General features: G+C 39.3%; 7 protein-coding genes across 16 annotated transcripts; 3 read left to right on the forward strand and 4 right to left on the reverse strand.

The window, feature by feature from the left end:
- Positions 1-7,390: 7,390 nt before the first annotated feature.
- On the reverse strand, positions 7,391-28,111 carry LOC125238276 (probable serine/threonine-protein kinase kinX). 3 transcript variants are annotated; one of them, XM_048145579.1, is made up of 8 exons: positions 27,984-28,111; positions 25,634-25,717; positions 25,278-25,517; positions 25,000-25,101; positions 24,750-24,881; positions 16,103-16,267; positions 12,143-12,280; positions 7,391-7,616 (listed from the first exon to the last, which is right to left on the reverse strand). In XM_048145579.1, exons 1-8 carry the CDS (start codon positions 27,984-27,986, stop codon positions 7,500-7,502), a joined length of 981 nt encoding a protein of 326 aa, XP_048001536.1. In that variant the 5' UTR covers positions 27,987-28,111; the 3' UTR covers positions 7,391-7,499. The 3 variants fall into 3 exon arrangements, with proteins under 3 accessions (XP_048001536.1, XP_048001530.1, XP_048001522.1); XM_048145573.1 differs by lacking the exon at positions 27,984-28,111 and adding an exon at positions 27,649-27,856 and having other exon boundaries at positions 25,374-25,517; XM_048145565.1 differs by lacking the exon at positions 27,984-28,111 and adding an exon at positions 27,649-27,853.
- An 11,735-nt stretch (positions 28,112-39,846) lies between these two features.
- Positions 39,847-42,008, reverse strand: LOC125241644 (mitochondrial import inner membrane translocase subunit Tim17-B). The gene is made up of 4 exons (XM_048150215.1): positions 41,919-42,008; positions 41,672-41,833; positions 41,214-41,391; positions 39,847-40,813 (listed from the first exon to the last, which is right to left on the reverse strand). The coding sequence occupies exons 2-4, from the start codon at positions 41,813-41,815 to the stop codon at positions 40,638-40,640; spliced, it is 498 nt and encodes a 165-aa protein (XP_048006172.1). The 5' UTR covers positions 41,816-41,833; positions 41,919-42,008; the 3' UTR covers positions 39,847-40,637.
- Positions 42,009-42,488: 480 nt separating this feature from the next.
- Positions 42,489-43,553, forward strand: LOC125241455 (trafficking protein particle complex subunit 1). Of its 2 annotated transcripts, XR_007178743.1 has the most exons (3): positions 42,489-42,692; positions 42,874-43,303; positions 43,384-43,553. XR_007178743.1 is itself a non-coding variant. In XM_048149964.1 (2 exons), exons 1-2 carry the CDS (start codon positions 42,594-42,596, stop codon positions 43,210-43,212), a joined length of 438 nt encoding a protein of 145 aa, XP_048005921.1. In that variant the 5' UTR covers positions 42,489-42,593; the 3' UTR covers positions 43,213-43,553. The 2 variants fall into 2 exon arrangements, 1 of the variants encoding a protein (XP_048005921.1); XM_048149964.1 differs by having other exon boundaries at positions 42,874-43,553.
- A 725-nt stretch (positions 43,554-44,278) lies between these two features.
- LOC125241766 (protein Spindly) lies at positions 44,279-58,842 on the forward strand. Its single transcript, XM_048150386.1, has 9 exons — positions 44,279-45,724; positions 46,149-46,382; positions 47,366-47,620; positions 53,926-54,129; positions 54,832-55,058; positions 55,434-55,536; positions 56,100-56,235; positions 57,942-58,066; positions 58,289-58,842. The coding sequence occupies exons 1-9, from the start codon at positions 44,459-44,461 to the stop codon at positions 58,427-58,429; spliced, it is 2,691 nt and encodes an 896-aa protein (XP_048006343.1). The 5' UTR covers positions 44,279-44,458; the 3' UTR covers positions 58,430-58,842.
- A 1,704-nt stretch (positions 58,843-60,546) lies between these two features.
- On the reverse strand, positions 60,547-96,633 carry LOC125235865 (WD repeat-containing protein 44). Of its 6 annotated transcripts, XM_048142493.1 has the most exons (21): positions 96,445-96,633; positions 95,303-95,474; positions 94,504-94,625; positions 93,476-93,564; positions 93,190-93,279; positions 91,895-91,991; positions 91,769-91,788; positions 90,373-90,491; positions 89,540-89,654; positions 88,555-88,671; positions 86,766-86,877; positions 86,102-86,253; positions 83,494-83,617; positions 80,677-80,796; positions 79,118-79,228; positions 76,970-77,050; positions 75,129-75,330; positions 66,035-66,166; positions 65,165-65,548; positions 63,921-64,511; positions 60,547-63,133 (listed from the first exon to the last, which is right to left on the reverse strand). In XM_048142493.1, the coding sequence occupies exons 1-21, from the start codon at positions 96,510-96,512 to the stop codon at positions 62,996-62,998; spliced, it is 3,156 nt and encodes a 1,051-aa protein (XP_047998450.1). In that variant the 5' UTR covers positions 96,513-96,633; the 3' UTR covers positions 60,547-62,995. The 6 variants fall into 6 exon arrangements, with proteins under 6 accessions (XP_047998450.1, XP_047998443.1, XP_047998466.1 ...); XM_048142486.1 differs by lacking the exon at positions 91,769-91,788 and having other exon boundaries at positions 91,875-91,991; XM_048142509.1 differs by lacking the exons at positions 91,769-91,788; positions 91,895-91,991.
- Positions 96,634-97,784: 1,151 nt separating this feature from the next.
- LOC125237673 (glutathione S-transferase 1-like) lies at positions 97,785-101,261 on the forward strand. Of its 2 annotated transcripts, none has more exons than XM_048144815.1 (6): positions 97,785-97,979; positions 99,163-99,299; positions 99,833-99,963; positions 100,160-100,226; positions 100,321-100,526; positions 101,079-101,261. In XM_048144815.1, exons 2-6 carry the CDS (start codon positions 99,165-99,167, stop codon positions 101,191-101,193), a joined length of 654 nt encoding a protein of 217 aa, XP_048000772.1. In that variant the 5' UTR covers positions 97,785-97,979; positions 99,163-99,164; the 3' UTR covers positions 101,194-101,261. The 2 variants fall into 2 exon arrangements, with proteins under 2 accessions (XP_048000772.1, XP_048000778.1); XM_048144821.1 differs by lacking the exon at positions 97,785-97,979 and adding an exon at positions 98,018-98,163.
- A 706-nt stretch (positions 101,262-101,967) lies between these two features.
- Positions 101,968-119,905, reverse strand: LOC125237665 (trypsin beta-like). Its single transcript, XM_048144802.1, has 5 exons — positions 119,703-119,905; positions 119,242-119,377; positions 117,094-117,340; positions 112,109-112,285; positions 101,968-102,137 (listed from the first exon to the last, which is right to left on the reverse strand). Exons 1-5 carry the CDS (start codon positions 119,770-119,772, stop codon positions 101,985-101,987), a joined length of 783 nt encoding a protein of 260 aa, XP_048000759.1. The 5' UTR covers positions 119,773-119,905; the 3' UTR covers positions 101,968-101,984.
- Between the last annotated feature and the right edge of the window lie 10,845 nt (positions 119,906-130,750).

Below are 130,750 nucleotides of genomic sequence, written 5' to 3' on the forward strand. Positions count from 1 at the left end.
TTGTATTCTGTCTATGCTTAGCATAGTCAACTCCGATGTATTTATTAATTAGTTTATATAGGGCTGCAAGTTCATTCTTTTCACTCCGGGATTTGTTTTTTATTTTATGTAGTTCTCTCCTTCTGTTCATTAGTTGTCTGGTGCGTGGGGAGATAATTTCATGCGTTTTTGCTGCGCTATTTGCCGTATTTGTCGTCAGTGCTCCCCGTAAGCTTTCAGTGATTGTATTGATGATTGTGTTGTACTGAGCTTGTACACTTCTCTCTTCTTGTTGGCTTGGTGGGTTTGCCATGTGAATCCTAAGTTGCTCTCTGAATAAGTGTACCTCACTCTCTTTCTTTAATGTAGCTATTTGATTGTTCTTGTAGTTTGATCTACTTTTTTTTATATTTTTAAAGAGTAATGTTGCTCGTACTGGTCTATGGTCTGACGGGTAGTCTACGTTCAAGACTTCCATATTTTGGAATATTTTGGGGCAATTGGATAGGATAAAGTCTATTTCGTTTTTATGTTCCTTGTTGGGTGAACACCAAGTCCATCTTCGGTTCGTTTTTTTCTTGTAGAAGGTGTTTAGTATGGATAGTTTGTTTTCAGTTGCAAAGTCAATGAGTATCTGACCTCGGTCATTACGGTCGCCATATCCATAGCATTTCATTATCAGGTATTCGCTTTGTTTTGGTTGGCCTATCTTCGCATTGAAGTCTCCCATCAAAATATAGTCCTTATGTGCATCTTCTATTGCTTGAATAATTGATTCATAGAAAAGTGTGATGTCTTCTTCTTTTGCAGACTCCGTAGGTGCATAGACTTGTATTAATGAGATCCTTTTTCCCATTACGTTAAGGTTCAGTCTAGCTACCCGTTCTGTGAGTCCAGTGTAGCTTTCTATATAAGGCTTCATAGATTTCCTTAGTACAAACCCCACGCCGTATCTGCCAGGTGTCGAGCCTGTGTAGCATAGTATGTAGTCTTTGTGCTCTTCTATATTTGAACCAAGGCGCCTCATTTCTGATATTCCCATTATATCCCATTTCACTGATTGCATAGCTTCTGTTAACTCTATAAAGCGTTCGTGGGATGAGAGAGTCCTGACATTATAGGTAATTATGTTCAATTGGTTTTCATGGTTGCCATTTTCACATTTAAAATCATTGTTGTAGGATTTTTTAATTTGATTGTTGTTTTTAGTTTCAGTTGTTTCTGGATTAAAACTTACTGGAGGGTGGTGGTCTGTCGTCCCACGGGGACCAGCCGGGTTGGGACCTAATACTTTTGTTATTGGTGTTAGTTGCTATGAATCGTCCGGCCCGTTCGATGATCGCTGCCGCACATAATCGCTGGATTGTGAGCTAGATCTAGCTCTCATCAGGTCAAATGCATTTGTTTTGTTATTAATGGGTGGGTTTGCGGTTTGCTGTTTTTTTGGCTGCGAGTTATTTGATGGGGAAATTGACAGCTCCCTTTTCCTGTTTTCTTTTGTGTTAGTAGCTTCTTTCACTATCAATTTGTCATACTTTATGTACGCGATATTTCCTTTATTTCGCTCTTCCTCTAGTTGTGGCAGCAATGCTCTTCTTCTTTCTAGAACGTCTTTGGAATAGTCCTCTGTTAGCTTTAGTTCATTTGATTTATTCTTATTCCTCAGCACTTCCGTCTTTTTCCATCCGCTCACAAAAGATAAGAGTGTTGGCCTTGGTTTGTTGTCTCTCTTATTTTTACCGATGCGATAGATTTTATTGATGTCATGAGCCTCCAATGATATATTTAATTCCGTTAAGAATTTTTCTTGTACTTGATTTATTAGCTCAGTTGTTGATTTTTCACCTTCGCTTAACCCATGTATTATTACATTGTTACTTTTTTTCTCTTTCTCCATGAATTCCACTTTTTTCTCCAGCAGTTCGACTTTTTTCTTTAATTTATCGTTATCTTCTATTAATGGTTGTAATTTTTGGTCAATATTTTCCGTTATTCTAGTAGTTATAACGTCAGTTTGAGCCTGCATCTCTTTCTGTATTTTTGCAAAATAGAGTTCGAACTGGGCATCCATATTTGTATTTATTATTTTGTTTTGCTTGGAATGGAACGTAATAGTAGTAACGGGGTAACCGATTTTGATTTCTGGCAACACTCGCGATGACACTTGGACTGGAATTTGCCGCTGACTGCGCTGACAGTTCAATCATCCGTTTGTCTATGCTTGCAAGCTTAACCTCCAAATTGCACAGTTTTCTTATCACTTTTATTGTGTAGATTTCAATCTTTGCACGACAACTGTTATTTTCGCCACTTTATTTCACTTAATTTATCAGTTAGAAATAAGTTTTCGTGAGAATTACGGCCAAACACTATTTATTTAATGTAAATGTTTGCGGAGCGACAGTACAACGATGTTTACGATTCAAGAACCGGAACCGCACCCCTGATAGTACATATACTTAAAAGCTGGAACTTGGCCTGCGCGCTACCGTGCGCTTAGATAAAACCCGTAATAACATTAAGGTTTGTCAAGAACTTGAAAACAATATTTCGCTGTCTTTAAACATAATCTAACACATGTTACATTCTTGCGGATATTCGTAATTGCAACAATTCGTAAAATTATAATCGCCATATCCACGTCCCTAGTGTCGCTACAATTTTCATACAGGCCCCGTAGCCGAATGGCATTTCTCCGACGCCAAACGAAAGCGATACGCCGCTGGCTCTGTCGCGCCAATACGCAAGCGCGATAGAGATAGATATCTACTAGCGCTTCGTTTCGTGAGCGTTTCGTGAGCGATTGTGCCATTCGGCTAGCCACCCAGATGTGTCAAAAAGAGGAGCTTACAGCTCAGGGAGAATACTGCTAATATTTGAGTTATTTTACATTATCTTAGGGTCCCCCACATCTAACGTCGACGCGGCGTCAGGCTTTGCCCATACAGTTGGCCCGACGCGACGCTCGCGAGACGCTAGATGTGGGGGGACCCTAAGTGTAGGTACTGTATAATGGAAGATGTAAGATCTTTTTCTCGTTTTCATAGCACTTATAATAGAGGAAAGTGTCCTCATAAATACTTAGGTACTGGTAAGTATATGTAATTTTATACCTACATATACATATTTTAGTAGAAACCTATGAAATTTTGCTGAAAGTAAAACGTTCTAATCTAGAAGCTCCGATACAAAACATACCATTTTCCGGTGGTGTGTTTGTGTTAGTTCTTATTATCATTACTTACCTAAGTTTGGCCGACCTACCTACCTGTATCAATCTTGGTAGTATTTTACCTATAATTAGTATAACTATATATAATTAGTATACCACCGTTACAATATTCAGCAAGTTCACTTCATCTTTACAACAGTGTACAAAAATAGCTATAACACCGTTGAAGACCTAAAAGTAGCCATAGAGTCAACTTTAACGCAGATTCACCACATGAAGATACAAAATGCAATAGTAAGATCGTTACCTAGACGTGTTGAATATTGTATTGAAAAAGACGGTGGTCACTTTTAACACCTACTATGATAAATTAAAGTATGTGAAAAAAATGCATTTTATTCATTTTAGACATTATGTTTCTTAGAGATATTTACTGCTTAAGACCTACACAAACGATATCTGAATAGAAATAGTGTAAGTTTATTTTTTCAAAACAACCGGGTTCGATTCCCCAGCTGGGTACACTTTTTTTTTAATTGTATGAATGCAGTTTTCCTTTTTATCAAAATCGGTGACATGGTTCCTAAGAACAAATCTTCGTATGTCTTATAGTTTCAGACTTTCCCATACTGACCGATTTGAATGGGCCACCCTGTATATTATTACTAGCTTTTGCCCGCGGCGTCGCTCGCGCTAAATTCGAAAATTGCGGAATGCTCCATACAAACTCTCACCCCTTATTTTAGAGAAGTGGGGGGTTAGAAAGACACCAAAAGTAGTCTATATCACTCTCTATTCCTTACAACTGTCTCCACTCAAATAAATCACGTCAAGTCATCGCTCCGTTTAGTCCGTTTTGCCGTGAAAGACGGACAAACAAACACACATTTTTCCATTTATAATATTAGTATGGATACTCTTTAGATTCTTTTTCGTTCATTCTAGGGTTTGAGATCCGGATATCCGGATATCCGAATTATCCGGATATCCGTTGAATTTGAGATCCGGATCCGAGGTCTCATAGTATCCGGATAAAACGGATAATACGGATCCGTTAAATATGGGTATCTATTCACGCCAGAAAGAATTTTTGAATGAAATTTATGAATTATTTCCTGCATTTTGTCGCCTAAAATGTTTATTCACATTTATTTAATTCAAACACTCCAGAATATCAAACTAGGTTAGGTTTGTTACATTACGCCATGCGATGAACTATATGTTAACAAACTAAATAAAATTAACAGTAAACCATTGTTTTTAAAACTGCTTTCGTTTCTAACTGGATGCATCCCGCAGGAATAACGATAAATTATTAATTTTCTATAAAGCAGAAACGATTGCCACGGATGTTTTTAAGCTCAATGATGAACTAGAGATCATGGAAGTAATTGATATAATTATATACGTAATTTTATAAGCTGAGTCCAGATCCTTTTTTTTTTGTATCTCTAAGATGGGAGGCAAACTAGCAGACAGGTCGCCTGATGGTAAGCGATCACTCCCGCCTATGGACACCCAAAACACCAGAAGGATTGGAGGTGCGCTGCCAGCCTTAGAGCTTCACTGAAAAGCGACTGGCAAATATCAAATGACTTTTGCACATAAGTTCAGAAAAACAATTGAAAATGGTACACGATAACTAAATATGTGTAACATATTTTACACGTCTAATACGTTTAACGCAATAAAATTATATTATTTTATTTTTTTCCTACATCTGCAATTTCGCATGGATGTATTTATTGGCTGTGGTTACGGATAGACTCCCCAGTAAAACGGAGGTATTAGTGAACAACACTAAATTACTCTGCAGTAGCTTATGTATGTTAAACAAAAATATTGGCCTACTGTTTAATGTTATATGCTGTACCTGTACAATGGGAGTGACATTAATTGTGTCGCTTAACTTCAAATTAGCCATTCTCCTTTTTTAGAATAGAATAGAATATTTTTAGGGTTCCGTAGCCAAAATGGCAAAAACGGAACCCTTATAGTTTCGTCATGTCCGTCTGTCCGTCTGTCCGTCTGTCCGTCTGTCCGTCTGTCACAGCCGATTTACTCGGAAACTATAAGTACTACAGTGATGAAATTTGATGGGAATATGTGTTGTATGAACCGCTACAAAATTATGACACTAAATAGTAAAAAAAAGAATTGGGGGTGGGGCCCCCATACATGTAACTGAGGGATGAAATTTTTTTTTTCGATGTACATACCCGTGTGGGGTATCAATGGAAAGGTCTTTTAAAATGATATAAAGTTTTCTAAAAACATTTTTCTTAAAGTGAACGGTTTTTGAGATATCAGCTCTCAAAGTCGTAAAAAGTATGTCCCCCCCCCTCTATTTTTATAACTACGGGGTATAAAATTCTAAAAAAAATAGAGGTGATGCATGCTAATTAACTCTTTCAACGATTTTTGGTTTGATCAAAGTATCTCTTATAGTTTTTGAGATAGGTTGATTTAACTGTAATTTTGGTTAAGTTATTGGTTTATTATATTTGCTGCTACGGAACCCTTTGTGCGCGAGCCCGACTCGCACTTGGCCGGTTTTTTTTATTTAACATCAGTTTGGACAAATATAACAAAGACAAATACAACACAATCTAGATGTTAAATTGGGAGCCCACTCAGCATATTACTCCGGCATGCCGAAGCGCTGATTTTAAACTTAAAAATAAACTTTGTTGTATAATCATCCTTAAAACCGAATCGATTTAGGCGAGTTTGAAGTTAAACGACACAATTGTATGTTAAAAGTTCGTCTAAAGAGTTAATGAACCAATAATAGACTATATTTATGTCGTTTTGTGAGTTTAAATTATTTTATTTCGGTAACAGCAGCTTTGATTAGACGAAACCCCTATAAAAAGTGACCTTTTCAACATGGATCCGTTTTATCCGAAATATCCGGATATCCGGATCCGGCAAATCTTAAGATCCGAAATATCCGGATCCGAAAAATCGACGGATCTTGCAAACCCTAGTTCATTCCAATCGTGTCAGCTAGAAAACGCTAGAAACGACATACCTAGTCTGGATAAATCTACTTAGGTAAAGTAAAGATTGCGCAATCTTCAACCTTTGGTATTTCTCAAATCAGAAAGGTTATTTCCAATTCCAACAATGTGCCGTTTCATTTTACGTCATTTATCATGGCCTGCGAAAATTAATAACACGCGGGACAATGTGCTCACTCGCTACGCGTTAAACGAGACGCCTCGTCATGCAATAAATAATGCCGAACGCGCCTCGACAAAATGTTCAATGCTTTGACAAAACGGTGGTTTATCTAATCATGTGTGAATGAAATTTCACAATATCACCTGTGGGTCTGCTGTAGAGCATACCATACCGGAATAACCATTAGATACCCATCTATTGCTATTTGCTACTTATGGTGAAGGCACATACCTTTTTTTTCACGGAGTGGGAATGCAGGTGCGCAGGCTGTGTGGGACTCGACGACTTCTCCTAGCGAGAAGGGGGAAATGGGCCTACCCACTAAGGTTACTCCGGCGTTCACCCTTTTTCCGTTTGTGAGAGCGCACTGGGATCGAAGTGTTTTCACGTCACCACTGAGAAAGCACATATACCTGCATAACATCAATTCCTGAAATAAAACTATGGAAACACTGTTAAGGGTTTGAAACGTCGGGATGTATAGGTATTATTAATTTATTAGACTCTTTATAATACGATTATAATTATTTAATATAAATAAATAAAATAAATAAAAATATTGTTATTCTTTAGCACATAAACTGTTTACAGTAGCAGGGTAGATGTCTCTTTTTAAGTATCTGAAGATACTTGTGATAAGAGACACCGCTCTTTCGTAATAGTACTTATCTTAATTAATAAGGTGATACAGGTAAACTTATAGTACTAGATTAGCTATAACTTAACTCACATGCATACTACGAATACAAGAGTTAGAAAATCCTATTGAATTTACAAAATAAACAAATTACAAACGGAGTTTAGCAGTTCATTTGCGCATTGTGTGCGCGTGTGTGCGAGTGTGTGCGAGTGTGTGTACATTAATTGTATATTGTGCCGACTAAAAAAAAGTCTCACTGTATTTTGAATAGATTAACTAAAGATGCCATGATTGACGTTATCTATCTGTTGCAACTGTTGTAACACCTCCAATCCCCATCCTTGCTCACTGACTTGATTTATTTTAATGGCGCTGCCAGTGTTTTGCCGTGGAAACATTAAAGGAAACAATTGTTTTTTTACAAGTACTTCATTTATTTTATCAAAATTCACATAAATAGGTACAAAAAGTATAATCTCGAACACGTATAAAACTATATTTTCGGAAATCATCCTTGTTTAGTTATTTAGGTGTTTCTGTAGACGTCCCACATCCATTCGATTTGGCTAAATCTAATTTCAATTTGTTGTTCTCTGCGACTAGAGCCTCCACCTTCTGCTCGTACTTTGATCGAAGTTCCTGAATGGGGACATAGAACACAGCACATCAATCGCAACACGAGCGTATGTGATTTTTTTGGTACTTATAACCGTAAAAGAGCAATTCCCGAATAGTTTGTACATTTAAATCACGTCTCCGATTTTGATAAAAATTGGTAGGCTGATAGAGTCCGTGATGCTGAGAAAGATCCACTAGGTTTCCCAAAATGTCCTAGGTTGTTTGTATGAAACCTTCCTTTTTTGTTACCAGATTTCTATACATTTTCGGTAACAAAAAAGGAAAGTTTCATACAAACAACCTAGGACATTTTGGGAAACCTAGTGAATCTTGCTCAGCATCATGGACTCTATCAGCCTACCAATTTTTATCAAAATCGGAGACGTGATCCAAATGTACAAACTATTCGGGAATTGCTGAAAAATCCTACGGCATAATAAATAACGTAAATGTCAACATAGTGACGCCTTTGATCAGGCGCTTAGATTTCATTTTCATTCCACTTTGTTCAGAATGGATCAGACTCATAAAATTGAAATTGTTCAGCGAGCCAGACAAATGTATTCTAAGAAACTTTTATTAATAACTAATATCAGTACCTTAATATTCACTTGTCACTGAAACTGTTTGAACTATAATTTTTAAGAAAAAAAACCGCCGCCTTTGGGGTTCTGGTGAAAGCTACTTGCGAATATTGGATGATGTAGAAATGTGTAGGTATTTTTAAAACTGCTTAATGCTTTAATTATTTGATGGCAACACAAATAAATATACGCATACCGTTAAGGTTTGAGGAGTTTCCTCACTCGCTCATGAATCCGATTATAAGAAATCGAAGCTTGACAAAATTTGACTTGAAAACTCAATATTCTTAACAAACATAACTAAATAAATGTCACTGTTCTGAACTTAAATGCATGCTATTCTTATAAAAATACCAAAGTATATTTAAAATTGCAAACGGGACTTAATCGCGTATTAAAACATAGTAAATACGCGATTAAGTCCCGTTTGCAATTTTAAATATGTGTAAAAATCGTGAAAGTTTAAATCAGTGTTAAATACCAAAGTCACTATAAGTGTGCCGTTCAGATTTAAGGAGTTCCGTTCTGATCTTCATCAGCAGTTCCACTGCACCTAATGTCACTGTTCTGGACGTAAGTGCATGCTGTTCTTATAAAAATACCAAAGTCAGTATAAGCGTGCCGTTCAGATTTGAGGAGTTCGGTTCTGACCATCATCAGCAGTTCCACTGCACCAAATGTCACTGTTCTGGACGTAAGTGCATGGTGTTCTTATAAAAATACCAAAGTCACTATAAGCGTGCCGTTCAGATTTGAGGTAGGAGTTCGGTTCTGACCATCATCAGCAGTTCCACTGCACCAAATGTCACTGTTCTGGACGTAAGTGCATGCTGTTCTTATAAAAATACCAAAGTCACTATAAGCGTGCCGTTCAGATTTGAGGAGTTCCGTTCTGACCATCATCAGCAAACCAAATGTCACTGTTCCGTACGTAAATGCATGTTGTTCCTTTAGTACTAGAGCCCACTACCAAACCATGTCTCATAGCAATACGGCAAAAACCCTAAAAAACCGTTAGATTGTATGATTCTGAACCCGACTAGGTATGTAGTAACGGTCGAAAGTGTAGCAACTGCGTGGGAGGCCATTTCTGCTGTGTCAAAAAAAAAAGGCAGTCGGTATTATAGCAATACGTCTGATAGTGAAAATGTACATAGATTTTATAATTGTATTACGAAAAAGTTTGTTTTCAGACATTTTGCGCGTAGCACATAGCCTGAGCGCATTTTTGAAAATGTCAACAAATTTAGCCGACCTGTATCATAGCAATACGGATAATTTTTTTTTTAACTTTTCGTATTGCTGCCATGATTACCAAAAACCTGTTTTCAGACACTTTAAGTGTAGCATATACTCCCATAATAGAGAAGGTGCTACACTTAATTTGTCTGATATAAATTTTTTGCACATGTGGACAACTTATTTTATCATGTCCAACAATTTTCAGACATATTGCTATGATACCGATCGGTAAAATTTGTTAACATTTTCAAAACGGTCTCAAAATTTAATGCGTTCACATTTCCGTCTGAAAATTGTTTTGTTCGCATCAAATAACCAAAATTTACTAATAAATAAGATTTTCAGACGTATTGCTATGAGACATTTTTTTTGTCTCATTTTTAATTTTTTTAAGTGATTTCACGGGTTTGCGCTACACCACTAACATCTGAAAAATATGTTTCCGGTATCTCGAAACCATCATTCAACTACAGTCTGCAAATCAGACATATTGCTATGATGCAGTTCGGTAAAATTCTTTGACAATTTTGAAAATTCGGTCAGATCAAACGCTACGCGGAAAATGTCTGATATTGGTATTTTCGAGTTCAGGATAATCGTATCTATCGATTTGATGCGGTTTTGGCTGTATTGCTATGAGACAAAAATTTTGGTCGTGAACTCTCGTACTATTAAAAAACATAAAAATCACCATACGTGTGCCTTTCAGATTTGAGGAGTTCCCTCGATTTCTCCAGGATCCCATCATCAGAACTAAGGTCTGAGAAAAATGGGACCAATCTGTATGCATATACATTCAATCAAAAAAAAAATTTTCAAAATCGGTCCAGTAACGACGGAGATATCGTGAAACAAACATAAAAAAAAATAAAAAAAAAACATACAGACGAATTGAGAACCTTCCTTCCTTGAGAGATTTGAGGCGGCGGTTAAAAACACAAACTTTCACAGAAATCACGAATCGTCTGGTGACCGAAGAGCTGGCGAATTCCTCGCACAACGTATCAGCATTGCAATACAGCGAGGAAATGTCGCCAGTATCCTTGGTACAGTGCCTCAAGGGCCTATTTTTGACATTAGCTAGCTTTTAAGTTTAGTCTTAGTTTCTTATATAATTATGTAAATATCTTCATGTAAAATATTTTTTAAGAAAAAAAAACCGCCGCCTTTGGGGTTCTGGTGAAAGCTACTTGCGAATGTTGGATTATGTAGAAATGTGTAGGTATTTTTTTAAACTGCTTTTAATGCTTTAATTATTTGATGGCAACAAAAATCAATATACGTATACCGTTAAGGTTTGAGGAGTTTCCTCAATTCCTCATGAATCCGATTATAAGAAATCAAAGCTTGACAAAATTTGACTTGAAAAGTCAATAATTATGCTTAACAAATATAACTAAATAAATGTTACTGTTCTGAACTTAAATGCATGCTGTTCTTATAAAAATACCAAAGTCATTATAAGCGTGCCGATCAGATTTGAGGAGTTCCGTTCTGACCATCATCAGGAGTTCCACTGCACCAAATGTCACAGTTCTGGAAGTAAGTGCATGCTGTTCTTATAAAAATACCAAAGTCACTGATAAGCGTGCCGTTCAGATTTGAGGAGTTCCGTTCTGACCATCATCAGCAGTTCCACTGCACCAAATGTCACTGTTCCGTACGTAAATGCATGCTGTTCCTTTAAAAACACAAAAATCGCCATATGTATGCCTTTCAGATTTGAGGAGTTCCCTCGATCTCCAGGATCCCATCATTAGAACTGGGTTCTGAGAAAAATGGGACCAATCTGTATGCATATGCATTCAATCAAAAAAAAATTCCAAAATCGGTCCAGTAACGACGTAGATATCGAGGAACAAACATTAAAAAAAAAAAAATACAGACGAATAGAGAACCACCTTCTTTTGAGAGATTTGAGGCGGCGGTTAAAAAACACAAACTAGAGGTAATAACGTTGGTGTACCTATATTAGATATTAACAATAAACAAGAGATAGATGATTATCTGGTGTGTTTGCTACCGATAATATGGGACCATTCTATCCTCTATTTAAAGTTTTATCATTGCTATTCACTCAATCAGAAAGCTCTTTGCGAATATGCAAAGTAATTTCCTGGTGACGTCGGTACGCCGAACGGAAATATTGGGTAGCCGACGCGTGCCGACGCCATCCGAATTGGATCGCTGTGTTTGATCATACACTGGAGTAGGGAAATCCAAACAAACATATATTTGAATATTAAAATTACTTCCATAAACGAATATTCTCATTTATCTAAAGAGTAATTTTAGTAAAGATATTGAGATACTTTGATACTTCATCTTTGTCAAGTTTTTAAATACCTCCTTACCTAACGTCCGGAGTGGAATAGCCTATGCTAAGGGGGTTTCATGGCGTTAAAAAAATAGAATATTAAAAAAAAAAGGTATATGTACATAACAGTAAGCTTGTTAAGCTTATCTACAGAAATAAAAATCTAATTAAGTATAATCTGGTTTAGGTAAATTAGGCTTTGCGGCTCATATTTTACTCACGTAGACGCTTAAGCTTAACTGATAGGGCGGCATGTGCCTACATTAGAACACTGACTCATTTTGCCTCGAGATAGACAAATTTACATCGAGTACCCTCCCCCGTTGGACCAAAGGGATGTGGGATTTAAATTGTGGGAAATAATGATCAGTGATCATCTCACTCTCTAATATGTCGATAATTACCTTGAATATTTTAAGTTGCGTCTCGTACTCCTTCTTGAGATCGTCGTTGATGTTGGAGCTGGTCTGCGCGCGCTGCAGTACCAGCCCATAGCGCTCCTTCTCCGTCTTGAAACGCTCCTCCATCGCCTGGAGCCGGTCCTGCAATAATAACCTTTGCCTTAGCTACATCCAGGGCCGGATGTTGGCTAAGTTAATTGTTGACATGGTCCAACCGTGATGACCAGATTAATTGGACCCTGAAATCCGGACCGGAATCATGACTTGAAAATGGTGCGAGATCGAGAAGGGTCCACAAATTCCGTGGATCCTCTGGAATTCCAAGTGCATACTACCAAGTCCGAATTTAAGAACGCCTGTCTTTATCTTTCGAATCTTCGTATTAATCCTTTAATGCATAATATAGTACAGTAGCCAAATGTCTGCAACTAAAGTGGTAATCAAAGTAATGTCGATTATACTGACATGACAACCCAGTATCAAATCCAATTTTATTGTATGGACAATAGACATTCCAAAAGTAAAATTATTATACCTAGATATTTTTCTGGCACGAACGAAGTGACACTAATAGTGACTTCCTTCCGATATTTAGTTCATCGATAACTTACATTATAACATGTCATTAATTATTATAATTATGTCATTAATTATTGCCGTGGCACTGAATCTTGAGTAGTTTCCTGTGCTCTGCCTACCCCGTTTAGGGAATATAGGCTTGAATTTATGTCTATATAACATTAAAGTTTTATACAAAAGTCACATATTTGAAAATAAATGGACAATAATAATAAATCGATCCATATTTTAATAGTACATAATTTCTTACATGACTATTCAAGATTTTAGAGATTATTATTAGGGGTAAGTAATTAATAGAGATCGTTATCAAGGTGCACTTTTCGTGGCAAACGGTACGGTTGGCAAAAAAAACAAATACTTACATTTAAATATTCACTTTGTTCTTAACTACAAAATAAATACTTACCTTCTGAGGATTACACCTCTACGGTACAAAGCCTTTTCTGATGAACTATATATTTAAAAAAAAATATAGGTACGTAAATGACATTAATTATGTCATAAAAATACATTACGCGAAGTGTAGACATATTATTTTAATCCAAATAATCAAATGCACTCTAGATAAAACTATCTAGAATTGTTATTCAAGTACCCAGTTCAAGTCAAAAGTAGTGCACGAAGCCAAATCTGTTGAACAAATTTTAGTTATTTATTCAATGTAATTTAGATAAATAATTATAAATATGTGTATATTTCATAATTTGTTAAGTATATAATGCTTTAAATACTTGTGTATTTGTTTTTTTGCCAACCATACTCTGCCACCAATACAGCACGCTGATAACGATCTTTAGTAATTAATAACCTCATGTGAGGCTATTTATCGATAAAAGGATTGTCGATGTTTTTATTTTGTCAAGCACGTTAAACTTGACGTTCGTGCCAGAAAAATATCTAGATATAAAAATGATATTTTCTGAATACCTACCTTACATTTAGGCTTAGACTTAGAATATATCATATTGTACAAATTGTATGTATTCAACCGAATTAACAACTATATACTCGTAACTACATTAAGGGTCAGTTGCACCAAACCGACTGTCACCGTTAAAGCGTTCGTTAAATTTTATTGTATGGGAAGTTCCATAGACATCTGCTGCGTGACGATGATGTGTCTGTCAAATGTGGTTGATGCAACTGGCCCTAAGGTGATAATGTCAATTAAATAGTTTATCAACAGCATCAACATGACGTCCCATAACCTTGACGTTTGATCGTTTCTCCTTTGATTTGCAATTATATCGCACGTGATTAATCATACATACAACATACATACATACAATCACGCCTGTATCCCATAAAGAGGTAGGCAGAACACATGAAACTACTAAAGCTTCAGTGCCACTCTTGGCAAATAAGGGATAAGGGGTTGAAAGAAAACGAAACTGTGACATTGCAGTGATAGGTTGCCGGCCTCTCGCCTACGCCACAATTTAACCCATATCCCATAGTCGCCTTCTACGACACCCACGGGAAGAAAGGGGGTGGTGAAATTCTTAACCCGTCACCACACAGGCCATAATCCTACATAAATCAAATTGACTGAGTTTATGATCCAGGAGAAGTAAAAGATACAACTAGGGAACAAATCAAATTATTTTATTAAATATTTTTTGATTTGTTCTTTTTTCAAGTAGTCACACTACTATATATAAATTATAAATTTAAATAGATATCATACACGAAAGAAAAAACGACAAGGCCCACTGGTGGCCGAGCCGGGAATCGAACCCGGGTCTTCAGCTTACGCGGCTAACGTCTTCACCACTAGACCACCCGCCCGCCGTGGTACCCGACGAAATTTCTCTAGTGTATGTTATCTCTGATAAGGCTAGGCGCCTTTTTGACCAACTCTAAGGGCGAGCAATTAGTGCTTGCACCTCCTATACGAATCCTTTGCAGGATTACGATATAGCGAGAGAGATGGTGCTGCCATCTATACAACTAGGGAACAAATCAAATTATTTTATTGAATATTTTTTGATTTGTTCTTTTGTCCACCAGTGGGCCTTGTCGTTTTTTCTTTCGTGTATGATATCTATTTAAATTTAGAAGTAAAAGATATCAAATTTTGCTTTTAATATCAAATCAACATTGTATTTATGAAACTAAATAGGTATGTCTCCATAAGTTTAGTGTTTCTGGGACGCAAGAGATTTAAACGAATTTGCTAATCATAACTTCACAATCTTAATACGCTTCCAGCTTTACTACCCAGCCCAGGCAAATGAAGCTGAAAAAACCGGCCCAGAGCGTGTCGAGCCACGCTCAGTGTAGGGTTCCGTAGTTTTCCGTATTTTGCTCAAAAACTACTGAACCTATCAAGTTCAAAACAATTTTCCTAGAAAGTCTTTATAAAGTTCTACTTTTGTGATTTTTTTCATATTTTTTATTAAACATATGGTTCAAAAGTTAGAGCCCCCGGGGACGCACTTTTTTTTCCTTTAGGAGCGATTATTTCCGAAAATAATATTATCACAAAACGATCTTAGTAAACCCTTATTCATTTTTAAATACCTATCCAACAATATATCACACGTTAGGGTTGGAATGAAAAAAAATATCAGCCCCCACTTTACATGTAGGGGGGGTACCCTAATAAAACATTTTTTTCCGTTTTTTTTTTTTGCACTTTATTGGCGTGATTGATATACATATTGGTACCAAATTTCAGCTTTCTAGTGCTAACGGTTACTGAGATTATCCGCGGACGGACGGACGGACGGACAGACAGATAGACATGGCGAAACTATAAGGGTTCCTAGTTGACTACGGAACCCTAAAAAGGGGCCATCCTTACATTCAAAGTTATAGTATAGTATAGCGTATTGTAATTAAGTACCTATACACCTCATTGAGGTCTCCTAAAGTTGTCAGAAAATCACTTGTGAACCTCGGAAGCTACGGAAAAAGTCGCCTTTTCGTGGAAAACAAACGGCTAACCTATATGCGAACCTTTAAAACTTCATAAATCAGATTAGGATTTATCATTTCGTGCTAAAACCCTTAATTTGCCTAAATTATTTCGCTTTAAACCCTTTGTATTTATGTGACGTATATGGTGACTGTTGACGTCATTACGGACCTCGTAACATGGGCTGAATTATCTAACTGCCTATTAATCAAGCTGTTCAAGTATGTCCCACTTCAACGAAACTAAATCTGCTTGTTTGATATAGACCTATAATAGGTTGATCGTAATCGCGCGACAACAATGTACCATGGCATTTTGCAAATGTATGAACCTGTACAAATAGGTTTGTACACGTACCTGTACAAATAGGTTTTTGGTTCATATTATATTACTATTTTCTGCAAAAATATCTAAATCATAAATAGTTAAATGTATAATAACGAGTTTAAGGTAAATCCTACCTCCATAGCCTTAATTTCCGAATTCCTGATCTCCAGCAAGTCCTTGGTAATCATGTTGATGTCCTTGAGTGACTGCACCTGAGTGGTAAGTGCTTCTATCTGCAGCTCTTGGTTCTTAACCATTTTTGTCTTATCGAAGATCATGCCGCGAGCTTTACTGAGAAGCTGTAATACAAATTTAACACTACATGAGAAGGTGGTCCGAAATGCGCCCCAAAACTGGTATTGTACAGTCAACCAATTGGAACCCTAGGCCACTGTAGAACGATGTCACAGTAACGTTATAAATTCAGATTGTAAGAAATCTCTTAATGCTTGTCATTTTGACATGGTTGTAGAGTGGCCTAGGGTTCCAATTGGTTGACCGTATACATATGAAAGTCGAGTCGTGGCCAGGCGGATAAGTCCACAAAACTCAAGTGGATTTGGGCATGTATTGCATTGAACTAGTCTGTAAGTGTATTATGTCTGCAATTACGGCTAAATTTCATTGGAGCGAAATTTTCAGCGTTCGTGGCAAGCAGAATGGTAATATTCGTAATACATAATACTTAGATAATGTGACTTGTGCCAATAATAGTTATTTGTTTTACAGGGGTCTCTCTTACTCGATCGCTACGCTCGCGGTTCAATATTGGAATCTTTCGCTTGCTCGGGCTTCAATATTGGCACGTGCGGTTAAACAACAACTTTGCCCCCTTGTAAAACAAATAACTATTTCATACTTTTTCTACTCACAAGCTCTAAGGATCCTAATCGAAAAAAGGCCCTTTTTTATCCCACTGAATTACGATTGCTCGTATAACTTGTATAGTCGTCGTAATGTAACTAAACCTCCGCTCACCTTACTTATTTACTTACTTACTTGACTAACCGACAGTATAGCTAACCCCCCTTTAAATATACCCCGTAAATTTGGCCTTGTGATCGTCTAGCGTGAATAAGTAAAACCCTTCGATGTGAACCGCGATAACTCAGATCCTTTAGTGAGTATCGGCTGTATTTTTGACTAACATTTAAATTTTTATTTATTTATATTTTAAAGAAGAATAAAGGTTATTGTAGCATAATAATATAGTGTTATAGAAGAGTATTTTATCAGATTTAGGCCTAGAAAGTTATATGTGAGAAAATTAATGACGTAATGAAGAAATTTTTAGTATAGAAGTTAGTGAGTGAAACTTACATGGAATAAATATTAAAAAATATTTTGGTAATCAACCGCTACGCCCTATTAGTGATCCTGGCTTGGGTACGAACTTGCGTTGCGGAATAGGATCCTTAATCTCAATCAAACTGCTTTATTGAGAGTCCTATGCCAAGCCAGAAGGGCTATCTATCTACAAACTAACCCCTTTTTTATTTTTTGTTTCTTTTTCCCTAGCTAAACCCCCCTTTTCCCCAATACTGCTAATAGACCATAACTTCTCGATCTTTCTAATGTTTTATCGAAACACCGAGCAGTCGCTAACTTTTATAAGAAATAAGTAAGTCAAACTTTTCTAAGCTTTAGACTTTCCATCAGTGGACGGACCTCGCATGCCACTGGGCCCTATAACAAACAAATCCTTTTATTCCAAAGACAGTTTGTTTCCCTAGCCAATTTGATAGAATTTACCTTGAAAAACTAGTTAGCAACACTAAGTGTCCCGCAGCCACACCGAAAGATAAGAAATTGCTGCCACAATTATTAATTTCACTCAAATAAATTAAGTAATAAGAGATTTTATAAATTACCAGTTTTACCACATATTTTAAGATAGTAAACACCACATTTAAAGTCCATTTAAACCATATAAATAGTAGTAGTTAAATTATTTCTCCACAACACACGTTGACCAATTATAATTTAAGACCAATCATAATAGAACTCTACTTTCATAGAAATAGTGTGTGACTCTACCCTAATCCTATCGTTTTCCCTACTCTAGCATATCTGAAACACAGACCGTCACTTACCATAGATCTTGTGTTCAGAATATGTACAAGTGTATCCCTACCATAAGCTGTACAGTTCAGCCAGCGAAGCTGAGATAGGCAACCTATAGGCTTGAGTTGGTTAGACCCCCCCCTCTGCTTTTGCCCGCAGGCTAGGGTAGCAGAGAGTAGATCGCCCTATCCGTGTATATATCCAGTATTCTAGGACACACCAGTACCAGCCACATGGGAGACCCAGCTGCGACCAAATTTTACTTAGATATGGATCGATCACAACCGAAATCCCCAGCGACCAACGCCAGCATGAACCAGAACACCGAGTAAATAAATATAAATATATATAGGACCCCAGCCTCAAATACTGCCGACTTCAGTGAGCAAGGATTACTCCTAATGTCTTTCGTCAATCGTGAAAGTCCTCACTTCCATCTAACAGTTGGACTCTTTGAGACCGGTAAGAAAATACGCTTTTGTAAGTATAAAAAATCGTCCAAGCCCCCACTTGGAACAAAAAGACCCCTAAACGCCTTATGTTTAACAGCCGCAAGGTATAAAGCGCTTAGCCGGACAACAGTCTGTCACAAACAATGATCTGGCTTATAACTTTCACAAAATAACCCCATAGAAAATTACTAAATTCAATTTTACTGACCAACTAAACAAACGAGTGAAGTTTTCTTTACGTGCTATAATCTAAGCTTAGTTTTGCAAGAATTACTCCCTACAAAACCAAACACAGACTTATCTCCAAGCACCAGCCATACATCGACCCAGTCTTTGTATTGCTTGACGGCACTCAAGAAACAAAGCACAGAAAACTTCACTATACACATTAATTTAAATGTAACACTACACTATAAACAGAACACTAAAATAACCCCACAACTGACAGTAAAGCAATTCCACCACAGGTCTAAGTTCAACTGTACGACGATATTGTCCCCGCACAATCAAACAGAGACACAATTTCAAAGTTTACAATCACTTAGAATAATTTCCAAGTAAAAACAAACAGAGAAATAATAGCAGAACAACTTCACTCACCAGTATAACACACGAAAGCCAGAGGCACTGTTAGTCTTGTAGATATTTTAAGAATGACGCGCGTCGGCTCGCTCCGACCCTTTTATAGATTCTATCTCCGACTTAAATCCGACCTATCCCCGACCTATCTCCGACGTATCTCCGACCTATATCCGACGTATCTCCGACCTTTCTCAGACATCCGACCTATCTCCGACCTATCTCCGACGTATCTCCGACATCCGACCTATCTCCGACCTATCTCTGACGTATCTCCGACATCCGACCTATCTCCGACGTATCTCCGACTAGGCGGCTATTAAATTGCGCACATAAGAGAAAGATCATAAATGCTTTGTTTACTAAGTCATACGCCCTACGCAATAAAGTTCAAGACAGCTCAGCACGTACGTTTTTGGTTCTTAATAGTAACACCTGCATGACTGCACGTGTTCCAAAGCGATATAGGAATAACTAGTTTTTTAAAGGTGCGCGGGGCCCGAGGGCCCCGCGGTGTTCTTTTTTTGTTTTTGTGCTTTGCTCTTCGTGTTTTGCTTATGCTTTTGCTTTTTGTTTTTGTGTTTTGCTTTTGCTTTTTGTTTTTGAGCTATGCTTTTTTGATTTATTGCTTTGCTTGTTTGCTTTTTTGCTTTAGCCTTTGCGTGCTTGGGAGCACTCTCTGCCCGCAGCTCGGCCTGCGGCCTCGCGTGCTTGGGAGCCTGTCAGACACGCTCCGGGCCTTCGGCCCTCCGCGTAGTTACTGTGGGGGTTGTAGGGAAGTTGGTGCTTAAACACGACCCAATAGTAAAAGTGTCTTGAGAAGCTCACGACGGGCCTGCGGCCTGCGGCCTCCGGCCCGTCGTTTCGCTTCTCTAAGACACTTTTACTATTGGGTCGTGTTTAAGCTCCAACTTCCCGGTCCGCCGGCGAGCCGATCAGGGACGCTCCGGGCCTTCGGCCCTACGCGGAGCTCGGCCTTCGGCCTTCGCTGGGTTTCGAAGCTCCGCGTCGGGCCTTCGGCCCGCCGCTTCGCTTGTTAAGATACTTTTTGTTATTGTTTCGCTTGGGAGCACAGTCTGTACGCAGCTCGGCCTGCGGCCTTCGCGTGCTTGGGAGCACTCTCTGCCCGCAGCTCGGCCTGCGGCCTTCGCGTGCTTGGGAGTCTCTCAGACACGCTCCGGGCCTTCGGCCCTCCGCGTAGTTACTGTGGGGGTTGTGGGGAAGTTGGAGCTTAAACACGCCCCAATAGTAAAAGTGTCTTGAGAAGCTCACGACGGGCCTGCGGCCTGCGGCCTCCGGCCCGTCGTTTCGCTTCTCTAAGACACTTTTACTATTGGGTCGTGTTTAAGCTCCAACTTCCCGGTCCGCCGGCGAGCCGATCAGGGACGCTCCGGGCCTTCGGCCCTACGCGGAGCTCGGCCTTCGGCCTTCGCTGGGTTTCGAAGCTCCGCGTCGGGCCTTCGGCCCGCCGCTTCGCTTGTTAAGATACTTTTTGTTATTGTTTTCTTGGGAGCACAGTCTGCACGCAGCTCGGCCTGCGGCCTTCGCGTGCTTGGAGCACTCTGCCCGCAGCTCGGCCTGCGGCCTTCGCGTACTTGGGAGCCTGTCAGACACGTTCCGGGCCTTCGGCCCTCCGCGTAGTTACTGTGGGGATTGTAAGATTTGTAGGGAAGTTGGACCTCCGGCCTGCGGCCTCCGGCCCGCCGCGTCGCTTTTTAGACACTTTTACTTATATTTTCTTGCTTGGGAGCACTGTCTGTACGCAGCTCGGAACTTGGACCGGAGCAATGACCGTCGGGCTGTAGAACGCTCCCTCAGGCTGGTAGGGAAATTTGACTTTGTCCCCTCTCGCCGCCCTTTTTACACTTTTCCAAAAAAATTTTTTTCTCATTTTTATTTTTGGCCCCCGCTCTTACCACGTGCCAAATTTGAACCCGCTCGGACCGAAAAAAAAAAAAATTTCAAAGTCGGCCATTTTGAAATTTTGTAAATGCCATTCGATGGACCTCAGATAACTGTACAACATTAGTTTAAGCACTATTAACCTTTTTTCTACCGTTACGGAGCTATGGGGATTTAAAAAAAAACCTCCATACAAACTGGTAGGGAAATTTGACTTTGTCCCCTCTCGCCACCGTTTTTGACTTTTCCAAATTTTTTTTTCTCATTTCTATTTTTGGCCCCCGTTCTTACCCCGTGCCAAATTTGAACGCGCTCGGACCGAAAATAAAAAAAAAAAATTTCAAAGTCGGCCATTTTGAAATTTTGTAAATGCCATTCGATGGACCTCAGCTAACTGTACAACATTAGTTCAAGCATTTTTAACCTTTTCCCTACCGTTACGGAGCTATGGGGATTAAAAAAAAAGACCTCCATACAAATTTCAATTGGCCTTCAAAGGGCGCCATTTTGAATTTTTCAAAATTTTCTTTTTGTATACTAATCTTAGGGTGGCTGTTCACCCGTGTGCAAAATTTCAGCGCGCTCGGACCATTTTGAAATTTTTCAAAAAAAAAAGTCGGCCATTTTGATTTTTTTTTAATGCCATTCGATGGACCTCGGGTGACTGTATAACATTTGTTTGAGCACTTTTCACTTCTTTGTACCGTTACGGAGCTATGGTAATTAAAAGAAAAACCTCCATTCAAATTTCAATTGGCCCTCAAAGGCCGCCATTTTGAATTTTTCAAAATTTTCTTTTTGAATACTAATCTTAGCGCGACCGTCCACCCGTGTGCCAAATCTCAGCGCGCTAGGACCATTTTGAAAATTTTCAAAAAAAAAAGTCGGCCATTTTGATTTTTTTTTAATGCAACTTTTTTCTACTCGGATACCTGTATGACATTTGGTCGAGCACCCCCCGGCTATCTCTTACGGTTTAAAAGTTGCCATACAAAATAAAAGTGGCCAGTTTTCCCACATTTGTGGCACTTTTCAATTTTTTTTTATTTCATTCGAATCGAGGCCACTTGGAGATTCTATGACCAAAATTTGAGCTCTCTACGACAAACTTGAAAAATCGTCAAAAAAAAAAGTCGGCCATTTTGAAAAAAAATGGCGGCGTCAAAAACTGCCCAGGGTCCTCTATGACATTTGGTCGAACACTCCCCGGCTAACTCGAGCCGTTTGGCCAGGCCGTCCAACATTTTTTTACCCGGAACCGGTAGACCGACGGTCTGATCTATCCGGGGTCGCAGGACCAAACTCTATACGACCACACCAAACACTGCCACCTTCAAATCCCCCTTCTGCCTATTTTTTGAAAAATGTCAGTCGGGTTGTAGCTTTATATTATATAGATTTTATTGATACCTATTTAAGTGACGAAGAGTTATGTATTGCGGTTAGTATATGCATGCAGATATTTTTTTGTTAAAGGGTTTTAGTTAGTTTTGTAGATCAAATACGCAATAAAATATCATTTTTGTTTCTAAATGCTACATTAAACACATCCAGAAAGTATACTACTAATCATTATGAACTTTTATGACCTGTGATTGAAATCAAGACATAATATCGGAACGTTATGCAGCTGACAACTGTCAAGCCTCCGCCACACGGGCGCGTTTCGAGAGCGTTGCGTCAGCTTAGCGGCACGCGAGCTGAACGCGCGCTGTTTCTGCGCGTTGGCAGAGCGCTCCGCCGGCGTCGCGCCGGCGCATCGCGAGCGGTCCGCCCTCGGAACGCTTGTGCAGTCACACATAACACAGCGCGCGTTGCGATCGGACGGATTTGCGGCATCATGAATTCGAACGTAGAAAGATAAATGCGAAAGTAACTCTGTCTGTCTGTCTGTCTGTCTGTCTGTCTGTCTGTCTGTCTGTCTGTCTGTCTGTTACACTTTCCCGCTTAAACCACGCAACCGATTTTGATGAAATTTGGAACAGACAATCTTTAGACCCTGAGACAGAACATAGGCTAATTTTTATTTCGAAAAAAAGGGATGAAGGGGTTGAAAAAGAGAGATAGGGATAGCGATAGCGATAGCGATAGCGATAGCGATAGCGATAGCGGCACCTCTGGGTCGTCTTCCATTTGAAACTTATGACAGACTGTCTTAGAATAGTGTCTCTAGCACTTGAACAAGGGCATATCTCTCTACTCACGAGTAACTCCACATAAAATTCGACTCTACATAAAATTCGGCTCTACATAAAATTCGGCTCTACATAAATTCGGCTCTACATAAATTCGGCTCTACATAAATTCGGCTCTACATAAATTCGGCTCTACATATAATTCGGCTCTACATATAATTCGACTCTACATATAATTCGACTCTACATATAATTCGACTCTACATATAATTCGACTCTACATATAATTCGACTCTACATATAATTCGACTCTACATATAATTCGACTCTACATATAATTCGACTCTACATATAATTCGACTCTACATATAATTCGACTCTACATATAATTCGACTCTACATATAATTCGACTCTATATATAATTCGACTGCGATTGCGATAGCGATAGCGATTGTGATAGCGATTGCGAATCGCAATCGCAATCGCTATCGCTATCGCTATCGCTGTCGCTGTCGCTGTCGCTGTCGCTATCGCTATCGCTATCGCTATTGCTATCGCTATCGCTATCCCTATCGCTATCCCTATCGCTCAGATCATGAGCGGATTGCGCGCGCATCGCGCGCTTCCCGCCAGCGTCCGGCGGGCGACACGCCGGCCGCCTGCCGGCGTCACGCCGGCCGCCTGCGGGCGTCACGCCGGCGTGTCGCTCCGCTGACGCGACGCCGACGCTCTCGAAACGCGCCCGTGTGGCGGAGGCTTCAGTGTCAGTATTCCGTCCATGTGAACGTAGTTTGTTGATAAATACGTTTTTTCCAGCCTGTTTTGCATCAAATAATAGTGAATTTTATGAGTGAAGACGTTACTAAACATGTGATAAAGCTTCAAAGATATTATTTGTCAAAATATCCAATGAAATCCCAAAGGAAATATGCACCAAAAAGTTGGTCAAGGAAAAGTTGATTCGCCGTAAGTTTTATATGTAATAACGAGTCAATTTCCTCGTCATAGACACGTTGTTCTGTTACAGTAACTCGTAAGTCAATAGAAAATAAATTATGAAAAACTTTTTTCTAATTACTAGAAAAGTGAAATCGACAAGAAAATTAAAATTTCATACATATTTACACGACCCTATTTTCAGTCTCATGAAGACGTATGAATATACTTTTGTACCGTTGGTTGTATCAAAACAGGCTATGTTCGGACTGTACTATCCTCTGAAACATTGTTAGTCGACAATTCGCAAGTAAACCTTATTTCCAAGGCCCGCGGTGGCCAGTTACAATATTCCTGCTGTACGGTCGGCTTCCGAACTGGAAAATTACAGGGACCTCGCAAAGTTGATGACGACGCCCACATTTTGCCTTGCGGCGTCATTGAAAGTTGTATTTAGATAGTTTAAAACCCAGAACACCTCACTCGTATTTTATGTGTATTTATTCCAGGAATTCGTGAATAAAGTAAATCTGTTTAAAACCTCCCGCCCTCCCACCGTGTAAATATTTAATCAGTTACTTAACTTAAAGTATGCGGATAGACTTGCTCAAAGTAAATTTACCTACCGTGAGATGCGAGTTTTGAACAAGGATTAGGTACTTTTATTTTTCTTAAATTAAGTTTTTTCAATTACTTTGAAAAATATAGGTACCTCTTCGTGCTGTTGCTTAATTTTTTCAATCATTTCATGATTCTTGGGACCGGGCTTGGAAAGTGCTGCTTGTAATTCTGTCTCGAGATTTTTAACCCGGGCTTTTAGCAAATCTATTTCTTCCTCTCGCACCTATAAAATAAAAACAAAATTTATATTAATAAAAACAATTTTATTGTCAAAATCGTTTAAAGCATTTATAAGGAACAAATGAAAGTTTATACACTTAACAAATTTTAACATAACCTACCTTCAACTCCATCCTTAACGTGTCTTGACTCTTTTCATTTTTCACTTTTTCTAATTCTTGAATTTTTATGAGAAGGGCTGCTTCTCTCTGTTGCCAATCATTCTGTAAACGTCGATTAACCAATTACTTTTGCAGTTTAAAGTCAAAACACTTTTATACAATTAGCACGTCTCCAGATTGCGTAAGAAATTGCTGGAATTGCGAGTAAATATCTGCATAAGCTATTACTTATCTTTATACTATTGTAGGTATAACACAATGGGTACAAAAACACTTACCGAATTGTCTCCATTAGCGAGATCATCTTGTTTAACTTCAGGTGCATTTGCTGTCTCAACTACTACTGGTACTGGAGCAACATTTCCATCCGTTACCTCTTTATTTTCCCCTTCAGTCTTGTTCTCATTGTTGGGCTCTTCTGCCTTCGGTGATGGATTTTCGACTGCTTTTGATTCAGGTATTACTTCAGACGGCATGTCTGATGCGCTTGCAGGTTGTTCAGCTTGAATAAGTTCAGCCTTAAAATAAATTACAAAATATCAAATAGATTAATTCAAAGTCTATTTATTTATTTATGTAATTTATGCTTCATAATGTATTAGAAACGGTGCAGGGTTATCTAACAGTTACTTACAGGTTTTGCTTCTTGCGGTACTGGCGGCTGAACCTGTGCCTGACCTTCGCCACCTCCTGACGCCTGGCTGCATTTTGAGTCTGCCTGAAACGCATATCCAAATAACAGTTATAACCTACCTATAGGTACAACCTACATCCCAACTTGTTACACATTATATTCTGTGCTACACTCCTTTGGATATTAAAAAGGAAGGTTACTAATAACTTAATAAGGTAATGGGACCTACCAGAATGTACAAATACCTAATGAAGAACTTTAATGCAGAAGATAAATTCCATTAATAGCATTTATTTGTGCGCTTGTAAAAAAACTTTTGTCCTATAAAAAATCCCACGGAATTGTCCAACGGCCTGTCAGCTTGAACTTTAGAGTGTCCTATTAAGTTATAGGCAGAACCTTTACGAGTGATATTTACTACCGCCGTGAGGGGGAGCGGGTGTAACCCACTGACCCGGATAATTGTTAAGAAACCTGATTTAGAAACACGATTAATTTCGTAGGTACGCACACCAATATTCGAGCACGCTATTACAATACATTAGATGTTAAGGGCAATTTAAACTAAAATCAATATATTTTAAAACTTTCAAATGTAAGTTTTACTGTACATATTTAGTTAATTTTAACATCATTTGTTTATTAAAATTTATCCGGTATTATGTTTTCCTACAATCTTCGGTATTTCTTTAATTGGACCGGACACTGGACATATATGGCACGCGTTTTTAGTGGACATATTATTACTAACCATTCCGCGATAGCAGAATCTTCAAATTATTTAGTACATATATATAGTGCAATGTCACAGTTTCGTTTTCTTTCAACCCCTTATTTGCCAAGAGTGGCACTGAAGCTTTAGTAGTTTCATGTGTTCTGCCTACCCCTTTATGGGATACAGGCGTGATTGTATGTATGTATGTATGTATGTATTTAGTACATATGGAACTCTGTCTAGTTAATAATGTAAAACATTTAAAATAATTTGATTAGTTAAGTTACCCGCCAGTCAAAGAACGAGTAAATTTATTTTTAAGTTTAATGAGAACACCGGGGAGTTTTAACTTGAATGTGTACTATGATCCCAGTACTAATATGCAGAAAGATAAAACATATTAAGTAGTAAGCTACAGTTTGGGTTTAGAGGACTCACTTGCGTCAAATTAAAAAAAATATACGCACGGAGTAGTTCTCTGTTAAGGTAAAAAAAGGAAACAAATAAATAGCTATTATAAATGCAGTAATTAATCATACGATACGGTTCTCATGGATAAATCAATAGGTATAAAGTATGCACACAGGATTATTTAACGTAATTTCATAATATTTTGATAACATAGGTACCTACATTTATTTCTACAAGTCAAGAAAATCCGATTTATTGTTGCCTGATAAGAACTCTCTCTCTCTCAATAATGGAAGCTTTAATAAATTGCCTTCAAAATAAAGTTTGGGTAAACATAATCAAGGCGTTGATGAAACTTTGTACGATTTAACACCTAAACTTCACATCAAATTTGTTATGCACACAGCGCGGCGTGTTGGCATTAAATTATGCCAAGTGTATACCAACATTACCAACGCATCGTGAACGAGTACATAGATAGACTACGAGTCTTGTTATTTAACAAATTGGTTAGAAGCTTGTTGACTGAATGATTTTTGATTAATTAATTTTCCAAATTATGCAAGTACGAGTATACCTTCAAGTTACGTACTTATTTACCTACTTCGCTTAAACAGAATACCCAGAATAGGCATAAGTTCAGTAGGTAGGTAGCCCAGCAGCGTCAGACCTAACGCTTGTTTTTCTACCAGTGTAACAAAAAGGTAGTCGAGAGTTACTTAAATTGAAATAAGCTATAGTTTTGGAGCAAATTTGTGAATCAAAAGAAATTTAGTTACCAGCAATCGATATTAGGTATCTCATAATTAGGTAGGTATCTCAGTTATTCGTTTATTTTCTAATTTATACCCTATCTATAATTAATAAATTAAGCACAATTTAAACCTACCCTGGAAACATTCTCGCTTCGAACTCTGGTCCATATGGATCGAATGTTAAACCCCTCAAACATGTCAGAACTTTTCAATTTATTCATTATAATGTCGGTGTCCATTGCCATTTCAGTTCCATTCAACTTTGTTTTCGTTCTCTTCTCTATAGAAGAGAGTTATATATCGTATTTGCCACTATTGGCAAATACAATTTTGGATTCCCACACACAATGTAAACCTACCCCATGTGAATTTGACAACATCATGATGACGCGGCAATATCCATATTTTTGTGTACATTCCAAGCGGCATCACTCAATAATGGCCAGTAACAAAACAAACAGTAACTTACCATTTAAGTATTGTTTTCAAAACCGTATTATCGTATTCACACAAGTAATTAGTTAAGACAGTTGTGGAGAACTACGACTTACGAGCAAACCGGCCTGAACAATATCTATTTCTGGATTACACGGATCAGGTATAAATAGAAACTGAAACGCGTGGTGTCTTTACTTTCCCGCTCGCTTTTGAAATTTATTTAAAACTTCACGAAGATGAGTTCAGTTTCGATGCATAATATATTTAATTTCGGCTTAGGTAACCCGAAGCAACGAAGTAACAATAAGACAGAATAACAGATAGTACATGAGAAGACAAGAATACTGAATTCAAACTAGAGAACTACCTCTACTGTCCAGTAGGACAGGGTAGTAACCCAAGATCATTAATAATCAAAATGCAAGAGTAGTATTTTCTTTCCCATCACGGAAACCATTGAGTAGAAGCCTTTGGGAGGCGTACGTGGAGTCGAAGCCAACACGTAGAGACCCTGTTGGTACTTTAATGAAATGTATTTAAGGCTTACATAACCCGAGAGGATGCTGCTCTTAGGTACCTACCCATGTTAAAGGCTACATAACATTCGTTAAATAGGTAGACGGGGATGTCGGTGATTCTCCCCACAAGATGAGCCCCTACAAAAAAAGCGACATCTCAGATGGCAGAACATAATATAATTGATATAATGTATCTTGTCTGTTGCTTTATATGCCGGTAGTAAAATTTAGTCGTCTAGTTCTAAAATAAATCCATTATCGCGGGGGTTAAGCGAGTAAGGCGCTATTATTTATTTAAGTTATAAGCGTAGGCAAACTTTGACTAAATATACCTAAGTACCTAACAACGTCACCATTAGGTATACATTTCCCTCTAAGAGATAAGTTCGCCTTTGTACTTCACATCTCAATGTATGTTATTTTTAATGTGTTTTTGTACAATAAAGAGCTAATACTACTACTACTACATTTATAATTCGGCTATGTACGCGCTAAGTCCCTACTTAGGACTTAGGATTTACAATATCTGGACTATTCTGGACTAAAAAAATAGGTTTCTTAGAGATAATAGAGACCTTGTTAAATGACTTTTCTGCCCCCTTTAATCCCAAATCTCATCGATTTCGTTAGAGCCGTTTCCGGGATACACAAAGAGCATTGAATCACTACGTTTTAATCACTAGGGCATACATATTCAAAAATTGCTGATTAAAAGGTAAAAGGTAATATAAATAAACATATTATCGAGTACATGAGTTACATAGCAAATACACACTTTAGGTACCTAAGGTGTACGGTAGTTACCCACTTGTGGTACAAGTAAGTAGGTACTACAGGTTCGGTACGGAAACGTGTTTTGCGATTTCGATTTTGATTAGGTATTTTGATTTCATGTATTGCCTATTTCACTAATTCCTTTTAAAAAATTGCGGCATTTTTACTTGCTAGGTATACACAATCAAGTTTTTGTCAAGATAATACTGCATTTTAATCTGATTCCACTTAATTCAATTGCATAAAACTAAGACCTTTAGTGTAAGGCTGAGTGCACTCTTATGGCCGCTGTACACACATGGCCAACAGTTCCACCAACCCCCTTGGCCATGTGTGTAGAGGGCTACTTGGCCGTAAGTTGGCAGTTGGCGCTTGCGCTTGCCGGCCAACCGATTCGTGTCGGTTTTTTGTCCACACATCAAAGGATCTTGGCGCCAATGGCCAACTGCGTTTACACGTTGGCGCTTCATTCAGTTGGTCGTCAGCCGTCAGAGAGGACAGTAGTGATATATTTACGAAAATAATAAGTTTATCTATGCCAATAATAGTGTAGATTTTAGGAAATAAAATAACCTTGCAAATGTTTAATGTATTTCCTAAAAAAGATAAATGTTCTTATCAGAATATTCAAAAAATTGTTAATATTGCAAATAATTTAATTTTACTACGGGGTTATTATTTTTTAATATTTTTTTCTGACAACGTCTATGACCAAGAATTTCCTAGATTTTTTCATTACACGTCCATCTTTCATGAAGAGCCAATGCCAAGTGATTGGTTCGCCAATGTGTAAACAGCGGCTCTTATCTTGGCCAAGGGGTTTCACAAAGGGCTGGTGGAACCGTTGGCCATGTGTGTACAGGGGCCTTTATATACATACTGGATATTTCATGCCGACCAATGATGTATTGCCAGATTAGTTATTAAAAAAAACGTATAAAACATTCTTCAATCAAATTGACTTAGTTTTCTTTGTATTATACAAAAAAAAAGCTCAATCAAAAACCTTATTTCTCCGGTATTTACCTCCTGCGTACTATGGGAACACTAATAATAAAAAAATATGCCCGATATGTCAGAATTGTCAAAAGTCATTCACCAATTCAGAGATTTATTTTGCGAAATAAACGTTTTTCGTCGATTTACTTGAGTTATGCGCTATGTATTGCATAGTGAAGCATTGTGGAAGTAAATGCAAACCGAAATCCGACGTAAAATTTCACAAGTAAGTACTTATTTTACCCAAATGTTCATAAACCTCACTGGCAATAAATTTTCTTCTATTTTGCTTGTAATCTTGGTTAGTTCTTATCATTATATTGTTTTCATTGTCTTAAATTATATCAAAATTCCCACGAATAGGTTTAGAACGATAAATATGACCTTTAAAGAAAAAAAATGCTATGTGTGGTTTTACGACTAGGGTGACCAATCTTTTTTCATGCATGGTATTTACTCGTATTGAATGGAGCTAAATCTATCAACTTGGTACGGTTTCTATGTTCATAGTTCATATCACAGTATAATAATATACCAAATTTATTGTTTGTGTCCTTCCAATTAACATGAATAATATTAAACATTTCAGTGTTCCAAAAGATGAAGGAAGGAGGCAGCATTGGCTGTCGATTGTACCGATAAAAGGAAAGGTTTCAGAGCGTTCGACAATTTGCAGCTTTGCACTTTAAGCCTGAAGATTATGACACAGAAAGAAAGAAAGAAATTTTAAAAATCGGTCTAGTAACGACGGAGATATCGTGGAATAAACATTAAATTGAGATACATATATACATGCGAAGAGAATTGAAATACATAGCGTAATGCCATCACGCTCGAATCAGGAGCAGCCCAACTGGGGGAATACCTCCACCTTACAGAATACCACAGCCATAATAGCACTGCTGCCTACCCTGTAGGTATGTAGTGTTGTGTTCCTGTTGGTGAGTAAGGTTCCCAGTGCTCCACCCCCACCCCCCCTAATCATGATGATTGCGCAGTTCAAGAGGCTACCCCAGGAGGGTACCAGCAGTGCTGGAGAATCCCTCACTGGGCTTCCACGCTCAGGTCGCATTATGCCTGAGAGTGGACGCCGAGGCTGCCCCACATCGTACTCTGGGGGGGCAAAACCGCGCTCACTCATCTGCCATCTACCCGAGGTAAGAGCAGTACTGCTTCGGCACCCCCTACCATGTTGTCCGTGGACTTCTGCAACATTAGGGGCTTACATTCCAACCTTAATGCTGTCCATCAGCACCTCGAGACAGCAAAGCCGGCCTTGCTCTTTCTGACCGAGACGCAGATATCGTCTCCAGCCGACACATCCTACCTGTCCTATCCTGGATACGGACTGGAACACACTTTCGTGCCTAGAGCTGGGGTGTGTGTGTACGTTAGAGACGATATCAGCTCTCGCCGCCTCAGGAATCTTGAAGGTAACCTCTCCACCCTATGGCTACGTATAGACTGCGATGACCATCCCCGCGTCTATTCGTGCCTATATAGGTCCCACAGCGGTGATGCCGAAACTGACCGACTCATTGAGCACACTCAAACGGCTGCAGACTCTGTGCAGCAGCAGATCCCATCCGCTGAGATCATTGTGCTCGGTGATTTTAATGCCCACAATGCCGAATGGCTCGGCTCTAATAAGACCGATCATGCGGGCAGATCTGTTTTTGACTTTGCTCTGGCATACGGCCTAACACAACTGGTTACTACGCCTACGCGAATCCCAGATGTGGAAGGACAGGAACCTTCCCTGTTGGACCTTCTGCTGACTTCTCATCCGACAGATTACGGTGTATCCGTTGAAGCCCCGCTGGGGTCATCGGATCACTGCTTGATTCGGAGCACGGTTCCGCTCGCGTGCACGCCGCGTCGGCGAGTTGCATGTACACGCCGTGTGTGGCACTATAGGTCAGCAGACTGGGATGGGATGCGGTCCTTCTTTGCGTCCTACCCCTGGAGGCAAGTTTGCTTCTCGCCGGATGATCCCGATGTCGTCGCTGATTCTGTTGCTGACGTGGTGCTGCAGGGAATGGAGCTTTTCATTCCATCTTCTGTAGTCCCTGTTGGTGGTAAATCGCAACCCTGGTTCAGTCGTCTCTGTAAAGAGGCCTCGCGTTGGAAAAACGAGTGCTACCGAGCCTGGGTTAATGCGGCGGCAGTACGGGATGAAAATACCAGCGCACTAAAAAAGGAGTTTAACTTCGCCTCCAGGTCCTTCAAAAGAGTTATCGCCAGAGCAAAGTCGCTGCACATCGGTAGAATTGGCGAGAAATTGGAGCACCTCCCTTCGGGCACTCGTGCGTTCTGGTCTCTCGCCAAAGCTATCCAGGGGAATTTCTGCACGCCATCTTTTCCACCCCTGCACATGGGAAGTGATTCATGGGCCCACGACGCAAAAGATAAAGCCGACCTTCTGGGCAAACTCTTTGCGTCCAACTCTACTTTGGATGACAGGGGAAACGCGCCGCCGACTATACCGCGGTGCGAGAGCTATATGCCGGATGTCCGGTTCAACCAAAGCTCAGTGCGTAAAGCACTTCGTTCCCTCGACACTCATAAGTCGAGTGGGCCCGATGGAATCCCTGCCATTGTGCTAAAAACTTGTGCTCCTGAGTTGGCTCCGGTCTTAACGCGTCTCTTTCGGCTCTCTTACTCTTCCGGCGTAGTCCCGGCTTCTTGGAAGTCAGCTTTGGTGCACCCGATCCCTAAAAAGGCGACCGCTCAAATCCGTCCAACTATAGGCCAATAGCTATAACTTCCCTCTTCTCGAAGATAATGGAATCCATCATCAACTGCCAGCTCTTACGGTACCTAGAGGATCACCAGCTGCTTAGTGACCAACAATATGGTTTCCGTAGAGGCCGCTCGGCTGGTGATCTTCTAGTTAACCTGACACATCGTTGGGCACAGGCAATCGAGATGAAGGGTGAGGCATTGGCCGTTAGTTTGGACATCGCGAAAGCGTTTGATCGCGTTTGGCATAAAGCACTTCTTTCGAAGTTACCATCCTACGGGCTTCCCGAGAGATTATGTGTTTGGGTGGGTAGCTTCCTGGCAGACAGAAGCATAAAGGTCTTAGTTGACGGTAAATGCTCTGACTCCATGCCTGTGAATGCTGGTGTTCCCCAAGGCTGTGTGCTATCACCAACGCTATTCCTCTTGCATATCAATGACATGCTGCAAACCAGCGGCATTCATTGTTATGCGGATGATAGTACGGTTGATGCTACTTACACCGGCCGCACCAATATCTCTCGGGAAAACGTCATCGAGAGCCGGAACAAACTTGTGTCTGAAATTGAGACTTCCTTGAAAGAAGTCTCTGAATGGGGTCGACTTAACTTAGTCCGATTTAACCCTACCAAGACACAGGTTTGCGCGTTTACCGCAAAAAAGTTAGAGTTTGTCGCATCACCCTTTTTTGAGAGCACTCCCTCACTGCCACAGCCAGTATAGGAATTCTAGGCGTTGACATTTCGAGTGCAGTCCAGTTTCGCGGTCATTTAGAAGGTAAGGCCAAACTGGCCTCAAAAAAGCTGGGTGTGCTCAATAGATCGAGACAGTATTTCACTCCAGCCCACCGCCTTCAGCTCTATAAGGCGCAGGTTCGCCCACACATGGAGTACTGTTCTCATCTATGGGCAGGGGCACCTCAGTACCAGCTTCTCCCTCTGGACCGCATCCAACGACGAGCGACTCGAATTGTCAACTGCCAGCATATCTCCGATCGGCTTGACCCCTTGGCGCTGCGTAGAGATGTGGCCTCGCTCTGCATTTTCTATCGCATGTATAACGGGGAGTGCTCCGAGGAATTGTTCGGATTAATCCCTACCGCTTCTTTCCGCCATCGCCCTACGCGACAACATTTCCATCGTCATCATCTAGATGGCTGGCAGTCCTCAACTGTGCGTTTCTCCAGAAACTTCCTGCCCCGCACAGCTAAACTGTGGAATGAATTGTCGCCTGCGGTATTTCCGGACCGATACGACCTTCAAATCTTCAAGAAAAGAGCGTACACCCATCTTAAAGGCCGGCAACGCACCTCCAACACCTCTGGTGTTTCGGGTGTCCATGGGCGGCGGTGATCGCTTACCATCAGGCGACCTGTCTGCTCGTTTGCCTCCTATCCCATAAAAAAAAAAAAAAAAAAAAAATACATACGAATTGAGAACCACCTTCCTTGAGATTTGGGGCGGCGCTTAAAAATAAAGATACTGTTTTAAAACGTCCTAGTATTTCATTATTTCCCCATTGACAAATACTTCCCTTCTATTTTTGTGGCTATTCCCACTAGTGGTAACCAAGTTTTTACCTGTCCTAACTACGGGGATTTTCCCCACATTGTTAATGACCACACCGGGGGTTGGTAACTACTGGGATTAGTTTTCCCCGTAGTTACTACCAAAATATTATTGTGATGGTTTAAAGTGACCGAAACACTAAAATATATATTCCATTGCATGCTTTAATAACCACAGGTGTCAGTTAGTAAAAGACAAAGACTTATGTAACTCCGTATAGACAGATAAAGTCTAAGAAAAAAACGTACCTCAAAACCATATAGAAAAAGGTACGGTGAGCTAGATGGCGATACACCTTTGGGGTACGCTCAGCTAGATGGCGCTAATATTAATATTTGACATTTAAACACATATCAAGCTGAGAATATTGTCAAAACGGAAGTTCAAAGGTTTTAAGCCTGTGTCGAGAGATGTCGGCAGTCTATGCACTGTGATTACACATTTTACTTTGACAGTAATGTTCTATAATACTCGATCCTCTTTGGTAAAAGATAAGTTGTATAAACCTCAAGTTGCAACACTCGCCACGCTCAGGATTCTATTCTTGAACAGTTCAACCCTAGAATCTATTCGCTAGCTCGTATTTCCATTCCACACTCGCGGTTAAAATACAACTTTGCCCCCTTGCATAACTATTTCCCAGTGGTTACCAGTGTTACCACCCCTAGGTTTGGAGGTGAGGAAAAAAAACCAGTACCTAGTTAATGGCTCCCCACAGACAGTCTTAAAAATTCATAATCTTAAAAAAAAACTTGTATGCAAGCTGACAGTTCAAACTGACACTGACAAGACACTGACAGATCTGAACTGTCAGATTGCATACAAGTTTTTTTTAAGATTATGAATTTTTAAGACTGTCTGTGGGGAGCCTACCACTGGTAAAAACTGTATCGTATTTGTGGCGTTCTTAGGAAAAGGTAACCTTTTGCCGGACATCAGTAAGGTCGAGTAACTGCAGATGGCATAGAATGGACCTTATTGACGACTGACAAATTCATTACATATACCTCAATGGACAAATTAGTAATTTTTGACGTGATAACGTCTAATAACTCGTTACTACGGGCTGCATGCACGAAAAAGATGACGTCATTGTCCCGTTCCTCAAGGCCACCAAGCAAGAGCAAGGGGTTTGTGTATGGACGGTTGGGGTATAAGCAAAAGGGGCCCGATTTTAGGACAGAAAATTTTTGTTAAAAATTTTCATTTATTATTTTTGAGTGTTTGTAATTTAAAAACATGAAAGATTGCATTAAAATAAGCATCTTTTATAGAATGAAGTTGCTTGAAAAACCTACTTATTTAGGAGTTAGAGCAGTACGAAGTTGCGAATTTTCCCATAGTATTTACTAAGGCGCCAGAGACTTTTTTTTACCAATATAACCTATGTTAATAGTGATAAATCATATAGAACACGTTTAAATAAGGATGTTTTGTTACATAAACTTTTTCTTTTCCATTAATATTTACTGAGATATTAGGGTTCTAAGATTATTAAATGGCACTAGCACTTTAATAAAATTAACGCGTGTCTCGCAAACGGTCTAGGATACAAAATGACGGCTTTTATATAGGTATAAGCTAGGAACACACTACGCGGACGTCCGTCGTAAATCGACCGCGGACGGGAATCTGGACAATGGAAATACACGTAGCCGTGCAAACTATCGGTCGACGGACGCGGACGTGGCCTTGAGCGCACGGACGTCCGATCGAAATCTGGCTCTCTGGATATTTTGTTCCGTGCACACTGATAGGTCGCGGTCGCGGTCGTTTTACGACGGACGTCCGCGTAGTATGTTCCTAGCTATAGGTTAGGTTCGTTAGGTATCTTCAAACGGCCGAAGGCCAAACTGCACAGAATAGGAGCCCCGCGTAAGCGTAAGCGGGGCTCCGTCGATATCGCTTTCTGTCTCTGGCGCCTTAGTAATGCTACGGGAAAATTTTGCAACTTTGCACCACTCTAACTCCTAAATTAGTAGGTTTTTAAAAAAACTTTAATTTATAAAAGATGCTTATTTTAATGCATTCTTTCAAATAAGAACAAAAAACGTGAAAAAAGTCCCAGAATCGGGCCCCTTTTGATATACTCTGACCGCCCCTGTCTATACTACTGTAATGTTTGACGTTATCACGTTAAACTACCGTCCGTAAACCGACTTTACAGACAACCAATTTTTACCTTTTACTTGAGTTTGTGAGGATGGATGTTCACGTTCGTGATACAACGGTTGATCGGATTTGAATTTAATTAATTACAAAATCAATCAGTCGTATAAACGTAATACGTCAAATTCCCTAATGTATGCTTAATCATGGACACCCTAAAGAAAGAGATGCAAGACCGGCGTGACGTAATTCAAGGTCAAATTTTCTGGCTTCAAAGTAATGTTCGGCATGCAACATCCAGTATGTATATAAGAATCTTGTGATGGACGCACGCTCGGCACGCTCGCTCGCCCGCCCGCTGCCTAACATTGCATTGACCTTTTTATGATACTTTTCAGACAAGGTTGGAAATCGTCACTACTTTTAAAAAAACTTGTATCTTCGTCTGTCAATGAAAAGAAAATTGTAGTAAGTATGTATGGAATGCATATAGACTTACTTCGTTTTAACTTTGAGGAACAGCGTGAGATACGAGATGTTTTAAAAGTAGTGACGAAATGTACTTTCGAAGAAGTAGATTCGCTACATGTTAGGTAGCATTTTTTTTTCAATTTTTGGCTCTCGCGCCACGCCAAACTAAAGTGGCGGGCGAGCGCCTTAAACCGTAACAGACATACCTACCATACCGTGCCATACCAAGGTCACTCATAATAGTGCTACCACATGACCGGACTGAGCCAACGTTCATCCATTGGTGAAAGCGAGTAAAGGATATCTTATATTGTGCGGTGCGGTCGTGTAAAGAAAGAAATATTTTTCCTCGCTATCATTTATGGCTGCCTTTGTGCGGTGCGATAGTCTGTTAGCGCTTTAAGGCCTTAAGCCATAATAGACGGGCGTTCACACGCTTAAACAAGCCAACCGTGAGTCAACTCTCATATAATATACATATATGTATTATTATACTACTCTTTGGAGTCAACCAACCAAACACGTCCGTCAGCAAATTTGCAATCTGTTGACACATTCACATTTGATTCATATTAACGTAATGTGACGCGGAGAATTGTTAAGCGCCCTGTGGAGAGCGTTTTAGATATTCTAGTATTTCATAAAACTTGTTTAAATTTTGCTTAGGTGCGACGACCGGTAGCGTTACCGCATCGCAGCGATGTAAGTATCCCTTACACTAAAAACATACATCCGAGTCTATGATTTGCTGTCACTGTCAACTCTAACTGTCACTGTCATTTATGTTTTATGTCAGTGCCGTCAGCAGTGGCGGGCCAGGCTTTATAAATTTTAGTTATTTTGGGGTACATTTGGGTGTAAATAAAACTTATATCTTACTTTACTGAATTTTCAAGGTAAAGAATATTGTTTGCTATATACGTTTTTTTCTGAAACTTAACTACAATATCCGCTTACACTAATGTTCCCCATTTTCAGATACAAAATGACTTCAGAAAAGAATGCACAGATTGCCCAAGCCCAGGAAGCTTTCCAAATGATGAACCAGATATCGCATCTGCTTAATACGGGACTGGACACTGAGTCACTAGCTATATGTATCCGGCTGTGTGAGCTGGGTGTAGACCCGGAAACCCTGGCGCACGTTATTTGGGAAATAAGGAGAATGGGAGAGAATGCCGCGCAGACCAAACACGGATCTTACAACCATACTTCTTTAAAAGAATAGACTTAACTAAGCCCATAATGAAAGCGGGGAATGCTTAACAAAAAAGTATAATCACCAAATTAAGGAAATCTCCAAGAGTCATCAGAAGACGCAAATGCTGATCAGATGATAACATTTACTTCATTGCCTATTAGATTATTTATATTTGTATTTACCTTATGGTAAGACAGCATTCTGTAAATGACATTACTATTAGAATAATATCTGGATGTTATCACAGACCTATCATTTTGCTTTGCTTATCCTACTGCTATGGATATTACTAATAAATGTATTATCTTGCCTGGTGGCAAAGACGTGTGTCTAAGTGCGTTTTCACATTATCCGATCCGATATCGGATGTCGGACCGATATCTCATACATTACAGGCGCCATCTTGGATTTTTTCCTTTGAAATCCTTCCGACATCCGATATCGGATCGGATAGTGTGAAAACGGACTAAGCATGATGTGTAAGTAGTGAAGGAATTATGTTTTAAATGTGAAAGTCACTTTTTCAAATTAGAGGTTTTAGTATAACAGAATTTTGAAAACTGTTCTCCTTGGTTGGGGTAAAATAGGAGAGGGCCACTGATTTAACACATTCACTGCGGTGGGAGGTCTTTAGACCTCTAACGAAGTATGAGTAATTGCGAGTTACATTAATTGCCGCAGCGAAGGTGTTAAAGCAAATGTGTACCAAGTGTAATTGACTAATTAACATGTTCAACATCAAGAACCCACCTGGTAGGCCCTCATAAACTTTGCTCAGATGCCAGACATATAGTTGGGTGGGTTCTCGCCATACAAGCGGGCAGTTATGGATAACACCCAGTTTCTGGCATAGTGTGCCATTTTTTGTCTGGTAGTGAATGTGTTAAAGACACTGCCTTTGGTTAAGAAAATATAATTTAATGCTTATAAACAAAACATTGGATATATATCAGGCCTACATCCAAAATAAATGTACCATATGTCTCAGATGTTAAAAGACCTGCAGTAATGAATTGGTTTAGTAATTTACAGTGATTCGAGTATGCCTTGAAAGGGGTTATTATATACACCCCCAGCACCCCCTTTGCAAACCTGCACAGATTTTTCACAATTACCAGTTTTAGTTTAATAACTTCAGCTTAGTGTTATGACTATGTGGATAAATAATTGCAATTAGTTATAGAATTAACTGAATTATGTCAAATTTCAAATCACCTGTATTTTGAAGGTTTACTGGTGAAACCCGATAAATCGAGATAATTTGTCCTTGACATAACAACATTGTGGAAATTGCATATAGTTCGAATTTCAAAAACCAGATTGCTCAACTTATCGGGTTTCACCAGTAAACCCTCGATTTATATTAGTTGAAAAAAACCTAAATATATAATGAAATTATTACCATTGTTCCTTAGTTGTGTTCTTAATTTTTAGGTGTAAAGTCCATTAAATAAAATCCATATTTTTCTGAACCAATTTATTTATTTTAAACTCATATTTATAATCAAACAAGATTATAAGGAATAGGTAAATATATCATAGCATATTGTTCATATTCGATTTTCTTATGTGAAATAGAATGGTAACCAGCTTGAAGAAAGGAACAAATATATCTTCATGATACTGGTGAATGATTCTTCAATTCACATAATGGCAGGAACAGCTAAAATTAAGTCACAATCAAATATATGGAAACAAATAAAATATTGAAAGTGACAATGACATTATACTATGAAATACTTAAAACAATATTAGAAATTGAAAAACAAAAAATGTTACTGGTAAAATATGAGGTCCCACTGTCTCTAAAATAACCATAAAATGCCTAATAAATACTAAAAAATAAGCAAGTGATTTTTGAATTATTTACTAAAATTCTTTCTATGGGTGAAAATTTACTAAACAGTAAAGAGCTCACCTTTACCATCAACACCTTTTACTTGTTTCTCATAGCAGTGCAAACATAGTAGCAATCAGTACTGGACTGCAAATATCACAGATGCTTCCTGTTCACATTATAAATTATTTATGTTTAAAGTAAGAGATTAACTTTGCTACTTACTAGCAAAACAAAATTAACTGTACAGTTGAAACAAAATGTAAATAAATTTAGAATTAAATGAATGATTTTTGTGAGGAAAAAACAAAATGTCAAGTTTTGATTGAATATTATTACTTTTGTAATAAACATTTCTATTGAAACTGTACAGCTAAATTTAAGGTACATTCATTGCGGAAAACACAAATTAAACCTCGCCTCATGAGGCTAGTACTAACCAATAAGAAATGTCAAAAGACTAGGTTTATTGGAAGGACTGTCCTTGTCCCTGACTCTGGCCCAGAACGGAGGGGTCTTCAAATATTGGTTGTTGAGGCTTGAACTGTTCTGCTGAGAGGCGAGTGAACATGATGCCGATGCCTTCTATGAGAGCAAGCAGGATTCCACCTACCAGTGCACTACCCGCCATTGCTGGTACACCTGAAATTTTACATCAGATAAATTTAATAGTCAATTTCTGTATTATTGTGTTTGTATATTCAGTAAAGTATGTATCATTTTCATTTATTCTCAATTTGCCATCTGCTAACACTTGCAATTTTTATAGACCTTTGAACAACTAGAGATAAAAGTGTTTTTTTCTTGCATGTTGTCAGGAGGAACGAAAATAGACTTGGGCAGAATGAAATCATCTCCATTTTGCATAACAATTGCATCATCAAAGATTATTTAGAATCTCAGTGTCTGGATGCTACATACAGCTAACAAAATCACTAGATATCTGTTAAATTCTGTGAAAGCATTTCAAACTTCTGCCTTTCCAGAATTATAATGTATCAGCTCAACTTCACTGGCTGGATGTTATATTAAAAGTACTAACCATTTCTTGCAGCCAGTATCCCACCGGTTAATGCTCCACTCATTATGGAGTTCCAGGGGTCCTCTTTCTGCCGCATGTATACAAGAGAGCAGTCTATTGTGGAGAACATGCCACCCCATACTGCAAAGTTGCCAGCTACTATTGGGGAACGCTCCTTGATTGCTGCTAAGCTGCCAAGCTATAAACAAGAAATAAATAGTTGGATTTAAATATAACTTAGAGCTGAATTTAAGCATTAGAACTCTGGTTTATAAGAAAGCGCTACATACTATAATAATGAATAATAAAAATGTTTATATGCCTCCTTCAAAACCTTCGCAACCAAGAACCTCCTCGTATTTTACTACACAACAGAAATAAAACCGGCAATGTACGAAGGTAACATACACTATGGAATGAAAATCGAAATAACAAGATTCACTATAATAGCGGGTCAAATTCCAATGGGAATTTCTTACCATCTTTCGGCTGAATCCAACTGGTGCATTTCTAAATCCTTTTATTGAGTGAAAAATTCCTCCGCCAATGGCTCCCATGATAAAAGCGCCACCGGAATCATCCAAAATACGCCATGGGCAGGGTTCTCGTGAATATTCATCCATTATGTATCAATTTTCTATCTGTAACGTAATATTAGGTAAGATAACCTAACACAATAGGTTCATGGCACGATTTACACTTGAGACATCACTACACACAACTTACTTTTTATATGGTTTTTAGTTTTAGCACAAGTTTGTTTAGCGTTGTTGCAAAGTAATTACTTTCTAAATCTCCGCATTAATATTGTAAAAACTATCGGTCGACGGACGTGGACGTGGCCTTGAGCGCATGGACGTCCGATCGAAATCTGGCTCGCTGGATGTTTTGTTCCGTGCACACTGATAGGTCGCGGTCGCGGTCGTTTTACGACGGACGTCCGCGTAGTATGTTCCTAGCTTCAAGCTCCTAGCAACAAAACATCCAGCGAGCCAGATTTCGATCGGACGTCCATGCGCTCAAGGCCACGTCCACGTCCGTCGACCGATAGTTTGCACGGTTACGTGTATATTCATTGTCCAGATCCCCGTCCGCGGTCGATCGACGACGGACGTCCGCGTATGTTCCTAGCTTTATTTTGTATAAAGAATATTCGGCAAGGAATATCAAATCAATTCTAATTTAGTCAAATCTACAAAAATTTGCACAGTAGCTGTATTTATTTATGTAGTATCAGTGTATTAGTATTCGAACGCCTCAGTGCTTTCACCACATTTTGGACTTTTGACATTTGTGATTTGACGTATGACGTATCGTATGGGTGATCTATACGCTGTGTGTTTGTGCAATTAAAATACAATTTATTTTGCTGCGTTTGCTCGTTATTATAATTAAGCCACAATGACGATTCACAACTTATATATTTTTGATCGCTATGGAACTTTGCTGTACTACGGCGAATGGAACAGGTCTAAACAATCGGGGATGTCGAGAGAGGAAGTAAGTTTATTGTATTATAAGCAGGCCTCGGATATTTTTCGCATGGTAAGATGAAAGAAAACTATGAAAGAAAAATAATTCGAGGCCTGATTATAAGTTTTAATTCAATCTTAGTGATATATCACATATTCACTTTTATATTAATTACTTCACTTAGTCAAATACCATTCTTTTATTTCAGGAAGGCAAGCTGATGTATGGCATGCTGTTTTCAATCAAATCCTTTGTATCTAAGATTTCCCCACTGGACCCGAAGGACGGATTCTTGCACTACAAGACTTCAAAATACACACTACATTGTCTAGAAACACCATCAGGATTAAAATTTGTCATGAACACTGACAACCAAGCTCAAGGGGTGCGGGAATTGTTAAAAAAGATTTATGGAGAAATTTATGTTCAATATGCTATTAGGAATCCCCTGTGTGGAATTGGTGAGCCAATAACTAGTGAACTATTTAAAAGCAAACTTGATGCTTTCATCAAAACTACTCCAATTCATGCAGTGAGAGCTTCATGATAGAAAATATCAATAATTATAATAGTTATTTATGATTACAAGTATTTTAAGGTATGTGTGTATTTAATATATGTTATGTAATGTGTAAAAATGTATATTTGAGAATTGTGTTTATGGCATCATTCTATTAGGTACCTAATTGTGTTGCAACCTCATCAGAATGTCTTCACCTGTTTTTATGTTAAGGTTCTTTTATACTCATGGAGCTGTAAGAACAGAGGCAACAAAACAGTTTGTGCTCCGCTGCACTACATATAGTTAGGCAACTTACTGTAACTCTAAAGCAACATTAATTTTGAATAAAATTGTAAGCTTTATTTATTAAATGAATTGTAACATAATATTGTATTTCACTTTCACCAGTTACTCCATAGATAAATAATTAAGACGAAGGACATGCTTACTTCCATTCAAAAATATTTTCACCACACCAACTGGTAAAGACTTTCTTTGCTATTCGAAAACAGATAGCAAAATTGCATTTTATCCACAAGGGGGCAAAGTAATTTCATACAAATTTTAACTCTATGTCTTAATCTGGCTGCTAGATTTTACCTATAAATGATGATTTTGAATCATAATTATTGAATAAATTGATGGATTTGATTTATTTTGATGTTTTATAGTCAGTATTTTGTTCGTGTTGGTGTGGTGAAAAATTTTGTGTTTCACTCGGTGGCAAAGTTTGTTTAACCTTCGTACCTTAATACCCTCGCAACGCTCAAGATTCCACTTTTTGAACCACTCGCTACGCTCGCGGTTCAATATTGGAATCTTTCGCTTGCTCAGGTATCAATATTGGCACGTGCAGTTAAACAACTACTTTGGCCCCTTGTAAAACAAATAACTATTTATGTTAGAACGAGAACTCGCTCGCACTTACAGTCCTTACAGATAGTATGTGGATGACCTTGTAGTACGGTCGTGTGTTAGCATTAGCACTATAAAAGATAATGAACATCGATTCGCTTTTTTTATATGGCAATACTGAACTGTGTGTCAAATTTGGTTTGGTTGGCTGTTGGGTTGTCATTGTGACTGTTGTCAGTTTGTCGAGTACAAACAACACAACAAACAACTGAAACAACGATCAAAGAAAACGGAAGTGTAAAAAACAGTTTAGTTTACTTTCAGTGAAATATTCTTAATTTTAATATTATTCGGAGTAATAATCAGTATACTTTTAGTGAACACTAAAGGATGGCATCAATTTTAAACCCCTTACTACTCCATCAAAACTGCTGTGATGAGTGAAACCGACGATACCGATATTCTTTTGCTTATCCCGCCGAATTTCTTCCTTGTGCCAAGTTCAGGCTCCGAAGAATCACTTCTCGATTCCTCTAGAACAGTTGTGCACAAGCCGTCTTGCACTGCTCAAGTATTGGGAAAACTTGTGAACCAAGTGCACTCTCTTGAAAATAGGTTAGAAAGCTTAGAGTTAAGTACTAACGAGAGTATTTCAAGTTTTGGCCGAAGACGTAAAAGTTATGAAACAGAAAGTTTTGACAGCCGCAGTCTCGACCGTAAATGCTTTACTTTCCCGCGCAGGCGGCGACGAAAGATCTTAAATAAAAGGGATAGAAAAAGAGACTTGTCCCTTACAAGTTTAGACTCAGTGGGCACTGCACATATACCACCATTAAAATTCAAGGATTTCCCAGATAAATCTTCAACCAATGATACAGTAAGCATGGATGGAGACATAAGCAGTATTGTATCCACACCCAGCAAGAAAAATGATAAACTACTACTACATGAAATTGATGAATTCCTGACTAAAGTTGAGTCATATGAAACACCTGATTCTAAAATAAAAAATGAAATATCCCTTAGCCCAGAGAATGTAATCAAAGCTACAGGTGATTACATGGCTAGAAAGATGGACCAGAAAATGGGTGCTGATGACATCAAACTTCCAAGTGGTAGAATTGTATCCAGTAACATATTAGATAAATATATCTACCTGGTTAAGAATAATCCTGAAGCAACAGACAAGCCAACCTCAAGCAATGTTAGGCCACAGTATGTTACAGAGGCAAATGAAAAGTTGGCATTAGAAACCCAAAAAGGCAGACTCTTAAAAAATGAAGCAAAATCTCCTTCCAGCAGAAAGTTAAATTTCGTAGATTCTAAAGACATCCATGTTACATCAACTCCGAAAAAATCACAATCTTATTTAGATACATTCCGTCCTTCTAGTAATAAAATATATGATAGAGCCTCAAAGGTGTTGGAGCAATACAAGTCAAAAAACTTTGGAAGCAATTCTCAAAATTCTTTAGCAGATACGAGTCACTCCCTGTCTCCTAAAAAAGATGAATTCAAGATGCCACAGCTGAGACCATTTCCAGAGGGCAAAGATGGTTTGAAAATGAGTGAGTTTCGCAACAAGTACATAGACACTATAGACACAGATTTGTTGAGCTTGAGTGAGATGTGGGGTGAGAAAAGGGACAAGGGGGACAGGATGGAGAATGCAAAGTTAGAGGAAGAAAAACTTAAAAGAGAGGTAACTAAACTATCTTATACAGCAAAGACTAGTGTATACAGCAAAAATTAGATTTGTTGTTTCATTATACTAGAAATATAGTTAGATTTTTCAGATTTATGTGTTACTAGCTTTTGCCCGCGGCTTCGCTCGCGTTAGAAAGAGAGAGAAAGTAGCCTATGTCACTCCCCATCCCTTCAACTATCTCCACTTAAAAAATCTCGTCAATTCGTCGCTCCGGTTTGCCGTGAAAGACACAACGTGACAAACAAACAGACACACACACACTTTCCCATTTATAATATTAGTATGGATTTTAATACAAATTTGATATGTAAACTGGACAGTCAATTGCCCAATTGAACTTGCATGCAGGTCTGTACTTCTTTTCAATAGATGCTATAGTGCCTATGTATGTTTTTATTAATACTTTACAAATTTACAGCATTGTGAAACCATAATCCAGCAATTACAAAAGAAACTCCTGGAGCAGCAAGAGAAGCTGGCAGTAGCTGTGAAAGTAGACCACAGCAAGGACCAGGCCATCGCCAAGCTCCGGGACGCTTGGCTAAAGCTTACTAGCAGCCTGGATCGGGCAGAGGAGCGCCACAAAGCTGCATTGGACAAAATGATGCGGGAAGTTGACAACTTCAAAGCTGTAGCTGATGAAGCACAGAAGGTATATTTTCTTCTTCTCTTTAAATTCTATTACCCTCTGTTGGGGTGTAGGGCTCGAATCATTTTCCTCCATTGACTCCATATATTTTTTAATACCTTTTTATTGTAAAACAGTGTATTTACTTTTGCGCATTTATTAGCCAGCGTCCACACTTATGAGACGCATGTCTTGCGGCGCGAAACGGACTGCTCCGCCACGCCGCCTGAATGTAATTCAAAAAACGTCTCCTCAGTACATTTTGTATAGGAAGGACGTAAGACGCGCCCAAGGCGGCGTGGCGGCGCGCGCCGCGAGACACGCGACGCTTAAGTGGGGTCGGTCCCTTACATACTAGCTTTTTCCCGCGGCTTCGCTCGCGTTAGAAAGAGACTAAAAGTAGCCTAGGTCACTCTCCTTCCCTTCAACTATCTCCACTTAAAAAATCACGTCAATTCGTCGCTCCGTTTTGCTGTGAAAGACGGACTAACAAACAGACACACACTTTCCCATTTATAATATTAGTATGGATATTTATTTATTTATTTATTATTATTTATTAAAGGAGTAGCAACAGCTATTTACACAGATAATACAAGAAAGTCAACAAACAAAAAAAAACAAAGAGCTAATTACAGGAACTCACAGGTAGTGATAGAACAAAAATAAAAAGATGTAAGTACGCTTAGTGCACACATTCGTGTCACTGCAGAAAAGTTTTGCAGGAGAAATTAAATTTCACGACTTCGAAAATTTTTGCTAAACCAATAATTTTTTTTATCAGCTGTCTTTTGTGTGGACATTTTTTCATACATCTGTGGGTCGCAAAATACGACTATCGAGTCGTATTTTCGAGAGATTAAAATTTTTTTGATTTTGTAGATTTTTCATTTGAGAAACGAAGAATCAAACAGACAGACTTATAAAACATTTCAAATTACAGACAATATAGACCTTATGGTTGGGTATTTATTTTTTGACTTATTTTAACTTACTTTAATTTACAGAAAACTAGCCATTTCGAATCAGAGCTTTACAAAGCCCTAGACTTGGCCCATGACTACCAAGACAAGTGCAAGCAACTAAACCTGGAAATGAAGCAGGTTAGGGCTAGCACTGAGAGTGCACTTGCCAGCAAAGATGAGCTTCTAGCGAGCAAGGACAAGGAAATACTTGCCTTGAAGGAAAACTATGAAACGGTCATGAGATTGAATAAACAGTCTACAGATTGTGTAAAGAACCTGGAGGATGTATTGGAAAAGGTGGGTAATAGTATTTTAAATAGATTATCTAATGTTAATAATAATAATAATAATAAGCCCCCAGGGCAGCTTGTGGCGAGCTGAATGGGAAGTGGCGTCCCTTGGGTCCCATGCCCCCGAGAGTCGGTCAGGCCCCTCCCTCCGGCTTGCCTTCACTGGCCGGCCGGAGTGAACACTGAGCAGGGGCCGCAGGACTCTCACCTCTGGCTTGCCTTAACCGGCCGTCCAGAGTGGGGTGCCAGAGCTATATGCTTGCAGGGTGGAAGTGAAATATGCATAAGACGCGAGTTGGCACAGTGGCTGTTTCGTACAGACTGGGTAGAAAGCGGCGCACACCTCTCCGCACCCTGAGCCGCTCACGAAATGTTGTCCCCTTGTCGCTCCGTGCGAGTGGCCGTTTTCGGGGACCCATATAGTGAGTTGGCGAGTCACCGCCTGCCTATTTTGTCATGTTTTATAACATATGAGCAAGGCAGGTGCCATAGTATTTCCGATAGTACCAGTTACCAATCCACCAGCAACTCAACCTAATAGCCCGGTTTCTTTTTGTACCATTTTCTTACAATAGTTCTACATTAACCGGGGCTTGTCCTTGGGTGCATTAATATAGTGCAGACAGGGATAATCGCCGGTTAGTGTCACATTACTTTTTAAATTAAACTGTCTTAAAGGGCCTCTGCGCTGTTGGCTTCGGCCCCACGCACGCCTCCCAAAAGTCCGGGACCCCATGGTCCCGAGAACTGGAAAGGACATACAAATAATAATAATAATAATAATAGGTGTTACATTAATTAAGACAGTGAGTCATGACACCCTGTAAGGGCACACAATAATACCTACTTATTCTATAATAATTTAGTCCATGCATGTTACACATAATCATAATTATTAATTATTAGTATTTATAAATAATTTATGTACATTAAAAATATTTTTAACGGTTTTTTTACACATAAATGGTTATTATCAATCGTAAGAATATTTAAATTTATAATCCAATTTCAATTCTATATATTATGTATCACTAACTTTAAGATGAATATTGTGAAAGTATAATTAACATTTTTCATTTTCATGTATGTCATTATTACAATTATATTATTATAGTGCTGTCAATAGAGACAGACCGACGATATTTACTATTATTCGGTATCCTCAAAGAATTCTTGGAGGCTGTAGTAGTTTTTATTTAATAGGAATTGTTTGAGTTTACGTATAAATATATTTTCAGACGCTTCATTCTTTAATTCTTCGGTAAGTTTGTTATATATCTTAATGGCCATCATGTTTGGGCTCGCTTGGTAAAGTTTTAGGTGGCTATTTGTAGTGGTTGCCAGGTTATTTTTGTATCTCGCGGCGTAACGTCGTGGTTGTTCACCAACTTTTGTGAAGTATTGTTGGTATTTCCGGACAAATTTGCAAATTTCTAATATATATATTGATGTTACGGTTAATATGTCATATTCTACAAAGTATGGCTTGCAACTGTCTGGGATTTCGATGTTGGCAAGGATACGTACGCATTTTTTTTGAAGGATGAATAGATCTTCAATATTTGTTGCGTTTCCCCAATGTATAATACCGTATTTTAAACTAGAATAGGCATATGCGTAATAGGCATTGAGTGCTGTTTTTAGGTCGGTACATTTCTTTAATTGTCTTAAGGCATATGTGAATTTAGATAATTTGTTAGCAATTTTTGTTACATGGGCTTTCCAATTAAGGTGCGAGTCAATATCTAATCCAAGGAGCGTAAAAGTATCGACACATTCGATTTCGGTTCCTGCAAAAGTGTACTCGATTTGTAAGGGATCTTTTTGTCGGGGCCGAAATTGCATTAGTTTCGTTTTTGAGAAATTTATCTCCAAATTATGTTCTTTTAGCCAGTGTGAGATTTTTGTGAGAATATTATTCAAGTCAGCATATAATTTTTCATTGTCAGTACAAGATGTTACAATAGAGATGTCGTCTGCAAACATTACGCAAGTTTCATTTAGTATTTTGGGCAAATCGTTTATGTATATTAGGAATAATAGACATGAGAGGGCACCGCCTTGGGGTATTGAACTTGTCATTGCCAATGGGTTAGATTTAATTTTTTGAATGTTACCGGTTGTTTTGTCAATATGTTGAATTTCGACGTATTGTTCGCGGTCTTGCAGATATGATGCAAACCATTTGTGAGCCTGGCCTCTGACACCTATAGCATATAATTTATCTAAGAGTATGTGGTGTTGCACCCTATCGTAGGCTTTGGACATATCGAGTAGGATACCTATTGCGTATTTTTTATCGTTTAATATGTTTGATATTTCTTGCATATATTTATAGGTAGCTAAGATAGTTGACCTATTTTTCCTAAATCCATTTTGCGAATCGTGAAATATGTTGTATTTCTCACAGAACGAGTATAATCGTGTGCACATCGCCTTATCAAATATTTTTGCAGATGTCGGTAGGAGTGAAATAGGCCGGTAATTATTAGCCTCCGTTTTTTTACCTTTTTTAAATATTGGTTTGATAATTGATGTTTTTAAAATATCCGGATAACTTCCTTCCAAAAAGGATTGATTGAGGAGAATACAGTACGGTATTGTCAGTTCATCGGCACATTTTCTTATTAACGCTGGCGGTATTTCATCGTTTCCATGGCTATATTTGTTTTTTAATGATTTAATAATTTTGTTTACCTCTTTCAGTTCAGCTGGCCGTAAGAATAGTGAGTTGGTCACCGGGTCAAGGACCGGTAATCCGCGCGGGGGCGCTCCCCCGGCGGGGGCGCCGACAGATGCAAAGAATGCATTGAAGTGGTTCGCTACTTGATAAGAGTCGGACGTCGTAAGATTATTGTGGATCGTTAGCTCGATATTATGTCTGGTCGGTTTGTTGTTTTTATTAGTGTGTTCTTTTATTACGTTCCACATACACTTTGTTATGTTATCAGCTTTTTTTAAGTCCCGTATATATACTTGTTTTTTTGATTGCCTTATAATACGTTTTAGAACCTTATTGTACATTTTGTAATGCTTAATTAGTATAGGGTCTTTGGAATACCTAACTAGTATTTGTAATAGTCTCTTGTTTTTGCATGAGATTTTAATACCTTTTGTAAGCCATTTTTTCCTAATTTTAGTTTTTATTCGAATCTCTTTAACGGGTATACATGTATCGAGAATGTTTCTTAGAGTATTGTCAAATATTTTGTAATTTTGCTGTAAGTTTCGGTTTTCTTTCAAAAGGTTGGTCCATTGTATATTTTGCAACTGTTGTTTAAATTTGTTTATATTCGCGTCATTAAACATTCTTTTATTTACGATAAAATAGGAATTTGAGTTAGTTTTACTTGCGTTAGGTATATACACACTAGTGCTCGCGTGGTCCGAAAACCCATAATCTTGTACATTTGTTGTTAATAAGTTATCGGTAAAGTTTGTGAATATCAGATCTAAGCAAGTTGAACTGCTTTTCGTTATTCTCGTAGGTACTGAGATTTTTTGCATGAAGTTATACTCTAGCATGAAGTTTAGAAAATACGAGGTATTTTTGTCATTTTGTAAAACGTTTACATTAAAGTCGCCTCCAATAATAATTTTCTTATTTTTATATTTGCTAGTTAATAGTGATAATAGTTGTTTCATTTGTTTATAAAATACGTCAGTCTCTCTGCTATTCCAATATACTACCACTAAAATTATATCTAAACCTTTTAACTCAACAGCGCACATTTCTACAATATATTCAACCGTCATATCCACTATGTCCTTTCTCTCGATGTACTCCAAATCTTCCCGTATTAGTATGCACACGCCGCCGCCACTGTAGTTTGCGCGACAGTATGATGACGCAATGACGTATCCATTGATTTGCACCAGTTCTATTTTTTTTTCAGTGAGCCAAGTTTCGGAAATGCAGATGGCATGGTTTTCATAGTTTCCTTGGTCTATAAATGCTTCTAGAATTGTTAATTTATTGTACATACTTTGCATATTTTGGAACATTATAAGTAACTTATCATTTTTAGTGACGAAAATTATTTTTATCGGGTGTGTTGTGTTGAGTGGATTGTGTGTTGTAAGGTGTTTCACTCATGTTTAAAGAGGTTCCAATATCAGTGCTTCTTGTGTTCCTCGATATATCGGATTCGGCGTGTATCTCGTCAGTAGTGTTATTGGTAAGTGGTTCATTCATCGGTAATTTTGAAGGTTTTTCTGTACCATGGGAGCCTTTGAGTTGCTTTTGCGAATCTATCTCTGGTTTATATTCGAGACCATTTATGTAAAGTTTACTGTCCCTTATGACGGCGTGTTTTCCTTGCCTGCGTGCTTCTATTAGGGTTTGCCGCAGTTTTTTCCTATTTTCCAAGGCTTCGCTATTAAGTACATCGGCTACAGCGTAGCCGGAGCCCTTAAAGAAGTGTGCGTTACTCAATACGTATTTTTTCATTCTTTGGCTAATAAGTTCGATGATAAGAGGTCTTCGTTGTCCTTTCTTCCCTACTCGCTTTACTGATTCTATAAATCCATTGATCTCTATGCCTAGGATGTCCCTGAACATGTAGGTTATTCGTGGAAACAGGTCCTGTTCGGTTTCCTTGTAGTCGTAGTTCTCGTCTAAGCCGTAAAGTATAAATTTTTTTTGACTATCACTTGTAAGAGTGCCTGGGTGGGTGGTTATTTTAGGGTGCTCTTGGGTGGTGGAGATGGTCATGTGTAGATTTTGTAGTTCTAGCTTTAGTTTACTGTTTTCTGTTTCTAATATTTGTATTTTATTGTTAGTAATTTCTAATTTCTGAGCTAGTGATTGTTGTTGTTGCGACAGATCTTGTTGTTTACCTAGTACCTCTTGCTTAAATTTACTTAGTGCCGAATCTATTTCCGACTGTATTAATACTTTCAGGTCGTCTATAATGTTTTTATTATTTTTTCTTAGTTTTGTTTCCATAAGTATACCTATCCGACCTATCATAGTCTCTGATAGATCTTGTTGAGTCTGGTCTATGTTATACAGGGTATCTTGTTGTCGTGGCGATTCTTCGTCTACTGACATGATTGTTGTGTTTGTTGTGTCTAACTCTGTGTAGTCCAGTGGTCTGCGGACAGGGGTTTCGTCCGTTTTTCGGCGTGTTGTTATGTTAGAGCAGTATGGGCAGTTAGGTACTATTTTTTGCTCTGGTTTCATTTCCCTAAATGCAGCTGATGTTATATTCAGACACGTATAATGGTAGGTGAGAGTACATGTCATACATTTAATTAATTCGTTTCTCTCAAGTCTCAACTCACATCCTTTACATTCCATTGTGTAAGTATTTTTATGTTATTTTTCAATCGTCGATCGTTAATAGTAGGCCTATTTTAACGGCAGTTGTTATCTAATGGGTAGGCGGGGCGATGAGGATAATCTGTCGTTTAGTTCAATAGGTGTCAATACGATTATATTGGTCTCGCTCTTTCCGCACTGTTCGTTGCGTACTGTCTATCTCTCTCTCTCTCATTCGTCTACCGGCTTCGCAGTGATATTTCGCTATGCGTTTCAATAGATGGCGTTGAAGTTAATTTCTGAGGATAATCTTAATTTTTGGGTGATTTGTTTCTAATTTTGTTTTATTTACAGATGTTTAGGTATCTTTCCTATTCGCTTTATCGGCTGAATTACCTTTTTTGGATCCCCGTTGACTTCTTTACTCTTTAAGATTCACATCCTAGAGTAACGGTTTGTTCAGTTTGAAGCTTCGTTTTTCACTCATTTTTAATCCAAATTAGCACTTTGTTTTGCATAACTTCACTTTCACTGGCCGTATGGAAGATTATAAACTGCTTAGTCCGTGATTCACTGCTTTTGGCTTATCCAACGATTTAATTAATTCGTAAAGATACGGAGCTTATATTCACGTTGACAGCGCTGCCATCTGTCCTGTCCTGTTTTACGCAGGAAGCGTATTGTAATTTCCCTTAAAAATGGCTGCATTTATCGCATAAAACAACCGAAAACTACACAATGTGGAATTAAAACATCGGCATGTTTTGTTTATTTATTTAAACTTTATTGCACATAACTGTACAAATGGCGGACTTAATGCCTAATGGCTTCTCTAACAGTCAACCATCGTGCCAAACAGAGACAAGTAAAAATGGTGCAAAGAGAATGAAAAATAACAAAGATTAGAATTAATTGAAAACAACTGAAGTACTATACAAAATACTGATAAAATACATAATAAATAATAATATTATGCATATATACTTTATTAAATTTACTATGTAATTAATACATACAAATAGTATCATGGATTTTTATTTGTGTTATAGGAAAAATCGGACCACAATGATTCAAAGCAAAAAATCTACGAGCTGTCCCAACGGCTGCAGTCTATTGACGAAGAAACGGCCCTCGTACATCAAGAGAGGGACCTCCTGAGGACCAAGGTCGCAGAAGAGCGCGGCCGAGCAACCATACTGGAGCGACAGCTCGCCGACAAACAGGACCAGTGTAGCGACCTTCTCAACAAATGCGTATGTCATAGTTATAATATCTCATATATCTAACTCAATCAATTAAGAGAGGGCTCACAAATGTATTTGTAATTGACCAAAATGAAAATAATAACTGGTAATTTCATTCCATTTACTTAGACAACAATCAAACAAATGCTAGATGCGGATACAAAGTCATTGTACTGAGAAAAATCTTATTTTCGGGTTAACTAATTATAATGGCATATAACTACTATAGTATGAATTTTCTGAGATGAACGTTTCGCTTTTGCCGTAATCTGTTAAACAAACGCCTTTGTTTCTATTATTCACGGTGGCTAGCTCCCGTTTCCACAGCACGTGCTAAAGTCTTAGTGTAGTTAAAAAGCAACTATCATGATAGCAATAAGGTTCAAATTTATTAAACAGTTTGCAGTATGCAGGTAACTTTTTTTGAAGATGACAAAACGTGTTATCTCCGAAAGGGCTTTTTATGGATTTGAACCTTATTACTATCATGATAGTTGCTTTTTAACTACACTGAGAATATAGCAGGTGCCGTTTAAAAGGGAGCTAGCCGCCGTAAACAATAGACACAAAGGCCTTTGTTTAACAGATTACGGCTAAAGCGAAAAGTTCATCTCAGAAAATTCATACTATAGTAGATGTTGTCAAAACTGTGTTGTTTTTAGTTTGACAATAACACAGCTACTTATAATATTTTTACCATCTTTTGTTCAGGACAATCTTGATGCTGAAGTTAAGTCCCTGCGAAAACAGCTGGAACTCCAGAAGAACGAGCTAAAGTGTCACTACCAGAAGCAGCTAGAAGACGCCGTCCTAGCCAAGCTGCAGGAGTTCCAGCAGCAGCTGGAACATGCTGAGAGGGACCTGGAGAACGATGCGAGGGGCAAAGAGAGTGCTATGCTGGAGACGTTTAACAGGCAGGTCGCTAGGATCGAAGAGCAGTGAGTTTCGGTTTTATAATAATTACTACTAGTCTAAAACTTGCCCAGGACCTGGAAAATGACCCGAGGGGAAAAGAGAGTGCTATGCTGGAGATATTTAATAGGCAGGTTATCAGGAATATCAGGATCGAGGAGCAGTGAGTTTCATTTCTACACTGAACATGTTTGGTAGTTATGTTTGCTACCAGTTGACTAAAATATATGCTAAGTAATATGCAGGCATTAAAGCAATCTGAACAGCACAGACTGATGTGTAACCTGTAGTGAAGAAAATATAGTAGCCTTTTCTGGACGCTTTTCTTGGTTTTCGTTCATTACTGTCTTCTACCTAGGACCTAAAGTGATACATTTATTGCAATTATTTTATTGTTTTAGACACAAATTGGAGATTAACGTTCTAGAAGAGAAACAAAAAGAAGAGGTAAAATTATATCGACTACAACTAGCTCAGGCCAGTGAAAAAATCGGCTTATTGGAGGTAAGTTATTCACTATCTTACCACAATTTACTTTAGTCTCGAAAGGGCAAAATAACAAGAAAGCTAAAATATTGGGTATTTTTGTATAATCTACGAATAATCAGATTCGAAAGTAGAGGTAGGACTTAAATGCCCTATAGAGGTATTATCCGAGCAGTTTATCAATCCGGGCGAAAGCCTACGCAGCTATAGTCGTTTTATATTTTATATGTATATTCAAAGACATATATAACTCCGTATAGACAGGTAAAGTCTAAGAAAAAAACGTACCTCAGTACCATACAGAAAAAGGTACAGTGGCGTAGATGGCATTACACCTTTGGGGTACGCTCAGCTAGAAGACGCTAATATTAATATTTGACATTTTAACACATATCAAGCTAAGAATATGGGCCAAATTGTCATAACTGAGGTTCAAAAGTTTTAAGCCTGTGTCAAGAGGTGGCAGTCTATACACTGTGATTACACATTTTACTTCGACAGTAACTCTCTATAGTACTCGATCCTCTTTGGTATAATGTACTATTTGACTTGTAAAATAATAGTTGTTGAACTATGCGCAGAGTAAGCTGGAGTCCCACCGGCGGCGGCGCGGGCAGATCGCGACGCAGCTGCACGGCGTGATGCAGCAGCAGTGGCGCCAGGCCGTGCGCATCCTCACCAGCGGCCAGGAGCCGCTCGACCTCACCAGGGACTCGGGTCAGTGCCGACTCTAGATCGTGTCATGCGGCAAATTTCAGAGTTATCGTGATTAGGCTACTTGACCCTTTTTTAAAGTCTGTCTTATAATATAAACTGAAATAGATACCATACACTAAAGAAAAAGCGATCAAGCCCACTGGTGGCGAAGCCGGGAATCGAACCCGGTTCTCCAACTAACGCGGCTGACGTGATAAACCGCTACACCACGTCGATCGCTGAGGTACCCGTCGAAATTTCTCTAGTGTATGTTATCTCTGAAGCTAGGCGCCTTTGACCAACTCTAAGGGCGAGCATTTTGTGCTTGCACCTCCTATATGAATCCTTTTGCAGGTTTTCTGTCTTATATGATTAAGTACTGTCCAATTAACCGAAATAAAATATTACCATATTTTATTGTGACTTAAAAACAGAAAAAATATTTTTAAAGTATACTTTTACGTAATCAGGCGAGAATAACAGTCATGTTAATCTATACATTATCTGTGCATCAGGACATTCTACTGGAAAACAAAATTTTTTGACTTTTTAAGTATGAAGGCATAAAGTTTAATAATTATGTCAGTGATTGTTTTGACGTGCAGTAAGGTTCTAATTCGATGACGTCACTACATCGCTGACAACGTTTTCGGTGGCCAAAAGAAATAAAAAATTACACACATTTAAATCGAAAATTCGTAGTCGTCATACACTTTTAATACCCAATAAATCGAGGGTTTACTGGTGAAACCAGATAAGTTGAGCAAACCGCGCGGTTTTTGAAATTCGAACTAAGTATGTGTAAATTACACAATGTTGTTATTTCAAGGACAAATTATCTCGATTTATCGGGTTTCACCAGTAAACCCTCGAAATATTGTTTTTTTTTATGTCAAATACCTACTACAAAAGACACCAAATTCGATATGAGTCTAATAGCCTATAGCTGGTTCCATACAGAGCGAGGCATGTCGCGAGGCAATTTGCTCAATGCTCGCACGGCAGACGTTCAGTGTAGACGTGGCTCGGCCGAGACAGCACGCACGTTTTGCTCGGCCGAAATACCTGACTCGACCAAGGCACTTAATTGCAAATTTGTTGCGTGAGCACATTGCCTGGCGACGTACGTCCCTGACTGTGTGGACCCTTTCATAACGTGCGGAACTTTTATAGTCTACATTAGGTACACATACACAGCATACACTACACAGCTAAACTGAATCTCGTAGTTTTATTTGTTTTTACTTAAAAACTACTGTACTGTATCTTTTGATCATTACCATAATCAAATAGAGTACCTTCAGGAATTACGATTGATCATATTTCCTCCACTTTGACCTCATCGCTACAATAGTACACCTAATTAGTGATATACACAATTACACACGTCAGTATTGAATAACTCCGCAGTAGGCTCGTGGACGCACTTTTATCTTATCTTAAATCTGCGGGGGCCCTTACGGATACACTGCGACCCATCGGGATCTTTTATGCAATTACCCCCTACGATCCTAAGATCCTTCAGCTATTCAGGAGCTTCTCGACCATCTCCACGTATCGGATGATGAGGCTCATGGGTAGCTCTCTGAAGTCCTTTGACACCAGGTAACCTGCTCCGAAGTTCTTCATTCTTTGTCTGGCGAGGGCGTGACATTTACACATTAGATGTCTGACGGTCTCTTCCTCTTCTCTCGGACGCACTTTTACAATGATTCCTCACATTTCAGCGTCGACGCCGGCTCCTGACTTCGCGGGGAAGGTGCCGCCGTTGTCGCTGCCGCCGCGGCGCGAACGCGACCCTTTAAACTTTGACGGACTCTCCGACCACGAGTTACAACACTATGTAAAATTGGTAAGTACCATTGCCGATTACCTACCGTGTTAAGTACCTAGATGTTACGAAATAGCACGATAAATGTCAAATTAAAGTCGATCGAATGAAACAAAGCAAAATCAAATCTGTTCCACTTAGTTTTCGATTTCTTTGGAGTTATTTAGTACTGGTATTAGGACATAAGAGCCCCAACCCCTAAGAGAATAAATAAATGCTAATACTTTACTATGATGACAACAGCTGCTGACCAAGCCGCCGGCGTTGGACAGCACAGACGCGCGCTCGGTGTCACCACACGAAGAACCCACAAGCGACCGGCCCGAGCGCAAGGCGCGCCGTAGCCTCAACCACAGCGGACCCAAGCCGCCTTGGAAGGCCTGACCCTCACCGCAAGCAATACGGTTCCAACCTCTAACTCTCTTTTACCGCTAAAGACGTCAACTCTCCAGATCAGGATGCGGCCCGAGCGTAAGGCGCGCCGCAGTCTCAAACACAGGGAGCCCAAGGCATCCTGGAAGGCCTGACCCCCCACCACAGGAAATACTGTTCCAACTTAACTCTCACCGCTAAAGACGTCAACTCATTAGACCAGTGACCAGCCCGAGCGCAGCCCCAACCACTGCGAGCCTAAGCCGCCCTCGAAGGTCTGATCCCACCGCAGTGCATAGATACTCAATTTAATAACGGAAAGTGAAAACATTTTAAAACTATTTCCTGTTTTGATAATCCAAAATTTGTAAAAGAAATTACGTCCATGTACGCAATCACATAGTAAATACCATGTGCAATATAAAGATACTTCATTAATATTAATCATATTATACATTTTTAACGCATAGGTACATCAATCGCGCGCTTATTGACAAAACTACGACTGATAGCAAAAACATACATAACTCCGTACAGACAGATAAAGTCTAAGAAATGACGTACCTAAGTACCATACAGAAAAAGGTACAGTGGCCTAGATGGCATTACACCTTTGAGGTACGCTCAGCTAGATGGCGCTAATATTAATATTTGACATTTTAACACATATCAAGCTAAGAATATGGGCCAAATTGTCAAAACTGAGGTTCAAAAGTTTTAAGCCTGTGTCAAGAGATGGCAGTCTACGCACTGTGATTACACATTTTACTTCGACAGTAACTCTCTATAATACTCGATCCTCTTTGACTGATAGGTTTTTTATGTATTCTTCTTGCAGTACAAAAATACCTGTACTATTTAATCAGTATGAGTAGTCTTATTGTTTCTTTGTATGACAAAGATCGATTCAAGAAAACTTTATACGAGCAAAAGAATAGCATTTGAATAGCGGCATCTTATATGGAATTTTTATATAAGTAGGTGTTATTAAAACGAATATAATAAGTAGTTTATAAGTTAATAGGCGTACAGCACTTTGGTCACTACAGCCGAGGTGATACAGTGCGAGCGAGCTGAAAGCAAGTACGCAATAAAAACGAGCCGATGTGCATAATGAAATGACCAAGTCACATTTGTTTTTACGTGTTCCAACACATTTGTATTACTATTATTGAATTTATGCCTATTTTATGAAGTTTATGTAAATTAATTGCTCTAAATAAATACCCATGTCATTACCGCTAACTACTCATTTCAAAAGCAGTTGTTAACATAGGTATTGTGAAGGAATGTATTTTTCCCCTCACTAGCTCGGAAACACGTGTTTTGTCCTTTAATACCAGCGGGTAAAAACGCATTTTATCCACTAGTGGGTAAAGTAATTTGACCTTGAATAAAGTCAAATTAACTGCTTTAAAATTGATAAAAGTAGGTGAATCTAGTAATAAAGATGATTTACCACCTGTGGAACTACTGGAAGCAGTGATAAACGCATTTCTTACGTTGTAGTTTCCTCGCTATAGTGAGGGGAAAAGTTTTGTGTTACACTCGGGTGCAAATGTATTTTACTTCTCGTGTGTTAAAAAACTCGCAAGTTCAGGATTCTATTCTCGAACCACTCGCTTCGCTCGTGGTTCAACTATAGAATCCTTTCACTTGCTCGTTTTTCAATTCTACACTCGGCGTTAAAATACAACTTTGCCCCCTTGTATAACAAATAACTATTATTGAGTTTGAGATTAGCTCGTTTACTTTCCTGAGTTACGTACATTGACTATAGCGATCTTAATCTTAGAAAATCCAACAAAATACACTATGAATTCCATGTTTCGCTTCTTAACTTTTTTGAATGTACATTCCATTTTGCAATTTTATACTGTTGATATTACAAGGAATTTTGACAATAAATACTTTTTTATTTAATTCAGCCTTTTCACTACATTGAGAGAAAAAAAAAAAACAAAATTGGATCCACCTTGAACAATGAGAAAAAGACAGACAGTCTATCTCGCGGAAGAGACTATAGTTGAGCTCCTGTGGATATTGGGCACTAAGTTATTGTGCCCTCTACGTACCTAAACGTAGATAAATAATTATAAGTCATGAAGCAAAGAAAAACAAAATAAATAACCAGTTTTTTATTGAGGTAAACACTAGTTACAAATATATGATAATCATTCATATGACATTACAATGGCATCGCGATCTGTACAATACAATACTAAATAATAAATGTACACTTACTATAATCACATGGGTTTACTCGTTAAGGCAAGAACTTATTAAAAATATATGAGAAGTAAATATGAAACCTCCATTAGTACTAAGCAATACGAGTTCTAATTCTATTGTCTTTAAACTTAAGCAGACGTCGTCAGAAATGAGTACTGTCATACTGTGTTGCAATAAATGTTAACGTTGTACAATATCAAGAAAGCGTGTGTAATATATGACGTTTTATACATCCCCTTAAATTATACTATTGGATGTAATAAAAAGCTTTTAGGTATTTTCACAATTTGGGACCCAAAATTAGCGTAAGTTGTTAACAAAAATTAACTCTCTGTCAGTTTTGTGACGATGATTAAGCATGAAATTTCAATAAAAAAATTTTTTTGTGTTAATTACATAATATTTAAGCGATAATCCACATTCAGAACGTGAATAAAGTTAATTTTTAGACACATTTTACACTTAATTGGCGTTACAAAATCGAGTTAATTTTTGTTAACAACTTACGCTACTTTTGGGTCCTAAATTCTGAAAATGCCCTTTAACAATTTTGATCACTACAATCAGGCCAAGAAAAGTTGGCAACAATTTTGACAGCTCCGCCTCTGTAAGGGTTAAATAAACCTCATTTAGGCGTGGCTAAGAGACGGTTAGCTGGTTAAAAGATTGACAGGATTTCGAAAAACTTTAATAACAATAATGACATGATACAACCTCAAAAATACCTCAATTATAAAACCAATACACATCCTGACTAAAAAAATATAACAAAAGCCCCCAATTATTTAATAATTAAAGTTATTTTGTAATATTCAATATAAATAAGTATCGATATCTATTTTAATCATAAATAACTGTTTGCGTATTGAGTAAAAAAATCAGTGATTTTAGTTTACCTACGCATATGAAAATTAATGAGTTGAGATCGAGCTCAATATTTTAATATACAGATCTGTATATCGCATGCAAGCAAGCACGATACAATAATAATAATCACGGCAACGTCAATGACGGCGTTTATTTCATTCATCAAAAATATAAATAAAATTAATCCTCTAATTTTAAATGACAGACATCAACAAGAATATACGAAAAATCACTTAAATTACAATTGATTTTTATGATATGGCTGTAATAAATATTGCAAGTAGATGGAATACAAGTATAAATGTTATTATAAAACCCTAACTATTCATAAGCATTCGACCGTAAATAACTAAAAAATAATATTTTGTTTGCAATGTTTCGATTCCTTTATATTTTTAGGTTTGAGTTAACATGGGCGGGATATGAAGCTAAACTGCCTAGGTACAATTGCGAACACACTTTTATGCTCATCATATTAGAGTTGTGTTTAGAACTTTTGTTCGTATAAGCGTGTGTAATTGAACGCGACTCTACATTTCAAGAATATCGACATCTGAGATGTGATTAACGTGGACCCTCGCCCCAGAATTGAACATTACAGCCTGGTAAAATAGGAGAGAAATGGAACTACATTTAAAAAAATGTAGTTCCATTTCTCTCATGCAACATTTACTGTTCTCATTCGAAAGTGACTCATCAGTTGCCACATGCAAAACGGTTTACATAGACAGTGGCGCCCCTATTAATTTCTACTCTATTTTGCCAGGCTTTATGTTGCTGTTTATTCTCCCGGAGGCAAATAATGATGTGTGAAAACGGCTTAATGGTAGTTGCGAAATAAAATAACGAAACCGTGAACTCCGCAAATCAACCTTAAAATTATTATAAGAACAATCAACAGAAGAGTTAGAATGAATAAAAGATTGAATAAGTGAGAGGACAAGGAAAGACTATTAAGTCCGATGCGATGACAGATACCAGAAATTTAAGAGACGCTTTATATGATGGAAGAAAAAAAACAGCAACAAATACCAGATTTCATTTTGATATCCTGACACATGGCCCATCATAGGGTGCCGTGTTCGTGTTGAGTGATATTTGGCATGGATTGTTTGTAGCAAACACCAAGCATCATATTTTTTGTGCGAGGGCCTATATTGAGCCTTGAGAAGGAACACAGAAGTCAGTGTACATGTCACATCTATGATCAAACTGTCTTATGGACTGTCTTGTGTGCCTTTCTGTAAAGTAGCTAACAAACGACCGCACCGTACGGCGCCCTTGGAGTGTCTTCACTTAAATCAGAGCGAGAAAAGAATAACTCTTACGGGAACTCGCTCTCACTTACAGGATAGTATGTGGATGACCTTGGTGCGGTGCGATAATGTGTTAGCACTATAAGATGTGTTGGGCAAGAGTGCCCTAGATTTGGCCTTGACATTCCGTTTATTCCGTGTTAAGAGTATGATCAGTGTTGTGTTACGCGAGCGCAGAGGCGGGTAGCGAGGAGTGTTTGGGCTTGGCCTTGTGCACGAAGACGCGGATGCAGCCGTTGAAGTCCGTGCTCACGAGCACGTGACCCGTCTGTGAGGAGGACACCATGCCTTCCGTGCCCTTCTGCAAACAAAAATTATAAATAGTATGCACGATAGTATCAGAGGCCAGGTGCCGTAGACGAATGTCATTTCTGCAACGCGAAACGAAAACGAAACGCCGCGAAAGGTAGTCTGGCTCTGTCGCGCCAATACCCAAGAGCGATAGAGATAGATATCTACGAGCGTTTCGTTTCGTGAGCGTTTGCGCCATTCGGCTACGTACCCAGGAAAGAATAATACGTGGATGAGTTTTGATTAGGACGATGCGAAACCGACCTCCACCCATACTTTAATTATGTTTTCCCCTCACTAGCTCGGAAACACGTGTTTTATCCTTTCATACCAGCGGGTAAAAACGCATCTTATCCACTAGTGGATAAAGTAATTCGACCTTGAGTATAGTCAAATTTTCTGCTTTAAAATTGATAAAAGTGGGTGAATCTAGTGATGACGATGATTTACCACCTGTGGAACTACTGGACGCCGTGATAAACGCGTTTTTTGCGTTGTACTTTCCTCGCTATAGTGAGGGGAAAAGTTTTGTGTTACACACGGGTGCAAATGTATTTTACTTCTCGTGTGTTGAAAAACTCGCAAGTTCAGGATTCTATTCTCGAACCACTCGCTTTGCTCGTGGTTCAACTATAGAATCCTTTCACTTTCTCGTTTTTCAATTCCACACTCGGCGTTAAAATACAACTTTGCACCCTTGTATAACAAATAACTATTAAACATGCTTAATATTTTTTTGACATATTCGGAATTTTGTACATTAAGTATCGTGTAAAAAAGTGAACAAAATAACTAACCGGTTCCTCCTTATCATCGATTCCTTTGCTGGCTTTCTCCTCTTCCTCTCTCTCCGCAATCATGCGGATCATATGGTCTGGATTCGGCGCGAACACCGCACACGTTACCACCGCGTTGTGCGCTTTAATCCCCTCCCAGAAATCATTCCTGTCCCGCCGTACCGACGTGAACTTAGAGTAGTCGTGGTATGTCTTCCAAATATAAATGCACTGGTTCTCCGACCCGCTCACTATGTACTTCCCGTCGTGCGAGAACGACGCTTTAATCTGACTCGAAACGTTGACATAGCCTTTGTATTTGCAGGAGAGGTTCAAGTCTCTGAGATCGTACAGTCTTATTCTGCTGTCGTTTGAGGTGACTAAGATTTTGTCGTCGTTGGGCATGGGTTCTATGCCGCTGATTTTCCTCCCGGTGGAGTTCTTGCCGCGGGTGGATCGCACGTCGATCTGCGTGTGGTACTTGAGCTGGTCGGTGGTGTAGAAGATGCAGCGCCCGTCGTAGGTGCCGACGACGGCGAACTTGCCGTTCTGGCAGAAGTTTGCGGCAGTTATTAATTTTGTTTTGCCGTCGACTTCGTTCCAAACAGCGACCTGAAATAATATGTGTGTTGATAATTATATAGAGATTTTTACGGCGCGAGCAAAAGTAAGAGATAACAAAGTGTTGAATACGTAACTAATAGTTTTTTTTTATTAGTCTGCGTTAGTATCCCACTGCTGGGCAAAGGCCTCCCCTTTCTTCCTCCACTCGATCCTATCACTCGCATTTCCCCACCAGTTGGGATACATTTTTTCCAGGTCGTCGCACCATCTCCGTTTTGGTCTGCCTGAACCCCGACCTGCACCATCTATGGTAGTCCGTGGGTCCCACTCGGTAACCATTTTGGCCCACCTTTCAGGATGCATGCGGCAGACGTGTTCAGCCCAGTCCCACTTAAGCTTAGCAGTCTTGGCACCCACATCTACTACTCGAGTTCTGGAGCGCAGTTCCGTGTTTCTGATTCGATCAGTTCTGCGAACACCTAGTATACTGCGCTCCATCGCCCGCTGGCAAACCTTGAGTTTGGACTTTAAAGCCTCCGTTAACGACCACGTTTGAGCACCATAGGTTAGGATGGGCAGGATACACATGTCGATATCTCGTTATTATTGCAAAATTCCATCTCAAATTTAATGTTTGCGTTAAGGTTGTATTCTGTACAATAATTCAAGACTAATTTGCACCTTAATAACATAATTCCTACCTTCTTATCGGGAATGTTCCACAGCCTCAGCTTCCCGTCCAAACTTCCCGACAGGAAGTACCGATCATCGCGCGGGTGGAACACGATGGCCGTCACAAAGTCGATGTGCTGGAAGCAGCACAGACACTCCCCGCGCGAGATGTGCCACAGCCGCACGGTCTTGTCCATCGAGCTGGACAGTATGAAGTAGTTCTTCGACCACGAGACGTCTAGTAAATCGGACGTGTGACCGGAGTAGGTGCAGAAGGGTTTCGGGTGGAAGGGCGCGGAGGCGCCGAGCGGCGCGTCCTCGGGGCTGGGCGGCGGCGCGGTGAGCGACGCGAGCGACTCCTGGGAGGGGGTGGGGGACGATTTCTGCTCTGCGTTGTATTTTGTGCGCATGTCCTGTAAAATTTAAGGAGTCATGTAGCATGGTAAGACGAAATATGTAGCGTTGGTTGTTACAAATTGTACCTATGTTTATCATAACAGGAAGTTCGGTAGATTTGTTACTATTTTTAAAGTTTACAAGATCCAGCTCATTGAATTAGTACAAACAAACCGCCAGTTAATACGACGACTCAGTAGTTAATCTCCAGAAGCGGCGACACGATCGGTATTTGGCTCTCTAGCGCGCCCCGTACTGACGCGACCGGCATTCTCCGGTTCCGGATGTACTCGCTGAACCTCGCTGCGTGCGAGCGCTACTCAAGGACAAATCGCGCGGCGCAAAATTTGTTACAAGATTTATTACTGGTTTTATACTGTGACGCCGAACATGTAAACTTGTATTGTAGTTAGCAAAACAACTTCAACTTGGACATGGTAAACAGAAAGCCGCGCACAGAACCTGTCACCTCATTGCAAGGAGAAAATGTCAACAAAAAGTACCTGGAAAACGGCATAGGCGTCTCTCGCGACCCACACCCGCAGCAGGCGGTCCTGGCCGGCCGTGGCCAGCAGGCGGCCGCACACGCTGAACTTGCAGCACCACACGGCGCCCGAGTGCCCGCTGCCCATCTCCTGCACAAACGAGAAACTTCAACATTTTCACGTCTTGACTTTGCGAGCCCTGTACATCCTTATTAGAGAAAAATGTTAACGGATAAAACATGGAGGACTATAATACATGGTTTCTTAACTCGCATAGTCGCAACTGGTCTAAAACGCCAATTGCGAGCCAGAGTTCAGGGAGCTGGGGAGATTGATCATAGTGGTGATGGCGTCGCAGCAGGCGGAGCTTGACGCTATGAGACGCCGGAACCAAGAGCAGCAGAATCTCATATATAGACTGCTCAACCCAGCAATCCTAACGGAGCGATCCCCAAGCACGCCTACGCCGAGAGAAGAACGGATGGAGGAGCTGGTCGAGGGAGACCGTGGCTCGGGGACCCCGCGGGACGGAAGCCCACACCTTGAAGAGACCGAGCAGCAGATCGCGCTGCCCCCGGGCCCGGCTCTGTCTCCGCGGGAGGGTCTCCAGCGGGGTACCCCGACCATCGAAAGGCTGCCCTCTGATGGGTCCCCTGGCTCCTCCCCCTCGTCCTCGTCCTCGTCCACATCTACGTCATCCGACCGGAGCATGCCGGCACCGCTACCGTCGGACCCAGGTGGAAAAGGCGACCCGGATGATCCAGAGCCCCACGCACCAGGACCCTCTTCCCAGGGAGAAGAGGTATCCCAGACCGAGGCTCAACGGATCGAGGCACCACAGAGTGGCAGCGACGAGGGGGAGGAGGAGCACGAGGAGCCCTACGAGGACTCGGGAAGCTCGTGGGCCCCCTCCCCGGGGCCCGGGAGAAGTCCCGGGTCCGAGTCGGACGCCACGGCGTCAGCCGCGGGGGATACTCCGCGGACCAGGAGGTGGAGAGAGAAGGAGCTTCTGGCCCGCGGACCCCCCATCGTGGGTGTCCCCAAAACTGAGGAGGGACGTGTTCAACAGTGTGTGTTCTGTGGATACTCCTCGGTATCGAGGAATATCCACAGACACCTTAACCGAATGCACAAAGGGGGACTGGGAGCCCGCGAGAGTAAAAACATTTTTACATACTATGGATTCTTTAGGACCCCAGTCCCCCGCCGGTTCTGCCCACCAAAGTACGTCCCCCCGAGGGCGATTTTGAATAAAATTAGTAGATTAAACATGGTGTGGCTGGGTGTTGACAGCCTCGACGGCAACCACAATTAGTGGAGGATCGAGGCTGTCACCACCTGCGAACTCTTCCAATTTAGAATATATTTAATTTAGTTTGGAAAATTTTACATTGTTGGTTAATGTGATGTGTAAGCATACCTAATTAGATTAAGTAGGCTAGATGCTTTATATATGGAAACTGTATTACTCATAATGATCAGCTTATTCTATCTGTATTCTAATCGACATTACATATTGATGCCTTGGAGAGTCAACATGTGTTTCATTTATTAAACTCTACTACATCCCTACCGAATAGAACATGCACCAATAGCTTCGACCAATACATGGCGACCTTGCCAAAGCGTGTCAGCGTGTTGAGGAACTACGACCACTAAGGCTTCTCTGCAGCATTTCGTCGGTTTGCTATTTTCAAGATGGGGAAAACTGTGTCTAGAGTGGAGAAGGAAGAGGTCATCATAGCTCAGGCCGGTCAGGGCAATAGCGCCAGGACGAGTCAGGACATCAGCCACGCGGATGGGCAATCATACATAACGATGGCTATGGGAGTGATGATCACCGTTATCTTCGTCTATCTCGTCTGGAAAAGGATCCACAAGTGTCTGACGCAGAAGATCGAGCGCCAGGCGGCTGCTATGGTGATGCGCAGGCGTGCGTCCGTCTAAGGTGGCGGGCAGCGGCTGTCGTGGGGATTCCTGGAGCGCTGCGGATCGGCAAAGCAGTGTGAGTGTCCTACCACGAACTAAGTGACAAAGACTTTCATCGGACTACCGGAAAAATCATGTAAGTGTAGTGAAGTGACAAAGACTTTCATCGGCCTGCCGGGAAATCATGTAAGTGTAGTGAATTATTTTCCTATGGACTGTAGACCTTATCGTGTGGCGTTATATTAGCTTAAGGCTCGTTATAGTTATGCCAGATGTTTTAGAATTTTATAAGCGCATTAATTATTTTAAGGAATATTTGCTTAAGCTTGGGCCAGTTAGAAGAAGCGAGAAGTTAGGGCAGGAAAAATTTTCGGAAGCAAAGTCGGTTTATAACGAGTATAATGCCTATTTAGAGATTTATATTTCAAAGGTAGAAAAGGGGGAAGTGCCCCTCGACAATAAGGTACAACAGTATATTGCGGAAGTCGAAAGAGCATATGCTAAAATATTGCAACTGTTCGGGGAATCGCAACAATTAATTAATTCAAACATGGGTTCCAAATCGAATTTCGACTTGAAGACGGCAGTCTCTCTTTTGCCCGTCATGGATGATACTGAAAAGGTTTCTTTGCAATTAATCGACGCCATAGAGTTGTATGGGACAATGATAGTCGAAGCTGACATCCCGGTGTTGATAAATTTCGTTTTGAAAACACGTTTGTCTTACAATGCAAAACTGCGGTTAACAGGTACCTATACCACAGTAGCGAGTTTAATTGCAGATATGAAACTTCATCTGCTAACTCGGAGGTCGGATACCGCTTTGCAGAAACAGTTGCAGACGGCTAGGCAGGCGGGAAAGAGTATAGAGCAGTTCGGTAGAGATTTAGAGGATATTTTTGTCAAGCTGACAATTTCACAAGCCAATGGTGATTCGAGTGCTTACAGTGTTCTAAAACCCCTTAATGAAAGGCAGGCTATTCACAGGTTTACCAGTGGTTTGCGAAATGACCGGTTAAGTACGGTAATATCGGCTCGCAATTACACGTCTCTTAAAGACGCAATACAGGGTGCTAAGGATGAAGAGATTGCGATGACACCAACACCCTCAGAGCAGGTGTTCGCGGTGCGCGGTAGGGGTGCAAGAGCCCAAATAGCTTCGGGTCGTGGAAATGTATATTTCAACAGTAGGGTAGGTGCAGCGAGACACCCGCAGTACGAGTACAGGAAAACCGAAGGACGCGCTTCCTACTTGCCCAGAGGCAGAGGCGGTGGCGCTTTCAGGGGTGGTTTACGCGGCCATGGATATCGTAAGAGCTACGGGCATAATGGTAACGGTTTCGGACCCCGTAAGCCCCATAATAAGCAGTACGTAAACACGGCTCGTGAGTGCAATGACACGAACGAGTCACCAGCCAGATCGTCTGATCTTCAGTTTTTTCGTAACTAACACCTTACCTTATATTATGGCCTTCGGTAACGTGAATTCAGTTCAGCTTCACGTAAATGGAAAGTCGTTGACATGGCTATTGGACACCGGAGCGTCATTGAGTGCAGTCAAATATGGTTCGATAAGACCAACAGCTCCGATGATTCACCCACACACAACAAACGTAAATGGGCTAGGCGGTGTAATTACATCTGTTGGTTACAGCTATCTCGATTTATTTTATGAGACAAATGAATCATTTAGTCACAAATTTCATGTTTTTGAAAATTTACCGGTTGACGCGGACGGGATCCTGGGTCAGGATTTCTTAAAAAAATATAGAGGCAATATAGATTTTGAAACGGACGTTTTGAAATTGAAAAACGGTAACCGCACATCCTTTATACCGGTACACGTTTACTCTACACATAGCAGTAACGAACAATCATTCATTGAGTTACCTTCGCGAAGTGAAATTTTTGTAAAAGTTCCCATTAATGTCGCGGGAGATTTTGTTGTTTATGCCAGCGAAGTATGCGAGGGTATTTTCATAGCAAATTCTTTGTCTAGAAGTACGGATGGTAATTTGACTGTTAAACTATTGAACACGCGAGAGCAGGTTGTGAGGATTAAGTGTGTTACTCCCGAAATTAGGCGACTGGAGGAATTTGACGTTCTTAATTTTGATGAATGTCCAAATAACGCCGAAAGAGTGAAACTGTTGCTTTCTTTGTTAAAATTGAATTATTTAAATTCGGAAGAAAACGCCAGCATCTCAAGTATTTGCGCTAAGTTTGCCGATATTTTTCACCTACCAGGTGATAAGCTGAATACCATGAACCTTTACGAACAAAAAATCCATTTAAAGCCTAATGAATCTCCAGTTTACAGTAAGCCATACAGATTGCCTCACTCTCAAAAAGCGGAAATTAAAAAACAAATCGATCAAATGTTACGAGATGACATAATCGAAGAGTCCTATTCGGAATGGGCTAGTCCTTTGTTAATAGTACCTAAAAAAGCAGATTCCAGCGGGGAAAAGAAATGGAGGGTCGTAATTGACTACAGAAAAGTTAACGAGCGTATAGAGAATGACAAATTTCCATTACCGAATATTACCGAGATATTGGATTCACTGTCTGGTGCAATTTATTTCAGCACCTTGGACCTTAATCAAGGATACTATCAAGTAAAACTCGACCCTAAGAGTAGGCAATACACGGCATTTTTGGCTGATAAGCACTACCAAATGAAGCGCCTCCCAATGGGTCTAAAAACGAGTGCTAGTGCGTTTAGCAGAGCGATGACAGTTGCAATGACGGGTTTGAATTACTTACAATGTATCGTTTACCTTGACGATATTATCGTCATGGGACGAAATCTTCAGGAGCATAGCAAAAATTTAATAGACGTATTTTCGAGGCTGAGGAAAGTCAACTTTAAACTTAACCCACTAAAATGTACGTTTCTAAAAAAGGAAATTTTATATTTAGGCCATTTAGTTACGTCAGATGGAATCAAACCAGATCCAAGCAAAATTTTAGCGATTAAAAATTATCCAACTCCAAAAAATGAAGATGAAGCTAGAAGGTTCGTAGCGTTTGCGAACTATTACAGAAAATTTATTCCGAAGTTTGCCGAAATAGCTCAGCCAATAAATAATTTATTTAAAAAAACGTAGACTTTGTATGGACTAATGAATGTTCAGATGCATTTAATACCCTAAAAACAGCAATGAGTAACCCACCATTGCTACAATATCCTAACTTTTCAGAAGATAACGAGTTTAGAATACACACCGATGCGTCAGGGATAGCGATAGGCTGCGTTTTATCAAACGGAGATGGTTTACCTGTTGCTTACGCCAGTAGACCCCTGAACAAAGCGGAGAAAAATTATCCCACCATTGAGAAAGAGCTTTTAGCTATTTTGTGGGGAATAAAATATTTCAGACCTTATTTATTTGGACGACGTTTCAGAGTAATTACGGATCATAGGCCGTTAGTCTATTTATTTAACATGAAGGATCCCTCCAGCCGCCTAACCAAGTTCAAATTGTATTTACAGGAGTACGATTTTGTGGTAGAGTATTTGAAAGGTAAAGATAATGTGGCTGCAGACGCATTATCAAGGGTTGAGATAACTAGTGAACAGCTGAAAGACATGAGTGAAAGAGTTATGTTCGTAACAACACGTGGGCAAAAGAAGCGAATGGAAGAGAAAGAAAGGCAAAAAAATGCCGGCACTACGGATTTCCAAAACGGTTGGATTGATCACCCAAACGTGGCCGAAATTCTAAAAAAACCTAACAATTCAACACAATTAAGTTTTAATTCAGAAGAGTATCGCAAGTGTGCGAAAATGAATGATTGTATTTATAGCAGAAACAATACGTTTGTATATACACCCTCATTGTCACTTATTAGCGTTGCACCAGTATCCCTATCATGTATGAAACGAGCTTTCTTCATGAGGGAATTGGAAGCTTTCTGCAATATTATAAACATTAACGAAATATGCGTTATTAAAAACAAAGACAATGAAAAGATTATCAAAGAGCTAGCTCAACATATAAAAAATATAAGTAAGTGGTCCGGGCCACGACTATGTATTATAAAGGGTGCAAAAGAAGTAAAGAATAAAGATGACAGGCGAGTCATCATGAATGATTTTCATATCTTACCCACTAGCGGACACGCGGGTATGCGTAGGATGACGAATAATATAAAACGTCACTACTACTGGCCAAGCATGGAAAATGACATAAAAGCTTTTGTAAAAAAATGCGATAAATGCCAAAAGCAAAAATTCCATAAACACATAAAAGAACCGATGTCTATTACTACCACAGCCACATCGGCATGTGAAAAAGTGTATCTAGATCTAGTTGGCCCTTTAACTAAAGATAACAACGGGTATAGTTACATATTGACGATACAGTGCGAGCTCACTAAGTACGTATGGGCTTACCCATTACCCAATAAAGAGACCGAAACGGTCGCGCGAGCATTCGTTGAAGGTTTTATTTTACATTACGGCATCCCGCGCGAGATAGCAACAGACCGAGGTTCTGAATTTATTTCTTCAACTATGCGAAATACGTGTAAATTGTTAAAAATAAATCAGATACAATCCACGGCATATCACCATGAGAGTCTCGGTTCTTTGGAGAACTCTCATAAGGCCCTGGGAGCTTTCCTCAGAATCCAGACGGATAACCAGGCTCACGAATGGAGCAACTGGCTTCAATTCTGGTGCTTCAGTTATAACACGACTATGCATTCTGAAACTAAGTATACTCCTTCGAATTAGTATTCGGAAAACTTTGTAATTTACCAACTAATATAACTAATAATAATATAGATCCTGTGTATAACTTCGATGATTATCCGATAGCTTTAAGGTATAGATTGCAAAAGGCTCAGGAAGACGCCAGAAATAATTTAATTATGTCAAAGCAGTTAAGAAAAGAAAGATATGATAAAACATGTAATCCAATTAAGTATAAAATAGGCGATTTATTATTAGTGAAAAAAGAAGGACGTGAAAAAATGGACCCAGTGTATTTAGGTCCATACTCTGTTATTGAAGACATGGATGTTAATGTAAAAGTTTCTATAGGAAATAAACAAAATGTAATCCATAAAAATAGAACTATTCCTTATGTTATGTAACGAGTTATGCTAGTAATAAGTTAGTCATAATCATTGACTCATCGGTGCACCAGGTGTGCGTCACATTTCATTATATTATTGTTATCGTAACCTAAGAGAGTAATCACCTCACCATAATTATGAGCGTGTCGTATTATACAATAACACATAAAAGTGATTGACCTGTATTTTTATTGTAGGTTAATTTGAAAGTTTGTTAAACATGATTTTTTTTGTGTAATATTTTTTTTTTTTTCTAAAAAAAAAAAAAAAAAAAAAAAAAAAAATAGGGGGGAAGGTGTGATGTGTAAGCATACCTAATTAGATTAAGTAGGCTAGATGCTTTATATATGGAAACTGTATTACTCATAATGATCAGCTTATTCTATCTGTATTCTAATCGACATTACATATTGATGCCTTGGAGAGTCAACATGTGTTTCATTTATTAAACTCTACTACATCCCTACCGAATAGAACATGCACCAATAGCTTCGACCAATACACGGTGATAACGGTGGTTGATAACGGATAAGTGTGAAAAATTTTTCTTTTATATCTGTTTGTATGTAGTGTAAGTTCTAAAAATTTTTGTATTTGATGATCAACGCAAAATTGATTTGGAATTGTTAAATCTTGGTTAGGTTAGAAAATGAACGAGTGTTGTAGATCCTTAAATAAGAAATGATATTAAGTTTTAGTTGCATTCGCATCAATAAGAATGTGGTAATTTTATCAAAGTTTTGTTATTTTGTTAATTTTAGTCGATTCAAATGTTAAACCAATTAGACATGTAACTAAAGAAATTGGAATTGCCAAATTAAGTTAGAGTTTATAGTAATGATTGTAATAATAAGAAAAGAAAGGAAAAGAAAAGAAATAAAAAGAAAAGAACAAAAGAAAAGATACAAGTTTTGAATTATAAAATCAAAAAATACATAAAAGATGGAGGGAGGAGGGAAAAAAAAAAAAAAACTGGTCTAAAACGCAAAATGTCCAGGTATATTTAGGTACGTTAGGTTCTTTAGGTAGATATCTTCAAATGGCCGAAGGTCAAACTGCACAGAATTGGAGACCCGCGTATGCGGGGCTCCGTCTAATTCGCTTTAAAGTTAAGATAAAACGGAAAAATATTGTAGATATTTTGCGTTGTAGACCAGTTGCTACTAAGCCTCTTAACTTATCTTAATACTGATTTAAACTTTCACGATTTTTTCGAGGACAGCATAGTTGATTTTGCCAGTTAAGAACATTGCAGTCTCGAAATATATAGTACCTATGCATATTTAGGTATTTAATTAAATAGATAATTATAAACAAAATCTACCCTAAAGAGGCTCCTTAAACCACTTGAGGGTAATTGAAAACATTACTCGACCAAAATAAGGAGGATAAAAAGTGGCAGATCCGCTTGGTGTTATATTTGGTTGGTTAATCAACAAATGTTGTAACTAAATAAATAAATATTGGGAACACCTTACACAGATCAACTTAACCCCAAACCAAAGACATACTTATGTAACTCCGTATAGACAGAAAAAGTCTAAGAAAAAAACGTACCTCGGAACCATAGAGAAAAAGGTACGGCGGGCTAGATGGTGATACACCTTCAGGGTACTCTCGACTAGATGGCGCTAATATTAATATTTGACATTTTAACACATATCAAGCTAAGAATATGGGCCAAATTGTCAAAACTGAGGTTCAAAAGTTTTAAGCCTGTGTCGAGAGATGGCAGTGGTTGCGACTACACATTTTTCTTTGGCAGTAACTCTCTAGAAACTCGATCCTCTTTGCCCTAAACTAAACAAGGCTTGTTGTAACTATGGGTGCCAAGCGACGATATACATACTTAAATAGATAAATACATACTTATATACATAGAAAACATCCATGACTCAGGAACAAATATCTGTGCGCTCATCACACAAATAGATGCCCTTTCCGGGATTCGAACTCAGGACCGCGGCTCAGCAGGCAGGGTCACTACCGACTGAGCCAGACCGGTCGTCCTGTCCTGGGACTAAGGGAAAATGTACAAATTATTTGTTTACGCCATTTTAAAGACCTAAAAGTACAGAGTATAGACTTATCTACGAACCTGCACGTGACGAACGCATCCGTCGAAGTCGTAAGGCCCCTTGTGCGAGTTGGAGGCCTTCAGCTTGATGTTGTGCTCGCCTCGCACGTCATCCGCGATATCAGCGACATCCTCCTTGTGTCGTGCATGCGACACTTCCTGTGCCAGCGATTTTGCTGCGTCTACTGTCTTTTTCACTGTGCTGCCTAGGAACCGTTTTAGTCTGGAAATCAGTCAAGTAATAATTAAAGTTTGTAAAAAACATTCATAGCAGGCAGGCAAACACTGTCGAGTGATAAACCATAAAACGTCCGGCCGTCCTTTTCGCATTATTTGTAAGTGCGATAGGGAAGCACCGATGCGATTAAAGTTTATCCAACTACTTTGCTACGCCCGCAGGTTTTTGTGAGCAGCTGGGTAGCAGTGAAGCATTATATATTAAGGTATAGCCGAGTTGATCCTATACTTTTGATGATAAATGAGCGGTAATCATATTAAAATATTTTTGACAAACTTGCAATGAAATGTTGTAATTACGTACTTCAAATTAGGTCGGGAAGTACTACGTATCTGGAGCGCTGTGTGAGGATGTTATGTAAAGGAATTTCATAGTAATTTCCCCACCTAACGGCCTGGCCACGACATTGGTCTTAGTCTCACCGCTGTCGCGTTTAGACCAATGTCGTGGCCGGGCCGTAAGACTACAATGCTCGAGTGTTTTGTTTCTAAACGTCAAATTCTGACACAACGCCACAAAATAATTAATACTTACGACAACGCCATCATCAGAAAAAAAAACACGCAAAACAGTTTACATAGACGCTGGGACCCACTATTAATTTCTACTCTTCTTTGCCAGACTATAATGCGGTAAAACCTTAAAACGTTACCTCAAACAGATTTCAAAAAACGAATTTCACCGTTTAAAAGGTTACCTTAAACAGATTAAAAAAAAACTATAAGCGCGGAAATTAAATAAAAAAAAATATAATTATGTTTGGGTTTGCTCAGATTTATCAAATATTTTATCAAGAGCTTTTTCAAATTTCAAAATGAGTTCGAACAAAAGTGATGTGGATGTGGATTTAAAGTGTAGATACATCTCCGAAATTGCGAGCGGAGGCAGAAGTAGACATGAGTAACTTACTGCCCCCGAAATCCAAGGTAAGTTTTCAAGGTCAGTTTTTTAGCCTATTTCATTGCAAGGTTGAAAAAAGCACTATACACTGAAAAGGGCTTACAGGCTTCGTAGCACTATCCGGCTGAGCGTAGCCTACTCACCCTGTAAGCCCTTCTTTCCCAGCGTCTGAAGTAATGTACTATTAAGGGGAACAAAGATATTAATTAGACAAGAGTTATTTTACATGTTATTGACATCCTTAAGATGCGATGGTTAGCGAAACTCCCAACATAATGATATCAAAACAAACATTAGGTTTTCGGGAATGGTGGAATTAAATAAATTTCATCACACTCGCAATGTAAAAAATATGTAAATAGATGTAAAAAAGTTAAGTACGGTACAAGAAATTTCATTATTCCCTTGAGAGAACGATTTTTCTATATCTCACGCTCCGCCTGCGTGCAATAGCACATTTAAAGTGCGGGTGTGATGAAAAATAAATAAATATCTTCCCTTAAATTTAAAATTACGGAGGTTTAATAAGTTATCTGTCATCCATGACCAACTTACACAGGTGGTTTTATAAGTACATGTATGTATATGTATAATTTTTATCGAGGGGACAATTAAAACATAAGGGCCAAGCGGATATGGGTATTTATAAATGATCATTAAACCACTTCACAAATCTGTAAAACAGCACCGCAACAACACAGCCTTGTTAGTATCACACCGTCACCTGTTGTGGTTCACTTCGGGGACTATTTTCGTGTTTATACTGTCTTGCGAGTGACTTTTCACTAATGGAGTAGGGGGTGGCCTAAATTTATAATAAATTATTCAATAAAATTGTTTTTACAAAAATATAGATACCTATATTTGTATAAATTTATTATAAAGAGGAAGCGCTGGTAGCCTAGCTGTAAGTACGTGCGACTTTCGTTCCGGAGGTCGCGGGTTCGAACCCCGGCTCGCACAAATAAGTTTTTCGGAATTTATGTGCGAAATGTCATTTGATATTTGCCAGTCCCTTTTCGGTGAAGGAAAACATCGTGAAGAAACCGGACTAATTCCAATAATGCCAGTCGCTTTCGTAAAAACTAGTGCCTACGCCAAATCTTGGGATAAGTTGTCAAAGCGGACCCCAGGCTCCCATGAGCCGTGGCAAATGCCGGGATAACGCAAGGAGGATATAATTCTAAAGAAAAAGATGTCTAGTTAGCTGTTGGCTAAGTCGCAGCAAACTTGGGATCAGCAATACGAGGATCAAAGTGGAAGTACGAGATAACTTTTTCTAGGAGAAATTATTTAAATAACATAGTGCTTTGAACCAAAAGCAAAATAACCACTTAATGAATTATTATAACTTTAGTTTTAGTCCATGGTGGTCCCAATATGTCTGCCAGTGTTTATTTATCGTATTGCGTATATTCTCCTTCTCTACTTTAAAATGTTTCAAATGTCGGACTTCAGATATTCCATGGCACTTGTTGCCAGTATACAGCCCCCTGGATGTACAAATTGGAGAATGCAGTATGTAAATTAACAAAAACCATTTATTGAAACCCGTTAATGTTCAAGTCAGACTTAGAAACTTTTACTATGACACCGAAATCAAGAAAATATCTCTGACAGTTTCATAATAAAAAAAATAAAAAATATTAGGGACACCTGACACAGATCAACTTAGCCCCAAACTAAGCAAAGCTTGTACTATGGGTGCTAAGCGACGATATACATACTTAAATAGATAAATACATACGTATATGCATAGAAAACATTCATGACTCACACAAATAAATGCCCTTACCGGGATTCGAACCCAGAACCGCGGCTTAGCAGGCAGGGACACTACAGGCTGAGCCAGACCGGTCGTCAAATCATAGATAGTTAGATTGATATTTCCTATGGGAGAGTTTTTATTTTATTGCGCGCTTTGGGGGTTGGTTCCATAGTAAAAGTGGCTCAGAGTGATCTAAATAGTAGCGTCTTCCAGTAAATAGTTTTCGTTAATTTACATACTGTATACTAGGCGACATGGGGTGAAGCAACGCGTGTAATGGGACAAGTAGAGTCGACCCACGATAAGTTTGCAACAATTTTGACAGCCCCACCGGTGTAACTGTTATTTTAAACGTCAAACTTCGATGGCATGATAACGTTTACTTGACAATAAAACTACCGTGAGACACTGACATATTAAACATGTAAAATCGACTACGACGATCGATGACGACTACATAAAAAAAAAGGCATTCTGTTTAGTCCGTCAGTTAGATTGTCCAAAAATACTGAACACATATTTTTCGCTTTTTCTAATTAATGAAAAAATACAAAGATATAGAGCGTCAAAGTTCCGGAGTGGGGGCTTGTGACGTCACTTCTAAGTAAAAATTGTACCTAGGCGTGACGTCACGCGAAACTTCAACGCACTGTACCGTCGTCATTTTTCGTTTACGAGAAAAAAAGAAAAAATACGTGTCTAAAATTCTTTGATAATCTAACTAACGAACTAATTAATTTTTTTTAGTCGTCTCGCCTATTGTGAATGAAAATGCTCCTCGTTACGGAGCGAAACATGTCGAGCTATCTTCGACACTTTTACGTGAGTTACCAGATTTTGACATGTTTAATACGTTTGACCCTTACAGAGGCATGGCTATCAAAATCGTTGTAAACTTATCGTGGGATGATTTTATCTCTCGTCTATCGCTGGGTTACGGCTCAGCCACGACATTGTTCTAAGCGCGACAGCGGTGAGCGGCGGCCATACATTGAAGCGAGACACAGCGATGGGACTTGTCATTCGTACATATGGCCGCTCACCGCTGTCGCGCTTAGACCAATGTCGTGGCTGGGCCGTTATAGTGTAAAGAGAGTGACTCACTTTTCAGTCTTCTTCCGTATAGTGTTCTTGCTGTCGGCGGCCTGCTTGGCCTCCTTGCCGTCCTCGTCGCCGCCGCCCGTGCACACGCTCTCGCTCTCCTCGTCCGTCTCCCTGGATCATATCAATTATATCTATCAAATACCATGCTAAAGGGGTCATAAGATGATCATATGTGTGTTTAGTAAAACGTCCCACTTTGTCGGTTACCAGTAAGGACGTAAGACGCGCCCCGGACGCTTGAGGCGCGCGCCGCGTCGCCTGGGGGCGCGTCCTTTCTATACAAAATGTACTGAGGAGACGTTTTTTAAATTACGCTCGGGCGGCGTGGTGCTGACGTCCGTTCCGCGTCTTAAGACATGCGTCGCCTGTGTGGATTCCCGCTAAGGCGAGATCTTGTATTTTTATATGACTAAACTGACAAAGCGGCTTTATAGCAATCGACAAAGTGGGACGTTTTCTCGTACACACTTACATGTAAGTACCCTACTAAACAGTTTATACCTATAAGATACTGCGAGACTTCGTAAACATTTTTTGATGTGGTCTGTTTGAGACAGTTGCTGCTGCTTGGCAAAGTTGTGTTGTGGGACAAAATACCGTCAAATATTGTAAAAGGTTCCAACGTTTTATAAGAAACAATTACCATGGGGGACCCGGACATTTGGGAGGCATGTGTGGGGCCGAAGCCAACAGCACAGAGGCCCTTTCAGACAATATTATAACATAACATTGACTAAATTGACTTGAAAATGTTTTACTTGACCAAAAATATAAAAGCAAGCATAAAAAATATTAAAAAATAATTAATAGTTTAATTAGTTATTAGTTATTTTATATGCTTGTTGTCAAATAAATTATGAAACAAGATATTGTTAATTTTCAAAAATTCTAGTGTAAGTATAAAAAAACCACACCACTCGTGATATGTAGGTACATTAAACGAAAACAAAACAGTACACAGATGAACAAAATAGATACACACTAACAAAAACAGACAACCAAAATGCACATTAGATGAAGTGTAACTAGTAAAAACAGTGACCGCTAGAAAACCCAAAACTATCGGTACTAACCAACGAAGAAACATACTTTTATACTAAACTGCTATACATACAAATAAAATTCTAATTCATAAGCAAGTTATTTAATAAAATGTCTTGTCAGTCGGATAAAAATACAATGTGTATACCTACGAGTCAGGGCAGTAATTCAGTATACCAGGGCAGTAGTGCTTGAATATTTCGTATAGTTTAAAAGCCACGATACCTAAATAAAAGTTGTTAGTGCTATTATATATCGTTGATGATCGAGTTTATTTTTCATTAATTTAATTAAAATGAATTTCTGTAATGATTCTCTTCTCTTACTTTGCAATTTGCATATTAACATCCTCATGTACTTGGATGTATTTGTATATACTGCGAAGTCTGCGAATATGAAATGTACCAATACTGGATCGGATAGTTCCCAACCGAATCACTGCGCAAGGATTTCTTAACATAACCATATTGAATGATCTCCGTAAATATAAATAAAATGAAATTGAAACAAAAGTAAACCTAATATTAATACTGAAGTCAGAATCCGCAGGTGGGATTCCCATTTCGACCGGCGGCGTCAGAGACTTTCTTGAGAACACAGAGAGACGCTTGCGCCACGACTTTTGCGCCAGTTCCAAGCTGAAAATGTATTTAAACCAATATTGCCATTCGATTCGATTCTAACAGCACTACAAATTCCCGATTAAACTAAATATGATTTTTACAGAATATCATATAGATTAAAAAGAAATATGGTCAGTCGACATTAACAATAAAAGCTTTTTAGAGGCCATCGTCTAATAGTAAAAAAACTAACTTGACAATGATGCTGATGTCTGTATGGTATAGTAACTTAGAATCAGAACAAACAGCGTTACTTTGTTTTTTGAATGTTATAACCTGTCGTATTTTAAAGAACAAAAACGCATTTTTTTATGAATTCGAATCCGGAAGTGCCGGCGCCATATAATGCGATGTGTAACATAGGGTTTACCCTTGAATCGCCGACAGACACTTGTTCGAATATAATTTCAAAGACAACGTTTCAAATAATTTCATTTCATCGACAGTTCATATCGTAAAACAATGGATACAAGTAAAATCAAACCGTAGACTTTTATTTCGTGGATAAGTTATTCTGAGTATACTTTTTATCATGGTATTTCGTTTCGTGTTTTTTCATTTCATTTTATTTTACATTGAATACAATTCATTACGCATAATATTATTTTAATTATGATTATTTTTTAAATTATACAATTTGTAAACTGTTTGTTTGGTCACAGTTCTAACCTAACCTAAACCTACTTTTAAAAAAGTTGGTTGTTGTCTAGAGTCGCGGTTCTAACCTAAACCTACTCTGTAAGCAGTTTGTTTCTGTGTGATCACAGTTCTAACCTAACCTAAACCTACTCTTTGTTTTTGTGTGTGGTCACAGTTCTAACCTAACCTAAACCTACTCGGTAAGCCGTTTGTTTCTGTGTGAGCACAGTTCTAACCTAACCTAAACCCACTCTGTAAGCTGGTCTTTTGTGTGTGTGGTCACAGTTCTAACCTAACCTAAAAGTACTTTAAAAGCCGTTCATGGTTTTGTAGCATCGCAGTTCTAACCTAACCTAAACCTACTCTAATATAGGATTTAAGCCAATGGTCATAGTTTAATTATGGAAGTATGTGCCACGATAAAATCGACAATTTGAAGTTTCCTAATAGGAAGTTTTGTAATAATACATCGAATAAATGAATTGCGATGTTTTGTAGTTCTGCTATTTGAAGTACTTTGAAACGAATCAGCGATGAACAAATATTATTTGAATAGTATTTATGATAACTAAGAAAATTTCAAATAAATAGTTGTTGAAACAGAATTACTCGAAACAATTTTACTCGAACTAAACTTTCGATGATTTGTTGTCGAAGAAATGATAGTTAACTAACTATCATTTCTAACTAACTAGTTTACAACTAACTAGTTGTATTGGGCATTTTCCGCAAGTCGACATCCATTGTGCCTATTTTGCGTGAAATAGACGGGGTAGCACTACTCCAGAAGAAGAAATGATATTCGATGAAAAGTTTGTCGGCGAAACAAGGGTACACCGTAACATAGCTAATTAGGCCAATGGCAGGGGCCCAAATGGGTAGGTATTTTTTGACCCATTTTGTTTAATTTAACATAAATATTAACGAGCTATTAGCTGACAAAAGCTACATGACTACTTCGGTTAGTATCAAAAATATGGGCGTATAAGCGTCCCTATCGCACTATTTGTAAGTGCGATAGGGACGGCCTGATGTTTTATCATTTATCGCGCGACCATGCTTGCCTGCTAGGTTAAATTAATCCATAGCATAGCTGTCATATTTATATTTATTACATACATACATACAACAGACACCATCACTCTTGTATCCCATTAAGGGGTAGGCAGAGCACATGAAACTACTCAAGTGCCAAACAATTAAATAATCTGTATTAGTGACTTTGCGTAGAAACAGAAAAGTGAACAACAGGCCTACTGTGTAATTCCCATTTGTATTATTTTTCTATGCCAAGGGCTAATACAATGGTCAAAGTATTTTACAGATATTGCCAGCATATGTTTTTCTGCAAATTACTAAAACTGTTCCAAATTCTACATTTTTGTTTTCTTATGTTATGACCAGGCGGTCTAGCATAACTGGCGCTGTCGCGAGCGAGTCCATACTTGAAGTCGCGCTTGATGCATGGACTCACGCGCGAGAACGCAAGTTGTACATACTAAACCGCCTGGATGACAAAAGAGCCTAGAGTAGAGATGCAACGAATAGTTGTTTGACCGGATACCGGATACCGAATATTCGGCCTAACCATCGGCCGAATATTCGGTATCCGGCCGGCCGGCCGCCGAATATTCGGACAGCTGAATTTTACCTACAATATCTACAATTTAAGCAGGGAGCGGGCGCGTCGTGCAGGTTTTGACTTGTTTCGTAGTGAACTTCGCGCGGAGTCCGTTTTTGTTTAAATGTTAACTTTTTTAATAATAAAGGGCTTTTAAATAATATAATAACCGTAACTGTTTTTTTTTTACATTTAATTTGTTTACTCCAAAATCATTCAATCAAAAATAGCACATCCGGTATCCGGCCGGATAGTACGTCACTATCCGGTATCCGGTCGAGTATTAAAATAAGGGCCGAATAGGCCGGATACCGAATAGTAACCGAATATTCGGTGCATCTCTAGCCTAGAGACAATGAAAGCCTACGCTAGCACCATCTATGCAAACCTTTGACAGTTTGCCCCCATTGTTATATCCACTGCTAAAGTTGTGTATGTGTTTTCATAGTTACCTCGCATTTTCGTCGTCATTAGCACGCCCTATGTACTCCGACGTGAGTCTCATGATGTGAAGACTCAGCGGATTGATGCACTGAGGTATTTTGTGCTCCGCCACGCTTAGAGGCACCCTTTCACCTGTTGGTTATAATTTAAAGTTAAAGTCATGAGTTGTATCGTATATCCACATTATAAAGAATATTTGAGTCTGATCGAAGCCTTAAGGGTTGACTGAGATGAGCAGTTTACCGGGTAGACAGATAGAACGAGCTGCCTCGTGAACAAATTGCCACGGTCTTTCGATTAGGCGGTAGAGACTTGCCTCGTCCAAGGCAATGCGGCCGGGGCATAGGCACATATGTATATAAACAATACAGATATACCAAGTAGTTTCGTAAGGCAAATCACTCGTGGGGCAGCTTGTTCTACGTGAACTCACTTTTTGCCGATTATAGCTACATTCCGTCTGCATGAAGTAAGTCAGTGAGTCAGCTGGTGCGTAGTGAAAAACGATTCTTAGAAAAAAGTCGCCAACTGAGGAGCACTCAGAAACTATATTTAACTGTCTGTCTGTCTCAAGTCAGACTTGGCCGGTACCTGTGTCCAGGTTGAGCACGGTGACCTGTTCGAGTATCTGCATGTCTGTTAAGCGCTGTCCCGACGTGGAGTGAGTCGGCAGCGCCAAGCCGAGCTACTCTTCACAGTGGCTCCCTCTGACTACACAGCACTGACCTGTGTCCAGGTTGAGCACGGTGACCTGCTCGAGTATCTGCATGTCTGTTAAGCGCTGTCCCGACGTGGAGTGAGTCCGCAGCGCCAAGCCGAGCTACTCCTCACAGTGGCTCCCTCTGACTACACAGCACTGACCTGTGTCTAGGTTGAGCACGGTGACCTGCTCGAGTATCTGCATGTCTGTTAAGCGCTGTCCCGACGTGGAGTGAGTCCGCAGCGCCAAGCCGAGCTACTCCTCACAGTGGCTCCCTCTGACTACACAGCACTGACCTGTGTCCAGGTTGAGCACGGTGACCTGCTCGAGTATCTGCATGTCTGTTAAGCGCTGTCCCGACGTGGAGTGAGTCCGCAGCGCCAAGCCGAGCTACTCCTCACAGTGGCTCCCTCTGACTACACAGCACTGACCTGTGTCCAGGTTGAGCACGGTGACCTGCTCGAGTATCTGCATGTCTGTTAAGCGCTGTCCCGACGTGGAGTGAGTCGGCAGCGCCAAGCCGAGCTACTCCTCACAGTGGCTCCCTCTGACTACACAGCACTGACCTGTGTCCAGGTTGAGCACGGTGACCTGCTCGAGTATCTGCATGTCTGTTAAGCGCTGTCCCGACGTGGAGTGAGTCCGCAGCGCCAAGCCGAGATACTCCTCACAGTGGCTCCCTCTGACTACACAGCACTGACCTGTGTCCAGGTTGAGCACAGTGACCTGCTCGAGTATCTGCATGTCTGTTAAGCGCTGTCCCGACGTGGAGTGAGTCGGCAGCGCCAAGCCGAGCTACTCCTCACAGTGGCTCCCCCTGACTACACAGCACTGACCTATGTCTAGGTTGAGCACGGTGACCTGTTCGAGTACCTGCTTGTCTGTTAATCGCTGTCCCGACGTGGAGTGAGTACACAGCGCCAAGCCGAGCTGCTCCTCACAGTGGCTCCCTCTGACTACACAGCACTGACCTATGTCCAGGTTGAGCACGGTGACCTGCTCGAGTATCTGCATGTCTGTTAAGCGCTGTCCCGACGTGGAGTGAGTCGGCAGCGCCAAGCCGAGCTGCTCCTCACAGTGGCTCCCGCTGACTACACAGCACTGACCTATGTCCAGGTTGAGCACGGTGACCTGCTCGAGTATCTGCATGTCTGTTAAGCGCTGTCCCGACGTGGAGTGAGTTCGCAGCGCCAAGCCGAGCTACTCCTCACAGTGGCTCCCTCTGACTACACAGCACTGACCTGTGTCCAGGTTGAGCACGGTGACCTAGCTGCTCGAGTATCTACATGTCTGTTAAGCGCTGTCCCGACGTGGAGTGAGTCGGCAGCGCCAAGCCGAGCTACTCCTCACAGTGGCTCCCTCTGACTACACAGCACTGACCTGTGTCCAGGTTGAGCACGGTGACCTGCTCGAGTATCTGCATGTCTGTTAATCGCTGTCCCGACGTGGAGTGAGTTCGCAGCGCCAAGCCGAGCTACTCCTCACAGTGGCTCCCTCTGACTACACAGCACTGACCTGTGTCCAGGTTGAGCACGGTGACCTGCTCGAGTATCTGCATGTCTGTTAATCGCTGTCCCGACGTGGAGTGAGTTCGCAGCGCCAAGCCGAGCTACTCCTCACAGTGTCTCCCTCTGACTACACAGCACTGACCTGTGTCTAGGTTGAGCACGGTGACCTGCTCGAGTATCTGCATGTCTGTTAAGCGCTGTCCCGACGTGGAGTCGGCAGCGCCAAGCCGAGCTACTCCTCACAGTGGCTCCCTCTGACTACACAGCACTGACCTGTGTCCAGGTTGAGCACGGTGACCTGCTCGAGTATCTGCATGTCTGTTAAGCGCTGTCCCGACGTGGAGTGAGTCGGCAGCGCCAAGCCGAGCTACTCCTCACAGTGGCTCCCTCTGACTACACAGCACTGACCTGTGTCCAGGTTGAGCACGGTGACCTGCTCGAGTATCTGCATGTCTGTTAATCGCTGTCCCGACGTGGAGTGAGTCCGCAGCGCCAAGCCGAGTTGCTCGTCGCCCGCGGAGCGGCGCCGGCCGCCGTCCAGCGACTCTGAGTTGCTTCGTCTGAAAATAATCACATATTTAGTACGGTTAGCTCCATAAATGTCTATACACCTGTATTCAATACTTTTGAACCTTCTTCTCCAATAAAATTCCCACACATGGATCCGTGTCTAAGCATAAGAGGGGTTAAGAGACGTGACTGTAAACAATAGGGACCGAAAGTAAACCCTTTAAGGCATGAGCCGAATTCCAATTGAGATAAAGTTCAAAATCAGATGCCTCTTGCCTCCCGCGGCTTAAGCTTGACTTTTACACGACTAACGACCCGGCCACGACATTGGTCTAAGCGCGACAGCGGTGAGCGGCAGCCATACATTGGAGCGAGACACAGCGATGGGACTGTTCATTCGCACGTATGGCTGCCGCTCACCGCTGTCGCGCTTAGACCAATGTGTGGCCGGGCCGTAAGGGTTCACATTTGACATTGACGTTATCTAAACTTGACTTTGGGTATAGAGTTAGCAAGCAGCAAGTACTTCATAAAGTTTACACACGTTCGAACATGATGTTACCTGGTGTTCCCGCCCAAGCTACTGTGTCCTGTAGAGAGCTGCGAGCGTCCCTCGCTATGTGTTCGCGACCCACAGCGCTGTTCATCGTCCGCCGGTCGCACCACGTAGTCACCTGGAAACAAACCTTATGGTAAAATCACAAGGTACATTTAAACTGACTCCTGTCTGATTCTGATTAGTATTGAGTGTGTAGGATGCAGGAAGCCAGATGCTTGTTTTTTGATTCAACAATAGCTATTTATGCAACAAGTGCGGAAATCATCTTTACGCACATGTTTCATACAATGCTTTGCTATTGATTTTATGTTACTGATGAGCGCGGCAAAATTCTACTTAACGCACTGTTTTTTATGGGACTAATCAAAATTGAACAAAAGCTGAAAAGTAAAAAGCACTAGTGCGGAAAAGTACTATATTTCGTACGATTTTGCATTATAAAAAACGCACTTTTCGAGCACATTCATTGTAAATAATTATCACTGCGAATTGAGTATATTACCAACCTACCGCTGTTTTATAGTTGAAGTACCTCTGACCGCCTCCTTAATGTCGAGTGTGGACTCGGGAGGCCTCTGCCTCATAGAGGCGCCGGTACTGCTACGGGACGACGCGCGCGATTCGTGACTCATTGAGGATTTGTCGTTGCAAAGAGGGTTTCATTATGGCTATTAAGTTTTGTTATTATAAGACTGTTTTATAGTTGAAGTACCTCTGACCGCCTCCTTAATGTCGAGTGTGGACTCGGGAGGTCTCTGCCTCATAGAGGCGCCGGTACTGCTACGGGACGACGCGCGCGATTCGTGACTCATTGAGGATTTGTCGTTGCAGAGAGGGCTTCATTATGGCTATTAAGTTTTATTATTATAAGGCTGTTTTATAGTTGAAGTACCTCTGACCGCCTCCTTAATGTCGAGTGTGGACTCGGGAGGCCTCTGCCTCATAGAGGCGCCGGTACTGCTGCGGGACGACGTGCGCGATTCGTGACTCATTGAGGATTTGTCGTTGCAAAGAGGGTTTCATTATGGCTATTAAGTTTTGTTATTATAAGACTGTTTTATAGTTGAAGTACCTCTGACCGCCTCCTTAATGTCGAGTGTGGACTCGGGAGGCCTCTGCCTCATAGAGGCGCCGGTACTGCTACGGGACGACGCGCGCGATTCGTGACTCATTGAGGATTTGTCGTTGCAGAGAGGGTTTCATTATGGCTATTAAGTTTTGTTATTATAAGACTGTTTTATAGTTGAAGTACCTCTGACCGCCTCCTTAATGTCGAGTGTGGACTCGGGAGGCCTCTGCCTCATAGAGGCGCCGGTACTGCTGCGGGACGACGTGCGCGATTCGTGACTCATTGAGGATTTGTCGTTGCAGAGAGGGTTTCATTATGGCTATTAAGTTTTGTTATTATAAGACTGTTTTATAGTTGAAGTACCTCTGACCGCCTCCTTAATGTCGAGTGTGGACTCGGGAGGCCTCTGCCTCATAGAGGCGCCGGTACTGCTGCGGGACGACGTGCGCGATTCGTGACTCATTGAGGATTTGTCGTTGCAGAGAGGGTTTCATTATGGCTATTAAGTTTTGTTATTATAAGACTGTTTTATAGTTGAAGTACCTCTGACCGCCTCCTTAATGTCGAGTGTGGACTCGGGAGGCCTCTGCCTCAGAGAGGCGCCGGTACTGCTGCGGGAAGACGCGCGCGATTCGTGACTCATTGAGGACTTGTCGTTGCAGAGAGGGTTTCATTATGGCTATTAAGTTTTATTACTATAAGGCTGTTTTATAGTTGAAGTACCTCTGACCGCCTCCTTAATGTCGAGTGTGGACTCGGGAGGCCTCTGCCTCATAGAGGCGCCGGTACTGCTGCGGGACGACGTGCGCGATTCGTGACTCATTGAGGACTTGTCGTGAGCTGCAAATTAATTAAGAATAAACTTTGTGAGACCTTTGACTTGTAAAGTTTGTGTGTGTTATCAAATAGGATCGAGTATTATAGAGTTACTGTCAAAGTAAAATGTATAATCACAGTGCATAGACTGCCATCTCTCGACACAAGCTTAAAACTTTTGAACCTCAGTTATGACAAATTGGCCCATATTGTTAGCTTGATATGTGTTAAATATTGTCATATAATGTCAAATATTAATATTAGCGCCATCTAGCCGAGCGTTCCCCAAAGGTGTAACGCCATTTAGGCCACCGTACCTTTTTCTCTGGGACTCTGAGGTACGTTTTTTTCTTAGACTTTATCCGTCTATACATACATACATACATACATACAATCACGCCTGTATCCCATAAAGGGGTAGGCAGAGCACATGAAACTACTTAAGTTTCAGGGCCACTCTTGGCAAATAACCAATAAACCGTCTATACGGTTAAACATATATGTCTTTGGTGTTATACACACAACTGTATATCAAATTGAGCTGCCACATTTTCATGTTCGTCATTTGGGATTGTAACTGTTAAAAGATGAAGTGTTCTTCAAATCGTGGCAACATTAAAGACATGTCTTCCGGTCTGCAGAATTTAAACTATTTAACTATTATAGTCGCAATATTTACTGTTTGGGGTAATACGAACCCACGCCCATTGGATCACTAGCCCAGTGCCCTTCCATCTGAGCTACCAAAGCGCCAAACAACACCTATCCCATCCTAAAATTTATTTATTGCTAAGCTTATACTAGTAGTAGCATAGTTTGCAAACGTTTTGTGCTTTAATTCTAGATCTAAAACATAGCTCCTAATATTAATATAAATGAACAGTGATCTCACCATATTTGGAAGTGGAGAGTTCTAGCGAATCCTGGAACTCTCTCGTGAGAGACTCGATGGTGCTCGCGGGGCTCGGCAGCGCCATGCACTGGCTTACGGAATTAGGTAGTGGAGGCTGAAACAACCGCACTTAATAAGGTAAATGATGAAATATTGACGCAGATTCACCAAGAGAACTTCTCAAAAGTTCGAGAAGGGTTCAAAAAAGTGTGTCATATACGAATAATACCGATAAAAAAAAAAATACCGATACCCGCAAGACATAAACAGGTTAGTAATCTCAAATTAACCTTTGTCAAATTGATAAAATATTAATCTGATATAATAACCTGATTTTTCTCATAAGTAGGTACAATTTGTATAAGTACAAATTAAAATGGAGTTTTGAACTCTTATTTCTAGAATAGTTCAAAACTCGATCGAATTAAAGGAAATTAGTCGCGGTCTTACGAGGTGATTTTTTGCTAAATATGCACCTAGACCGATAAGGAATCGAGCTTGGCTCTCCTTTTGGCAACGGTAGTCTTCGTTTGTGCAGACTGCACACAATGAGGTTGTCGTCATCCGCCGCTGACAGCGACTTAAAGCTGCTGTTAGCCTCTGGAACCTGTTTTTTTGTATACCACGTCGGTGGAAAATAGGTATACGGTCCGCCTGATGGAAAGCGGTCATCGTAACCTATGGACGCCTGCAACTGAAGGGGTGTCACATGCGCGTTGCCGACCCATTAGAAACTTGTACACTCCTTTTTTGAACAACCCTCAGGGAGCTCATTCCACAGCCGGAGCGTCCGCGGGAGGAAATTCCTTTTGTTATAGCTGGTATGAACGCACCTCGACCGACAAGGAATCGAGCTTCCTCCTTTCGTAGCGGTAGTCGTCGGTATCGTTTGTGCACACGCTGAGATTGTCGCCGTCGGCTGTAGACAGCGATTGAGAGCCGTGCAGTTTGCCTGCAACAAATGTGGACTTTGGGACTCTTTCACTCTTTAAAAGGCATAACTAAGTTATTTTACTGATTCAAACTTTCACGATTTTTACACATATTTAAAATTGCAAACGGGACTTAATCGCGTATTTACTATGTTTTAAACACTAACATAATGCAAGAAGAAACAAATATCGCAGGTTGAAAAACCGAATATCGTGAGTGTTGTGTGTCGACAAGGTGACATCCCTAGTGCACAAACTGTTCAAGTGGGTAGTCAGGACCAAGTGCGGGTAGTTCGAAAAACTCGTACAGCTAGAAGATGTTGATGTCAACTTCAGCCAGTCTGCTCCGAGACCACGGGGACAATGCCGTCCTTGAAACGTCGGAGGTTAGTGTTTAAAACATAGCAAATACGCGATTAAGTCCCGTTTGCAATTTTAAATAAGTTATTTTAAATTGATATCAGTTTTAAATATGTTAAAATTGGTGTGAATAAAATTGCGCAAATTTAGAATAAAATTCAAATAAGGACGTTTATAACTGAAATCTCAATGAAAATTTTGATATGAAGGTCCTTATTGCAGATAAAACATAAAGACTTTTTCTATGGTAGTTGCATTGATCACGCTGCTTTTAAAACAGACTTCTTGTTGGCATCCACGTGCCCATCGCTTACTGACTCAGAACTACGTCGTCAAGTAGGTACTAAGGTATATCGTAATCCTGCAAAGGATTCGTATAGGAGGTGCAAGCACTAATTGCTCACCCTTAGAGTTGGTCAAAAGGCGCCTAGCCTTATCAGAGATAACATACACTAGAGAAATTTCGTCGGGTACCACGGCGGGCGGGTGGTCTAGTGGTGAAGACGTTAGCCGCGTAAGCTGAAGACCCGGGTTCGATTCCCGGCTCGGCCACCAGTGGGCCTTGTCGTTTTTTCTTTCGTGTATGATATCTATTTAAATTTATAATTTATATATAGTAGTGTGACTACTGGAAAAAGAACAAATCAAAAAATATTCAATAAAATAATTTGATTTGATCCCTAGTTGTAGGTACTAAGGTTTTTATCACGCGCCTTTTTGCAACGCGGCGGCGCCGGCGGCCGCGGTGATTACACTACCAACTTAGTTCACTGCTACTGTTACAAGTCTACACCATCGCCAGAACAGTACTCACACGGATCTAGCGGCGAACCGATTCTTGCCTCATAACCGCTTTATTTCTAACTTCCGCGCCCCTTTCTAGTCCGTTCCTAGCTGACACAGGGCTACGATAACACAGTAGGAACTCAGTACTCACGGGGTTTCTTGCGGCGCGGCCGATTCTTGTCTCATAACCACTTTCTTTCTAGCTTCAACGTCCCTAGCTAACATATTACTACGTTAACACAATACTCAGTACTCACGGGGTTTCTTGCGGCGCGGCGGCGGCAGCGGGCCTGCCGGCGCAGTAACGACGCTACCGGCTTGCTTCACGCTGCTCGCCTTCGTACTGGCGATCACGTCAGGCTCCATCGCTAGCACTGACACAGGGTTAATGCGTTAGCATAGCATTACATTTTACACATGGACAGTATGGACACGATTACGGAATAAAGCGTTTTTTAATCCCATAAACTAAACATAAGCTAAACTAGAGACAAAAATAAAGACAAACTAGAAGTCTGAATAATTAGCGACTGAAAAATACCTGACAGGCAAGCATGGTCGCGCGATAAATGATAAAACATCAGGGCATCCCTATTGCACTTACAAATAGTGCGAAAAGAACGGCCTGAGGTTATATCGTTTATCACGCGACCATGCTATCGGTTTTAGGCAAAAAAACTTGACTTGTTTTAGTTTTAGCATCTCGTACCTATAGCTAATAAAGATAATTATTTACATATGTTACAGAGTACCTATTGCTATCTATTTCATGAAAATAAGAACAGGTAATTGAGATACAGAAGAAATCGACGACAAGTACTGGGACAGATATCACATAAAGTACCTAACGTTGAACTGCCATCACCAAAAATGTACAATGCAAGCCATATGTTTAGTACGATAATAAGATATTATAATATAACATACATACTTATTGAAATGTAAAAGTTTCGTTTATTGAGTTTTAAAGAACCCAATTCCGTCAACCGATTTTACATCTTATCATCATACCACGTAACAGAGGCAACGAAAATATTAATAGGGTTAAAGTACAAACAAATAACAAATATTCTATAAAGTACCTAGGCACAATGGATTGGTTACCCATTACTTTAACATACGTTAAAGTTTTGTGTACAGCGAGCGGCAAAGTTCAAACACAGTTCCTCAATTTTTATTTCTCAATTTATGCATGTACCTAAACCCGTCAAAAGTCCACTCCCCTGTCGCTAGCCTTGCCAGCTACATTTTGTAGTCTGTAAATTATTGTATGGATAGCTTCCAGACTCTACCAACTTTTTGCATTTATGCGTCGCTATTGACTTCCGACAGAAAATGAATTGAAATCTCTATACAATGAGGCTCAATGAATTGAAATCTCGATACGAGTTACCCTAATTTCTAGCTCACTAGTGATATTCATGATTTGACTTGTACAAGATTAGATTCAAGTAAGTCAAACTTGCTCAAGGGTGCCTAATTATTTGGCAATTTTTTTGTACCCCCATTGTAGTTGCTACCCAGCCTGTCCCAAAGTGTCTGAAAATAAACGGAATAATGAAACAAATTTACCATTCTGTGTTCTGTCCACTGGCACAGGTTCCTCAGGTGTGTTAGTTTCCCGCGGCGGCGCAGACGCCTGTGCCACTTCGCGAATGTTCGCTGAAACAGCACATTTTAATACAATTCTATAGTACCTAGTCTTGAAGCAAATGTCTTTACAAATAGGTAGCAATAATAAAATGAATATTTAGCACACTATTGTCAATAGCTCAATAATTAAATAATTCATTTGATTTCTGTAGACCAAATAAAATCGTGATTGTATGACAGATAGTCAAACATATACAATACTCACGATGTGAATCCGAAGCGCCACTGAGTATCCTTCCAATGCGGCCCAGAGATGTCATACTTTGAAGGCTCATTGTGTCATGTGCTATAACCCTGCAATTGTAAAAAATATATCAGTCTCGCTTCCGCTACAAAACGCCATCGGCCGCTTACAGTGTCACATGGTACGCCGTGTCACAACAGTTACTAAAAAGAGGTATTGGTGTGGTGTTCTTCAAACGTCAATCTTGGCGTCTGGACTTCGTACAAACAGACGCTGAGGTCAGACATCAGGTATAGCATAAAATAGCAGACCATAACCTTCAAGACAAGATAGAAACTACCCTGTACAAGTATGAGTCCTATGAATACCATACTTATCGAGCCCTTGGAATACCTACCTTAATCACCTTAATGGAATACATGAATGTTACAGGTAACATTGCACGAACACACGTCCTTTGGCGATTGAGTCACAGCAAAGTACTAACCATTTTATTCCAACATATAAACAGTGAACATTTGTGTTAGTGAACTATCAGTGATCAGTGATTTATAGTGGACTATCCCGAGGGAAAGGCATGTTAGTGGAGATGCTATTGCAATGTCTTGTATGGGAACCCTGCAGTTTCTGATTAAGCACTAAGACTTGGCACAGTCGTTGTTGTGGCCCTGAGTAGATTAAGACCGGGAGGCATCGAGAGCCCCCTTCAGTTAGGAGGCTAGCGCCGCCGCGCTTCCTTTGAAACCATATTTCTCTAAAACTATACAAAATATCATTTTCGGATAAATTAAGGACGAGGAATTCATTTTTGCAATAAGTCCTTTAAAACAAAAATACAAAATAAAATGGGGAAACCATCAGACCATGCAGGGTGTTGAGCAATAGCATATAGCACTATGTAGTGTATTGAAATATGTGGGTACTTCAACAAAACCAGTCTGGATTTGTCAGGCACGCAATCACATCTGCTCTCCCTAATTTCGGCGATATGTCCGCGATATAATAAATTCAATAAAAATTATAAAGTGGGTGTTAAGATTGTTGCTTACTTGAACGGCTGTGTGACATCTGTGAAGGAGTGGTGATCGGCAGCGGCGTCAACCGTGTCGTCATCCTCATCTGTCTGCATGCAGCGCCGTAGCTCCTGGAACCGCCGACGCCCTTGCACCACCTAGTATAAATTTTATTCCACATGAAAAACAAGATAAAATTACCTGTTGGAAATGTATATCCTACGCAACTTGCCGCCTGTTACTGACTTCAAGCTGAAATGGATTAGAAGCTCAAAACCTTATTTTCCATTAAAATTGCAAACTACAGTCAAAGCCACTTTGTAACAGGTTAGGCAATGTTGTAATTACTTTTTTTTTCATAGTTTAATAAATCGTAAAAACAAAAAATTGTTTTACAAAAGCGCTGGTGGACTAGCGGTAAGAGGGTGCGACTATCGATCCGGAGGTGGTGGTGGGTTCGAACCCCAGCTCGTACCAATGAGTTTTTCTGAACTTATGTGCGAAATGTCACGTATTGCGTATTGCCAGTCGCTTTTCGGTGAAGAAAAACATTGTGACGAAAAAGGACTAATTCCAATAAGGCCTAGTTACCCTTCAGGTTGGAAGGTAAGATGGCAGTTGCTTTCGTAAAACTAGTGTCTATGCCAAATCTTGGGATTAGTTGTCAATGCGGACCACAGGCTCCCATGAGAGGTGGCAAATGCCGGGATAATGCAAGGAGGATGATGAGTTTTGTATTTACATCACTCCTGTATCACACCCTGTACTCATCTAGTGTTTTATATTTTGATACACCACTATTGATTTCCTAACCAATATTGTTTTAAATACTTACACTTTTAACAGTGTTCTGGTCATTATCCGGAGGGGCGACTTCTGCAGTGGAAATGCTTGGAGCTATACTTGGTGCCTCCACCAGTGTACAGTCAGTCTTTACCGCTGGTTTATCCTTCTCCTTGTCTTTGGAACTGTCTGTGAGGCTTATGTTCCTGCATAGTGATGCTCTCCTAGAATGTAGATAACAGGTGTTTACAAGTAAAAAAAAAATAGGTTTTATTTAGTTGTGGCTCTGAGTAGAATATTATGTTTTCTAAGGACTAATTATTAAATAAAAATGTAGTTGGTAGTGACGCCACATGTGAAATAGGAGAGGTCTTGGGCAGCAATTGAGGTGATAATATTAATTATGTTTATCAAACAAAATATTGTTGTTTTAAACATTAAAAATTCTGTAAGTATAGTCAACCAATTGGAACCCTAGGCCACTCTACAACCATGTCAAAATGACAAGCAATAAGAGGTTTCTTACAATCTGATTTATAATGTCACTATGACATAGTTCTACAGTGGCCTAGGGTTCAAATTGGTTGACTGTACATGAGACCGCGGCAAAACTTCTCAATGTGTTCCTTACCATAAGCTTGTATCTTTATTCAAACATACCTTTGTAAGAAGCTGTATGGCAACTTTATCCATGTAAGAAAGTCCCTGAGTAGTTATTTATCACTCCCCCTAACAATCCTTAGTGATTTTAATAAAACATATGTTATAGAAACAACTAAGTCATTAATAGTAACTCTGGATAGCACCCAGTGCCACATTAACTAAAACAAATTGTTCAACCTCTAGTTGTTTTGTACTGCACATCAATTTCAGTATGTGCATTCTAAATTATTAAACAATGAAGTAGGTACATGTTTTGATCAGTTGTAAACACAATTCCCAATCATAAACCTTTGAATTGAATGTAAATGAGTTACGCATCATTGATTAGACTGTCAACATTCGATAGATCAACCAAGGACGACCCATATCGTTATTGGAAACACCTGCTATAAAGCATTTTAAACAAGTTTAAAAGGTATCTTTATTATGAACTAAGGGATCAGTAACAAGTATTATTATTAGACTAGCTAAAGACCTAAACAATTATATGAACAATTCCAGGAAAGCAGATTGTGTAAACAATTTACTTACTTAGAACCTTTAATGGGTGTGAGCTCTTCGGCATCGTAGAACTCTTCGGAATCACTGCTATCACCCATTGTAAATAAATGAACGGGAAGCAACAATCACTGACTTCGATGTTACTTAACAATATTTACATCATCAGGCAACTAAAAGGAGATTTTAACGAAAAAAAGAAAGTTGAAGATGACTCCAATATTGGCGTTGTAGAATGTAGACGTTCTGTCAACTTGACGTTTCACAGCTGTGAAACCTTAGTCCGTATTGTAGTTATTTAATTCGATTTAGAAATTTATGTCTACGCGGTGGTTTTGTTTTGATATAAACAAAGTGTACATTTTTACTAAAATACATAAAAAATGTATAAACAAATAATTACTGCGCACTTTAAATATTGTTGACATTAAAAATCTTTCACTAGTTCCGTGTGCGTCCGCTAGGTGTCTCAAAAACAGATTACTTTCCTACTAGACAAATCATTTTGTTTTGGTTAAATATTAATAGGTAGTTAGTTAATAACACAGAGAACCTCCTATAGAGTAGAAATCTTGTATATTTTGTTCGCGATACGAGTCACCAGTGTTTGGGGTGCGAGGAGCGGGCGGGGAATGTGTTAAGCGCGCTGTGATTGGCCGTTTCAAGGACGGCGGGCAGTCGCGCCAGATGAAAAGGGACAGAAGTATGACTGTCCCTCTACTGACGCGTAAGTGGCCAATGTAAGTTGACCTATGCCGGCTCTGAATAAATTATAAATATGACTTATTTGTGGAATGTAATGCCGTCTGTTTTTAAATTTGAGCTTCTTGTTACCTTTCCACACTACAGGTGGACATCTTTAAGGCATCAAAATACCCTTTTCCAATTTTTTAGTGCGAAAAACACGCGCTGCTTTCGGGTCTGTTACTTGGTCGATACTGATCGGGCACGGCGAGCGCCCGCGCTTATATCAGTGCAAATACTAGGAAGGCTGGCGACCGCGAGTCGTCTTGTAATGGATGTCTATAGGGGTTGGTCTGTGGTTAATAAATATATTCAATAGAATAATTATGACAATGAATAATAAAGCAGCGATGAGCTGTGAAAACATAAATAGTATTAAAGCAAATAAACAATTTTATACCTTCCTACAACTGGGTAACTTATCATCACGCACGGTCGATACCATACCAGTACTTGTGACGACCTCGCAGTTAGATTGAAAAAGAAAAGTTTTATTTATGTCGGTGTCTGTTGATGGTAATCTATGAACTTAATGATCTCATCCAATCGAATAGATGTACAGTCAGCAGCAGAAGTTCCGTAGCGGGCAAGGTGTTCAAAATGAACTTGACACGATATTATTTTTAAAACAATAAAGCGTGTTAGGATCATTGTGAACACCTTGCCCGTTACGGAACTTCTGCTGCTGACTGTACTAAGTCACTAACTGACACAACAAGCTTAGCCGCCTTGCGGTAACGTCAGTAACCGGCTTCGGAAACTTATTGACCTTATTGTTTTTATTGCCGTGCTAGTGATTGATTCAGTGTTATATTCTCTTCTTAGTAAGTAAACATTGTTATCTAACATTTAATTGTTACTCTACCTAAGTTTAAATTAAAATCAAGTTTTCTTATCACAGTCAGTGATAACGCCTTCCCGGCTTGACTATAAAAGATCTTGACTTTCAAAATTAAATTTAATGTTGCTTATAGCTGACAATACCTATTAACAAATCAAGCGTTATAGGTGAGATAATTAATTATTTTTAAACACGTTATCTACTTTGCACGTTTTGTATATTAAGTATAAGTTTGATATTAAAATAAGCATGTCATGCACACGCAGGTAAATAGACTGAAATTAAAAGTACTTGTGTTGTGAATAATTGTGATTATATCCCTCATGTAGGTACATACATACTTCTTCTTCATCTTCAAAAGGGGGTAGGTAGAGCACATCACATACCAAGTGCTATTCCTTTCCGTGCCATTCTTAGCAAGAAAACCCAATGAGGAGGCACACTCGAAGGTTATGACAGATGGCGCCATCTTATTAGTCCATTGCACAGATAAAGAATTTCATACGTGAGAGTGAGAAGAAGATATTTCTTTCTCTCTCTCACATATGAATGACAGTGACATGCCTCCTCATTGCGATATTGCAGTGACAGGTTAAATTAGCCCATCGTTCAGTCTATGGGGATTAGAGTTTAGCTCTATTGTTATTCACTCTATTATCGTTGGTACAGACCACAATTGGACTTACGACACGAACGGCCCATAGCCTTTTACCACACGGGAAATTCCTTTAATATTTTTTACACTCACAGACCTCACCTTCCCGCGTGGTGCATGACGGGTCAAGAATTTCACCACCCCCTTTCTTCCCGTGGGTGTCGTAGAAGGCGACTATGGGATACGGGTTAAATTGTGGCGTAGGCGAGAGGCTGGCAACCTGTCACTGCAATGTCACAGTTTCGTTTTCTTTCAACCCCTTATTTTGCCAAAAGTGGCACTGAAGCTTTAGTAGTTTCATGTGTTCTGCCTACCCCTTTATGGGATACAGGCGTGATTGTATGTATGTATGTATGTATCTATGTATGTATGTACAGACCTCACCTCGCTTATTTAAACATCAAGCTTATACAAACTGTACAGTCATGCCTTCAGGTCAAATTTGAATTTCACGATATCTATGTTTAAACTATGTATGTACTTATTGTACACAACTATGTTGTTTTCACAGCTATGGACTTGTACTACACCGCGGGCTCCGCGCCGTGCCGCGCGGTCCTCCTGGTGGCCGCGGCTCTCGACATCCAGCTGAACCTTAAGGAACTTAACCTGCAAGCTAGTGAGCACATGACACCGGAATTTCTAAAGGTCTGATGTTAGCGCCATCTATCGTACGCAGTATAAACTGAGAATTTGTTAATTGCCGCCAAATTGCCGCCTAAACCATGCGATTTATTTTGTAATTATTTGGAGGCCAAGATCCATTTTGGGCCACTGAGTAAGTAACAAAGTAACCCCACAATAGTACATTACGATACAAGTGCGGAAAAGAGGAAGTTCGAAACGAGTGGCGATAAATTAAAACACGATCGAAAGGAGTGCTTTAAATCGATACGAGATACGAGTTACGAATTTCCTCTTCGCAGGTGTATTGTAAGATTTGTAAGACTGTACGTTTTTCATTACGTACCTAGTTTACCTATAGCCCTGTGAAGTTTCATCATGATAAGAAATGTAGGTACAAGATACTTTGCGCACTATAAGTAGTGCGGATGAAAAGTACCAACCTACCATATGTACCTATAATATACTGTACGGTCGACTACAAAGAGATGTATCCACTTTTTCACCTTATTGCATTGTAATAAGGTGAAAAAGTGGATACATCTTTTTTTTTTCAGTTAAACCCCCAACATACTGTACCGACGCTGGTGGACGATGGGTTTTCGCTCTGGGAGTCTCGCAGCATCAGCCGGTACCTAATCAGGAAGTACAATAACAAGAAGCTGTACCCGGAAGACATAAAGACCAAGTACGTTTTACAGCTCTGATTGAAAATTGTGATGCTAAAGTGTAGATAATATATAATATATCATAATAGTACATTATGATACAAGTTCGATAAATAAGAAATTCGAAACGAGTGTCGATAAACTTGCGATAAACCAACACACGAACGTAATAAAGAGTTTTCAATCGACTTTTTACGTAATCACTTTTTTTACCAGGGCATTAATTGATCAACGACTGGACTTCGATATGGGGACTCTTTATCCTAGATTTGGAAATTTCATTGTAAGTTTATACCTACCTACCAAATCGTTAGAATTGAATGTTCTGACTTGAATCGTATTATAGTGGGATATTTATTATATGAACATGTTTTCAGTATCCCCAAATATTTGCCGGAAAGCCTGCCGATGAGAGCTTATTCCAAAAATTTGAGGAGGCTCTGGATTTCTTCAACTCGTTCCTGAAAGGCCATAAGTATGCTGTCGGAGACACACTGACGCTCGCGGATTTGAGCCTGGTGGCTACTGTTTCCACGATAGATGCAGTAGGAATTAATTTAGAATCGTATCCACGAGTTCAGCAGTGAGTATCGGCACACCTCGGATACTTGTGATCAAATATATGAAAGAGGCGCGTTCCCAGCACACAATCTTAGCTCGTGTAGGTGAACGCGTAATATGCTTGTATGAGTGAAATATGACAGATCGACTGTTCGCATTTTTGACAGGCGGTAACTGTGAGGTAACCGAGAGGGGGTGGGCGGCACTTTCAGCGGGGAGCGGGAGTGGCGATAGAACTCTTTATTATACTCTGGTATCGGCATGTCCACCAAATCTTTGACTTTTTACAGGCTTGTCAGACAGTAGGCATTTTTATTAATACAAAGTATAATGTGCGATTGGAAGCGGGGCGTCCACTTACCTATCTACGTCTAGTGTCTGAGTTCCTACAGGGAATAACAGAAGTGAAATTCCACCTGCTTCTTAGATATGACTTAAATTAATACTCAAATCTCACTTTTCTGCTAGAATGTTGTTTTATGTGGTACCGATTTGTTATTTAAAAGTAGTTTACTGAAACAATGCTTTAGTGGTCGTAGCGATATTAAGTTAAAGGAAGTTTTTTTTATTCCAGGTGGTTTGAGCTGGTAAAGTCTACCGCACCGGGTTATGAAAAGGCCAACGAAAAGGGCCTACAGAAGTTTAAGGCCCTTGTTGGTCATAGCATCAAACAAAAAACGGAACTTTAAAATATAATGTGACGAGTGGCGGAAAACAGGGGAGGCCTTTGCCCAGCAGTGGGACACATTATAGGCTATAAAAAAAAAAGATTTTGTAGATGTGTTAGTGAAATGGGAAGGTTTTATGTAAAATTATAATATCTACTAAATTATATTAAAATTGTAATATGTTTACCGCCGTACTCTCAAATGTTACTATACCCCTGCACCTCTAGCACATCTTACAACCGCGACTTGACCGCGACTCGAGTCAACGTTCCCGCGGCTGTCAAATCTGTCCTTTTTGGCAGCATAACTTGCACCCGCGACAGGGAAGATTGCGTAGAGAACTCAAAGTCGCGGCGAAACTTGACAGTGTTGCCCAATGTATTCAAAGTCTAAATAAGTATGGGACCCTTATTCTTATTACTTAATAATAGCTAACATTTAATAACAAGCATCGCAGGTACAGCCACAAATGATGCAAGTACAAATGGTAGGTACCTATTTACAATGAAGTAAAAATTGGGTAATCAATAGTCAGCATGACTTGCGTTTCTCTGTACCTACGGGCCATGAGTCATAAATTGCAGATACTTGAATAATTTGCTATAAATACATACTAATAGAAATTTATTGTGAAGAAATATTGAGTAATAAGTAATTACTTAAATGTTTCGTATCATCGTGCATCGTAGAGATTACTGTAATTAGGCGCAGAACGACGGTCATGGCCATGGCATTGGTGAAGTAAACGATGATAAGGATACACTTATAGGTAATTGAAAACAAAACAATGGTAAATATTAAACTAATAGTTTTTATTTAACTCCAGTAACGGATGTTATCCAGTCCACGAAAGGAGCGACATTGGTAAACAAGCCGAGTCTAGCCCTCTTGCAGTCTCGGTCTGTTATGTAGGACGCGATTCCTACCAGGATGTTGTTACGAACGAGAGGACTGCCGGAGTCACCCTGGGGATAGTACATTTTCAGTATTTTAAGTTGTTTAAAGAACCATTGAACAAATTTTCAAACTATAGATATATATATATTAGTCCTCCATGTCGTATCTGACAACGGCGACCTTTACAACTTTCTCTGATGAGCACGTAGGTATAATATGTCTCGCAAAACCGAACTTCGTTTTAAATATTCGGTCGATCGCACTGTGCGCAATAAAGCTGCCCTTGGTCGTTATATGCGTAGGACGGTTTAGGGCGAGACTTCCGTTGAAAGCTTTTGCTTTTGGTCCAGGTTCTCCAGTCGAGCTTCCTCAAAGGCACCTACACCTAACTATAGTCCGTCTACGAACAAATCTACAAACAAACTGACGTTTCGGGACAGGTTTTTAAAATCCTCCATTATATCTTAGATAGGCGTAAGTCACGTGAGAGACCCAAGTTCGTGAATTTGATTTTTTTCTCGGTAAAGACCAAAGTTCAGTTAAAGAGTTAAAGCGAGGATTGCCACAACAGAACGACCGACCGCTACTCTACCGCGTGATACTCTGCAGCCGGACCACCACGCTTTATTGTGCTCAGATTACCATGGTGGAATGTACCTCTGACGTACCCCTTGTACCTCGTCGGAAATTGCATGTACCTCAGTAGTTTGCCAGAAATATGCATTTAAAAGGGGTCCGGCTGGGGAGTACTACTCCCCAGCCGGACCACGGCTGTACCCGCTCATATCACTGACTTCAAGATATAATTTAACTATCACAAGAATGTACCTGTTACATACCCGTGAATAAGTTGTTTATTCCTTTTAAAAAGTGGCCTTATACATTATTTTTCACACATTAAAATTTTTGGTTATCGCGGTTAGTACGCGATTTCGTTAGCGCCTGAAATATGTGAATAGCAATGTTTTGCGTTTATATGAAATTGCGGAAAAATCTCATAAGGTATTACATCGACTTATATTCAATTGTATATTTAGTATACATAATATAAGTAATATTTATTATAGTATAATCTTTGTGTTATAACTTTCACATCATAAATATGTATATTATACCTAGGACATTATTAGTGTTATTACACGGATTGATAAAGTTCCACGGTAAAAGCACAGATTAATAATAAGTTGCTAACGTAAGTAAAAGTCAAGAGAACTCGTGAACAAATATATTTGTGCTTGCCACATAAACAAATGCCCGTACTGCGATTCGAGCCTGGAGCACTGGCTTAGAAGGCAGGGTCATTACCAACTATGTACCTGGAGGGCCCATTTCTCAAAACTGAAAGTTATAGTCCATGGGCCAGCTGGTCTAATTTTGCCAAACGGTATAATTTGGGGGTACTAAGTTTCCTTTTTACAGCAGTTAGGTAGGCCTATAAGGATGTTAAAAAACCATGATTGCCATCTCAAAATGGTAGCTAAACAAAATGGCCGCCAATCCAAGATGGCGGATATTGAGTTTTAAAAAATCGACCATAACTCCAGAAGTATTGGTCCGATTTCATTTTTATTTTTTTTAAACGAAAGCTTTTTTTCTGTACTTAAATACTTGTCATATTCATTGTTTCGCTAAATTCAACCATTAGTTAGTAATTAACGAAAAATATAAAAAAAATATCTTTTTTTCTAAAACTTTCTGTCAAAAATCATGTTTCTACAAAATACCTTGCATATTCTAATAAATATTTAAATGCAGAAAAATAGTGCCATTAATCACCTTTAATTTGATGTATAAAAGATACATATTTAATTTACAAAAACACATAGAGGCTTAAATTTAAAGCTGCCTTCGTTGAAATTCACCGTTGTGCATACAGTACTAAAAGCTTCAGGTTGGAGTGCATACAGTACTAAAAGATGTGTGCAGTTGGGGTGCATACAGTACTAAAAGATGTTGTAGAGTACAAATATGCTGTTTTTAGTTTATTTTAGCAATTGTACAATTAGAATAATAGTTTATGTTAATAGAACATGATAGTATCCATGAGTTTGTAGATATTCGATAGTACTAGGATAAAATTTGTTTAGATACCATATGTGCAACACACCTCAATGATGAAAATTAAGTATTTAAGTGTACTAGGTATATGACTAACATGTGTCGAGACTGTAGAACCATTAACCTTTTGACCGCCACGGACGGCCACGGTGGTCACCGGAAATTCTTGCCAAGGACGCCAACGATACGGACGCCAAATGAAATAAAATTGGGACTCCGTAATGCCTAATTACGCTCATATATTCGCGAATTCGCAATGCAATTCTGTTGCGATTGTGCCTGGGAGACGGAATACTCCGTCATCATCTTGCGTATAAGGGTTAGATCGTATTCCGGATTGAAAATCGTTCCGCATTCAAGGACTCTCAGATTTGAAAAAAAAACCTACGCACGAGCGGGTTAGTGAAGAGCACCTCCAGAATTCGGGCAAACTTTAGAAATGTTCTTTAGTACAGAATTAATAGATATTTCTTACCTATATTTTACCGATTACTAAACAACGAAGCCGTTAAATACCGGATGGACAAACTTTGAGACAAATATCACCGCTTAAAGTAGAGCCAAATATTATTAACATGTATTGTTCGTCATTACCGAACGAAAAACGTTAGAAGACGTTAATAACAGACGTTTTAATTACCTACTCACGTGAGTTGAATTTTCATAAAAGGTGTACCAAAATGTGAATGTTTCTATGCAACCTGCTATTGAATCAGAAGAAAAGTTAGCACCCGTATCGACGAATCTCAATTAGTAGAGAGTAACTCCGGGGTTATGCAATCTGGCCAACTTTTTAAACAGGTAGGCATTTATAAAAGCCTCAATAGGGATGATAGATGTATAAATGTATGCCTCAATTATCTTCGATATGCGGATAACATCGTCATCTTCAAAGAAGCACATGTTCCCCGTCAGGTGCTGGAGGAACTGTATGCCGTCGGTGAGTGTTGGGTTAAAGTAGTTAAACATATAGAGGTATGTACAAATTGAAAGTTACGGCAAGGACAGACTTATCCAAAGCTCCATATTTCAGCCTTTATAACAAGTAACAGAAGATACGTTATCCGGAACAACAAATAAAGGTTGGGTTAAGGAATGCCATAAACGACTAACGGAGGTAAGTCATAATAACAAAATCATCCTTCAATGGACCAAAGGACACAGTGGATGTCGAGGTGATGATGCGGCCTACGAGCTGGCCAGGCAGCTGGGGTCGACTGCCGATTCTCCCGATGTCCTTCAGCAAGGTATGCTCAATATGAAACTACACACAGCACACTGGCAAAACCAGATCAAATGCTGCAGTCAAACAAGCCAAGCCTAGCATCAATGGAAAACTCACAAAGACGCTCCTTCAACTAGGGAAAGTCCGCCTGAGAATGGTAACCAATGTCAGAACAGATCGTAGACTACTTAACAAACATATTTTCATAACAGATGCTATGAACATTCCCCTGTGACGAGGGTGCCTCTCACCTGGTGATGGAGTGAGCAGAGTGGCTCCATACAGGAAGAAACATCTCGGATCCCCGAGAGACCTCTCCAATGTTCTCCTACTCAACATTAAAGGTCTAATAGGATTTCTCGAGGAGATAAGCTGGCAGGATTAGCTAAATCCCCCACATCACGCAAAATAGGCACAAAACGTCGAGTTGTGGCGAACCATAACACAATACAGAGACTTGGGTCGGCCTCGCTGCCGGCGGAGATCACACGGAGGACTTGGATGCCTTTTGTACGCTAAAGGACGTATTAAGGGCAAGGATACCAGTCACTGGAGACCAACATGTTTGATCAGTGTGTAACTGGGTACTTCCCACCGTGACATAAGCTTGCGAGACGTGGACACTAACAATGTACTAAATGAAGAGGCTAAAAGTTGCATAGAGGTATAGAGCACAACACGTTCGGTGTCTTTCTACGATGGAAGCGAAACGAGATGATGCTGATGCGGCGACGGGTCAGAATTATAGAGATCGTATTGCTACTCTAAAATGGGCTTGGGCCGGGCCAGGGCACGTAAGTCGTGATTGAAGGTGGAATGCCTGCTATAAAAGTTCGAAAAATTAGGAGAAAATTAATCTGTTACCTGTGATTGTCTTGAAGGCTTGATATTGGTGATATTGGCTCTACAATCTATATTAACGGTAATAAGTAATATATTTCTGTGCGTAAATTAAGGTTTATTCGGTAGGTACCTATATCACGTTGTTTAGTAGTCGGATACTCCATAGATTTGCCTTATTAATGCATTATAGTGAATTTCTCAAGACTATTTTTCTTTTGGGGTGTGTTCTTCACCTTTTGTATGCAAGGATTATTTTAACTAAATATAAGTTTTCTCGAACACGGATCAGGGTTAGGCTTAACCTTTTAAACGCCAAATAGTGAAAAAGAATACGTCGTGCCCCGGATACCAGACAGACGTGGATCGCGATTATTTGAGCAAAATTAGGTGTTAAGAAAGTCCGCATGGGTCCCCAATGTAATTGGCAAAACTGATGGCCATGGTTGGCGTCCTTAGGAAGCATTTCCAGCGACGGCCATATCCGCCCATGGTGGTCAAAAGGTTAATGTGATGAGATAGGACCTCAACTATGTCTAGTTTATTTATTTTGTATTATCTCGGTTGGTTGGCGCTGTATCACTAAAGAAATTTTATACAAATAATCAAATATCTAAAACTGTACTTTACCTATGACATATTTTATTATATTCTTAAAGCTAATGGATTTCGGATACTAACATGTTCAGTTCTTTTCTTAATTGTAAGTACAATTGCAGAAATATACTAAAAACAGCATATTAGTAATCTACAACTTCGACCTGAAGCTTTTAGTACTGTATGCACAACGGTGAATTTCAACGAAGACAGAATTAAAATTAAGCCTCTAATGTGTTTTTGTAAATTAAGTCTGTATCTTTTATACATCAAATTAAAGGTAATTAATAGCACTATTTTTCTGCATTTAAATATTTATTAGAATATGCAAGGTATTTTGTAGAAACATGATTTTTGACAAAAAGTGTTAGAAAAAAAGATATTTTTTTTATATTTTTCGTTAATTACTAACTAATGGTTGAATTTATCGAAATAATGAATATAACAAATATTTGAGTACACAAAAAGAGCTTTCGTTTAAGAAAAATAAAAATGAAATCGGACCAATACTTCTGGAGTTGTGGTCGATTTTTTAAAACTCAATATCCGCCATCTTGGATTGGCGGCCATTTTGTTTAGCTACCATTTTGAGATGGCAATCATGGTTTTTTAACATCCTTATAGGCCTACCTAACTGCTGTAAAAAGGAAACTTAGTACCCCCAAATTATACCGACTTCTTCACTGGCCCATGGACTATTACAAGTTACAAGCGAACTTGTCATACAGACATTGACTACTTGTAAAATTGTAACTTGTAGCTTCGAGAAATGGGCCCCTGACTGACCCGTCATCAAATGTACAATGACGCCTTTCAATACAAAACACTTTTAACATGTCGATACCTTTGGGTTCAATTGGCGTAAAGGACAAAATGCAGGTTTTCAGGAGAAGCAAAAAACAACTTTTTTTTTAGAAAAATGTTTATATCTTTTTTGTTTTTTGACCTATATTTGTGACGTATATAAAAAAATATGTAGATTTTTAGTATCCTTCACCTAGTGTAGCAACCGTAGTGATAAACTAAACGGTTTAGAAGTTAGATGGTTGTAAAGGACACGTCAAAATGCTATGGACGTCCTTTACACCCACGATTTTTTCGAGCAATTAGAGTTGATAGGGTCGTAAATGACGGTCTTAGATGATTTTTATACAAATTCGGGGCGTAAATGTAACCGGAATGGTAGAAATGGCAACTGTTTTTAGCTTAGTTTACAATTGAGAAACTTGAAAAATGTATCAAAACGTAGTTAATATGGCATAGAATAGCCACATTAGTGTTACAGTGTATATTTATCTAAATATTTAGCAGAGACAAAGAACAAGACTATTTTATATCCAGTTTTGCAATAAAGAAACAACATTTGCTTAAAAACTATCTAATATTTTGGAAAGTTATTATTTTAGTACTCGCCGCTCGGCTGTCTCAATAAGTTACGCATTCAGTATTTAATTCTAGCAGGGAAACGCTTTCGTAGTTTAAGTAAATATAAAAACACTAATGGTAATCACGTAAACTTTAATCAGCAACTGTGAATAGTAGACTATATTAATACGACAGTAATTTTAAGTCTAAAGTAGAAAGAAGTTTTAAGAATAACTAAGAGTTAAGTACTTATTTATAAACGCAAGTTAGGACGCGTATACAAACTGTAGTCAAGACTACCTACTATGTTGATTCATATTATTGATAATTTTAAAACAGAAGATTGTTATTTAGTCTTAAACCTGTTAAATAAGAATAATCTTAATTATGAGTTCAATCCTAGAAATATTATAGTCAATGCTTTAAGTACCTGGGTACATAGCCAAGTCACCAAACGCTAACGCTCATTCGCTAGCGAAACGCACCTGTTATTGTCGCACTAAATGTTAGTATAGTCTACTGTTAAAGTTTACTGCCGGCGTAGCTGAATGGCAATCGTCGACGCCAGACGCCGACAAAAATGCAGTCTGGTGCAATACGCAAGAGCGATAAAGATATATAGCTACGAAATAGATATTTTCGTGAGCGTTTGTGCATTTGGGTACGTACCCTGATTACCATAATGTTTTTTTAATTACCTACATCTCGCCTCAGTATAATAATACTACGAAAGCGTTTCCCTGCTAGAATTAAAGACTGAATGCGTAACCTACTGACTATTCAGACAGCGGCGAATACTAAAAAAATAACTTTGAATTTGTTGCCAAAGTATTAGATAGTTTTTAAGCAAATACTGTTTTTTTATTACAAAACTGGATATAAAATATTAGTCTTGTTCTTTTTCGTTGCTAAGATAAATAATACACTGCATTAAATTGATGTAGAGCTATTCTATGCCATATTAAGTACGTTTTGATACATTTTTCCAGTTTTTAATTGTAAACTTAGAACTACATTTGTACCATTTCGGTTACAATTACGCCCCGACTTTGTATAAAAATCATCTAAGACCGTCATTTACGACCCTATCAAATCATGGGTGTAAAGGACGTTATAACGTTTTGACGTGTCCTTTACAACCATCTATCTTCTAAATCGTTTAGTTTATCACTACGGTTGCTACACTAGGTTAAAGATACTCGTAATCTGCATATTTTCTTATACACGTCACAAATATAGGTCAAAAAAACAAAAAAGTGGGTATATCTTTCTCTTGGAAACCTGCATTATATGTCCTTTACGACAATTGAACCCAAAGATATCGATTACAGTTGCGGATAAAATATTTTTAGTGCTGGCCGTAAAGGACGAAGAACAGAAAAACTTGTCCTTTACGCCCAACTTTATCACACTACTATAGAAAGTGATCCTTAGAAAGTAAGGGCTTAAAGGGCAACAATATATATCAAGGTGACTTACGACTATATTTTTATTTGTAGATTTCCTTTACGACACAAATAATAATTTAAAATTAATGACTTGATATTTACGCCCCTTCAGAAAAGCTATTTTTGCAAGTCCATAGTAGAAAATCTTGGTCGTAAAGGCAACTTTTTAAGAGATATCGAAATTTTAACTACACAGATCGATAGCGCTTGAAATTCTGAACAAAACTGTATATATAACTCATTTTCGCCAAAATGTCCTTTACGCCAATTGAACCCAGAGGTATCGATGTGTACTTGTGTAGGTACATTCTTAACTAATCGTAGTAGCGTAGGTAAGTATCAAAGTTTCAATTGAAATAAAAATGCAATGTTTATTGTGTACAAATATAATTTCGCAATTATCAATAACGATTAACTATCATGTCAAACCCGCCTTGACATGTGACAGGTTTGGTTTTCATATTACTTAATTCATACAGAAACAGATATACATATTATACGGAGGTCGCGGGTTCGAAACCCGGCTCGTACCAATGAGTTTTTCGTAACTTATGTGCGAAATGAATATGAATTATGAATGTCATTTGATATTTGCTAGTCGCTTTTCAGTGAAGGAAAACATCGTGAGGAAACCTGACAAATCCCAATAAGGCCTAGTTACCTTCTCGTTAGAAGGTCAAAATGACTGTGGCTTTCCTAAAACTAGTGCCTACGCCAAATCTTAGGATTAGGATTGTCAAAGTGAACCCCAGGCTCCGATGAGCCGTCAGGAATACTGTAATAACGCAAGTAGAAGTATGAATAAGTAATTAACTCGGCAATAATTAACTCTTAATTAACTTCGTGTACAGTCTTTCGACCGTACCGCATAATATTCCAGAATTGAAAGGCGTCATTATATTTGATGACGCGTCTGGTCTAGTTGGTAATTCCTTCTAAGCCGATGCTCCAGGCTCGAGTCACAGTACGGGCATTTGTTTATGTGACAGACACAGATAGTTCTCTTGACTTTTACCGTGGAACTTTATCAATCCGTGTAATAACACTAATAATGTCCTAGGTATAATATACAATATAATATATATAATATACATCGTCTTAACGCTTTCCACATGCGCTGCATCCGGAACATTTTGGGCATACACTGGAAGGACAGAGTAATGAACGAGAGGGTGCTTGTGATTGCTCAGCTGCCCAGCCTCTTTGCGCTGCTAAAGCAGAGACGCTTACGCTGGCTGGGGCATGTGCATCGCATGCAACCCTCTCGTTTGCCGCGGCGTGTCTTACTTGGTGCCATAGCTGATGCCAAGAGAAGCGTTGGTCGGCCAATGCTACGACATAAAGATTGCGCCAAGCGAGACATGCACGCCTTCAACATCCCGGTCCACAAATGGGAAGAGCTTGCCGAAGATAGAGACAGGTGGCGCAAATTGGTGTTTGATGGACGTACAATCCACGACAATGCTTGGTTTGCGTCACTCGCAAGTAAGCGAGCCAAGCGTTGTCAGCGCGATACCTCTTCGCCACGGGTAGGCACTACACCTGCCAGAGTTGTGGTCGTGTTTGCCGCTCCCGTATTGGCTTACACAGCCACGAAAAACGTTGTTGCCCTACCTGACACTGCTTGAATAGTCTTTCAGAGACTTGAATGCCGATGATGATAATATACATATTTATGTTATAACACAAAGATTATACTATAATAAATATTACATATATTATGTATACTACATATACAATTGAATTTAAGTCGATGTAATACCTTATGAGATTTTTCCGCAATTTCATATAAACGCAAAACATTGCTATTCACATATTTCAGGCGCTAACGAAATCGCGTACTAACCGCGATAACCAAAAATTTTAATGTATGAAAAATAATGTATAAGGCCACATTTTAAAAGGAATAAACAACTTATTCACGGGTATGTAACAGGTACATTCTTCTGACAGTTAAATTATATCTTGAAGTCAGTGATATGAGCGGGTACAGCCGTGGTCCGGCTGGGGAGTAGTACTCCCCAGCCGGACCCCTTTTAAATGCATATTTCTGGCAAACTACTGAGGTACATGCAATTTCCGACGAGGTACAAGGGGTATGTCAGAGGTACATTCCACCATGGTAATCTGAGCACAATAAAGCGTGGTGGTCCGGCTGCAGAGTATCACGCTACTCTACCTACTCCTATAGCTGAGCGTTAACAAAATAGTGAATCTGCACAGTAGATGCAGGCTTTTTTTGCGTGAATTGATATCGAATATATCGATTCGGGGACCGATTTTTGAATTTTTGAATTCGCCGTTCGAAAGTCTGTGGAAAACGACGTAATGCTACGACTTTCGAACGGCAAATTCATGCGTTCGAGATTCAAAAATCGGTCTCTCGGTGCGAGAATCTGACTCAAGCATGACTTAAGAGATAAAATTCATGACACCCTGTTTCAAAACTTTTCCGAATCCTAGATTATCTACTCTTAAACTACCTATTCGAAACGATTGTACTCACAAAGCACATCCCAGGCTTATTTTCCGTCCTTGTAGAGCAAATAGTGACATTAGAAATGCAATCTAAATATGGTTCTAAATAGCGACGCAACAGCCTATTAGTTCCGTGAGATAAACACTCTTCTTGTTTCACAGTACGCACGTTCATTCTCATTAGGTATTGAGACATTTGCTTTTTCTGAAATAACACGGGTTAGATGGTCTGTTTAGGAGCGCTATGACAAAAAAAGGCGATATATTGTAAAATGCACAATATTTATCGACAAAATTGTACACTTTACTCATACTAAAAGACAGTGAAAGTACTTGTTTCAGTTAGAACATCTTATTAACTGTCGGTTAAATAAAAAACATATGAAAAAAAAAGCTTTTTCAATTAATAATGATTGTTTTTCTGATGCTCGTTTAGGAAAAACCGCGTGAAGCACAGAATTCGGAGCTCTTATTATGTACAATTTGATAAGATCACTCTCATAAATGAGGTAAATTTAAGTTCCAAATATCTTGTATTTAAGGCCCATTAAACAATATTTATCATTTAATCCTTTGAAATTGAGAAATTGAAAGTAAAACGAACTCAATTTTGTCTTGAAAATACATCGAAACAAGTGATCATTTCTCCGAAAATCTACATGTTATCGAAGTTATTTTAGTATATAAATAATCTGCACAATGTGCTTAAACTGCTGTTATCCATTTGTCGTTATAATATTTTATCATGATTTTTTGCCAATTTTTTGAAAACTAGCCTTCCTGTCGCTATTTTACCGGCGACGGACGCCTGCGATTTCAGTGCCGCGCCGGAGCTCGAGGAGGTAAGACATATGTCGCTTTGGTCTCCGAGTTTTCATCGCAAACGTCGAGAATATTTATTGTTGTGTGGGTCGGACGCCTTGTTTCTACACGGGCTATCCTCGCATTGTGTGTGTGTAAACAGCGACCAACGAATTTGATCCTAGATCCGTAAATATTTGCTTTTGTAATACTTTGTTATGTTTAAATGTTAAAGTATTACAACGTTGTGATGATAAAAATGTGAAAATTACAATACGGTCAAGATGATAAGACACATCAAGATGGTACTCGGGATCTGATGATGGAGCCAGAAGGTGGTCACCAGTACCAGTGAACCATGTAAGTAAACGACTTCGTGTTTAGGCTCGTTGGGTTCGTCTCAACAAGACCTTTGACAAGAGGTGGTACTCAGGGTCTGATGATGGAGCCAGATGGTGGTCACCAGTACCAACCAACCAATCGTAATCGATTCCGGATTACACGATTACTTGATTTTACTTTGTAATCTGACACTACTGGGTGTCAGATTACTTGTAATGTAATCAAGTGAAACGGTAAATTACCATTACATGTAAAGGAATCACTAATCATCTATACAATCATTACTATTACCAATAATTCGGAATCATAGTCGATTCAAAATAACTGAAATTATTGACTTGATTACTTTCAGATTACGAATATGTAGTACCTCAGATTGCTGACTGTCACTTTGACACAAAAGTCGTCATGGGTGTCGTAAAATAGGTTTTAGGAGGTGCTGATTCCAAAATTAATGACTAATGTTCAATCTGACATTGCTGACTGTCACTCTGACACAAAAGTCGTCATGGGTGTCGTAAAATAGGTTTTAGGGGTGCTGATTCCAAAATGAATGACCAATTTGGAATCTGACATTGCTGACTGTCACTTTGACACATAAGTCGTCATGGGTGTCGTAAAATAGGTTTTAGGGGTGCTGATTCCAAAATTAATGACCAATGTGGAATCTGACATTGCTGACTGTCACTCTGACACAAAAGTCGTCATGGGTGTCGTAAAATAGGTTTTAGGGGTGCTGATTCCAAAATTAATGACCAATTTGGAATCTGACATTGCTGACTGTCACTTTGACACAAAAGTCGTCATGGGTGTCGTAAAATAGGTTTTAGGGGTGCTGATTCCAAAATTAATGACCAATGTGGAATCTGACATTGCTGACTGTCACTCTGACACAAAAGTCGTCATGGGTGTCGTAAAATAGGTTTTAGGGGTGCTGATTCCAAAATTAATGACCAATTTGGAATCTGACATTGCTGACTGTCACTTTGACACAAAAGTCGTCATGGGTGTCGTAAAATAGGTTTTAGGGGGTGCTGATTCCAAAATTAATGACCAATGTGGAATCTGACATTGCTGACTGTCACTTTGACACAAAAGTCATGGGTGTCGTAAAATAGGTTTTAGGGGGTGCTGATTCCAAAATTAATGACCAATGTTCAATCTGACATTGCTGACTGTCACTCTGACACAAAAGTCGTCATGGGTGTCGTAAAATAGGTTTTAGGGGGTGCTGATTCCAAAATTAATGACTAATGTTCAATCTGACATTGCTGACTGTCACTCTGACACAAAAGTAGTCATGGGTGTCGTAAAATAGGTTTTAGGGGGTGCTGATTCCAAAATTAATGACCAATGTTCAATCTGACATTGCTGACTGTCACTTTGACACAAAAGTCGTCATGGGTGTCGTAAAATAGGTTTTAGGGGTGCTGATTCCAAAATTAGTGACCAATTTGGAATCTGACATTGCTGACTGTCACTTTGACACAAAAGTCGTCATGGGTGTCGTCAAATAGGTATCCGGAGGTGTTTGAAAACTAATGACCAATTTGGAATCTGACACTGTTGACTGTCACTTTGACACAAAAGCGATCATGGGTGTCTTCAAATAGGTTTTCATGGGTACTGATCTCAATATTAATGATCAATTTGGAATCTGACATTGCTGACTGTCACTTTGACATAAAAGTCGTTATGGGTGTCGTCAAATAGTTTTCCTTTCCAGGGGTACTGTGCAATGTCAGGTTCCAAATCGGTCATTACTTTTTAAATCATTTCATTAATTTTGGAATCAGTGCACCCTAAAAACTATTTGACTACACCCATGATTCCTTTTGTGTCAAAATTACAATTAGCACTGTGAGATTCCAAAATAGTCGTTAATTTTGGAATCAGCACCCCCGGAAACCTTTTTGAAGACACCCATGACGACTTTTGTGTCAAAGTGACAGTCAGCAATGTCAAGATTCCAAATCGGTCATTAATTTTCAAATCAGCACCTCCGGAAACCTATTTGACGACACCCATGACGACTTTTGTGTCAAAGTGACAGTCAGCAATGTTAGATTCCACATTAGTCATTATTTTTGGAATCAGCACCCCCTAAAACCTATTTTACGACACCCATGATGACTTTTGTGTCAAAGTGGCAGTCAGCAATGTTAGATTCCACATTGGTCATTAATTTTGGAATCAGCACCCCTAAAACCAATTTTACGACACCCATGACGACTTTTGTGTCAAAGTGACAGTCAGCAATGTCAGATTCCACATTGTTCATTAATTTTGGAATCAGCACCCCCGCAAACCTATTTGACGACACCCATGACGACTTTTGTGTCAAAGTGACAGTCAGCAATGTCAGATTCCACATTGGTCATTAATTTTGGAATCAGCACCCCTAAAACCTATTTTACGACACCCATGACGACTTTTGTGTCAAAGTGACAGTCAGCAATGTCAGATTCCACATTGTTCATTAATTTTGGAATCAGCACCCCCGCAAACCTATTTGACGACACCCATGACGACTTTTGTGTCAAAGTGACAGTCAGCAATGTCAGATTCCACATTGGCCATTAATTTTGGAATCAGCACCTCCTAAAACCTATTTTACGACACCCATGACGACTTTTGTGTCAAAGTGATAGTCAGCAATGTCAGATTCCAAATCGGTCATTAATTTTTAAATCAGCACACCCGAAAACCTATACTCGTGGTATATGCACTTGAAATGTGAAAGTGAAAATGCTAGAATGACATGTAAACCACGAAGTTGTATACTCATACTCGTATTGTTCATTGGTATTGGTGACCACCATCTGGCTCCATCATCAGACCCTGAGCACCACCTTGAAGTAATTAGAATTGTATTTGTCTTATTTTATCATCATATTAATATAATTATACTTTACTCTAATACTTATCATATAACAAAAGCAAATATTTGGGCTGGGATCTACTTTTATAATTATTACTTTAATTTTTTAAATAAATTTTAACATAATTGATATTATTTCGCGCTATATTCTCGTATTTTCGTACAAAATAATGTTTATTAGAAACCAAAAGTTTATATCGAGATAGTAGATTGTGGTTGTTATCAAAATTCCATAGAAAGGATCAAGATTGTTTTGTCCATTATTGTAGTGCGAGCGAGTGGTAAGACGTGCTAGAAAGGGTCGGCATATTGGGCTCGCGCGGCGGGTAAAATACCTAATTTCGCCCGACGCCGAAATGTTATAACGCTCTTAACAAATACCGCGAGTTAAAGTTAATTTTCACCACACTACTTAGCTCGGAAACACGTGTTTTGTCGGGTAAAGTAATTTGACCTTGAATAAAGTCAAATTAACTGCTTTAAAATTGATAAATGGAGGTGAATCTAGTAATAAAGATAATTTACCACCTGAGCAACTACTGGAAGCGGTGATAAACGCATTTTTTGCGTTGTAGTTTCCTCGCTATAGTGAGGGGAAAAATGCTGTGTTACACTCGGGTGCAAATGTATTTTACTTCTCGTGTTAAAAAACTCGCAAGTTTAGGATTCTATTCTCGAACCACTCGCTTTGCTCGTGGTTCAACTATAGAATCCTTTCACTTGCTCGTTTTTAACCGCCGCCTCAAATATCTCAAATGAAGGTGGTTCTCAATTCGTCTGTATTTTTTTATTTTTTTTAATGTTTGATGTTCTGGCGTCAGCTTGGTGCAATGGTGTGAAGGAGCACCTGGTTTTGTACCATTGTGGACGCTTCAACGGCCAACGGGTACGGGTTCGGCAGTGTTTGCTTCGAGCTCGACTTGGCGGGGGCACTGTCGTGCCCCTAGATGAGCTACGTAGGCCTACCAGATATAATATAAATACCTTACCTCGTTTGTCCCCTTTCCAGCAAATGCATGGATTGCATTCCTTTCATAGTCTTGTTTTGGCAGTTTTATTGCTTTAACAGTGTTGCTGAACTTCAACGGTTGAGACAGCCTTAGTATCGCTATATCATTGAGAAGAATTGAAAAAACAATTTCTTGGTAATGAGGATATATGACCGCTTTGTCGTATGTGTAACGTTGGCTGCTCTTAATACTGTCGCCTCCTACCCATACCGGGCCTGTGTTACTACTGAAAAAATATAATCCGCTTTGTGAGGAAATATCGTACTTAGGTAAGAGGGTGCGCCCGGGCCATTTTTTTCAAAGTTGTCCACCCCGTTTTTGGCTTGTCCCATACTTTTGATATAATATTTAGCGTATTTAAAGAGTCTAAACTAATGAAGACTATTTTTTATTCGAACCCAAATTTAGTTGACAGTAATTTACAATATTCATTTAAATTTTTATTATAATTATGTATTTGTAAAAAATTATAATGTGCTAAAAAATGGGCAATTTTTTGCTGTCCCACGTCAAATATCGTTTTTGTTATGGATTTTATTCTATAACTAATTGTACTAAATATTGATGACGGCATAATTTGAAAAGATTGAGTTATACGCTATTATGTTACAAAATATTTCATGTTAATAAATAAACGTACTATTTAAAATTAAGTATAATTTGCCGAGACGGAATCTGGTAATTGTGGAATTTTCCATTCCGAAACCGCAGAATGACTGTTAAAATTAAAAGAAAGTTCCTAACATTTGGTAGTATTTTATTCAGCTTGGCAAAATTAATTTAAAACTACTCAATACCGTCATCTTGCATTTGCCAGTTGCCGCCAAACACGCATCAAAGTAGCTCGTACTCAGGGGTAACATTTTCTCATTCCACCTCCCGAAACCAAATTTGCGGGTAAATACGTAATATGCAACCTTTTAACATCGATTCCTAAAACAAAGTACTAATATTGAAACCAAATAAGCCAATTAAAAACAAGATTTGTGATTATTTAATAAATAATTAAGTAAAATATCGCCGGAGGTAGCGTTCCGTTACTTCCGATCCGATACTAGATCGTTGGTTTCGTATAGGCGGAAAGAAAAACGTATCGGAATGGAAGTATAAAGCGGTATTCACGTGGTTTTAATGTGATGTTTTAGTTTCATTTGATTGCGGGAAATAAAAGAAAAACGTATGGGATTAAAATTAACTCATCTAAAATATGGTAATCAATCACGGATTACACACTCCGGTTGTTTTAGTCATTACTCGCGATATGCTTTGGAGGTCTTAGGTACCCACGTTCAAGTGTAGACGAGACCTTAGCTTTCATCCGTTACCCATACAGTCAGATCCGTTACTGTCCCATGTTTCAAATAGTTTTATTTGCAAAAATTAAATACAATTTGTTATTAAACTACGTTTCCGTTATTTTATATTGAAATAGTAACGTTTAAACTATTGATTACAAGTGATGGCATCCTATAAACTTGTGAAACAGTATAGTAATCTTAAAAATTCTCCTCTATTTTGTACTGAAAGTAACGGAACGGATATATATATGGGTTTAAAAAAATAGTAGTCCGCATTTATGTGAAAATGAAAGTGTAATTTCTTCATTTGTTATTTTAGAATGAATAATAAAAATATTGTAAAATTCCCAAACCTTTTATATTTACATTATCTGCGATTAAATTTGGTTGCGGAACGGAACACTCGCTTCCCCTCAACTCAACAAAAACATATTTTTTTCATTAATTACTTAAAAGTCAAGTGAACCTTCTATATTTTATATAAATTTATTTATTAATGAATCTATAAAAATAGCTTTTAATAAATTTCTATCGGTTTCATTTTCATATCAACTTTTTTCGGGGTGGACAACTTTGAATAAAATGGCCCGCCCACGGGCGACTTTTCGAAGCGACTTTTTTGTCGCAACCATGGGCACGAAGCGACGCAACTTTTCATACAAATACGTAAGTCGTCGAGCAACTTTGTCGCCCGTGGGCGCGCACCCTAAGTATGTAGTTTGAGTAGTAATGGAAGCGCAGTACCCAGAGAGTATAGAGCACAAGCGGACATTGTTTGATGATGTTCTCAGTTCGTAGTTTTTGGAGTACCAACTGCTCCTTAACTTACATAACGCAGTGGGCCGCTGTGACCAACCACCTGTCCGAGATTATGGCAGCCCCACAATTTGATAGCGCAGCGAAGAATGGATAGTCACTTATATTGGCCCTTTCCCCGTACAAAATACGAGACGACAGTTCATCACCTGCAAGAATGAATCGATAAAATCTAGCATGGTAGCTAAAGTTGCTTAGTTGCCCTTCTATGGTCTTACGATCTAGGCAGGTTCCTATTTGTCTCAGGAGTGCCTATTTGTCTTAAGTCTGGTTGAAAGAAGTTTGCTCCCTTGTCCATCCCAAAGGGTTAGCGCGCACTCATTGAATACTTAATAAGTACATTGTACAACACGCAGTAAGTAGGTAATATTATAGAAGCATTAATTTAAGTACCTAGGTGTATGGTTGAAAGAATAGTTACAAAATGAGAATTACTTAATTATGTAGGTACTAAAGAAATGTGATAAATCTTACCAGAATTGGTGACTTGATAAGCATAAAGTGTTTTGATCACGTTAAACCAAATAATTGGGAGTAGCAACATTTTGGTGCAGTTGCGTAGCAGAATACTTATATATACATATATTCAACATACAACGTATTTAAATAATAATTAAAGCATGTAACCCGTTCAGAAAGCACGACATTTGCTTCTGGCCTATTTTAAACAATATAAAAAAATCCTACCGACCTATTTGCTATATGGATTAGATTTTTAGAGGACTGGCTCTACCGTTACAATGGTAAAATTAAAAAAAAACTAACTTTATTTTCAGACCTTGAGCGTCAAATTTGTGAAAATCTCATCGTAGGCGACGGAACGACCAACCTACGTGCTGCGCGCGTGCTGGCAGCCTGGCCGGTATGGAATTTGGAATGCGCTCGGCTGCTAGCGCGCGTCTTTTGTTTTTGTGTATAGATTTTTTCAGAATTCTGTCATTTGTCAATGAGCGTCAAATGGTTTATTTTGCACATTTTTTTTGTAAATGAAACATGTATAATAATAGCTTTTCATTGCAAATAACCTGTGCTTTCCGTGTATGTATGTATACAAACTCTGGTATATAATCTGAACAGCTAAAGTTTTCACTGATTTACCCATTGAGGTATATGTAGTACGTAGTACATATACCTCAATGGATTTACCGTAACTTATTGCGCTAATGCTTTTAACCTAGCTCCCACGTACGTAACAGTGAACATCTTGTGAACACCTCCTGGCCGCATCTGAAGTGACTGCCGCTGGACCTCTCATACCAGGGAAGTGATATGTACTTAATTTCAAAATGTCGAATGCTTGATTTCCTGTTTTTGTTTCAGTTTGGTGGTTGGTGGTTGACTGTTTTTAACCGCCGCCCTTTTCTCGAGGAAGGGGGTTCTCAATTCGTCTGTATTTTTTTTTATTTTTTTTATGTTTATTATTCGATATCTCCGTCGTTACTGGATCGATTTTGATATTTTTTAGGGTTCCGTAGCCAAAATGGCAAAAACGGAACCCTTATAGTTTCGTCATGTCCGTCTGTCCGTCTGTCCGTCTGTCCGTCTGTCCGTCTGTCACAGCCGATTTACTCGGAAACTATAAGTACTACAGTGATGAAATTTGATGGGAATATGTGTTGTATGAACCGCTACAAAATTATGACACTAAATAGTAAAAAAAAGAATTGGGGGTGGGGCCCCCCATACATGTAACTGAGGGATGAAAATTTTTTTTTTCGATGTACATACCCGTGTGGGGTATCAATGGAAAGGTCTTTTAAAATGATATAAAGTTTTCTAAAAAACATTTTTCTTAAAGTGAACGGTTTTTGAGATATCAGCTCTCAAAGTCGTAAAAAGTATGTCCCCCCCCTCTATTTTTATAACTACGGGGTATAAAATTCTAAAAAAATAGAGGTGATGCATGCTAATTAACTCTTTCAACGATTTTTGGTTTGATCAAAGTATCTCTTATAGTTTTTGAGATAGGTTGATTTAACTGTAATTTTGGTTAAGTTATTGGTTTATTATATTTGCTGCTACGGAACCCTTTGTGCGCGAGCCCGACTCGCACTTGGCCGGTTTTTTTTTTATTGAATGTATATACATACAATTTGGTCCCATTTTTATCAGAACCCAGTTCTGATGATGGGATCCTGGAGAAATCGAGGGAACTCTTCAAATCTTAAAGGCAGACTTATACTTAGTGACTTTGGTATTTTTATAAGAACAGCATGCGTTTACATTCAGAACAGTGACATTTGGTGCAGTGGGTACTCGGAACGGAACTCCTCAGCGACGCATAGCTCATGTTAGGAGATTTGTTTTCTTCGTTATGTTTGTTAAGCATATTGAGATTTGAAATCAAATTTTCGATATCGAATTCATGAGGAATTGAGGAAACACCTCTAAACTTAACGGTATACGTAGGTATATCCATTTATATTTCCATGAAATAATCAGAGATTTGATACATTAAAAGTTCGCAATATTCGCGCATTTAATTCACAAAACATTCGCAAGTACCTTTCACCAGAACCCCAAAAGCGGCGGTTTTTTTTCTTAAAAATTATGCATTTAAATTTTACGAATAGATAAAAACAAGTGGTCAATAAATACTCTCACTAGGTTCTTAAAATATATCTATTCATTATATTCGTCACTATTCTTCCTAATATCGTTCATTTCAAAAATAGCACTTCACCGTTTTCAACAGTTTTTCGAGTAATGAAATCGAGCGTTCGAAACTCATTTTAGGTGCCCGATTGATATTCCGAAATAAAATACGCCGATTTTCGTTACGCCGACAACGATTCGCCGACGTCTGTTTTGGCCGAATAACGATTGGAAGATTCTCATTTCGCATAATATTCGTTCGTAAACGGAGTCGGTAGGCAGAAATTTGATACGCCGATTTACTTTTCGACGAATAATCATTTAGTAATTGTAAAAATTGGCCGACACAAAATTGGTCGAAACACAATAGGTCGAGTGATCATTTGTTTTTTTTTTGTGAGTTGACTGGAGCCTGGAATTTGCGTACAAAGTGTTCTGCGGATTCAAAAATCTAGTTGTTAGATCGTTTATAAGAGTATTTCACATTTATTTCATTTACTTATTTATATTACTCATCATGTTCTGATTCCAAGGGTTAATTTTAGTAAATATATGTATTGTAGTTTTCAACTCATCAAATTTTTTCAAGAACATAATGTCGCCAGTAGGTATATGTAAATTATTCCCGCAAAGAAAAGAATTTCACTTTATACATAACCCCCCCCCCCCTTTCTTCCCGTGGGTGTCGTAGAAGTCGACTGTGGGGTGGCCACTGTGGGGTATGGATTAAATTGTGGTTTGCCACTGCAATGTCACAATCTGGACTTCTTTCAACTACTTTTTGCCAAGAGTGGCACTGAAACTTAGTAGTTAATGTGCTCTAGCTACCCCTTTATGGGCTACAGGCGTGATTATAAATGTATGTATGTACGTAAGAAAAAAAGTGTCTATTAAGCGCGTAATTTTTTTACAACAGCGATAATTTATTCGTCCGAAAATATTTTAACAATGTATAAAATGTGAAACGTTATTCGACTAAACATGGCCTAAACGAACATATTACTTTGCTAAATGAAAAATGTCCAATAATAGTTCGGATAATTTGCACAGAAGCGAACTGAACTGTATGCGAACCAAGATTCTACGTAACGTTATTCGACCAAAAGTGACAACGATAGTTTGATTATTCGGCTAAATGGCATTCGGCGAATCGTTGTCGGCGAATCAATAATCGGCTAAAAAATTGTCGGAGAATCATTAGGTAGCCCTCATTTTAAATGAACCCACAGTGTAACCTTGCCGATGACGGTGATGAATCAGCAACGCGATGATGGTACAAAATAAATCTAAAAAACATTGTGACTGTTATCACAAACAAACATTAAACTAAATTTATTTTTAACAAGCAGAAACGTCTGCTAACGATTCTAAACATTTTTATATTAAAGGAAAAAATGGAAAAATTTACGCTTCCGGCGGGACTTGAACCCGCATCATTTGCAATCCGTGCAAGGCTCTTAACCAATTGAGCTACGGAAGCCACGCCGCCGCCGTCGCCGTCGCCGGAAGCGTAAATTTTTCCATTTTTCCTTTAATATAAAAACATTAAACTACTTATCTTTGATTAAAGAATTTTATTTTAATCAAAGCTACTTATACGTAATATAGAGTTAGATAATTTGTAGTACAGACGATCATTGGCCGCGTCGAGTAAGGGTGGGTTTGTCAGTAACGGGGTCGATCTTGTCCAGAAGGAACTACTAAAAGCACACTATTGACGCGACAATATCTTGCCGCGAATTAGATCACACGTCTTTTTCTATGTTTCGGCGACATAATCTCGTGCTAGCCCTGCAGGTACGGAATTATTAATTGCGGAAAGGGTGCTAAATTGGTTGAAGATAGTTACAAGTGTTACAATTTATTTATTATACGTACTTATATTATCGAACGACGTATGGTATGCAAAAAATGGGTACCTACTTTATTTATTGCCTATTTACGTGTTGTTTTTTAAATAGATAGCCTATATACACACGCAAACATCTAAGTTATACCTACGTTATACAACCAAATTGTGCGTTTTCACATTATCCGATCCGATATCGGATGTAGGACCGATATCGTATATGTATCACCTAAGTATATGTATAGGGATCAATGGCGATGGCGTCATCTTTGACATTTGGCTTTTACATTTTGTCTACATTCGATATCGGATCGGATAATGTGAAAACGGTCTTATTTGGAACTAGTCATAGTAATTTAAAAACAAAACATAACAAAAAGATAATAAAAATAGTAAATTAAAATCAAGACATTATATAATTACGTAGGTAATACAAGTAAGTAACTCATCTATTTTTTGAGAAAAAAAATGACAAATTTAAACAAAATCAACATATACAACATTTTAATAATTATTTATATTACCGGCACAATACCAACATACAATACCAACTTATGATTACAACTAAGTACTTAATACATTTCAAGCCGATGCATTTTTCGCTTTGATGTCTTGGAGAACTTTCTTAAACACCGAGGATGCCTTCCTCGACGATTTTAAAACCGGGCATACTGGTTTTTGCCTTCTCGTATCACCTAGCAAAGAATAAAATAGTTATTTGTTTTACAAGGGGGCAAAGTAGTTGTTTAACCGCACGTGCCAATATTGATACCCGAGCAAGCGAAAGATTCCAATATTGAACCTCGAGCGTAGCGAGTGGTTCAAAAAGAGGAATCTTGAGCGTTGCGGGGGTATCAAAGGCACGAAGGTTAAACAAACTTTGCCACCGAGTGAAACACAAAATTTTTCACCACACCAACACGAACAAAATACTGACTATAAAACATCAAAATAAATGAAATCCATCAATTTATTCAATATTTATGATTCAAAATCATCATTTAAAGGTAAAATCTAGCAGCTAGATTAAGACATCCGAGTTAAAATTTGTATGAAATTACTTGGCCCCCTTGTGGATAAAATGCAATTTTGCTATATGTTTTCGAATAGCAAAGAAAGCCTTTACCAGTTGGTGTGGTGAAATAGTTATTTGTTATACAAGGGGGCAAAGTTGTATTTTAACGCCGAGTGTGGAATTAAAAAACGAGCAAGTGAAAGGATTCTATAGTTGAACCACGAGCGAAGCGAGTGGTTCAAGAATAGAATCCTGAACTTGCGAGTTTTTTAACACACGAGAAGTAATAGTTATTTTTTATACAAGGGGGCAAAGTTGTATTTTAACGCCGAGTGTGGAATTCAACTTTGAAGCGGTTAATTTGACTTTATTCAAGGTCAAATTACTTTCCCACTGTTGGATAAAATGCGTTTTTACCCGCTGGTATTAAAGGACAAAACACGTGTGACATAGTGAGGACTATAGCGAGGAAACTACAACGCATAAAAATAAGCGCGTTACAAAACACGGAGAAACTAAAAAGCCAAAAATAATAAACCTTTGAATTCAGATTTCTTATCGTATTGCAACAATCTAAACATCCAAATTATAAACAAATCAATTATTTTTGAAGTCGGTACCAGACCTGTTTGCCCCTCCCAACCATACGCAGGCTGGCCCCGCTTTCAAAAATAATTGATTTGTTTATAATTTGGATGTTTAGATTATTGCAATACGATAAGAAATCTGAATTCAAAGGTTTATTATTTTTGGCTTTTTAGTTTCTCCGTGTTTTGTAACGCGCTTATTTTTGAAGGCGGTTTTATTTTTTGTTAAAAAGTTTATTTATTTGTTGATTTTTAGTGGTTCCTAGTGATATTATATGTATCAGTCTGAATATTATGTACAGTAGTGAAAGAATTATCCTTTAACCCCTAACCATTGAGGAGTTGACCTTCCATCATCAGCTCAGCCACATAAAATTACTACCGTCAGGCGTAAATACTGGTGTACCTTTGAAAAATACACTAAAAACCTTACATGTGCCTATAACATCCCATCATCAGACCCTGACTTGGTCCCAATGGGACCACCTCGGGGTTATACCCGTTCGATCAAAAAAAAAATTTTGAAAATCGATCCACGATTCTCGGAGATATCGAGTAACATACATACAAAAAAAAATAAAAAACATTCAGTCGAATTGAGAACCTCCTCCTTTTTTGAAGTCGGTTAAAAATGCGTTTATCACTGCTTCCAGGCAGGCAATTACGGTCGCGCGATAAATGATAAAACATGTGGCCGTCCCTATCGCACTTACTAATAGTGCGATAGGGACGGCCTGATATTTTATCATCTATCGCGCGACCATGCTACCCGTGCAGTAGTTCCACAGGTGGTAAATCATCTTTATTACTAGATTCACCTACTTTTATCAATTTTGAAGCAGTTAATTTGACTTTATTCAAGGTCAAATTACTTTACCCACTAGTGGATAAAATGCGTTTTTACCCGCTGGTATTAAAGGACAAAACGCGTGTTTCCGAGCTAGTGAGGGGAAAAAAAAGAAATATTTTTTAATTTTTTTTAAAGTAAGCATTATCACTCAAGCGACACCTCCAGATTTTTCACCAAAGTTACGCCGTGTCTTGCGTGGGCGACGGTCGCGCGACCGTCGCGCGACCGTCGCCGTCGCGTCTCATACTTCCATATCGATAAGGTTTGATTTCGTATGCGTCGCATCGCCGTCGCGCGACCATCGCGCGATCGTCGCCCACGCAAGCCACGGCGTAAGCCTCCTTAACAAGCTACCAAATGAATATAAATACTTAATTTTATCTGTGGTAGAACAAGGTGTTTTTTTTAATTGAATACATCACAATACATTTACTCCCATACACGCTCGTTAAAACGAATCGCTGACAAACTCTAGAGAAACGTGCACGTTCGTCATAAGCACTGGCCACTAATAAAAATTAAAATATATATATATATATAATGGGCCATTTTTTTTCAAAGTTGTCCACCCCACTTTTTTTTTGGATTTGGAATTTTTTATGTGGTTTCGACTCAGAATCGCGAGCTCTTTCAATTCTAATAGGAGAAAAAAGTGTCCTAAGATTTTTTCCCCATTCCGTTACCATTTTTAACCGTCGCCTCATATCTCAAGAAGGACGGTTATCAAGTCGTCTGTATGTTTTTATTTTTTTTTATTTTTTATGTTTGTTCCTCGATATCTCCGTCGTTCCTGGACCGATTTTGAAAATTTTTTTTTGATTGAATGTATATACATACAGATTGGTCCCATTTTTCTCAGAACCCAGTTCTGATGATGGGATCCTGGAGAAATCGAGGGAACTCCTCAAATCTGAAAGGCATACATATGGTGATTTTTGTGTTAATAAAGTAACAGCATGCATTTAGGTACGGAACAGTGACATTTGGTGCAGTGGAACTGCTGATGATGGCCAGAACGGAACTCTTCAAATCTGAACGGCACGCTTATAGTGACTTGGGTATTTTTATACGAACAGCATGCACTTTCGTACAGAACAGTGACATTTGGTGCAGTGGAATTTCTGATGATGGTCAGAACCGAACTCCTCAAATCTGAACGGCACGCTTATAGTGACTTTGGTATTTTTATAAGAACAGCATGCACTTTCGTCCAGAACAGTGACATTTGGTGCAGTGGAACTGCTGATGATGGCCAGAACCAAACTCCTCAAATCTGAACGGCACGCTTATAGTGACTTTGCCATTTTTATAAGAACAGCATGCACTTTCGTCCAGAACAGTGACATTTGGTGCAGTGGAATTTCTGATGATGGTCAGAACCGAACTCCTCAAATCTGAACGGCACGCTTATAGTGACTTTGGTATTTTTATAAGAACATCATGCACTTTCGTTCAGAACAGTGACATTTGGTGCAGTGGAACTGCTGATGATGGCCAGAACCAAACTCCTCAAATCTGAACGGCACGCTTATAGTGACTTTGCCATTTTTATAAGAACAGCATGCACTTTCATCCAGAACAGTGACATTTGGTGCAGTGGAATTTCTGATGATGGTCAGAACCGAACTCCTCAAATCTGAACGGCATACTTATAGTGACTTTGGTATTTTTATAAGAACAGCATGCACTTTCGTCCAGAACAGTGACATTTGGTGCAGTGGAACTGCTGATGATGGCCAGAACCAAACTCCTCAAACCTGAACGGCACACTCATAGTGACTTTGGTATTTTTGTAAGAAAAGCATGCATTTAAGTTCAGAACAGTGACATTTATTTAGTTATGTTTGTTAAGCATATGTTTTGAAGTCAAAGTTTGTCAAGCTTCGATTTCTTATAATATAATCGGATTCATGAGGAATTGAGGAAACTCCTCAAACCTTAACGTTATACGTATATTCATTTGTGTTTCCATCTAATAATTAAAGCATTAAAAGCAGTTTTAAAAAAAAATACTTACACATTTCTACATAATCCAACATTCGCAAGTAGCTTTCACCAGAACCCGAAAGGCGACGGTTTTTTTTTTCTTAAAAATTATTTCATACATTTTGTACGGCGGTAACGGAATGGAAGGTTCGAAAAAATGTATGGAAATCTAGGGACATTTTTTTTCTCCTATCAGGATCGAAAGAGCTCGCTATTCTGAGTATTAATCGCGTAAAAAATACCCATGTTACAAAAAAGTGTGGTGGACAACTTTGAAAAAAAAATGGCCCATAATTATATGAATATGTTTTTTCTATGACTGTTATTCGCATAATATATATACGGGTATTTCAAATTGATGAGAAATGGCATTTACAGATTTTGGAAAAAACGTACAAGGGTGCGAGAAAAAGGGCATTTTTGACAAACATTTTTTGACGCCAATCGATCCCATTCCTATCCAGCATCAAAAGCTTGTATGGGACCGAAAAAAAATTTCCGGCTAGAAAAGTCACAAATCGCGTACAATTTTCCCGTACAATTTGTATGATTTTTTTTCCACATGGTGTTGGGTCATTCTTTGAGAGCAAAATTGTTCATGTCCGAGGCAAAATCTATGGAAAAATGAAATAATATTGAGCGCTGATTTTTCTACAGACAGTTTGCACCTATACCAATCTGTTGCATATACAGTCATGCCCCTAAGGGTTTTAGTTTGTTTTATATATTTTTTTAAAACCCTGTTCTTATAATTGCCACGACGTGTCCAAACGCTCTCCCAGTTTAGAATTTTGTCCGTGACTTCAAATTTTAGTGATTTTTTGCTATTTCAAATCAGATTTTCTTATGAATGAAAATATTATACACAACATGTAAAATATTCAATCAAATATAGCGTGATACTCTGCAGCCGGACCACCTCGCTTTATTGTGCTCAGATTACCATGGTGGAATGTACCTCTTGTACCTCGTCGGAAATTACATGTACCTCAGTAGTTTGCCAGAAATATGGGTTTAAAAGGGGTCCGGCTGTACCACGGCTGTACCCGCTCATATCACTGACTTCAAGATATAATTTAACTATCACAAGATGTACCTGTTATGTACCTTTGAATAAGTTGTTTATTTCTTATAAAAGTGGTTTTATAAATTATTTTTCACACATTTAAATTTTTGGTTGTCGCGGTTAGTACGCGATTTCGTTAGCGCCTGAAATATGTCAATAGCAATGTTTTGCGTTTAAGCTGTATAGCTTGGCTAAAAAGAGTAAGTTGCCACTTTTTAATTTCTCTTTTTTTTGCCAAACTGTAAAAGTTTATAATGTTCTAAAGTAGGCACTTACTTTTGAAGTGTTTTTAAATCACAGTAATTAAACACACAAATGGCATCAACGGCACACTCATGTAGGTACCTAAGATGGAAATACCACATATGTATTTATTAAACCTAGATGAACTATAATATCTTATCGGTTACGTGTAATAATAACACAAGGATATATATTATTTAGTCATGCTTAGTGTAGGCGTAGGGTCCCGTATTCACCCGTGACGTATCCGCCCAAAAGGGATGTTCAAAGGGCTATAATTTTATTATGCTTGGGCTTTATTGGGTATGGGTAGGGTAAATTTGCAGCTACCCCGGCGTAAACCGGTCAGGGCTGCTGGCGATTTGTGCTTGAATGTTCAACGAGGCCCTCTAAACCGCATATTGTGGGTTGTGGCAGGAACACCTGTGTGGGTTTTGCGGGTAGTTCTCGTCCCCCTCGTTCACAAATTGAGGAGTCGGGAGGTGGAGTTCTATGTACCCCCCCAAAATGATCCGGGGAATGGTGCGTAAGTAACAGTAGTACTTATAATACTTATATATTCCTACTATGATAAGCAAAAGGGCCCCCCACAACACACTATCCCAACCCTCGTGGACGGTGAACTGACCCTGTGGGAGTCGCGCGCCATCCTCAGCTACCAGGGTACGTAGCCGAATGGCACAAATGCTCACGAAACGCTCTCGAAACGAAACGCTCGTATATATCTATCTCTATCGCTCCTGCGCGACAGAGCCATACTACCTTTCGCGGCGTTTCGTTTTCGTTTCCATTCGGCTACGGCACCTGGCCAGCAAGTACGGCGACGGCTCGCTCTACCCCGCCGACCCCACACTGAGGGTGGCCGTGGCCCAACGACTCTATTTCGACATGGGAACCCTCAATGAAGGTTCAGAATTTTCAGAAATCATACTTGATGCACACGTGATTCGATTTTTGTCCTTATTTTCATATCAAGAATGTCAAAGCGGACCCGGCTCCCATGGACCGTGGCGAATGCCGGGATAACGCAAGGAGGATAACGATGATCAAGCATTTAAACGAACTACGATTCGTATATGCGTAAGTCTTAGGCAAAAAACCGGCCAAGAGCGTGTCGGGCCACGCTCAGTGTAGGGTTCCGTAGTTTTCCGTATTTTTCTCAAAAACTACTGAACCTATCAAGTTCAAAACAATTTTCCTAGAAAGTCTTTATAAAGTTCTACTTTTGTGATTTTTTTTCATATTTTTTAAACATATGGTTCAAAAGTTAGAGGGGGGGGGACGCACTTTTTTTTCCTTTAGGAGCGATTATTTCCGAAAATATTAATATT

The sequence above is a fragment of the Leguminivora glycinivorella genome, chromosome 2 (assembly GCF_023078275.1).
Source record: "Leguminivora glycinivorella isolate SPB_JAAS2020 chromosome 2, LegGlyc_1.1, whole genome shotgun sequence".
NCBI classification, from domain to species: Eukaryota; Metazoa; Arthropoda; class Insecta; order Lepidoptera; family Tortricidae; genus Leguminivora; species Leguminivora glycinivorella.

Bases quoted from the DNA above. Each gene is read 5' to 3' on its own strand.
- LOC125238276 (XM_048145565.1), bottom strand. From the start codon at position 27,759: ATGGCAATGGACACCGACATTATAATGAATAAATTGAAAAGTTCTGAC. The intron at 12,281-16,102 runs GTAGGATTTACC...TTATTATTGCAG, and splicing joins CGGAAATTAAGGCTATGGAG to GACCGGCTCCAGGCGATGGA. The intron at 7,617-12,142 runs GTAATTATCGAC...GTCCCCATTCAG, and splicing joins CGCAACTTAAAATATTCAAG to GAACTTCGATCAAAGTACGA.
- LOC125241644 (XM_048150215.1), bottom strand. From the start codon at position 41,815: ATGGATGAATATTCACGAGAACCCTGCCCATGGCGTATTTTGGATGAT. The intron at 41,392-41,671 runs GTAAGAAATTCC...TCTTGTTTATAG, and splicing joins TTGGATTCAGCCGAAAGATG to CTTGGCAGCTTAGCAGCAAT. The intron at 40,814-41,213 runs GTTAGTACTTTT...GTAAAATTTCAG, and splicing joins GATACTGGCTGCAAGAAATG to GTGTACCAGCAATGGCGGGT.
- LOC125241455 (XM_048149964.1), top strand. From the start codon at position 42,594: ATGACGATTCACAACTTATATATTTTTGATCGCTATGGAACTTTGCTG. The intron at 42,693-42,873 runs GTAAGTTTATTG...CTTTTATTTCAG, and splicing joins CGGGGATGTCGAGAGAGGAA to GAAGGCAAGCTGATGTATGG.
- LOC125241766 (XM_048150386.1), top strand. From the start codon at position 44,459: ATGAGTGAAACCGACGATACCGATATTCTTTTGCTTATCCCGCCGAAT. The intron at 46,383-47,365 runs GTATATTTTCTT...TTTAATTTACAG, and splicing joins TAGCTGATGAAGCACAGAAG to AAAACTAGCCATTTCGAATC. The intron at 54,130-54,831 runs GTATGTCATAGT...TCTTTTGTTCAG, and splicing joins GCGACCTTCTCAACAAATGC to GACAATCTTGATGCTGAAGT.
- LOC125235865 (XM_048142493.1), bottom strand. From the start codon at position 96,512: ATGGGTGATAGCAGTGATTCCGAAGAGTTCTACGATGCCGAAGAGCTC. The intron at 91,789-91,894 runs GCCGCGCCGCAA...AGACAAGAATCG, and splicing joins CCGGCAGGCCCGCTGCCGCC to GCCGCGCCGCAAGAAACCCC. The intron at 80,797-83,493 runs GTAACTATGAAA...ATACATTTTCAG, and splicing joins AATGACGACGAAAATGCGAG to CTTGGAACTGGCGCAAAAGT.
- LOC125237673 (XM_048144815.1), top strand. From the start codon at position 99,165: ATGGACTTGTACTACACCGCGGGCTCCGCGCCGTGCCGCGCGGTCCTC. The intron at 99,300-99,832 runs GTCTGATGTTAG...TTTTTTTTTCAG, and splicing joins TGACACCGGAATTTCTAAAG to TTAAACCCCCAACATACTGT. The intron at 100,527-101,078 runs GTGAGTATCGGC...TTTTTATTCCAG, and splicing joins TCGTATCCACGAGTTCAGCA to GTGGTTTGAGCTGGTAAAGT.
- LOC125237665 (XM_048144802.1), bottom strand. From the start codon at position 119,772: ATGTTGCTACTCCCAATTATTTGGTTTAACGTGATCAAAACACTTTAT. The intron at 117,341-119,241 runs GTAAGTTAAGGA...ATATTTTTTCAG, and splicing joins ACAGCGGCCCACTGCGTTAT to TAGTAACACAGGCCCGGTAT. The intron at 102,138-112,108 runs GTGAGTACAATC...TACTATCCCCAG, and splicing joins ATAAGCCTGGGATGTGCTTT to GGTGACTCCGGCAGTCCTCT.